The sequence below is a fragment of the Triticum aestivum genome, chromosome 5A (genome assembly GCF_018294505.1).
Source record: "Triticum aestivum cultivar Chinese Spring chromosome 5A, IWGSC CS RefSeq v2.1, whole genome shotgun sequence".
Classification (NCBI taxonomy): Eukaryota; Viridiplantae; Streptophyta; class Magnoliopsida; order Poales; family Poaceae; genus Triticum; species Triticum aestivum.
Window position 1 is genome coordinate 437,645,197 of NC_057806.1, and position 144,179 is coordinate 437,789,375.

Consider the following 144,179-nt stretch of genomic DNA (forward strand, 5'->3'; position numbering starts at 1 on the left):
AAGCCCTTTCACTGACTTGAACTTTGCATTGAAAGACTCAGCAAGGTTATTGGTCACATAGTCTACTTTACAGATTTCATTGAATTTGCTTCTTGACCACAACTTTCCATGATGTTCATCCATGTACTCCTTCACCAAAGGATTATGAGCATAGAACACTCTCAAATGGTGCTCATGCTTCCTCAAGCTACATGTGTATGATGCTAGCCATAGATTCTCATCATAAAATTTTCCTTTGAATTTCTTTTTAAAATTCTGCGCTAGGTGTCGCATACATTCCCTATGTTCCACTCCAGGGAATACAATTTCTACTGCAGTTTATAAACCCTTGAAAGCATCTGTGTATATAACAAAACCTGAGGGTGTACCTATAATGTTGCACAACCGTTGCAGAAACCAGACCCAACTCTCCTCACACTCTACCTCCAACACACCAAATGCAACTGGGAATTGCCAGTTGTGTCCATCAACTGCAGAAGCTGCTGCTAGCTGGCCTCTCCATCTTCCATTCAAAGCAGTTGCATCGACAGCCAAATAGGGCCTACAAACAAAATCCCTTCCAGCAAGCCTTGAAACAAACAAAATCCCTCCTGAAGCACTCCTTCTCCAGTGCCTCCCCTTTTAATTTGTACTTAACTGTATGTTTGTCAATCTCTACAACACTCCCTGGACTAGCCGTCTCCACTTCAGCTTTGAAGGTGTAAAGCAACTGAAAACTCTCATTCCATGGACCATTAATCCTATCAAGAGCCCTTTCCTTAGCATAGAAAATCCTCATGTACTGTATATTAATCTTGTACTTCTCAAATAGCTTCCCATGGAGTGTTGTTGGACCAATTGTTGGTGTTTCCCTCACCCAATCCAAGATTGCATCTGCCACCCACCTAGTCTTTGCAAGCTTAGATTTGTCCTTTCCCCTCCCCCTCCAGGTGGGCCAGTGTGCCCGTGTAGGTTGCTTTTTATCTGAAACAAAATGAAAAATGATGTCATATACAATTAAGAAACAGTACAAATGATCTGAATATAGAATGGATAAATAATCTGATAAAAAGATTCAGTTGTAATACCTGAATCAATTTGCTCTTTCGCATAGTGGATGCATGCAACCTCCACCTACACCTATCATAAGGGCAATGAACAGTGAATCTTCCTGGCTCACTCCTATCAACCTCATAAGAGTTTTCAGTGAGAATGCAATATGTAGTCACTGCATTACGATAGTCCACCATCGATTCGAATACGGTTCCTAGAGTAAGGTCAGGATTCTCCCTATTCCACTCAATTGTTGGCATGTCCTCACCATCATATTCTTGTAAAAATAAGGAGTCGATGTTCTCCTCCCTCTCTTCATCGTCAATGTCATCAAATCTAGCACGGCTGCTAGGCTCCTCTGGATATTCATCTTCCACTGCCTATTGACTGACTCTATCTACCAGTTCAGGGAATAGCATCTCCTCCTCATCATCATGTCGAGGCATTTCCTCGTCAGGCTCTGCATCTACTTCTACATCAGGTGTAGAAGGGAGAGGAGAAGTGCCAGAATTAGTGCCAGCCGACATGTTGTGGCTTTCAGAACCACTAGGTTTACTTGGTATCGACCTACAAGGAGTGCGAGGACGCTCGCTATTAGCAGAGACAAATGATGTCTGAACACCCTTCAGGATATGTTGTTTGCGTGCCTGAAGCACACCGATATGGATTTTACCGAAACGGCTGTCAGCATTCAAATTAAATAGTAATCCCAGATGCTCATTGAGGGAGTCCTGGATTAAGGGGTGTTCGGATAGCCGGACTATACCTTCAGCCGGACTCTTGGACTATGAAGATATGAGATTGAAGACTTCGTCCCGTGTCCGGATGGGACTTTCCTTGGCGTGGAAGTCAAGCTTGGCGATGCGATATTCAAGATCTCCTACCATTGTAACCGACTCTATGTAACCCTAACCCTATCCGGTGTCTATATAAATCGGAGGGTTGTAGTCCATAGAAGAATCAACTCCATACACAATCATACCATAGGCTAGCTTCTAGGGTTTAGCCTCCTTGATCTCGCGGTAGATCTACTCTTGTACTACCCATATCATCAATATTAATCAAGCAGGAGTAGGGTTTTACCTCATTCGAGAGGGCCCAAACCTGGGTAAAACAAAGTGTCCCCAGTCTCCTATTACCATCCGGCCTAGACGCACAGTTCGGGACCCCCTACCCAAGATCCGCTGGTTTTGACACCGACATTGGTGCTTTCATTGAGAGTTCCTCTGTGTCGTCGCCTTTAGGCCCGATGGATCCTTCGATCTTCAACAACAACGCGGTCCAGGGGGAGACTTTTCTCCCCAGACAGATCTTCATCTTCGGCGGCTTCGCACTACGGGCCAATTCGCTTGGCCTCCTTGAGCAGATTGAAAGCTACGCCCCTGGCCATCAGGTCAGGTTTGGAAGCCTAAACTACACGGCTAACATCCACAGAGACTTGATCTTCGACGGATTTGAGCCACAGCCAAGCATGCCGCACTGTCTCGAGGGGCATGATATAGCTCTGCCACCGAACAGCGCCTTGAAGGCCGCACACGCATCGGTCTCGACCATTGATTCGGAACCTACTGCGCCGATCGAGGATCAGCGATTGGACGCTACCTCAGGGGCTGCGATCTCAAAAGCAATCGAGCCAAACTCCAGCCCCGCACTCCGCATGGACCGTGACTCCGAGGAGCCGAATTCCTCTCTGAACTCCGAGTCCCCCCGCGCCCCTGCCAATCGAATCCGATTGGGCGCCGGTAATGGAGTTCACCGCAGCGAACATCTTTTAGCATTCGCCTCTTGGCAATATCCTGAATTCTCTTAAGTCTCTCTCTTTATCAAGAGAGCCCTGGCCGAATTATGGTCAGCAAGGGTGGGATACGGACGGTGAGGAAATTCAAAACCCACCCACCACCCACTTCGTAGCCACTGTCGACGATTTAACCGACATACTTGACTTCGGCTCCGAAGACATCGACGACATGGACGACAATATAGGAGACGAACAAGAACCAGCACCTGTAGGGCGCTGGAGTGCCACCTCGTCATATGACATATATATGGTAGATACTCCCAAAGATGGAGATGGCGATGGAACAATGGGGGACAACGCCCCCAAGAAACAGCCAAAGCGCCGGCGACAGCGGCGCCGCTCTAAATCCTGCCAAAGCAAAAATGGTGATTCCGGCACGGGAGATAACACTATCCCGGATAGCACCGAAGAACACCCACCCCAGCAAGATTCCGCACAGGAAGATGGAGAAGCCAGCCCTCATGAGAGAGTGGCAGACCAAGAGGTCAAGGACGACTATATGCCTCCCTCCGAAGACGAGGCAAGCCTCGATGACGACGAATTCGTCATACCATTAGACCCCGCCGAACAAGAGCATTTTAAACGCATGCTTTTAGCCACAGCAAGCAGCCTCAAGAAAAAGCAGCAACAGCTTAGAGCTGCCCAAGATTTGCTAGCTGACAGATGGACTGAGGTCCTTGCGGCCGAAGAGTATGAACTCGAATGCCCCTCCAAGAGTTACCCGAAGCGCAGGCCGCTACCCCGATCAGAGGAGGAAGCACCTACATCACCAGCCATGGCAGACCAGCCACCTCGTGGCTGTGACAGAGAGGCATCTCAGCCCTCCACCCAAGCCACACCCCGACGCCGCACAACTAAGGCACGGGAAAACGCGCCCGACCTGCGAAACATACTGGAGGATAAGGCAAAACAGACAAGATCGATCTACGGATCGCGCAGGCGCCCTGCAGTATGTGACAATGATCTTCACTCCGGATACCACAAATCCGGCCGGGCCGAACACCATAGACATAGCTCTTAAGAGATGTGTCGCGATATAGCCCATTACAGAGGCGCCGCACACCCGCTATGCTTCACGAACGAAGTAATGGGTCATAAAATCCCAGAGGGCTTCAAACCCATAAACATCGAATCATACGATGGCACCACAGACCCGGCAGTATGGATTGAGGACTATCTCCTTCACATCCACATGGCACGCGGCGACGATTTACACGCCATTAAGTACCTCCCGCTCAAACTTAAAGGACCAGCCCGACATTAGCTTAACGACTTGCCAGCAGAATCAATCGGTTCTTGGGAGGACCTGGAAGCCGCATTCCTCGATAACTTCCAGGGCACTTACGTGCGGCCGCCGGACGCCGACGACTTAAGCCACATAATTCAGCAGCCAGAAGAATCAGCCAGACAATTATGGACACGGTTGCTAACAAAGAAAAACCAGATAGTCGATTGTCCGGACGCAGAGGCCCTAGCAGCCTTTAGGCATAACATCCGCGACGAGTGGCTTGCCCGGCACCTAGGACAGGAAAAGCCGAAATCTATGGCAGCCCTCACGACACTCATGACCCGCTTTTGCATGGGAGAAGACAGCTGGCTAGCTCGCAGTAACAACTTATCAAAGAACCTTGGTAATTCGGATACCAAGGACAAAAGTGGCAGGACACGTCAGAACAAACAAAAACACCGCGATAACAGCGACAGTAATGACGATACGGCAGTTAATGCCGGATTCAGAGGCTATAAATCCAGGCAGCGGAAGAAGCCATTCAAAAATAATACTTAGGGCCCGTCCAGTTTGGACCGAATACACGATCGCTTGTGCCAGATACATGGCACCCTCGAAAAGCCAGCCAATCACACTAACAGGGATTGTTGGGTGTTCAAGCAGGCAGGCAAGTTAAGAGCCGAAAAAAGAGACAAGGGGCTGCACAGCGACGACGAGGAGCCCAAGCCGCCGAATATCAATGGACAGAAGGGCTTTCCCCCACAAGTGTGGACGGTGAACATGATATACGCAACCCACATCCCCAAGCGAGAGCGGAAGCGTGCGCTACGGGACGTATACGCGATGGAGCCAGTCGCCCCAAAGGTCAACCCATGGTCCTCCTGCCCGATCACTTTTGATCGAAGGGACCACCCCACCAGCATCCGTCATGGAGGCTTCGCCGCATTGGTTCTTGACCCAATCATCGACGGATTTCACCTCACAAGAGTCCTCATGGACGGCGGCAGTAGCCTGAACCTGCTTTATCAGGATACAGTGCGGAAAATGGGCATAGATCCCTCAAGGATCAAACCCACAAGAACGACCTTTAAAGGCGTTATACCAGGTGTAGATGCCAACTGTACAGGCTCAATAACACTTGACGTGGTGTTCGGATCCCCAGATAATTTCCGAAGCGAAGATTTAATCTTCGATATAGTCCCGTTTCGCAGTGGCTATCACGCCCTGCTCGGACGAACCGCATTCGCAAAATTCAATGCGGTGCCGCACTACGCATACCTCAAACTCAAGATGCCAGGCCCTCGAGGCGTAATCACGGTCAACGGAAAACACCGAACGCTCCCTCCGTACGGAGGAGCACATGGCGGCCCTCAAAGCGGAGGTACAAAGTAGCCTTCTTAGGCAATTCCCCAGTCTGGCCATTAAAAAGCCAGACACTGCGAAGCGCGCCCGGAGTAACCTAGCAAACTCTGAACAAGCGTAGCAATACGGCCCCAACCCCAGCGCTCGCGACATAGCGAAATCAGTACCTCGCGTACATAACTACGCCCTCGAAATACCATGGGCACAGGGGAAGGGGCACAATAAACGGCACGCCCACGGGACGGCTTAAAACGTACCAGGGGCTGCCGGATTCTTTTTCTTTTCTTACTTTCAGGACTCCATACTTCGGACGACCTGTTCGGCCATTCGACTGCCGCACAAGCGATGCAAGATCCAGGGAGGCAGACAAGCCATGCCGCATTATGGAACTCCCAGGTGGTCTCTGTTACGAGCGGTACACCTGTTTTAAATAAAATTCCGCGGCCTTTCCCTGGTCAAGACTTACTGAATAGTCCAATATCTTTTGCTTACCACACTATTTGTATCATTCGGCTTTGATAAACAGCCCCTCCATAAACAATGCTTAGCTTTTTGTCTATTTTTTTTGCATTACTCTTTTCATATATATGTTCATTAATGACATGTTGCACCCGTACACTATGGTACGGCAAGTACGCCAGGGGCTTCAGTACCCTTTAATATGGTGTGAGAAGTCCGAACACTTTCACAAGTGCGGCACCCTGAACTTATAGCACTATATGCATCGGCTCCGAATCATGATTTGGGTCCATAGTTGGGTTTGCCCGACTCCTATGTTTTGGTGCCTTACGTTCCGCTATATCGGCTAAGGTAGCACTAGGAGAACCACTACGATTGTGCCCCAGTTGAGCTGGGTTAAGCACCTTAGTGGAGAAAACTAAAACTGACTGTCATGATGAGGCGAGAGACCGGTCGCTGTTCGAGAGGTTTTTCAAGTCCCTAAAGGCTTATGCTGCTTAGAGCGAGGAGCTGGATGACCCCAGCCAAGGCGTGGATAGCGCCCCGAATTCGGCCTTCCGAACTAGGGGCTTCGCCGAAATTTAAAATTATAATGTTCTATGGCTAAGTGAGAGTGTTCAAGCATTATAGTCTGATTGCCTGGTTCGCTGTGCTGAGCGCCTCCCTCGAAGGACCCAGCTATGGGAAAAAGAGTGCTCAGGTTTATCCCCGAACACCCCAGCACTAGTGGCATGGGGCCAGAAGCCGACGACTGGCCATCTCTCAATTTTTTGATAAACGGCCGCACAGAAAATAATATTTTAAATTCAACAAGCATTGCTTAAAGTGCCTATGAACAAGTTTTCAGCGCACAGGATAAAAACGAGTGAGTTCATTCAAATATTACATCCTTGGTACACTCATCTGCCACAAGACAGGCACCCGCAAGAACATCCTTGTAGTTGTTCTTGGGCTTGCGATGCTCCTTCCCCGGCGGCGGCCCGTCCTTCACAAGTTTCTCCCCATCTAGCTTACCCCAGTGCACCTTCACACGGGCAAGGGCCCTACGGGCACCTTCGATGCAGACGGAGTGCTTGATCACCTCGAGCCTTGGACAGGCCTCCACCAGCCGCCGCACCAGCTCGAAGTAGCTCCCAGGCAGGGCCTCTCCGGGCCATAGCCAAACTATGAAGCCCTTCAGGGCCTATTCGGCCGCCTTGTGGAGTTCGACCAGCTATTTCAGCTGGTCGCTCAAGGGCACAGGGTGTCTGGCCTCAGCATACTGAGACCAGAACACCTTCTCCGTCGAGCTGCCCTCTTCAGCTCGGTAGAATGCGGCGACATCGGATACGCTGCGGGGAAGATCTGCGAATGCCCCCGGAGAACTCCGGATTCGGGTAAGTAACAAGTAGTTTACTTTTATATTTCTGCTTTGCATAAAGAATGCCTTACCCGCTGCTATCTTCTTTATATCCTCCAACTCCCGGAGGGCCTTTTGGGCTTCGGCCTTGGCGGACTTGTCAGCCTCAAGGGCCGTAGAGAGCTCGGACGCTTGGGTCTTTGACTCAAGCTCCAAACTCTCATGTTTTTTCATGAGGGCCTGAAGCTCTTCCTGCACCTTGCCGACCTAAGTCCCAAGTTTCTCTCGCTCGGTGCGCTCCGCGGCCGTTTTCTTTTCGGCCTCGGACAGCGCCTGCTTGAGGGTCGCCACCTTAGTCGTGGCCCCTACAATAAGCAGTACAATCCTGTTATTTTTTGCAATCAAGCCTCTGTATAGGCACTTTTTTATAAGGTATTCCTTAACTTCCTTCTCGTCGAGCTGCCGCTTGGCATGACCGAGCTCTTGCTCGGACCGCTCGAGCCCCTGCTTTAGGGTACCCACCTCCGCAGTCAGTGCGGCGGTGGCCAGCAGCGAAGCCTGCATGCGCATATTGACTCTTTATTGTTAGACTCTGGCGAAATTTATTAGATCCTCTATTCGGCTTTTCTTTCCGAATGCCAAACAGAGCATCAGGGGCTACTGTCTATGCGGTAATAGTTTTATATATATTTTTTACTTACCTCAAAACCTGTTAGGAGGCTAGCGCAAGCTTCATTCAGCCCGCTCTTGGCGGACTGAACCTTCTGGATCACCGTACTCATAACAGTACGGTGCTCCTCGTCGATGGAGGCGCCTTCAAGCACCTCCAGCAGATTGTCCGGCGCATCCGGTTGGACGGAGGCTGCCGGCTCAGAAGGCCTGCTCCTCTTCAAGGGAGTTCGCCTGTCGCAGTCCGGAATCGTTGAAGATTCCGGCACGGTGTCCGGCTCGAAGCCGGACTTGGGGCCCTGGGGGGTCTTGTCCCCTTCACTCCTGGGGTCCGGGAGGTTGCCTTGCGGCTCTTCCAGGACCACCTCCTCCTGCCCCGGAGCTCGTTGCGACGCCACTTCGGCGTCATCCGCAGTGCAGGGGGAGACATCGGGCAGAACAGAGTTCACATCCGATGAATCCAGGGAGCCGCTCGACGACTCGCCAAGTTCGGCCCGGGGCGGATTGGATGATTATATTCGACGTTAGGGAAAGCAGTGCAACAGGGGAAATATCATGAGTTACTCTGGTATCTGAACACTTACGATTTCGCCAGACGCCTGGCCCTGTCTAGCCATTCCTCTTCGTCCTCGTCGGCGTCGGGGGCGTAGTCAGGCGGAGGGGTCTTCTTCTTCTTGGACCCTTCGCCCCCCCCTCTGGGGCGGCCTTCCTTTTCTTTCCTTCCCCCGCTGGAGGGGGAGAGGTTTCTTCTTCCTCCTCCTCGTTTTCATGGGAGGAGGGCGTCTCAGACTCGTCGGATGACGAGCCCAACAGCACCACATTACGGGCACTCTTTCGAGTCCCTGTGGTTTTCTTCTTCTTGGCCTTCTTTTCTGGCACCACATAAGGTGCCGGAGCCAGCAGCTTCACTAGCAGAGCTGGGGTTGAGTCTTCGGGCAGCGGAGCCGGACAATTAATTAGTTCGGCTACCGTCAGCCAAGCCTGCCAAAGGTAAGGGAGTTTAGATCCCGCATAGAGTCAAACTAGTGAAATGCTTAAACATCCTGTAAAAGGTGTAAATGGCATACCTTGCTAGTGCGACGCTGCAAGCTGTATCCGTGGTCCTCGGAAGCGGATGCAGGAGCCTCGGCGCCCTTGAATAGCATCTTCCAGGCATCCGTGTACGTTGTGTCGAAGAGCCCGCTGAGAGTTTGATGCTGCGCCGAGTCGAACTCCCACAGATTGAAATCCCGTTGTTGGCACGGGAGGATCCGGCAGACGAGCATAACCTGGACTATATTAACTAGCCGGACTGGCTTGTTCACCAGGGACCGGGTGCATGTTTGAAATCTGGCTACCTCTTCCTCGTCGCCCCACGACAGGCCCGTCTCTTTCCAGGACACAAGCCGCGTGGGGGGTCCGGATCGGAACTCAGGGACCGCGGTCCATTCCGGATCGCGTGGCTCGGTGATATAAAACCACCCGGATTGCCATCCCTTTAGGGTCTCCACGAAGGAGCCCTCGAACCATGGGATGTTGGCCATCTTGCCCACCATGGCGCCTCCGCACTCCGCCTGGCTGCCGCTCACCACCTTGGGTTTGACATTGAAAGTCTTGAGCCAGAGGCCGAAATGGGGGCGGATGCGGAGAAAGGCCTCGCACACGACGATAAACACCGAGATGTTGAGGATGAAGTTCGGAGCCAGATCGTGGAAGTCCAGGCCGTAGTAGAACATGAGTCCCCGGACAAATGGGTGGAGTGGAAAACCCAGTCCGCGGAGGAAGTGGAGGAGAAATACCACCCTCTCATGGGGCCTTGGGGTGGGGATAAGCTGCCCCACCTCAGGAAGCCGGTGCGCGATGTCCTTGGACAGATACCCGGCCTTCCTTAGCTTTTTCATTTTGCTCTCCGTAACAGTGGAGACCATCCATTTGCCTCCCGCTCCTGACATTGCGGGAGAAGGTTGAGGTGGAAAGTGCGGACTTGGGCGCTGGAGCTTGGGTGCGCAAGAGATGGGTAGGCAAGGGAGGAAGAAGGCGTAGGTAAATAGGGTGGATCCTTATCCCCTTATATAGGTAGTTGCAGTTGTGCGTCCCCACTTGCCTAATAAAACTCACTTGCCTTCCGAACGTCGTAATAAATGGCGCGGTTTGGTTACCCACGCCCGTATTGATGAGAATACCGTAAAAAGGGTACACGATCTCTGCTTTGACAAGACGTGCCAAGGAAACCATCTCGCAAAACATGCTAAGGTGGAAAAGTAAAAATGATTCAACTAAAAGGGCTTGGCTGTAGTGTGATGGCGCACTACAAAGTACGTCAGCAGATTTGATTTGTGTTATTCTCTCTACGACAATATGTGGAAACTTATTTAACAGAGCCGAACACTATTCTTGGTGACTACAATCTTCTACGATGACTTGGAGGAGGAACCCTCCTTGCAATGCCGAAGACAATTTGCGCGCCGGACTCGTCGTGATTGAAGCCTGGTTCAGGGGCTACTGAGGGAGTCCTGGATTAGGGGGTGTTCGGATAGCCGGACTATACCTTCAGCCGGACTCTTGGACTACGAAGATACGAGATTGAAGACTTCGTCCTGTGTCCGGATGGGACTTTCCTTGGCGTGGAAGGCAAGCTTGGCGATGCGATATTCAAGATCTCCTACCATTGTAACCGACTCTATGTAACCCTAACCCTATCCGGTGTCTATATAAACCGTAGGGTTGTAGTCCGTAGAAGAATCAACTCCATACACAATCATACCATAGGCTAGCTTCTAGGGTTTAGCCTCCTTGATCTCGTGGTAGATCTACTCTTGTACTACCCATATCATCAATATTAATCAAGCAGGAGTAGGGTTTTACCTCCATCGAGAGGTCCCGAACCTGGGTTAAACAAAGTGTCCCCAGTCTCATGTTACCATCCGGCCTAGACGCACAGTTCGGGACCCCCTACCCGAGATCCGCCGGTTTTGACACCGACACTCATCACAAGTTAATGGGACAAATCTATGCTCGATACTGTCGAAATATCTCAGTTCAACAACATCGGCAGGGATCCACAGATACTCACAACAAAGTGCCTCGCGGAAATCTCTGAACGAAATGCTGGTTTCTACCACTTTAGGATAGAAAAATCCAGAAATCATACATGGTTTAGTTCCATGCAGCTCGCTAGTTTCCATTCTAACCGCCAGCCAAAAAGCAAGCGCAGGGTCAACCCTATTCGATTGAAATAAGATAAAGGGGGCAGTTTGGCCAATTTTTTAGATAAATTGCACTGATTCACGCCAACGGTGGTCAAATACAGCCTAATTTACGGATCTCCTAATCAATTTGAGAGGAAAATGATGCTTACCCAGGTGGAATCCATGAATTATCAGCCTCTGATTCGACCCAATCATCTGCACGATTGATGGGCCGGACAGGGTGCCCCCCGACATCGCTTCCTAATCCTAGATGGGGAGAGAGGGTGGATGTGGCGGAGGTGACACGACTGTGGCGGAGGCGACACGATGGTGGCGGAGGGGGCGGCGCGGGAGCGACTGGATTTGATTCAGGTTATAGTGAGTGTCAGTTTCGCGGCGCCACTGGTTACCACCTAACGGTCAAAATGTGCACTCCTCCCTACGCGGCCCCACTCGTCAGAGTTAACAGTCAAGCCATTGACCTGACGACAACATCTGTTGTGACCAGTCCTGAGGGTTTCGGGCAAGGGAGTGGGGAAAAGTGAGCAAAAGTTAAGGGCATGGGGATGAATGAGTAGAACTAAGGAACCAGGGGCATAGAAATAAAAATCCCTAAGTTGAAACCAAGGGATTTAACAAGCATCACTTTATCCATGTGCTGATCCATTGAGATTGTAACTCGACCTAGGCCAAATACCTTGCTTTTACCGGTGTCAGCAAATGTGATGTGACTTTTGTCAGCCGGACGTAGGGTTGAATCCATAAGAAGACTTCGGTCACCAGTCATGTGGTTAATGCATCCACTATCCATAATCCACTCAGTAGCCTTTGGAGCCATACCCTACAGTGCAGTCAGGGGGATATGCTTCACAAAGAGAAGTGTGAAGCATAAACATTTGACGAACAAGCATACTATCAAAGTACAGATCCTTGTTTGGGTACATAGGATGATTGTCAAGAAACACCGGGGCAAAATACATAGTAAGACGATTTTGGCATTTTATCTTGCGTCCCACAAGATGTTTTAGGTCCCCAGCATTAGCGTCAGAAGCCTTCGATTTCCCGTTGGAGACCTTTCCCTGCAAAAGAAAGTTAATTCTTCTTAACCAGCCACATCTTCAGGGATGGCTTAGAAGCAATGAGTCTAAGTGCAGCATCTGAGAACTTTGGCTTTGGAGGCCTAGCAAATAGCCTTGCAGGAGGTGAATGAAGGAAATATGCCCTAGAGGCAATAATAAAGTTGTTATTTATATTTCCTTATATCATGATAAATGTTTATTATTCATGCTAGAATTGTATTAACCGGAAACTTGGTACACGTGTGGATACATAGACAAAACACAGTGCCCCTAGTAATCCTCTACTAGACTAGCTCGTTGATCAAAGATGGTTAAGTTTCCTAACCATAGACATGAGTTGTCATTTGATGAACATGATCACATCATTAGAGAATGATGTGATGGACAAGACCCATCCGTTAGCTTAGCATAATGATCGTTAAGTTTTATTGCTATTGCTTTCTTCATGACTTATACATATTCCTTTGACTATGATATTATGCAACTCCCAAATACCGGAGGAATACCTTGGGTTCTATCAAACGTCACAACGTAACTGGGTGATTATAAAGATGCTCTACAGGTATCTCCGAAGATGTTTGTTGAGTTGGCATAGATCGAGGTATCTCTAGGCCCTCTCGGTAATGCACATCATGATAAGCCTTGCAAGCAATGTTACTAATGTGTTGGTTGCGGGGTGATGCATTACGGAATGAGTAAAGAGACTTGCCGTTAACAAGATTGAACTAGGTATGAAGATACTGACGATTGAATCTCGGGCAAGTAACATACTGATGACAAAGGGAATGACGTATGTTGTCATTACAGTTTGACCGATAAAGATCTTTGTAGAATATGTAGGAACCAATATGAGCATCCAGGTTCCGCTATTGGTTATTGACCAGAGAGATGTCTCGGTCATGTCTACATAGTTCTCGAACCCATACGGTCCGCACGCTTAACGTTCGATGAAAATTTGTGTTATATGAGTTATGTGATTTGGTGACCGAATGTTGTTCGGAGTCCCAGATGAGATCACGGACATGACGAGGAGTCTTAAAATGGTCGATAGGTAGAGATTGATATATTGGATGATAGTATTTGGACACCGAAAGTGTTTCAGATTGTATCGGGTACATATCGGAGTACCGAGGAGGGGGGGTTACCGGAACCCCCGGGGGAAGATATGGGCCATATGGGCCAAAGGAGGGAGGCAAGCCAGCCCACAAGGGGTGGCGCGCCCCACCGAAGGGAGGAGTCCGAATTGGACAAAGGGAGTGGGCGGCGCCCCCCCTTTCCTTCTCCTTCTCTCTCTCCTTCCCCCTTTCCCCCTTCGATAAAAGGAAGGGGGCGAATCCTACTAGGAGCCCAAGTGGGACTCCTCCCACTTGGGGCGCGGCTAGGGCCGGCCTCCTCCCCTCTCCATCCTTTATATACAGGGGTAGGGGCGCCTCTAAGACACACCAATTGTTCCAAGCCGTGTGCGGCGCCCCCCTCTATAGTTTACACCTTCGGTCATATTCACATAGTGCTTAGGCAAAGCCCTGAGCGGATCACTTCACCATCACCGTCACCATGCCGTCGTGCTGACGGAACTCTCCCCTGACACTTTGCTAGATCAAGAGTTCAAGGGACATCATCGAGCTGAACGTGTGCAGAACTCGAAGGTGTCGTACGTTTGGTGCTTGATCGGTTGAATCGAGAAGACGTTCGACTACATCAACCGCGTTAAACTAACGCTTCCTCTTTCGATCTACGAGGGTACATGGACGCACTCTTCCCCTGTGACATCCCTAGTTCTAGTATGACCAAGGCTAGCTTTCATGTGAGCATCTTGTTTAAATTTTTAAATAAATTTGAATTGGGGATATGTGAAAGCCTTAGAAATCATTCCAAAAATGATCAAGATAAAAATTGCTTCAAATAGATCCAAAAAAATGTTCCTGTTTTCCTATGAAAATATTAGACAGAGGTAAAATTCAAACCAATATTTTTAGGAGACAGAAATATTTATTTTGGCCATTTGAGTTAACCCAATAATTATTTGCATTGGATTTATATTTGCTATATATTTAATATGATCCAATAATTCTGGAAAATGGTGAGTGGCTCTGAATATATTGTATGTAGCCACATGATAATTTTCAGAATCTACAAAAATGATTTGGTTTATGAACTAAATCAAAACAGAAAGAAATAAATATAAAACAAAAACAGAAAGGGAAAAACAGAGAGAGAGAGAGTTTACGTGGCAGCCCACTTACCCGGCCAAACTCCTCCAGCCGGCCCAGCCTACCTGGCTCTGCCAGTCGTCCTCAACCTCGTGCCAGAGGGCAGGAGGGCGTGTGGCCACCGCCCGCGCGTACGCGTTGCGCCACCTCCTGGTTGCCTGCTTCCCCTGGCCTCCTGTAACGTCGCCACGCACACCCCTGCTGCACCTCTCCCCTCTCTCCCCTGGACCCTTCCCCTCCTCTGCTCTCCGTGCGGCACCACCGAACACACCCGCCGCCACCGACGAGCACCACCATGGTCGGCGGCCTCCACACGCCTCTCCGACGCGCCAAGAAGCTCCGCCGCCGACCTCTACACTGTCTCCGCCAAGCCACACGAGCGGATGCGCCCTACAGTGGCTTCCCCGACCTCTTCTTCGAGCTTCAGCCGCCTAGACCGCCACCGTTGTTTCGCCTGCTCCAGCTCTTCCCCGAGTTCGCCATCGACGCCATAGGATCCGCTGTGAGCTCCTATTCGTTTTCCCCTTTGCTCTAGCCATCTCCCGCGTACCCTAGCAGCATCCCCGAGAGCTCCGAGCTCCGGCCGCCACCATGGCCGGCGTTCATTGCACCGGAGTGCTCTTGGTGACCCCAGGAACACGTAGAGCCCCTCAGATGATCTCACCGTGCCGTGTAACGACGAACCTGACCCCATTTGAACTCCGGTCGCCGCTGTTTTGGTCGCCGCCGTCGATCCTAACCACCGCAGCTCCTGCCACCACCACCGGTCAACGTAGCTCGCTCCTAGGAGCATGTAGGACCAAACGCCGCCTCAAACGGTGCATCACAGGGGTTTTCCGAAGCACCCTGCTGCCGCAGCACCTCGTCGGCGGCTTAACTCCGGCCGTGCTGACATGGCACCATTAGGTTAGGTGCTAATCCTGTTTAGTTAGTGCCCTCTATTGATGACATGTGGGTCCCAGAACCTAATTAGGTTAGTCTAATTTTCCTGTTTAGATTAGTGCTAATCTATGTGGACCCCACATGTCAGCTTTGACTTTGGTCAAGTCAGCGTTGACCGGTTCCACCTGTCATCCACCCAACCAGCCCTAAGACACTGATGCATGGGTCCTAGCCGTCAGGTTTGACCTGGTCTGGCGTTGTTGACCTGCTGACGTCATGCTGACATCACGCTGACGCAATAAGTCATTTCTGGATTTAGTTTAAATTAGAATAACCAGGAAATTCTAGAAAATGATATAAACTTCCAAAATTCATAGAAAATAAACCGTAACTCCAAATGAAATAAATTATATATGAAAAATGATCAAAAAATCCAATCTATCCATTTATGCTATTTCCATGTATGTTGGAGCAACTTGTGCCTGCTGATCAGGTCAAATCAAATGTTGGCATTTAAATAATCACACATGGAGTTTGAATTTGAACCTTTGGCTCAAACCAACTTCATTTAAATCATTGCTAGTTGCATTAGCTCAAATCACAGCATATTGTCATGTCATTATCATGCATCATATTGTGCATTGCATTGATTGTGTTCCTTCTCTGTTGCCGGTGGTTGTCCCCTCTCGATAGACGTGTTTCGACAATGAGTTCGATGACACCGATGAAGAGCTATACTATCTTCAGAAGTGCCAGGCAAGCAAAACCCCCTTGTTCATTCCGATACAATCCCACCCTCTCGCTCCTGCTCTCTTTTTCTGCATTAGGACAACAACGTTTCAACTGTTACATGATGCGGTAGTTGAACCCCTTTCCTTTGCATGACCTATCATTGCCACAGTAAATAGATGAAACCCACTAGCATGAGTAGGAGTTGTTTGAGCCCTGATGTGCCTACTCATTCATGCTTGTTTGTCAGGCCTGCTACTGCTTAGAGTTGAGTCAGGTCTGATTCATCAGGGATGAATTGGAATGGTGATGAACATGTCCTACTGTGTGTGAGCTAAGTGTGTGAACACGATTTGGTAAAGGTAGCGGTGAGAGGCCATGTAGGAGTACATGGTGGGTTGTCTCATTGAAACCCTCCTCAGGAACTGAGTTCTGTGTTTGTGATCCATGAACAGCTACTACCACACGTTTGGCCTTGAAATATGACCCCGCTCAACTTATTAGCCGCCCCTGTCCTCTGTCTAGGAGTTGCAACTAGTTTATGTGTTTGTAAGATATGTGTTGGAGGCCGTGTGTAGGACTGACCCTAGGGGTGGGCTATGATGCGGTAGATACACCATGGCACGGTGTACCGGGCGCTCGTTTGGTGTCTCGGGAACCCTGCACACATCGTTTGTGGCTGTGAGTGAAACCCCGGCTGGATCTCCTCGCGGATGGAATAGGCGATAAACCTGGACTAGAGACTTGTGTGGTTAGTCAGATCATGGTCTACACCCACGTCGGCTTTCGCTTGAAGTCTGTCGAGCACATGTCATGTGCAGACGCTAAGTGGTGGAAACATGTGTGAAGAAGTACACCCCTACAGGGTTATAAATGATCTATTCGAATAGCCATGTCCGCGGTAAAGGACTTCTGGGTTGCCTGTACAGTTCATAGACAAGTGAAAGTGGATACTCTAAAACTCGCAAGATAAGCGTGAGTGCTATGGATGTCCTTCTCATAGGGAGACGGGAGCGGATCTATAGTGGTGTATTGGTATGGTGAATATGTGAACTCGTGTGCGCCACCTCAAAGAGTTACTTGCAGTCATAGTTTAGGATAGCCACTGAGTCAAAGCTGGCTTGCTGCAGTCAAACTCCACCACCCCCTTTGTTGATACTGATGCATATGTACCTAGTTCTGATGTAAGTCTTGCTGGGTACATTTGTACTCACGTTTGACTATTTTATGTTTTGCAGAGAGACGTCAGTCTCGCTAGTAGTTTCGTGTGGACTTCGACGTTTAGCTTATTACCTCAGGTACGATCTTGTACCCTCGGGAGGGTCTTGTAGATAGTCAGGCTTCTCAGCCTTTTTCATTTGTAGTTGTCTGTAACCAGACATGTTATGCTTCCGCTTGATGCTTGTATGCTCTGTATGTTGGGTCATGAGACCATGTTTGTAATACTTGGCTCCTCGGAGCCTAATGAATAAATACTTGAGTCGTAGAGTTATGTTGTGATGCCATGTTGTATTTACACATATCGAGCATATTGTGTGTATGATTGAAATGCTTGGTATGTGTGGGATTCGACAACCTAGTTGTTTATCCTTGGTAGCCTCTCTTATGGGGAAATGTAGTCTTGTGCTTCCATGAGGCATAGTAGTCCGCTACAGCCCGGTTCACCGGAGTCCTGCTAGCCCAGCACTACTGCTCCGGAACACTTGACTTCCGGCATGTGATTCACTTCGTTCCTGTGTCTGTCCCTTTGGGGAAATTTCACGCGGTGACATCTGGAGTCCTGCCTAGCCTGCTACAGCCCGGTTCACCGGAGTCCTGTTAGCCCAGTGAGGGAGTCCTGGATTAGGGGTTCTCGGATAGCCGGACTATATACTTTAGCCGGACTGTTGGACTATGAAGATACAAGATTGAAGACTTTGCTCCGTGTCCGGATGGGACTCTCCTTGCCGTGGAAGGCAAGCTTGGCAAATACGGATATGTAGATCTCCTCCCATGTAACCGACTCTATGTAACCCTAGCCCCCTCCAATGTCTATATAAACCGAAGGGCTTAGTCGTAGGACAACAACAATCATACCATAGGCTAGCTTCTAGGGTTTAGCCTCTACGATCTCGTGGTAGATCAACTCTTGTAATACTCATATCATCAAGATCAATCAAGCAGGAAGTAGGGTATTACCTCCATTGAGAGGGCCCGAACCTGGGTAAACATCGTGTCCCCCGCCTCCTGTTACCATCCGCCTTAGACGCACAGTTCGGGACCCCCTACCCGAGATCCGCCGGTTTTGACACCGACATTGGTGCTTTCATTGAGAGTTCCACTGTGTCGTCACCACATGGTTTTATGGCTCCTTCGGTCATCGGCAATGATGCGATCCAGGGTGAGGTTTTCCTCCCTGGACAGATCTTCGTATTTGGCGGATTCGCACTGCGGGCCAACTAGCTTGGCCATCTGGAGCAGATCGAGAGCTACGCCCCTGGCCATCAGGTCAGGTTTGGAAACTTCAACTATACTGCCGACATCCATGGAGACTTGATCTTTGACGGATTCGAGCCCATGTCAGGTGTGCCACACAGTCACGACGGGCATGACTTAACTCTGTCGTCGGACAGTGTCCGGGAGATCACATCTGCAACCACTCCGGCCCTTAATCCGGAACAAATTGCGCCATGTGAGGACGGGTGGATGGACCCCGCCACGGAGGCTACACACTCAGTGGCGATAGAGCCGAATACTGACTTCACCTCCTACAAGACCCGTGTTGTCGAACCGTTGGATTCGTCCCCGACCATGGGCTCCGAGCCGCCTGCGTCCGTGCCTATCGAATCCGATTGGGCACCGATCATGGAGTTCACCTCCGCGGATATCTTTCAGCACTCGCCCTTTGGCGACGTGCTAAACTCTTTGAGGTCTCTCTCCCTGTCTGGAGACCCTTGGCCGAACTATGTCGGGCTAGAATGGGATGCGGACGACGAAGAAATTCGCTGCCCACCCACCACCCACTTAGTATCCACTATCGACGATTTAATCGACATGCTCGACTTTGGCTCCGAAGACATTGACGGTATGGACGATGATGCAGGAGACGAACAAGAACCACCGCCCGCAGGGCGCTAGACTGCCACCTCATCATATGATATATACATGGTGGACACCCCCAAAGAAGGCGATGGCGATAAGACAGCGGAGGATAATCCCCCCAAGAAGCAATACAAGCACAGACGTCAGCGGACCCGCTCTAAGTCCCACCATAGCAAAAGCAGCGATACCGGCACAAGAGATAATAACGCTCCGGATAGTGCCGAAGATGACAATCCCCTCCAGCCAGACCTAGAGCGGGAGGATGCCAAGCTAGCCCTCCAGAACAGGCAGCAGACGGAGAATCAAAGGATGAAAATTACATGTCTCTCTCTGAAGACGAGGTGAGTCTCGACGACGAAGAATTTGTCGTGCCTGAGGATCCCGTCGAACAGGAGCGCTTCAAGCACCGGCTTATAGCCACAGCAAACAGCCTGAAGAAAAAGCAACAACAGCTTCGAGCTGATGAAGATCTGCTAGCGGACAGATGGACTGAAGTCCTTGCGGCCGAGGAATACGAACTCAAACGCCCAACCAAGAGTTACCCAAAGCGCAGGTTGCTACCCCAACTCGAGGAGGAAGCATTAAAACCTACATCACCAGCGTATGATGCAGTAGATCGGCCACCTCGTGTCCGAGATAGAGGGGCATATCAACCTGAAGTCCAGCCTGCACCCCGTTGCCAGACAACCAAAAACACCAAGGCCCGGGGCAACACGCGGGACCTGCGAGATGTATTGGAAAACAAAGCAGGGCATACAAGATCGATCTACAAATCACTGGGTCACACCCCAACGCGTGACGATGATCGTCACACCGGATACACTAAAAGCAAATCCGGCCGGGCCGAATACAGCAGACAAGAGTCATATGAACTGCGTCGTGACATAGCCTGACACAGAGGCGCCGCACACCCCCTATGCTTCACCGATGAAGTAATGGATCATGAATTCCCAGAAGGATTCAAACCCATGAACATTGAGTCATACGATGGCACAACAGACCTCGCAGTATGGATCGAGGATTTCCTCCTCCACATCCACATGGCACGCGGTGATGATCTACATGCCATCAAGTACCTCCCACTAAAACTCAAAGGACCAGCTCGACACTGGCTGAATAGCTTGCCAGCAAACTCCGTTGGCAGTTGGGAGAATTTAGAAGATGCATTCCTTGACAACTTCCAGGGCACTTATGTGCGACCACCAGATGCTGATGACTTGAGCCACATAACCCAACAGCCTGGGGAATCGGCCAGGAAAATCTGGACTCGGTTCTTAACTAAAAAGAACCAAATCGTCGACTGTTCGGATGCCGAGGCCTTATCGACATTTAAACATAACATCCGGGACAAGTGGCTCGCCCGACACCTCGGCCAAGAGAAGCCGAAGTCCGTGGCAGCCCTCACGACACTCATGACCCGCTATTGCGCGAGCAAGGACAGCTGGCTGGCTCGCAGCAACAACACGTCAAGGAATCCTGGCACTTCAGATGCCAAAGATACTAACAGCAGACCACGTGGCAATAGACACAAGCACCGCAACAACGGCGATAATGCCGAAGACACGGCAGTCAATGCAGGATTCAGTGGCTCTAAATCTGGTTAGCGAAAAAAGCCATTCAGAAGAAGCAATCCGGGCCCATCCAGTTTGGACCACATACTCGATCGCTCGTGTCAAATTCACGGCACCCCCGATAAGCCAGCCAATCACACCAACAGAGAGTGATGGGTGTTCAAGCAGGCTGGCAAGTTGAATGCCGAAAACAAGGACAAGGGGCTGTGTAGCAACGACGAGGAGGAGCCTCGGCCGCCGAACACAGTAAGACAGAAGAGGTTCCCTCCACAAGTCAAAACGATGAACATGATATACGCAACCCACATTCCCAAGAGGGAACGGAAGCGTGCACTAAGGGATGTCTACGTGATGGAGCCAGTCGCCCCAAAGTTCAACCCATGGTCCTCTTGTCCGATCACCTTCGATCGCAGGGACCACCCCACTAGTATCTATCACGGGGGATCTGCCACATTGGTCCTTGACCCCATCATTGACGGATTTCACCTCACTCGAGTCCTCATGGACGGTGGCAGCAGCCTGAACCTGCTCTATCAGGATACAATGCGCAAAATGGGCATAGACCCCTCGAGGATCAAACCCACCAAGACCACCTTTAAAGGTGTAATCCCAGGTGTAGAGGCCTGTTGCACGGGCTCAATCACACTGGAAGTGGTTTTCGGGTCTCCGGACAACTTTCGAAGCGAGGAGTTAATCTTCGATATCGTCCCCTTTCGCAGCGGCTATCACACACTGCTCAGATGAACCGCATTTGCCAGATTCAATGCGGTACCACATTATGCATACCTCAAACTCAAAATGCCAGGACCACGCGGGGTTATAACAGTTAATGGAAACACATAGCGCTCGCTCCACATTGAGGAGCACACTACGGCCCTCGCAGCAGAAGCGCAAAGCAGCCTTATTAGGCAAACCGCCAATTCGGCGAAAAAGTCCCCGGATACCTTCAAGCGAGTCCGGAGCACCCCGCAAGCGGATCAGCAGGCACGCTTCGAGCTCGACTAGCAATTCACCCTTTGTCCTAGTCCCAGTCAAGCGGCAAAATCCGTGCCACGCATACATAACTACGCACTCAAGATACCATGCGCATAGGCGGAGGCACAACTACAGCACGTCCCACAATGCGGCTCAACCGCCCCAGGGGCTGTATACCTTTCTCATTTTTTCTCTTTCAGGAATTTACTCTCTGGAAACCCTTACCGGCAGTCTAATTGTTGGACTCATCGCAGTAAGGAAATACCAAGGAAGCAAGACAGTCTGACGTACAAAGGAATCCCCATGTGGTCTCTGATAATGATCAAAATACCTGTTTTACATACCCGTACGCAGCTTGCCCTTGGATAGGACATGTCAAATGGTCCTATTTTTTGCTTATTGCACTACTTGTATCTATACGCTTTGGCGTATTATTTAATAACAATGCATAGCGTTAGCCTATTATTGCATTCCCCTCTCTTTTTCTTTCTTTTCCTTGTTTCCTTATTTACGACAAATTGCACCCGTACATTCTGGTACGACCAATGCGCCAGGGGCTTCAGTATACCCCATAACATGGCGTGATAAGTCCGAACACTTTCGACAATGCGGCACCCCGAACTTATAGCATTATATGCATCAGCTCCGAATCATGTCTTGGGTCAATAGTTGGGCTTGCCCGGCTCCCATGTTTTGGTACCTTACGTTCCGCATTATCGGCTAAGGTAGCACTGGGAGAACTACTGCGATTGTGTCTCGGTTCTTCCGGACAAGCACCTTAGTAGAGAAAGCCGAAAATTGACTGTCATGATGAGGCGAGAGTTGGTCATTGTTCGAGAGGTCTCAAGTCCTTAAAGACTTTTTCCACTTCGGGCGAGGAGTCGGCCTTGCCCGACTTAGGCGTATATAGCGCCCCAAATTCGGCCTTCCGAATACTAGGGGCTTCGCCAAAATTTAAAATTGTAGACTTCTATGGCTAAGTGAGAGTGATAAAGCTTTATAGTCCGATTGCCTGGTTCGTTGTGCTGAACACCTCCTTCGAAGGACCCAAAATTGGGATAAAGAGTGCTCAGGTTTATCCCGAACACCTCGGTACTTGTTACATGGGGGCAGAAGCCGACGACTGGCCAACTCTCAGATTTTATAAACAGCCGCACAGAAGGTAATATTTTAAATTAACAAGCGTTGCATAGCGCAAATGAACTCGTTTCATATTATAGGAACACATGAGTACATTCATTCAAATATCACATCCTTAGCACATTCCTCTGCCACAAGGCGAGCACCCTTCAGGACATTGTAATAATACTTTTCGGGGTGGCGATGCTCCTTGCCCTCCGGCGTCCATCTTCGCCCAGTGCACCTTCGCCCGGGCAAAAGCCCTGTGCGCCCCCTCGATGCAGACGGACCACTTTATGACTTCAAGCCGTGGGCAGGCACTCACAAGCCACCTCACCAGACCGAAGTAGCTATCAGGCAGGGGCTCGCCGGGCCATATCCGGACTATAAGACCCTTCATGGCCTGTTCGGCTGCCTTGTGAAGCTTAACCAGTTGCTTCAGCTGGTCGCTCAAGGGCATTGGGTGTTTGGTCCCAGTATACTAAGACCAGAACAACTTCTCCGTCGAGCTCCCCTCCTCAGCCCGGTAGAACTCCGCGGCATCCGACCCACTGCGGGGTAAATCTGCGAACGCTCCTGGAGAGCTCCGAACTCGGGTAAGTAAAAAGAAAGTTTCCTTCACATGCTTGCTTTGCGTAATGAATGCCTTACCCGCCGCTATCTTCTTAACCGCCTCAATTTCCCGGAGGGCCTTTTGGACTTCGGCCTTGGCATGTTGTGCGCTTTCGAGGGCCTTCGCAAGCTCGGACCCTTGTGTCTTAGAGTCAAGCTCCAAGGACTCATGTTTCTTGGTGAGAGCCTAGAGCTCTTGCTGCACCTCGCCTACTCGGGCCTCTTGCTTCTATCGCTCGATGCGCTCCTTGGCTGCTTTGCTTCGGCCTCGGATAGTGCCTTCTGCAGGGCCGCCACTTCTGTCGTGGCCCCTAGCAAAATTCATGGCAATCATATTATTCTAAAACCAAATTTTTCCTTATAATATACAGACGGGGTATCCCTTACCTTTGTTCTCTTCGAGCTGCCTCTTGGTAAGGCCGAGCCCTTCCTTGGACCGCTCAAGGTCCTGCTTCAGTGTGGTGACCTCCGCAGTACGTGCGGCAGTGGCCAGCAGTGAAGCCTGCATATGCACATAGACATATTCCGATTAGACTCCTGCTGAAAGGATCGAGAAGAGGTGTCTAGAGGGGGGTGATTAGACACTAAGTATCAAAACTTGCAGTTTTTAAATTCTTTGTGTTAAAGTGGAGTTTTGGCACAAGTTTAACAAACACAATACATATCAAGCAAGCATGCAAAGAGTATATGAGCAGCGGAAAGTAAAGCATGCAACTTGCAAGAATGTAAATGCGAAGGTTTGGAGTGTGCAAAGGAAATTTGGAGACACGGAGATTTTTGAGACGTGGTTCCGATAGGTGGCGCTATCGTACATCCATGTTGATGGAGACTTCAACCCACGAACGATAACGGTTGCGCGAATCCATAGAGGGTTCCACCCACAAAGGGTCCACAAAGAAGCAACCTTGTCTATCCCACCATGGCCGTCGCCCACGAAGGACTTGCCTCACTAGCGGTAGATCTTCACGAAGTAGGCGATCTCCTTGCCCTTACAAACTCCTTGGTTCAACTCCACAATCTTGTCGGAGGCTCCCAAGTGACACCTAGCCAATCTAGGAGACACCACTCTCCAAGAAGTAACAAATGGTGTGTTGATGATGAACTCCTTGCTCTTGTGCTTCAAATGATAGTCTCCCCAACACTCAACTCTCTCTCACAGGATATGGATTTGGTGGAAAGAAGATTTGAGTGGAAAGCAACTTGGGGAAGGCTAGAGATCAAGATTCATATGGTAGGAATGGAATATCTTGGACTCAACACAAGTGTAGGTGGTTCTCTCTCAGAAAATGTAGGTTGGAAGTGTAGGTTCATTCTGATGGCTCTCTCCACGAATGAAGAGGAGGTGGAGGGGTATTTATAGCCTCCACACAAAATCTAACCGTTACACACAACTTGCCAAACTCGGTGGGACCGAATTGATAAACTCGGTTGGACCGATTCAGCAAATGTAGTGACCGTTAGGATTTTTGGTGGGACCGATATGCAACTCAGTAGGACCGATATGGTTAGGGTTAGGGCATAACGTAATCTCGGTGAGACCGATTACACAAACTCGGTGAGATCGATTTTCGTAATAAGCTTACCAGAGAGTTGGTCAGGTAAACTCGGTGGGACCGATTCGCTCGTTTCGGTGAGACCGAAATGTTATGAAAAGGAAACAGAGAGTTTACATTGCAATCTCGGTAGGACCGATTAAGCAAATTCGGTGATACTGATTTTGGTAATAAATCCATACAGGGAGATTGCAACCCCATCTCGGTGAGACCGAGATCCCTATCGGTGAGACCGATTTTCCTAGGGTTTGTGGCAGTGGCTATGACATCTGAACTCGGTGGCGCCGGATAGAAAGAATCGGTGGGGCCGACGTTGACTTTTGGTTTAGGTCATATGTGGATGTGAGAAAGTAGTTGAGGGATTTGGAGCATATCACTAAGCATTTTGAGCAAGAGCCTCATCAAGCAACACCTCATCCCTCCTTGATAGTATTGGCTTTTCCTATAGACTCAATGTGATCTTGGATCACTAAAATAGAAAATGTAGTGTCTTGAGCTTGAAGCTTGAGCCAATCCTTTTGTCCTTAGCATCTAGAAGGGGTTCCACATCCTCTAGTCCATGCCACTTTATTGTTGAACTCATATGAAACATACTAGGTAAAAGTGTTAGTCCAACAAGAGATATGTTGACATTAATTACCAAAACCACCTAGGGAGCACTTGTGCTTTCACCTGCGATTATTATTTGATCCTCTATTCGGCCTTTCTTCGCGAACGCCAAATAGAGCATCAGGGGCTACTGTCTATACTGTAACATCTTCTCATAATCTGGTTACTTACCTCAAAGCCTATTAGGAGGCTGGCACAAGCTTCAATCAGTCCGCTCTTGGCGGACTGAACCTTCTTGACTGCCGCACTCATAATAGTGCGGTGCTCTTCGTCAATGGAAGCGCCGCGAAACACTTCCAGCAAGTTGTCCGGTGCCTCTGGATGAACAGAGGCCATCGGCATAGATGGCTTGCCCCCTTAGCGAGGGGTTGCCTGACAGAATCCGGAACCACTGGAGGTTCCGGCGCTGTATTCAGCTTCGGGCAAGACTTGCTACCCCCGGCGTTAGGGCCCAGGGAAGTCTTGCCCCTCGTGCGCCCAGCGCCTGGAATGTCGCCTTGGGGTGCCTCCGGAACTATCTCCCCCTGATTCAGTTCCATTTGAGACAACACCTCGGCTTCGTCCGTGGGGCGGGGGAGAAGGCGGTCGGGAGAGAATCGCTATTCATATCCGACAAGCCCAAAGAATCATCCGACGATGATACGTCGATGTGGGCTCGGGATGGGCTGCATAATCATGCATGGCGTGATAAGAAACAATACTATAAGACATATCGACAATTATTATGGTATCCGGATACTCACGACTTCGCCAGGGGCTTGTCCCTGGGTAACCACTCCTCGTCGCTGAAAGCGGCCGTTGTGGAGCAGTCCGGGAGGAGGGTCCTTCCCTTCTTGGACCCTCCGGCCTCCCCTGATGGGGCGGCCTTCCTTTTCTTGTCCCCCCCCCCCCCGGCTGGGGGGGGGGAACTTTCCTCTTCCTCCTCCTCGTTTTTGTGGGAGGAGTGCACCTCGGTGTTTTCGGACGATGAGTCCGATATAACCTTGCGCCGGAGACCCTTCCTGGTCCCCGTGGCCTTCTTCTTGGCCTTCTTCACCGGCACCTCATAAGGCGCCGGAACAAGCATCTCTGTTAGGAGAGCATCCGCTGGATCTTCGGGCAGGGGGGCTGGACAATCGATCTGCTCCGCTATCGCTACCCAGTCCTGTTAAATGGCGTTGTGGCTTAGATCCCGCGCGTGGTTAAATTGGGAAAAATGAACATCTTATGAGATATAGAAGACTTACCGGATTGGCAAGGCGCTTTGCGCTGAGTCCGCAGTCCTCAATAAGGGGAGGAGGCACCTTGGCACCCTTGAACAACACCTTCCAGACGTCCTTGTGCGTCGTGTCGAAAAGCCTTCGCAGCTTCTGGTTCTCGGCCGGGTCGAACTCCCACAAATTGAATGCCCGTCTTTGACACGGGAGGATCCGGCGGAAGAGCATGACTTGGACCACATTGACGAGCTTCATTTTCTTGCTCATCATGTTCTTTCCGCAGGTCTAGAGTCCGGTCAGCTCTACCGAGGAACCCCAGGATAGGCCCTTCTCTTTTCAGGAGGTGAGCCGCGTGGGGATTCCGAATCGAAATTCGGGGGCCGCCACCCAGTTGGTGTCGCGTGGCTCGGTGATGTAGAACCACCCTGATTGCCACCCCTTTATGGTCTCCACATAGGAGCCTTCGAGCCAGGTGACGTTGGGCATTTCGCCCACCATGGTGCCTCCGCACTCCGCTTGCTCGCTGACCACCACCTTCGGTTTAACATTGGAGGTCTTTAGCCACAGGCCGAAGTGGGGCTTGATGCGGAGGAAGGCCTCACACACGACAATAAACACTGAGATGTTGAGGATGAAATTGGGGGCCAGATCGTGAAAGTCCAGCCCGTAGTAGAACATGAGCTCGCAGACAAATGGGTGGAGGGGAAATCCCAGTCCACGGATGAAGTGGGTAAGAAAAACCACCCTCTCATGGGGTTCTAGAGTAGGGACGATCTTCCCCTCATCTGGCAGCCGGTGTGCGATATCCGCAGCCTGATATCCGGCTCCCCATAGCTTTTTGATGTCCTCCTCCGTAATAGAGGAGACCAACCACTTGCCTCCCGCTCCGGACATGCTTGGAGTGGATTGAGAAGAAAATGCGAACTTGGGTGCTGGAGCTTGAGTGCGCAAGAATGGATGAGCAAGGGGGAAGAGGGCGTGGGTGAAAAAGGTGAATCCTTGTCCCTTTATAAGGGCGGAAGAAACTATGCGCCTCCCCACCTGCCTGGTAAACTCGCTTATTCCCCAAACGTCGTAATTGATGGCGCGGTTGGGTTACCCACACCCATATTGATGAGAATCCCGTGATAAGGGGACACGATCTCTGCTTCGACAAGACATGCCAAGAAAACCGCCTCACAATATGTGTAGTGACTGGTTGAGAAAAATGGTTTGAATAATGACCGGGGCGTGGTATGATGTCATGCTACAGAATGTGTCAGCAGATTAGATTTCTGGAAATATTATTCTCTCTACGGGGGTATGTGGAATTTGTTTTGCAGAGCCGGACACTATCCTTGTGTTCAAAATCTTCTATGGAGTATTCGGAGGAAGAACCCGCCTTGCAATGCCGAAGACAATCTGCATGCCGGACTCATCGTCATTGAAGCTTGGTTCAGGGGCTACTGAGGGAGTCCTGGATTAGGGGGTCCTCGGATAGCCGGACTATATACTTTAGCCGGACTGTTGGACTATGAAGATACAAGATTGAAGATTTCGTTCCGTGTCCGGATGGGACTCTCCTTGGCGTGGAAGGCATGCCTGGCAAATACGGATATGTAGATCTCCTCCCATGTAACTGACTCTGTGTAACCCTAGCCCCCTCCGGTGTCTATACAAACTGAAGGGCTTAGTCCGTAGGACAACAACAATCATACCATAGGCTAGCTTCTAGAGTTTAGCCTCTATGATATCGTGGTAGATAAACTCTTGTAATACTCATATCATCAAGGTCAATCAAGCAGGAAGTAGGGTATTACCTCCATCCAGATGGCCCGAACCTGGGTAAACATCGTGTCCCCCGCCTCCTGTTACCATCTGCCTTAGACGCACACTTCGGGACCCCCTACCCGAGATCCGCCGGTTTTAGCACCGACACCCAGTGCTACAACCCGGATTCGCACACTGCTGACTGACATGCTCAATGTTGATTCATGTATGCCTATCCCCATAAGTTAGTGCCACTTTGGGTTCACGACTAGTCATGTCGGCCCGGGTTCTCTGTCATATGGATGCTAGCAACACTATCATATAAGTGAGCCAAAAGGCGCAAACGGTCTCGGGCCATGGTAAGGCGACACCCATGGGAATACCATGCGTGAGGCTGCAAAGTGATATCAGGTGTTACCGGCTAGATCGATGTGACTTGGAATCAGGGTCCTGACATCCCCTCTCGTTGCTATGCATCTCCTAGATAGATCTTGTGTGAGCATAGGAATTTTTTGAAATTGCATGCTACATTCCCAACAGTGGCATCAGAGCCAGGTCTATGCGTAGATGATATGCACGAGTAGAACACAAAGAGTTATGGGCGATGATAGTCATACTGCTTACCACCAACGTCTTATTTTGATTCAGCGGTATTGTTGGATGAAGTGGCCCGGACCAACCTTACATGACCATGTTCATGAGACCGGTTCCACCGACAGACATGCAACTTGTTTTGCATAAAGGTGGCTGGCGGGTGTCTGTTTCTCCAACTTTAGTTGAATCAAATTTGACTGCGGCCGGTCCTTGTTGAAGGTTAAAACAGCAAACTTGATGAAACATCATTGTGGTTTTGATGTGTAGGTAAGAACGGTTCTTACTATAAGCCCGTAGCAGCCACATAAAACTTATAACAACAAAATAGAGGACGTCCAACTTGTTTTTGCAGGGCATGTTGTGATGTGATATGGTTAAGACATGATGTGATATACATTGTTGTATGAGATTATCATGTTTTGTAAAAGTTATCAGCAACTGGCAGGAGCCTTATGGTTGTCACTTTATTGTATGAAATGCAATCGCCATGTAATTGCTTTACTTTATCACTATGCGTTAGCGATTGTTGTAGAAGCAATAGTTGGCGAGACGACAACGACGCTATGATGGAGATCAAGGTGTCAAGCCGGTGATGATGAAAATCATGACGGTGCTTTGGAGATGGAGATCAAAGGCACAAGATGATGATGGCCATATCATGTCACATATTATGATTGCATATGATGTTTATCTTTTATGCATCTTATTTTGCTTAGTATGATGGTAGCATTATAAGATGACCCTCACTAAAATTCCAAGGTATAAGTGTTCTCCCTGAGTATGCACCGTTGCGACAGTTCGTCATACCGAGACACCACGTGATGATCGGGTGTGATAAGCTCTACGTTCACATACAAGGGGTGAAAGACAGTTTTGCACGTGCGGAATACTCGGGTTAAACTTGATGAGCCTAAAATGTACAGACATGGCCTCAGAACACTAGAGACCGAAAGGTCAAACATGAATCATATAGTAGATATGATCAACATAGAGATGTTCACCATTGCAAACTACTCCATCTCACGTGATGATCGGACATGGTTTAGTTAATATGGATCACGTGATCATTTAGATGACTTGAGGGATGTCTATCTAAGTGGGAGTTCTTCAGTAATATGATTAATTGAACTTAATTTATCATGAACTTAGTCTTGATAGTTTTTGCATATCTATGTTGTAGATCAATGGCATGTGCTACCGTTCCCTTGAATTTTAATGCATTCCTAGAGAAAGCTAAGTTGAAAGATGATGGTAGCAACTACACGGACTAGGTCCGTAACTTGAGGATTATCCTCATTGTTGCACAGAAGAATTATGTCCTTGATGCACCACTAGGTGACAAGCCCCCTCCGGCTAATGTAGACGCTTTGAATGTCAGGCAGACACGGTCTGATGACTACTCTATAGTTCAGTGTGCCATGCTTTACGGCTTAGTATCGGGACTTCAAAGACATTTTGAATGTCATGGACCATATGAGATGTTCCAGGAGTTGAAGTTAATATTTCAAGCAAATGCCCGAGTTGAGAGATATGAAGTCTCCAACAAGTTCTATAGCTGCAAGATGGAGGAGAACAGTTCTGTCAATGAACACATACTCAGAATGTCTAGGTACCATAACCACTTGACTCAGCTAGGAGTTAATCTTCCAGATGATAGTGTTATTGACAGGGTTCTTCAATCACTGCCACCAAGCTACAAAGGCTTCGTGATGAACTATAATATGCAAGGGATGGATAAGATAATTCCCGAGCTCTTCGCTTATGCTCAAAGTTGCGAACGTAGAAATCAAGAAAGAGCATCAAGTGTTGATGGTTAACAAGACCACTAGTTTCAAGAAAAAGGGCAAGGGATAGAAGGGGAACTTCAAGAAGAATGGCAAGCAAGTTCTCACTCCCGGGAAGGAGCCCAAGTCTGGACCCAAGCCTGAAACTGAGTGCTTCTACTGCAAAGGGACTGGTCACTGGAAGCGGAACTGCCCCAAGTATTTCGCGGATAAGAAGGATGGCAAAGTGAGCAAAGGTATATTTGATATACATGTTATGGATGTGTACCTTAATAATGCTTGTAGTAGCGCCTGGGTATTTGATACTGGTTATGTTGCTCATATTTGCAACTCGAAATAGGGGCTATGGATTAAACAAAGATTGGCTAAGGATGAGGTGAAGATGCGCGTCGGGAATGGTTCCAAGGTCGATGTGATCGCCGTCGTCACGCTGCCTCTACATCTACCTTCGGGATTAGTTTTAGACCTGAATAATTGTTATCTGGTGCCAGCATTAAGCATGAACATTATATCTGGATCTTGTTTGATGCAAGACGGCTATTCATTTAAATCAGACAATAATGGTTGTTCTATTTATAAGAGTAATATCTTCTATGGTCATGCACCCTTGAAGAGTGGTCTATTTTTGTTAAATCTCGATCGTGGTGATACACATATTCATAATATTGATGCCAAAAGATGCAAAGTTGATAATGATAGTGCAACATATTTGTGGCACTGCCGTTTAGGTCATATTGGTGTAAAGCACATGAAGAAACTCCATGCAGATGGACTTTTGGAATCACTTGATTATGAATCATTTGATGCTTGCGAACCATGCCTCATGGGCAAGATGACTAAGACTCCGTTCTCCGGAACAATGTAGCGTACCACTGACTTATTGGAAATAATACATACCGATGTATGCGGTCCAATGAGTGTTGAGGCTCGTGGCGGGTATCATTATTTTCTAACATTCATAGATTATTTGAGCATATATGGGTATATCTACTTAATGAAACACAAGTCTGAAACATTTGAAAAGTTCAAAGAATTTCAGAATGAAGTGGAGAATCATCATAACAAGAAAATAAAGTTTCTATGATCTAATCGCGGAGGCGAATATTTGAGTTACGAGTTTGGCCTTCATTTAAAACAATGTGGAATAGTTTCACAACTCACGCCACCTGGAACACCTCAGCATAATGGTGTGTCCGAACGTCGTAACCATACTTTATTGGATATGGTGCGATCTATGATGTCTCTTACCGATTTACCACTATCGTTTTGGGGTTATGCATTAGAGACAGCTGCATTCACGTTAAATAGGGCACCATCTAAATCTGTTGAGACGACACCGTATGAACTATAGTTTGGTAAGAAACCTAAGCTATTGTTTCTTAAAGTTTGGGGTTGCGATGCTTATGTGAAAAAACTTCACCCTGATAAGCTCGAACTCAAATCGGAGAAGTGCGTCTTCATAGGATACCCAAAAGAAACGGTTGTGTACACCTTCTATCACAGATTCGAAGGCAAGGTCTTTGTTGCTAAGAATGGATCCTTTCTAGAGAAGGAGTTTCTCTCGAAAGAAGTGAGTGGGAAGAAAGTAGAACTTGATGAGTGGGAAGAAGTGATCTACTTTTTTCACTCTTTTCCTCTTATTTTGGACTATAATTCGCATGATTTCACTGAAACTAGCCCCGGACTGACGCTGTCTTCAGCAGAACAACCATGGTGTTGTTTTTGTGCAGAAATAAAAGTTCTCGAAATGAAACGAAACTTTGCGAGGATTTTTTATGGAAAAAAAGAAGATTTTTGGAGCCAACAACCATCGGAGAGGGGGCCCTGGGTGGGCACAACCCACCAGGGCGTGCCCCCCTCTCCTGGCATGCCCAGGTAGGTTGTACCCACCTGGTGGCCCCGCTGACGACCCCCCTGATACTATAAATTCACATTATTCCAGAAAAAAATAGGGAGAAAGAATTATCGCGTTTCACGAGACGGAGCCGCCGTCAAGCCCTGTTCTTCCTCGGGAGGGCAGATCTGGAGTCCTTTTGGTGCTCCGGAGAGGGGGATCTTCATTCTTCGTCATCACCAACCAATCTCCATCGCCAATTCCATGATGCTCCCCACCGGGAGTGAGTAATTCCTTCGTAGGATCGCTGGTCGGTTAGGAGTTGGATGAGATTCATCATGTAATCAAGTTAGTTTTGTTAGGGCCTGATCCCTAGTATCCACTATGTTCCTAGATTGATGTTGCTATGACTTTGCCATGCTTAATTCTTGTCACTTTGGGCCCAGGTGCCATGATTTCAGATCTGAAGCGTTTATGAATTTATCATTATATCCACGTGTTAGATCCGATCTTGCAAGTTATAGTCACCTACTACGTGTTATGATCCAAAAACCCTGGAGTGACAACAACCGGGCCCACTCTCGGTGATGATCGTAGTTTGAGGAGTTCATGTATTCACTATGTGTTAATGCTTTGTTCCAGTTCTCTATTAAAAGGAGGCCTTAATATCCCTTAGTTTCCAATATGGACCCCACTGCCACGGGAGGGTAGGACAAAAGATGTCATGCAAGTTCTTTTAATAAACCACGTATGACTATTTATGGAATACATGCCTACATTACATCGATGAACTGGAGCTAGTGCCGTATCGCCCTAGGTTATAAATGTCACATGATGAATATCATCCAACAAGTCACCGTCCAATGCCTAGGAATTTGTCCTATATTGATCTTGATAAGTTACTATTGCTATCATCACTGTTACACTTTCTACAAAATACTGCTACCGTTACCATTGCTGCTTCTACTACTATCAAAACTATCAAACTACTTTGCTACTGGTCACTTTGCTGCAGATAATTAATCTCCAGGTGTGGTTGAATTGACAACTCAGCTACTAATACCTTCAAATATTCTTTGGCTCCCCTTGTGTCGAATCTATAAATTTGGGTTGAATACTCTACCCTCAAAAACTGTTGCAATCCCCTATACTTGTGGGTTATCAAGACCTTTTTCTGGCGCCATTGCCGGGGAGCGTAGCAATATTTGTTGAGTCACTTGGGATTATTATCATATTATCACTATGAAGAATGTGAAGGATCCGAAGACTAAGATATTTCCCTCAAAGACGAGGGGAGGTAAGGAACTGCCATCCAGTTCTGCTTTAGATTCACCTTTTGTTATGAGTAAACTTGCAACACCACCACATGCTATCAATTCTAATATGTCGCAAGTTATTGATGATGCTACTTCTGCTATGGATAATTCTTATGATGATGCTAGTACCATGCTTGATAATGATGATGTGCCACTTGGTGAATTTCTTGATGAACAAATTGCTAGAGTAATACAACATGATATTGTTGAATCTGATGATGAGCTTGAAACTGAAACTCCTGAAACACCTGCTAGAACTAGCCTTCCTAGATATGAATTGCCTAAGGTACCATAAGGTTATGTTATGAATGAAGAGACATGTAGAGATATTCTTGCTTGTAAGGATAGAGATGATCTAGAGAAATTGCTATGCAAGTACAAAGAAAAATCTTTGAATGCTAGAATGAAGTATGATTCTAAGTTTGTTACTTCACCTATCTGTATTGTTGATAAGGATTATGAATTCTCTGTCGACCCAGAGTTAATTACTTTGGTTGAATCTGATCCTTTCCATGGTTATGAAACTGAAACTATTGTGGCACATCTTACTAAGTTGAATGATATAGCCACCCTTTTTACTCATGATGAGAAAACTCACTATTACTTTATTCTCAAATTATTTCCTTTCTCATTAAAGGGTGATGCTAAAGCTTGGTACAATACTCTTACTCCTGGTTGTGTGCGTAGTCCCCAGGATATGATTTATTACTTCTCTGAAAAATATTTTCCTGCTCATAAGAAACAAGCTGCCTTACAGGAAATATTTAACTTTGTTCAAACTAAAGAAGAGAGTCTCCCACATGCTTGGGGGAGGCTTTGCCAGTTAATTAATGCTTTGCCTGATCATCCTCTTAAGAAAAATGAAATATTTGATATCTTCTATAATGGACTAACCAATGCTTCTAGGGACTTCCTAGATAGTTGTGTTGGTTGTGTTTTCAAGGAACGAACTATTGCTCAAGCTGAAGAATTATTGAATAACATATTGAAAAATTATGATGATTGGACTATTCCTGACCACCGGCTAAACCCACTCCGAAAAAGAGGGGTATATTATATCTCAGTCCCGAGGATATGCAAGAGGCAAAGAAATCTATGAAAGAAAAAGGTATTAAAGCTGGGGATGTTAAAAATTTACCTCCTATTGAAGAAATACATGGGCTTGAAACACCACCACTGCCTAAGGTGGTAGAGATAAATTCTCTTATGAAGTTCAATGAAAATGATAACCCTCACAATATGCATCCTAGCCAATGCCTTTATGAGTTTGAAAATTACACTAGAAAACTAGATCACTTCAATGCAAATGTTATGAAACAATTGAAATATAATTCTGATATGATTGCTCGCTTGAGTGACTTGTTATTTAGAATCTCAAATGATGTTAGAGGTGTGGGAAAACATGCTTCTATGGTTTAGAATAAGTTGCTAAATCTCAAAGAGAATTACTTGATGAAATGAATCATAATATAAATGACTTTGCTGTTAGAGTTGCAACTAGAGGAGGTAAAATGACTCAGGAACCACTTTATCCTGAGAGACACCCGAAAAGAACTAAACAAGATTCACAAAGAGCTAACACTAGTGCACCTAGTCCTACTAAAAAGAAAAAGAAAAAGAAAAATGATAGGGCTTTGCATGCTTCTAGTGAACCTGAAATAGAGAAACCTCCTGATAATGAAAATGAAATTTCTATCTCTGATGCTGAACTCAATTTGGTAATGAACATACACCTAGTGATAATGAAAAAGATAAAGATGATGTTCATGAAGATGCTCAACCAGATAATGAAAAAGAACCAAATAATGATGTTGAGATAGAACCACCTGTTGATCTTGATAACCCACAACCTAAGAATAAAAGGTATGATAAAAGTGACTTCATTGCAAGAAAACACGGTAAAGAAAGAGAACTGTGGATTTAAAAACCTATGTATTTTCCACCCAAGTCAACTAAAAAGGAAGATGATGAAGAATTTCAACGCTTTGCTGAAATGCTGAGGCTAGTCTTTTTGCGTACTCGCTTGACTGATATTCTGAAAAATGCCTCCTTATGCAAAGTATATGAAAGACATCATCACAAATAAGAGAAAAACACCAGAAGCTGAAATCTCCACTATGCTTGCTAATTATACTTTCAAAGATGGAGTACCTAAAAATCTTGGAGATCCGGAAATACCAACTATACCTTGCTCTATCAAAAAGAATTATGTGAAAACTGCTTTTTGTGATTCAGGAGATGGTGTTAGTGTTATGCCTTTCTCCTCATATAAAAGACTTGATTTGAATAAACTCACACCTACTGAAATATCCTTGCAAATGGCTGCAAATCAACTACCATACCTATTGGTATCTGTGAGGATGTTCCCGTTGTTGTTGCTAATGTTACTATTTTGACTAACTTTGTTATACTTGAGATGCCCGAGGACGACAACATGTCGATTATACTTGGTAGACCCTTCTTGAATACTGCAAGGGATGTTATTGATTGCAATAAAAGCAAGGTCACTTTTCATATTAATGGTAATGAGCACACAGTGCACTTTCCGAAGAAATAATTCCAAGTGAATGGTATTGATGTTATTGAAAAATTTCCGACAATCACTATTGGAAGTTTTCAAATACCTCTACCTACTGTCAAAAAGAAATATGAAATGCTTATTGTTGGGGACATGCATATCCCCATTGAGGTAACTTAGTGATTTACGTAAGTTCTTCGGTTTCATGCTAATCGAAACTGCTTGTTAATAAGACTTGATCAACCTTATTGATGAATCATTTTTGAGCGGTATGAAGTTGATGAATTTAGTAAGCACTACCTTTTGTCTCTACTTTTTGCTTTATGTTTTTGTAGTTAAATAACATAAAATGCCTTGTCTTGCTCGTTTTCTGAATTTCCTCTGCAATGAAAAATGAGCCAAAAATAAAAGTTCTCAGAATGCCCTGAAAATTTTATATGATTTTTTCCTGAATATTTAAGAATTTTTGGTGCAAATAATACCAGAGGGAGGTGCACCAGGTGGGCACAACCCACCTGGGCGCGCCAGGACCCCCAGGCGCGCCCTGGTGGGTTGTGGTCCACATGTGGGCCCCCTCACTTATCTCTTTAACCCACATCATCAATTACCTCCAGAAAAAATCCCCATTGCTTTCTCTCCCGTGTTCTTGAGCTCAAACCCGCGGATTTTGATCTCTTTGCTCGAAGCTCCATTTCTAAAACTATTTCGGGGGATTGTTGCTTGGTAGTGACTCCACCATTTGTCCAATTAGTTTTTGTTTTTGTGGTTTATACTTTGAATAATTAGCCACTCTTGGTGCTGCTGTAGATGAGCTTGCATGTTGAATTCTTAGTGTTCTAAGTAGTTTGAATGCTTGCTATGACCTCTATGTACCCCTATGAGTAGTTGCTATTAGTTTTGTGAAGTCTTGTTGAGAAAATTTTGTGAACTAAAAATTCAGATTTTTGTTCATAGGAATAATTGTACGCGGACATGAATATCTTCAGGAAATTTGGCTCTAAGAAGAACTCCAAGGGTGTTATTGGGGAGTCTTCTGACAGTGATCTCCACCCTTGGAGGTTGGCGGAGGTACGACAGTGCGAATGGCGCACACCCCGTTCCTGCAAGAGGCTGGAATTCATGAAGAGTTCATGCAATATATTGCTAATGTCGGCCTCACCAACTTCATCGCAGATGAGTGTGACCAACACCAAATCCTCACAAACATGTTTGCTCAAAGTTTTACTTTCCTGCCTAGAAATAATCCTCCTGAAGTGAGCTTTGATTTATATGCCGAAAACCATCAGATACCACTTACTAAATTTTGTAACATATGCATGATCCCTTCTGATGGGAACTTGGTTGAGCATAGGTCGGCTGGGTTTGAGGACTTTTATCGCACTTTGACTGTGGGGGATGAGACAGGGGTGTCAGCTACCACTTCCGCTAGCATACACTTTCCTGCTGTACACTATTTTGCTTTATTTGTTGCTAAGTGCTTGCTTGCTAGGGAGAAGGTGGGTGCACTTAGTTCACCAGACCTTGCTGTTTTGCGTCGTGCATTAGAGGGCGACAACACTTATAGCTTCGGAGCTATTGTGGCTCGTCGCCTCCATTTTAATAAATCCCAGGGTAAAATACATGGTGGGATTTTTGCTACTCACTTGGCGGCTCACTTTGAGGTAATACGCCCTCATGATTACCCTTTGACTAAGGTTTACCTGGACCGTGCAGCCATGGAACCATCATTTTCTTGCACGAGATTGTCCTAACATTGCCATCCCGTATAACCTGGTCTATAGCATTGATACTCTTGATGTTATCCCCTTGCCTGCACCTGCTTCATTTGATTCTGTTGCTAGGGGCGGATACTGGATTATGCCAGCAGACATCCTCGCTTACTGGAACGCTCACACTGCTGCAGAGGCTGCACAGGCACCTCAGCAGTGGGATGAGTGGATGCCTGCTCCTCGGGATCCCTACTATCCTCCAGGCTACTCATTGATTACCAAGCTAAGCCAAAATCCTAAGCTTGGGGGAGTATGTGTTTCTCACCGGCATTATATTCATGTTCACTCATACCATTCTATTTTGTCGGTGTTCACACTTTTTCATTGTATCATCCATGCTTAGATTTATTTTCTTGCTTTCTTTTTGTGTGTTTGGAAAACTTTAGAAAAACCAAACAAATTAGTTGTAGTAATTTACTTTCCTTGCATGCTTAGTAGTAGCACTAAAAAGAAAATCCAAAAAGATTGCCTTGTTCTTCTTTTGCTTGTTGGGAGCCTTCCCGTGTAAATAGTTTTTCTCATTTTTGCTTTCCCCTTTTTTTTGCTTGATCAAGAAAACCAAAAAATCCAAAAATATTTCAGTGTGTTTCTCTGAACGTCTCTTCTTTTTATTCGAGTCTTACCGAGGAGAAGACCACGATGAAAATGTTGAGTGGCTCTCATATGAATAAATGTTGAACTAATAAAGAGCACATTTTACCTTGTCTTCTCTTGTTGAATAAAATGTTTTGCAGATTCCAGCTTAGTCCATGGCACTCTTGCACTATTATTATTTTCATAACATTCGGTCGTGCAAGTGAAAGGCAATAATGACGATATTCGATGAACTGGCCGTGGCAAAGAGAAACTGGTATGAACTCGACTTGTTCTGTTTGTGTAAATATGTTTAACCTAGTATCCATGATTCAGCCCATTATGATTAAACATGTTTGCAATGAAAATTAGATATTATAGTTTCTCATGCCATGCATAAGTAGCTGGGAGTTGATAATGATTTATCTTGGATATCAACATAGCGTTAAAACGATTGTGATGTAGTATGATGATATGGTACCCTCCTCCGAATGTTCGAGTGGCTTGACTTGGCACAAGTTCATGCATGTAGTTGAATCAAAACCAACATAGCCTCTATGATATTTATGTTCATGGTGTTCATATCCTACTCATGCTAGTGTCGAATGTTACTTATGCATAATGTCTGGTTATGATCGTTGTTGCTCTCTAGCTGGCCGCTTCTCAATCTAATTGCTAGCCTTCGCCTGTCCTAAGTGGGAACTCTGCTTGTACATCAAAAACCTTGAACCCAAAGTTATTCCAGATGAGTCCACCATACCTACCTGCGGTAATACCCTGCCGTCCTAAGTAAATTTGCATGTGCCACCTCTAAAAACTTCTAAAAAATTATCCTTTTTGTGTGCCTGGATCGTTCGTGGAACGATAGGAGGTGGTTGATATCTTCTGTGCTAAGCAAGTTATTCTCAGGTTAAGTGTTTATTCACACGCCATCGCATGAGAAAATGGGCGGTATTAGGGATGCCCAGTCCCAAACTGCAAAAAAATGAAAAAGAGTTCATCTCTGAAATAATCAAACAGTAACTCCCAATGGAGTCAAAACCTTTACTTTTATCGCTTGGGAACCGCCACTAGCGTGCTTAGCATGGAAGATGTTGATAACTGATGGTCGTAAAGTGAATAAGAAGGGTGCATGCCTCAAAATATCATTTATCTCTGTTTTAAAAATTGAGCTTTGGCACCTCTGCAAATCAGTGCTTCCCTCTGTGAAGGGACTTTCTATTTACTTTTATGTTGTGTCATCACCTTCCGAAACAAGCACAAGAAACTGAGAGAGCACAGTTGTCATGATTTGTGCATTATGTGTAGCTAATGTTGGGTGCATCATGACAGGATCTTTTCTACCATGAATTACAATGTTTAGTTGCTGCTTGAACTTTGGAGGTGCTCTGCATTTATGTTTTACAGTCTCGAAAAGGGCTAGTGAGATACCACTATTGTCATATTATATCATGGTTGTTTTGAAAACATGTTGCTGTTTGAGATCTCTTATTATCGCTCGCTAGCTGATTATTTCATTGATATGAGTTAATATAATCTTTAAATGTTATTGTTGACATGGTTAGTTATAATGTTGGCTGAAAACCTGGGTGTTGTTTAAGCTTATTTATGCAAACAAGAGCAAAAGAGTTCGTAAAAGTTTTTCTTTCTCACTTTCAGTTTATCAACTGAATTGCTTGAGGACAAGCAAAGGTTTAAGCTTGGGGGAGTTGATACGTCTCCAACGTATCTACTTTTTCTCACACTTTTCCTCTTGTTTTGGACTCTAACTTGCATGATTAGAATGAAACTAACCCTGGACTGGCACTATTTTCAGTAGGACAACCATGGTGTTTTTTTTGCCGAAATAAAAGTTCTCGGAATGAAACGAAACTTTGCGAGGATTTTTATGGAATAAAAGAAGATTTTTGGAGCCAACAACCACCGGAGAGGGGCCCCTGGGTGGGCACAACCCACCAGGGCACGCCCCCTCTCCTGGCGCGCCCAGGTGGGTTGTACCCACCTGGTGGCCCCGCTGACGACCCCCCTCATACTATAAATTCACATTATTCAAGAAAAAAATCAGGGACAAAGAATTATCGCATTTCACGAGACGAAGTTGCTGCCAAGCCTTGTTCTTCGTCGAGAGGGCAGATCTGGAGTCCGTTTAGGGCTCCGGAGAGGGGGATCTTCGTTCTTCGTCATCACCAACCAAACTCCATCGCCAATTCCATGATGCTCCCCACCGGGAGTGAGTAATTCCATCGTAGGCTCACTGGTCAGTGAGGAGTTGGATGAGATTCATCATGTACTCGAGTTAGTTTTGTTAGGGCTTGGTCCCTAGTATCCACTATGTTCCTAGATTGATGTTGCTATGACTTTGCCATGCTTAATTCTTGTCACTTTGGGCCCAGGTGCCATGATTTCAGATCTGAACCGTTTATGAATTTATCATTATATCCACGTGTTAGATCTGACCTTGCAAGTTATAGTCACCTACTACGTGTTATGATCCGACAACCCTGGAGTGACAACAACCGGGCCCACTCTCGGTGATGACCGTAGTTTGAGGAGTTCATGTATTCACTATGTGTTAATGCTGTGTTCTAGTTCTCTATTAAAAGGAGGCCTTAATATCCCTTTGTTTCCAATATGGACCCCACTGCCACGGGAGGGTAGGACAAAAGATGTCATGCAAGTTCTTTTAATAAAGCACGTATGACTATTTACGGAATACATGCCTACATTATATCGATGAACTGGAGCTAGTGCCGTATCGCCCTAGGTTATAACTGTCACATGATGAATATCATCCAACAAGTCACCGTCCAATGCCTAGGAATTTGTCCTATATTGATCTTGATAAGTTACTATTGCTATCATCACTGTTACACTTTCTACAAAATACTGCTACCGTTACCGTTGCTGCTTCTACTACTATCAAAACTATCAAACTACTTCGCTACTGATCACTTTGCTGCAGATAATTAATCTCCAAGTGTGGTTGAATTGACAACTCGGCTACTAATACCTTTAAATATTCTTTGGCTCCCCTTGTGTCGAATCTATAAATTTGGGTTGAATACTCTACCCTCAAAAACTGTTGCGATCCCCTATACTTGTGGGTTATCAGCTCATCACAGAAATCAGTTCCAGTGATGCCTACACCAATTAGTGAGGAAGCTAATGATAATGATCATGAAACTTCAGATCAAGTTACTACCGAACCTCGTAGGTCAACCAGAGCACATTCCACACCTGAGTGGTACGATAATCCTGTTCTAGAAGTCATGTTACTCATGATGAACCTACGAACTATGAGGAAGCGATGATGTGCCCAAATTCCGCAAAATGGCTTGAGGCCATGAAATATGAGATGGGATCCATGTATGAGAACAAAGTATGGACTTTGGTTGACTTGCCCGATGATCGGCAAGCCATAGAGAATAAATGGATCTTCAAGAAGAAGACTAGCGATGATGGTAATGTTACCGTCTACAAAGCTCGACTTGTTGCAAAAGGTTTTTGACAAGTTCAAGGAGTTGACTATGATGAGACTTTCTCACCTGTAGCGATGCTTAAGTCTGTCCGAATCATGTTAGCAATTGTCGCATTTTATGATTATGAAATCTGGCAAATGGACGTCAAAATTGCATTCCTTAATGGATTTCTTAAAGAAGAGTTGTATATGATGCAACCAGAAGGTTTTGTCGATCCTAAAGGTGCTAACAAGGTGTGCAAGCTCCAGCGATCCATTTATGGACTGGTGCAAGCATCTCGGAGTTGGAATATACGCTTTGATGAGGTGATCAAAGCGTATGGTTTTATACAGACTTTTGGAGAAGCCTATATTTACAAGAAAGTGAGTGGGAGCTCTGTAGCATTTCTAATATTATATGTGGATGACATATTGTTGATTGGAAATGATATAGAATTTCTGGATAGCATAAAAGGATACTTGAATAAGAGTTTTTTCAATGAAAGACCTCGGTGAAGCTGCTTATATATTGGGCATCAAGATCTATAGAGATAGATCAAGACGCTTAATTGTACTTTCACAAAGCACATACCTTGATAAAGTTTTGAAGAAGTTCAAAATGGATCAGTCAAAGAAAGGGTTCTTGCCTGTGTTGCAAGGTGTGAAGTTGAGTCAGACTCAATGCCCGACGACTACAGAAGATAAAGAGAAAATGAAAGTCATTCCCTATGCCTCAGCCATAGGTTTTATCATTTATGCAATGTTGTGTACCAGACCTGATGTGTGCCTTGCTATAAGTCTAGCAGGGAGGTACCAAAGTAATCCAGGAATGGATCCCTGGTCAGCGGTCAAGAACATCCTGAAGTACCTAAAAAGGACTAATGATATGTTTCTCATTTATGGAGGTGGCAAAGAGCTTGTCGTTAATGGTTACGTCGATGCTAGCTTTGACACTGATCCGGATGACTCTATAGTCACAAACCGGATACGTATTTATAGTGAACGGTGGAGCTGTCAGTTGGTGCAGTTCCAAGCAAAGCATCATGGCGGGATCTACGTGTATAGCGGAGTACATAGCTGCTTCAGAAGCTGCGAATGAAGGAGTCTGGATGAAGGAGTTCATATCCGATCTAGATGTAATACCTAGTGCATCGATCTAATGAAAATCTTTTTGTGACGATACTAGAGCAATTGCCTTTGCGAAGGAATCCAAATTTCACAAGAGACCAAACACATCAAGAGATGCTTCAACTCCATCTATCATCAAGTCAAGGAGGGAGACAAAGAGATTTGCAAAATACATACAGATCTGAATGTGGCAGACCCGTTGACTAAGCCTCATCCACGAGCAAAACATGATCAGCACCAAGACTCCATAGGTGTTAGAATCATTACAATAAAATCTAGATTATTGACTCTAGTGCAAGTGGGAGACTGAAGGAAATATGCCCTAGAGGCAATAATAAAGTTATTATTTATTTCCTCATATCATGATAAATGTTTATTATTCATGCTAGAATTGTATTAACCGGAAACATAATACATGTGTGAATACATAGACAAACATAGTGTCACTAGTATGCCTCTACTTGACTAGCTCGTTAATCGAAGATGGTTGAGTTTCCTAGCCATGGACATCAGTTGTCATTTGATTAACGGGATCACATCATTAGGAGAATGATCTGATTGACTTGACCCATTCCGTTAGCTTAGCACTTGATCGTTGTTGCTATTACTTTTGTTATGACTTATACATGTTCCTATGACTATGAGATTATGCAACTCCCGTTTACCGGAGGAACACTTTGTGTGCTACCAAACGTCACAACGTAACCGCGGGATTATAAAGGTGCTCTATAGGTGTCTCCGAAGGTACTTGTTGAGTTGGCGTATTTCAAGGCAATAATAAAGTTGTTATTTATATTTCCTTATATCATGATAAATGTTTACTATTCATGCTAGAATTGTATTAACCGGAAACTTGATACATGTGTGGATACATAGACAAAACACAATGCCCCTAGTAAGCCTCTACTAGACTAGCTCTGTCGGTGTTCTGGGAACGGGGGTCCCCAGACTTGCCTGCCTGCGGCCTGCGGCGTGGCTCAAGTGGGGGCCTAGCGCGGCCCATCTTCATCAGCACAAGCTCAAGACCCTCGCGAGGGGCCAAGCCTCGCGGGGCGGACGACAGGAAGCTTCCTCAGGAGCGGCCTCATCAGGCAGGCTCATGAGGAGGCAGAGAGATCAATGCAAGGGTACCTCGCGAGGATCCAGTGATGCAAGCCATGACGATCAAGACCAGGCGGGCGCCAGGCGGGCGCTGTCCTGTGCAGAGTCCTTGTTTCCCCTTTGGTGCAAAGGAGGCAAGCACAGGCCAAGGCATCAGGAAAAGGTTACCATTCCAGTGCAACGAGACCAAGACCAGCCGGACGGCCGGACGGAGGTCACCGTGGAGCCCAAGACGGCGTCACCACCAGAGCTTTTGGCAGCCGAAGACCACCTTTGGTCAAGATAACTTGTACTAGATGTTCCCCTTCAAAATGGCCAACTGTTGGCGCCCTTCCCGCTCAATTATTTTGAGGAGAGGCCCAGGGCCTCTATAAATAGAGCTAGCCACCACAGAGTAGAGGCATCTGGAGACCAAGTAGAACTCACTGCACCAGCTCAAGAACACCTCTCACGAGGCTGTTCTTCCTCTGTATTGTTCATCATCAGCCCTGAGGCAATCCACCACACCACACACTTGAGTAGGGTATTACACCACAACGGTGGCCCGAACCAGTATAAATCTCGTGTCCCTTGTGTTGTTCATCGTTTTCATCTTAGTTCGCATGAGGGGATCAGACGTAGAACGGTAGGGGAGAGATCTCCGCGCGCACCCCAGTGTTCGAACCTCTAGGGTCTGCCGGAACCCAAAATCCGACATTTGGCGCGCCAGGTAGGGGTGCGCCGGAATCCTACCTTCCTTCCGACAACCCTCTCTCCGTCAACATCGCGCTCTGCACCCATGGCGGACGACGCGCTGCAGGCCCCGGCAGCGGACGCCAGCGCAGGGGCCAAGGGGCTCCCGGCCTTGGCCCCCCCTGCGGCAGGTGCAATGGCCGCACAAGTTCAAGCCCGAGATGCCGCTGCGCTACGACGGCGCGGCAGACCCGCTGGTCTTCCTGCTGGCGTACGAGGAGGCCGTCCTCAGAGCCGGGGGCGACGACCAGGTAATGGCCAACTGGCTACCCATGGCCCTCACCGGTGTCCCGCGCATGTGGCTCTTCCACCTACCGACGGCTTCCGTGACCTCTTGGGAAGAGCTACGCGACCTATTCCTCGCCTGTTTCACCGCGCCAGCGCCACCAGTTGTCGCTGCCCTCCTGGGAGGCTCCCAAGCGCCGCCCTCGAGCCACCACGTCAAGCCATTCACCCGCCAGATCAGCGTGGCCTCCAAGCATCAAGAAGCTCCCCCGGGCTGGGCGGCGCCCGAGGCCGATCTGATTTTCGACTCGGGTGACCTCCCCTTCAACCCTTCCAGCTCGGGCGCGCTCCAAATGCTGTGCACCCCCACCATCTGCCAAGTGGCCGTCACCAGAACCCTCATCGACGGTGGCGCCGGCCTCAACGTGCTCTCGGTGGAGGCCTTCAGTCTCCTGCAAGTATCACCAGAGCGGTTCCAACCCAACAGGCCCTTCATAGGCGTCGGAGCCGGCTCCACCGCGTCCTTGGGGCAGATCCGCCTCCTGGTGACCTTCGGCACCTACGACAACTTCCGCACGGAGATGATCGACTTCGACATCGCCCCCATCGGCCTCCCGTACAACGCCATCCTCGGCTACCCGGCCTTGGCCCGGTTCATGGCAGCGACTCACCCAGCGTACAACCTCATGAAGATGCCCGGGAGCAGCGGCGTCCTCACCGTGCCGGGGGATACAAAGGACGCGCTGCAGGTGCTCCGACTTGCCTTCAGGGCTACCGCGGCAGCACGACCCGCCGGCACCGACACCCCCGAGCCCAAGGGGGTTGCGCCAGCTAAAAAGAAGCAGCTATTCACCCAGGACAAGGCGGAAACCAAGCAAGTACCGGTCGACGAGGACGGGTCCACCGGCGCCACCTTCACCATAGGGGCCAATCTCGAGCCCGAGCAAGAGAAGGCCCTGAACGGATTCCTGCGCGCGAACAAGAATGTGTTCGCATGGGAACCTGATCAGTTAGCAGGAGTTCCGAGAGATGTGATCGAGCACCACCTCAACGTGTGTCCCAACGTACGCCCCGTGAAGCAGAAGGCAAGGAGGCAGTCCGCCGAGAAACAGGCTTTCATCGTTCAAGAGACCCGGAAACTAGAAGCGGCAGGGGTTATCCGCGAGGTCCGCTACCCCGATTGGCTGGCTAATCCTGTTGTCGTGCCAAAGAAGGGGGGGAAAGGAGCGCATGTGTGTCGACTTCACCAACCTCAACAAAGCTTGCCCGTAGGACCCATTCCCGCTCCCCCACATTGACCAAACCATCGACTCCACCGCAGAATGTGACCTGTTGTGCTTCCTGGATGCCTTCTCAGGCTATCATCAGATCAAGATGGCGGTGGAAGACATAGAGAAGAAGGCCTTCCTAACCCCGTGCGGGGTATACTGCTATACATGCATGTCATTTGGGTTGCGCAACGTGGGCACAACCTTTCAGCGACTGATGCACATCGCCTTAGGCCGGCAGCTCGGGAGGAACGCCGAGGCTTACATCGATGACATCGTGGTGAAATCTCGGGAAGCAAAAACCCTGATTCAGGACCTAGAGGAAACCTTTGCGAGCCTCAAAGAAGTGGACCTATGACTCAACCTGGAGAAGTGCGTGTTCGGAGTCCCCTCCGGCAAGCTCCTGGGTTTCCTCGTGTCCCACAGGGGCATCGAGGCCAACCCAGAGAAGATCAAGGCGGTCGAGGACATGAGCCCGCCGACGACCCACAGGGAAATGCAGAAGCTCACTGGGCACGTGACTGCGTTGGGGCGCTTCATCTCCAAGCTAGGGGAACGAGCGCTGCCCTTCTTCAAGCTGATGAAGAAAAAGGGCCCCTTCGAATGGACTGAGGAGGCCGACAGGGCATTCCAGGATCTCAAGAGGTACCTCACCAGCCCACCAGTGATGGTGGCACCACGCCCTCAGGAGCCCCTGGTGCTCTACCTTGCGGCCACCCCTTACTCCGCTAGCGCAGCCTTGGTGGCGGTCAGGGAAGAGCGCCGAGCAGGAGCCACATCAAACGCCCAGACTGAGGCAGAGCAAGGCTAGGAGGGCCTCACGAGAACCACAACCGCAGCCGGAGAGGAACGGCCGCGCCAGGAGGACGCACCTGGGGGGGAGAGGCCTCTGCAGACGACCAAGCGCTGGGGGCTCCATCGCCTCAGGAGGCGCCCCGACCACTGGAGAACGCACGCTGCACAGACACCCTCAATCTCATCGAGCATCCCATGTACTTCGTCAGCACGGTGCTGCGGGACGCAAGGGTGTGGTACCCCATGCCTCAAAAGCTCCTCCTTGCGCTATTGGTGGCCTTGCGCAAATTGCAGCACTACTTCCAGGGCCACCCCATCAAGGTCGTCTCCACCTACCCCTTGGAAAGGGTACTCAGGAGCCCCAACTCAGCTAGAAGGGTCATAGAGTGGAATATCGAACTACAAGCATTTCAGCTGGAGTTCGGTACGACCAGAGTCATCAAGGGAGCCGCGCTGGCAGATTTTGCGGCAGAATGGACAGAAGCACCGGGTCTCGAGGCAGGTGAAGACCGATTACTCTCCCCAGGAAGCGAAGCGCCAGACGGCTGGGTCATGTACTTCGATGGGGCATTCTCCCGGCACGGCGCGGGGGCTGGCACAGTGCTCGTATCCCCCACCCAGGACAAACTCTACTATGCCGTGCAACTCTGTTTCCAGCACAGAGAGAAGGTCTCCAACAACATAGCAGAGTATGAAGGCCTGATAGCGGGCTTGAAAGCTACGATCGCCCTAGGGGTAAAGCGCCTCACCATCAAGGGATATTCACAGCTCCTCGTCAACTTCCCCAACAAGGTATACGAGCTGAAGGACGAGCACATGGAGGCTTACCTTGCTGAAGTCTGCAGGATGGAGAAACAGTTTTGGGGACTGGAATTGCAGCATGTGCCTCGCGGCACCAATCAGGAGGCTGACGACATTGCCAAAAGGGCGTCTAGGCGGCTGCCGCAGGAGCCTGGCGTCTTCGAGGAGCGGCTCTTCAAGCCCTTAGCGGTGCCGTTGCTGGCAAGAACGGCGCAACCAAGAGGGGAGCCTCCTCAGTCGCCTGCCTCGGGAGCTCCGGTCTGCGGCCCGGCCTCGGGAGCGCGTCTGCTCCTGGCGTTGGAGCCTCAGGAGGGATGTTGGATCCCGGAGCTCAAGGACTACCTGATGCAAGGGATTCTGCCGGAGAAAGAGGAGGAGGCGGAGCGTGTAGCTTTACAGGCCACGGCTTATTGCATTCAGGATGGCGAGCTCTACAGGAAGCTGCCAAACAACGTGTCCCTGTGTTGCATCTCCACGGAGCAAGGAAAGGAACTGCTGGCGGACATACACGGCGGAGACTGTGGGCACCACTCGTCATCACGAACCCTTGTCGGCAAGGCGTTTCGCAGCGGGTTCTACTGGCCCACAACACTCAATAACGCCGTTGAGCTGGTAAAAGCTTGCAAGGCCTGCCAGTTTCATGCTAAACAGATCCATCAGCCTGCGGGAGGTCTGCAGACCATACCCCTCTCTTGGCCGTTCGCAGTTTGGGGGTTGGACATTCTGGGCCCGTTCCCTCGGGCGCCAGGGGGCTATCGCTACCTCTACATCACTGTGGACAAGTTCACCAAGTGGGCCGAAGTGGAAGCTATACGCACAATCCTGGCAGGCTCGGCAGTCAAGTTCATCAAGGGCCTAGTGAGTCGGTTTGGGGTGCCGAACCGCATCATCACGGACAACGGTTCGCAATTCACCAGTAATCTCTTCAAAACGTACTGTGCTAACCTTGGAACGCAGATATGCTACGCTTCGGTAGCACACCCCCGGAGCAATGGTCAGGCTGAACGAGCCAACGCGGAGGTCCTGAGGGGCCTCAAGCCAGGACCTTCAAGAAGAAGCTGGAGGCCTGTGGCAGGGGCTGGTACGACGAACTGCAGTCCGTGCTGTGGTCCATCCGCACGACAGCAACCAAGCCGACTGGCGAGATCCCGTTCTTCCTCGTCTACGGAGCAGAGGCAGTTCTCCCTCACGAGGTCAGGTGTCCCTCAGCACGGGTGTCAGGACCCCGACTCGATGTCACATCGATCTAGCCGGTAACACTTCATATCACTTTGCGGCCTCACGCACGGTGTTCCCACGGGTGTCGCCTTACCTTTGCCCGGGACCGTTTGCGCCTTTTGGCTCACGTATATGATAGTGTTGCTAGCATCCATATGATAAAGAGCCCGGGCTGACATGACTAGTTGTAAACCCAAAGCGGCACAGACTTACAGGGACAGGCATCCATGACCCAGCATCGAACGTGTCGGTCATCAGCGAGTGAATCCAGGCTGTAGCACTGGGCTAGCAGGACTCCGGTGAACCGGGCTGTAGCGGGCTAACAGGACTCTGGTACTCATCGCGTGACATTTCCCCGAAGGGACAAACACAGGAACGAAGAAGGACACATGCCGGCCAGCCTAAATGTTCCGGAGCAGTAGCAAGCTACCATGGCCCAGTGGAAACACTAGGAGACATTTCCCGGTAAGAGAGGCTACTAAAGATAAACAACTAGAAGGTCAGATCCCACACATACCAAGCATTTCAATAACATACACACAATATGCTCGATATGTGCAATACAACATGGCATCACAACATGACTCTACGACTCAAGTAATTTATTCAATAGGCTCCGAGGAGCGAGATATTACAAACATGGGTCTCATGACCCAACATTCAGAGCATACAAACAAAGCACAAGCGGAAGCTATCATGTCTGAGTACAGACATCTATAAATGAAAAGGCTGAGAAGCCTGACTATCTACCAAATCCTGCCGAGGCACAAGATCGTAGCTGAGGTAACAAGCTAAACGTCGAAGACCACGTGGAACTACTAGCGAGACCGAAGTCTCTCTGCAAAACATAAAATAGGCAAACGTGAGTACAAATGTACCCAGCAAGACTTACATCAGACCTATCTACATATGCATCATTATCAACAAAGGGATGGTGGGGTTTAACTGCAGCAAGCCAGCTTTGACTCGGTGGCTATCCTAAACTACGACTGCAAGCGACTCTTTTGAGGTGGCGCACACGAGTCCACATATTCACCATATCAATACACCACTATGGATCCGCTCCCGTCTCCCTACGAAAACGCCATCCATAGCACTCACGCTTATCTTGCGTATTTTAAAGTATCCACTTTCACTTGTCTATGAACTGATATAAGCAACCCAGAAGTCCTTTTCCGCGGACACGGCTATTCGAATAGATCATATTAACCCTGCAGGGGTGTACTTCTTCACACACGCTCTCACCACTTACCGCCGTTTACACGACATGTACTCGGCAACCTTCAAGCGGAAGCCCAACGTGGGTGTCGGCCACGGCCTACCTAAACACTCAAGTCTCTAGTCCAGGTTTATCGCCTATTCGGGTTCCATCCATGAGGAGATCCGGCCGGAGTTTCGCTCACAGCCCCAAACGATGTGTACAGGGTTCCGTGACACCAAACGGGCGCCCGGTTTACCCGGCCACGTGCCTACCGCATCACAGCCCACCCCTACGGTCAGCGCTGCGCACGGCCTCCAGCATACTACAAACACCAGAAACTACTTGCAACTCCTGGACAGAGGACAAGGGTGATTAAGAAGCCGAGAGGGTCCATTGGTTTCGGGCCCAATGCGTGGTAGTAGCTGAATCATGGATCACAAACACAGAACTCAGTTCCTGAGGACGGCTGCAATGAGACAACCCACCATGTACTCCTACATGGCCTCTCACCGCTACCTTTACCAAATCGTGTTCACACACTTAGCTTACACATAGTAGGACAAGTTCACACGCCTCTGATTCATCCCTGATGAATCAGACCTGACTCAACTCTAAGCAGTAGCAGGCATGACAAACAAGCATGAATGAGTAGGCACAACAGGGCTCAAACAACTCCTACTCATGCTAGTGGGTTTCATCTATTTACTGTGGCAATGACAGGTCATGCAAAGGATAAAGGGGTTCAGCTACCGCAGCAAGTAACAGATGAATCGGTGTTGTCCTAATGCAGTAAAAGAGAGCAGGAGCGAGAGAGTAGGATTGTATCAGAATGAACAAGGGGGTTTTGCTTGCCTGGCACTTCTGAAGATAACATTGAGTCTTCATCAGTGTCAACGATCACATCATCGGTATCACGTCTATCGAGAGGGGACAAATACCGGCAACACAGAAAAACACAATCAATGCAATGCACAATATGATGCATGATCATGACATGGCAAAATGAATGTGTTTTGAGCTAATGCAACTAGCAACAGATTAAATGAAGTTGGTTTGAATACAAGATTCAAATTCAAACTCCATATGTGATTATTTAAATGCCCTTTATATGATTTGTGCTAAACAACACCTATAAGTTGTTCTAACATGCATGAAAATGGTACAGATGGATTCCTTGAATTTTTCTGATAATTTTTCATATATAATTTATTAAATTTGGAGTTACGGTTAATTTTCTATGATTTATTGAAGTTTTAGCTATTTTCTGAAATTATTAAATCATTTAAGATTATTTAAATTCCAGAAAATACTTATTGCGTCAGCCTGACATCATCATGACGTCAGCAGGTCAACAGGGCGCCTCCAGGTCAAACCTGACGTGTGGGGGCCACACGTCAGTGACACAGGAGCTAATCCCGGTCAAACCCAGCGCTGACTGGGGTTTGACCAAGGGTGGGGCCCCCTGTCAGTGGCCTAGTGGGTGATTAGCGGGGTAGTTAGTCCCTAATGACCGGCCACATCAGCTCCTGCCGGAGTTTCGCCGGCGGCGACCATTCCGCACGGCGGGGAACGCCGGACTTGCGCTAGGGGCATCGGATCGACGCGCCAAGGGCACCAGGGGGTAGCCCGCGCCCGTGCGCATCTAGGGGAACCAACGGGAGGTGCGGGGGTGGCCGGGGTTCGCCGGAGGCGAGCTCGCGGCGGCGGCCGGAGTTCGGGAAAGACGCGAGCGAGAGCTAGGGGGCACAGGAAGGCGAGCTGGGGCGTGCTACGGCTTGTGGAGACGGTCTGAGCACGATGGTGCACTCAGGTGGGGGCTCCAGTGGCTCTGGCCACGACGGCGACGAGGCACGGCGGCGGCGAGCTTCGGCCGCGGCGGAGTTATGGCCTAGAGCTCGCAAACGCGAGGGGAGAGAGAGGGGTTCTGCACGGAGGCTCACCGCGGAGCTGTAGGGAGGGTTAGTGGGCTCAGGGGCGGCCGGAGTGCAGCGAATCGACGGCGACGACCTCCGGTGGCCAAGGAGGGGAACGGCAACGTGGGCGGCGATGCAGGGCGTCCGGGGCCTCGTGGCTTGGTGGAGAGGAAGAGGGGGTCGAGGCGGAGCCTCTAGGTACTTCGGGTGGCAGCGAGGAGCACGGTGGCTACGGCGAACGGCGTCGGCGACGACGAGCTCCGCTCGGGCGCGTGCAGGGAGAGAGCAGAGGAGGGAACGGGGTCCAGGGGAAGAGAGGGGAGGTGCAGGGGGCGAGGGGGAGTGCGTGGCGCCCTCGGGTGCCTCCAGCGGCGAGCGGGTAAGCAGGAGGTGGCCGGAGCGTGCGCGCGCGCGTCGGGCACACGCCCTCCTGCCTACTGGCAGGAGGTTGAAGACGGTGGCGACCGGGGTGGGCTGGGCCGCACAGTGCTGGACCAGCACAGGAGCTGGGCCGGCTCTGGTGGGCTGCACGGGTGAGGCCAGGTAAGTACTGTCCCTTTTAATTTTTCTGTTCTGTTTTCTATTTTGTTCTGTTTTGTTTTAGTTTAGTAAAATACTAAACCATTTTAATAAATTCTGTAGTTTATTATGTGGCTTACTAAAATATATACAAAGCCACTCACAAACTTCCAGAATTATTTGGAGTCATATTTAATATATATTAAATATAAATCCAAAGCAAACAGTTATTGGATTAATTCAAATGGCCAAAATAAATATCTCTGTGACTCCAAAAATATTGGTTTAAATTTTACCTCTCACCAATATTTCCATGGAATAACAGGAACATTTTCTTGGACTCATTTGATGAAATTTAAATGTTGGTTATTTTTAGAGGTCTTCTGAGGCTTTGAAAATTCCTCAATTCAATTTCATTGAATTAACATGATGCTCACATGAAGCTAGGCTAGAGCAGTGCCTGAAGCTAGGGATGTGACAACTCACCCCCACTAAACAAGAATCTCGTCTCGAGATTCAAGCGTAGGGTAAGGTGAAAGGGGAGCGCAAACTAGTATAATCTTCACGATCCCGGTTGCACTTCAAATGAACGTTGATTTGAACACCATCTTCGTCTTGTCGTCTTGCTCTGAGAAATCCTGTCAACATGACAGGGGGGGGGGGGGAGGGAGACTCTAGAAGGGTCGATCTTCTTGAAGATCGAACAACTCACGGAATGAGGCATAGAACCACCTCTCGGGCTGAGACACGAGATACACATCAAGAGGGGTGGAAAGAAACGGATGACGAAAGTTCACTAGGTAGACAACAATTTCACGCTTAAGAAGGTGGTAATCGATTGTCAACGTAGCGAGGAGTTGAGTTGCCATGATACCACGACGAAACATCCTGAAGGAGGGTGATTCGTAGATTATCCCCTTAAGTGGCAAAAAGAATTACTTTTGATTCAGAGATCACTGAAATTCTTTAAACCAGCCTAAGGCAATCACAAGCGATCATTTGGAGGGGGTCGGTAGAATGGCATACTCGGACTTGGATGATGTGGATTACCTTGTTGAAGACAACGCAATGGATGAATTTGCTTATCACTGGAAATGGAAGAGACCCATGGTAGAATGGCACATGGCGGTGCAAGCTGGGAACAAAATGCAAATGCTGGGAATGATTCTGGTAACTGGGGAAGAACCCAACAATAGGGAGTGAATTCACTGTTTGAGAAGGTCACAGCATTGCCAAGGAAACTGAGAGCAAACCCAGTTAATGCCGATGATAACACGTAGCGCTTGTGCGTGCTCTCAAGAACTTGAGCAATTCCATAATCATCAAGGTTTTACCAACATCCGTGTCAAGGGTCCGGTAACACAACTTACTACCATGATGAATGGTGATGGAGGATGCAGATGCAAAGGAAGATAACACCTTCTCAGATTTCACCCTAGCGAGGCCAAGGAAACAAAATCTAGATGATCGACCGAGAGACATTTAGCACTCCGCTTCTAATGTTCTCCTTGATGTGCTAGTGTAACCCATTCATAGATATGGTTTGATATCTAGAACATCAAGTAAAAGGTCGGACTTCGGGAATACAAAAATCCATAAGGAACAACTAGGGAGGTAAATCCTACGAAATCCTTATGGGGAGGTGGCCAACTTCCTCAATCAAGATACTACAATAATAGGTCTTCCGGCTGGGTGTGTTGGCCACGACATCCACTTTACCGGTTATCGAGGGACCAATATTATAGTTCTTGGGAAATGTTCCAAACCATCATATCTGCCTGAGATTCAGATCTGGTTGGTGTCAGGATATTCCAGACTCATCGAGTCTAGGAAGAAAAATGAAAGTTTGCAACACAAATCGACGAGATGACGTTGCGGGATTCTCGGGAGATGAACTACGATAGCAAGCTCCAAAACACGAGCTGGTTCTGCTACAAACATGTGAACATGTTGTCCAAGACAAGCATGACCACAAAGTAGTCTTATAATAAAACACTACCGAGTTCAGGAGGGGGAACCATCATTAATGACATCAAAGTCTCCACGCGTGGAAGTCCAAAGAGTTCACCTTGGACAGACTCCTTTATCTTTGAACAACTCAATCAGTGGCTTGGTGTGCTAGGATAAACATATAGCATGGAGGTTGCAAATCTCCAGACCACAGAATACTTCGCACGTATGCATGACTGACTTGGGATGATTCCAGAGGAAGCAAAACTAACTTTCTCAAATTCACGGCGGCATCTTTCACCAAATGCACGTGTATAAAAGGAAGTCACTCCTTTCATCAACAAATACTTCATGAGCTAGCATGAAGAAAATGCTCTCAAAAGTTTCCAACACTAGCTTAATGTCCAACAAAATCATGGAGGAGGTAAGGATGTTGTCAATGGGCTCAACAACAATTCATCTAGGTTTCCTTTTAAAAGGAATTCCATAGTTAAGTGAACAAGTGATAGCATTGGTCAGGCCAAAAATGTAATGGTGTATGCTCGAGGGATCAACCACGAATAAGACAACATTACGAGCATCGTTGATACTGATTTGATTTGACGATAGCCCACACTCAAATCAAAGGATTGATAAGACAATAGATCCAGCAACTGATCACAAGGACCAATCGATGAAGATATCATCTTTCTTCAACACACACTACACAAGAATATCCCTTTGGAACGATCTAAGTCAGACAAGCTTTTATCTTCCAACTCTCCAAGTTGTTGTCTAGCTTAACCAACTAGCTCCGGGACATCCATCACAGATTCTTGGAGAAAGGGTAGTTCACAAGAAACCAACTTGATCACGAGCTCAACATAACAGTCAGGTGACAACCTGGTAATACTTCCGAGAAGACATCCAGAAAATCACGAACCACCGGTATGTTACTAAGCTCGAGAACAATCTTGCTTTTCAGGGCAAGACGATATGATCAATAGAGCAAGAATTTGAAATAATCCTAACCCATCGATCGAGGAGGGCACTGAGAACAAGGACTAGGTAGCATGATCAGTATTAGAATGATGATTCAATAACCAACACACTAAGAATGAAATTATTGTCCTTTAACTACCAAACAACGAGGTTGCTGGGAGTATGGATTTCACACATCACAATTCATTTGTCGGTATTCCGGTTGCATCAACACGAGGGCCGAGGAATGACTAATGATGGTGAGAAGTATCACTACGGCAAAATTCATGAGAGTTGGTGCAGTTCTCATGACAATTCTGACATAAAGGGGGTAATACTCCAAGGTAGAACAGAACCAAAAGCTGGATTGGCATTTGATCTGCGGAATACAACTACTTTGACCCAATCCTGGATATGGAAGAGGTACTGGAGTTTGTTTCTCCTAGTCATTCTGCGATAGAATGGCTTGACGGACCACAAGAGTGATAGGCATCGATAGATGAACGCACGCATACTCTTGACTATCAATTGATAGACGAGGGTCAGAATGCAACTAAAAGAGACAACTCAAGGAACATATGATTTTCTGAGTTGTGGATGCATGGTTTAGCATGTCGAACGAATTCCACATGTTTCTTCCAGATAACCCATGCAGAAAAGTAGAACTGGCAGAGTCACGATTTATGAATGGAGAACTCCTCAAGAGTACTCTAATTGTGATCTTTCGATCAGCGAGGAACATCTGCCATAAGCGGTTCATAGTATTTGGAAGAAAAGAATACCACGAACATCGAGGACTAATGCAAAGTTACTAATATCCTGAAGGAACTAGCAAACACTATCAACATGAAGTAAGTAGAGCGAATCTCGGGTTCAAAGCCCAAGGAGTAGAATACCTACTACTAAATGGCATCATGGGATGCTTTCGAGAATGATGGCCAGAATCATCACACTGGGAACACAAATCATGGCTAAATTACTAGATGATCCCCTAAGACACCTAGGGTCATAGTAATAACTCTAACATAAAGGTTGAGGCAGTAGAGTACCTCAACTCAACAATTTGTGTGATTAATCTGACCAAAGGCACATCGGAAACAGGAGGAAGGGATTTGCAAATGCATCAGACTGTTTGGAAACCTGGGATGACTCGGACAGCATAACGGCTGTAAATGCTCAGAAAAGATTTGAGACATTCACAAAAATGGTGGCATAACCACTCAAAGGCACAATATCAAGGTTTCGAGATCAACAATTTAACATACGGAAGTAATAGGAACTGAAACGAGGCTTAAGTCCAACAATTCTATAGGTCTACGGATTAGTATCACGTGATCCTAATAGAAAGAAGAGATAGCCTAGTTCTTAATCCCCGTAGAAGATAAGATGATGACTCAGATCAGAAGGGCATAAGGTATAAGGAGTAAAAAGAGCCTTACGTTCCATCCCACAATCAATTCCCTTACATAACTAAAGAATTTCTAGACTCAACTTCGACCAGTTTGGCTTGGTAATCCTACAGGCAGTCAAGCTCTGATACCAACGCTGTCAGGACCCCGACTCGATGTCACATCGATCTAGCCGGTAACACTTCATATCACTTTGCGGCCTCACGCACGGTGTTCCCACGGGTGTCGCCTTACCTTTGCCCGGGACCGTTTGCGCCTTTTGGCTCACGTATATGATAGTGTCGCTAGCATCCATATGATAAAGAGCCCGGGCTGACATGACTAGTTGTAAACCCAAAGCGGCACAGACTTACAGGGACAGGCATCCATGACCCAGCATCGAACGTGTCGGTCATCAGCGAGTGAATCCAGGCTGTAGCACTGGGCTAGCAGGACTCCGGTGAACCGGGCTGTAGCGGGCTAACAGGACTCTGGTACTCATCGCGTGACATTTCCCCGAAGGGACAGACACAGGAACGAAGAAGGACACATGCCGGCCAGCCTAAATGTTTCGGAGCAGTAGCAAGCTACCATGGCCCAGTGGAAACACTAGGAGACATTTCCCGGTAAGAGAGGCTACTAAAGATAAACAACTAGAAGGTCAGATCCCACACATACCAAGCATTTCAATAACATACACACAATATGCTCGATATGTGCAATACAACATGGCATCACAACATGACTCTACGACTCAAGTAATTTATTCAATAGGCTCCGAGGAGCGAGATATTACAAACATGGGTCTCATGACCCAACATTCAGAGCATACAAAACAAGCACAAGCGGAAGCTATCATGTCTGAGTACAGACATCTATAAATGAAAAGGCTGAGAAGCCTGACTATCTACCAAATCCTGCCGAGGCACAAGATCGTAGCTGAGGTAACAAGCTAAACGTCGAAGACCACGTGGAACTACTAGCGAGACCGAAGTCTCTCTGCAAAACATAAAATAGGCAAACGTGAGTACAAATGTACCCAGCAAGACTTACATCAGACCTATCTACATATGCATCATTATCAACAAAGGGATGGTGGGGTTTAACTGCAGCAAGCCAGCTTTGACTCGGTGGCTATCCTAAACTACGACTGCAAGCGACTCTTTTGAGGTGGCGCACACGAGTCCACATATTCACCATATCAATACACCACTATGGATCCGCTCCCGTCTCCCTACGAAAACGCCATCCATAGCACTCACGCTTATCTTGCGTATTTTAAAGTATCCACTTTCACTTGTCTATGAACTGATATAAGCAACCCAGAAGTCCTTTTCTGCGGACACGGCTATTCGAATAGATCATATTAACCCTGCAGGGGTGTACTTCTTCACACACGCTCTCACCACTTACCGCCGTTTACACGACATGTACTCGGCAACCTTCAAGCGGAAGCCCAACATGGGTGTCGGCCACGGCCTACCTAAACACTCAAGTCTCTAGTCCAGGTTTATCGCCTATTCGGGTTCCATCCATGAGGAGATCCGGCCGGAGTTTCGCTCACAGCCCCAAACGATGTGTACAGGGTTCCGTGACACCAAACGGGCGCCCGGTTTACCCAGCCACGTGCCTACCGCATCACAGCCCACCCCTACGGTCAGCGCTGCGCACGGCCTCCAGCATACTACAAACACCAGAAACTACTTGCAACTCCTGGACAGAGGACAAGGGTGATTAAGAAGCCGAGAGGGTCCATTGGTTTCGGGCCCAATGCGTGGTAGTAGCTGAATCATGGATCACAAACACAGAACTCAGTTCCTGAGGACGGCTGCAATGAGACAACCCACCATGTACTCCTACATGGCCTCTCACCGCTACCTTTACCAAATCGTGTTCACACACTTAGCTTACACATAGTAGGACAAGTTCACACGCCTCTGATTCATCCCCGATGAATCAGACCTGACTCAACTCTAAGCAGTAGCAGGCATGACAAACAAGCATGAATGAGTAGGCACAACAGGGCTCAAACAACTCCTACTCATGCTAGTGGGTTTCATCTATTTACTGTGGCAATGACAGGTCATGCAAAGGATAAAGGGGTTCAGCTACCGCAGCAAGTAACAGATGAATCGGTGTTGTCCTAATGCAGTAAAAGAGAGCAGGAGCGAGAGAGTAGGATTGTATCGGAATGAACAAGGGGGTTTTGCTTGCCTGGCACTTCTGAAGATAACATTGAGTCTTCATCAGTGTCAACGATCACATCATCGGTATCACGTCTATCGAGAGGGGACAAATACCGGCAACACAGAAAAACACAATCAATGCAATGCACAATATGATGCATGATCATGACATGGCAAAATGAATGTGTTTTGAGCTAATGCAACTAGCAACAGATTAAATGAAGTTGGTTTGAATACAAGATTCAAATTCAAACTCCATATGTGATTATTTAAATGCCCTTTATATGGTTTGTGCTAAACAGCACCTATAAGTTGTTCTAACATGCATGAAAATTGTACAGATGGATTCCTTGAATTTTTCTGATAATTTTTCATATATAATTTATTAAATTTGGAGTTACGGTTAATTTTCTATGATTTATTGAAGTTTTAGCTATTTTCTGAAATTATTAAATCATTTAAGATTATTTAAATTCCAGAAAATACTTATTGCGTCAGCCTGACATCATCATGACGTCAGCAGGTCAACAGGGCGCCTCCTGGTCAAACCTGACGTGTGGGGGCCACACGTCAGTGACACAGGAGCTAATCCCGGTCAAACCCAGCGCTGACTGGGGTTTGACCAAGGGTGGGGCCCGCTGTCAGTGGCCTAGTGGGTGATTAGCGGGGTAGTTAGTCCCTAATGACTGGCCACATCAGCTCCTGCCGGAGTTTCGCCGGCGGCGACCATTCCGCACGGCGGGGAACGCCGGACTTGCGCTAGGGGCATCGGATCGACGCGCCAAGGGCACCAGGGGGTAGCCCGCGCCCGTGCGCATCTAGGGGAACCAACGGCAGGTGCGAGGGTGGCCGGGGTTCGCCGGAGGCGAGCTCGCGGCGGCGGCCGGAGTTCGGGCAAGACGCGAGCGAGAGCTAGGGGGCACAGGAAGGCGAGCTGGGGCGTGCTACGGCTTGTGGAGACGGTCTGAGCACGATGGTGCACTCAGGTGGGGGCTCCAGTGGCTCTGGCCACGACGGCGACGAGGCACGGCGGCGGCGAGCTTCGGCCGCGGCGGAGTTATGGCCTAGAGCTCGCAAACGCGAGGGGAGAGAGAGGGGTTCTGCACGGAGGCTCACCGCGGAGCTGTAGGGAGGGTTAGTGGGCTCGGGGGCGGCCGGAGTGCAGCGAATCGACGGCGACGACCTCCGGTGGCCGAGGAGGGGAACGGCGACGTGGGCGGCGATGCAGGGCGTCCGGGGCCTCGTGGCTTGGTGGAGAGGAAGAGGGGGTCGAGGCGGAGCCTCTGGGTACTTCGGGTGGCAGCGAGGAGCACGGTGGCTACGGCGAACGGCGTCGGCGACGACGAGCTCCGCTCGGGCGCGTGCAGGGAGAGAGCAGAGGAGGGAACGGGGTCCAGGGGAAGAGAGGGGAGGTGCAGGGGGCGAGGGGGAGTGCGTGGCGCCCTCGGGTGCCTCCAGCGGCGAGCGGGTAAGCAGGAGGTGGCCGGAGCGTGCGCGCGCGCGTCGGGCACACGCCCTCCTGCCTACTGGCAGGAGGTTGAAGACGGTGGCGACCGGGGTGGGCTGGGCCGCACAGTGCTGGACCAGCACAGGAGCTGGGCCGGCTCTGGTGGGCTGCACGGGTGAGGCCAGGTAAGTACTGTCCCTTTTAATTTTTCTGTTCTGTTTTCTATTTTGTTCTGTTTTGTTTTAGTTTAGTAAAATACTAAACCATTTTAATAAATTCGGTAGTTTATTATGTGGCTTACTAAAATATATACAAAGCCACTCACAAACTTCCAGAATTATTTGGAGTCATATTTAATATATATTAAATATAAATCCAAAGCAAACAGTTATTGGATTAATTCAAATGGCCAAAATAAATATCTCTGTGACTCCAAAAATATTGGTTTAAATTTTACCTCTCACCAATATTTCCATGGAATAACAGGAACATTTTCTTGGACTCATTTGATGAAATTTAAATGTTGGTTATTTTTAGAGGTCTTCTGAGGCTTTGAAAATTCCTCAATTCAATTTCATTTGAATTTAAACATGATGCTCACATGAAGCTAGGCTAGAGCAGTGCCTGAAGCTAGGGATGTGACAACGGGTCCTGGCGTTCGACGAGGCTCAGCAGGACGCCATGCGGGGGACGGATCTCGTGCTGGGGGAGGAACGACGTCGAGAAGCTGCACTGCGAGCGGCAAGGTATCAACAGGCGCTACGACGATACCACTGCCGCAACATCCGCCCCAGGACCCTCGAGGTAGGGGATCTCGTGCTCAGGCGGGTTCTCTCCAGGGAGGGCCTGCACAAGCTCTCTCCCTTGTGGGAGGGCCCGTTCAAGGTTGTTCATGTTTCGAGGCCTGGCTCCGCGCGCTTGGATACTCCGGAGGGAGCACCCATCCAGAACGTGTGGAACATTCAACATCTCCGGAAGTTCTACCCCTGAGCGAGGCCTAGCGCCTAGGAAAGGCTCGGTGCCTGTGAAGAAGGCCAATGCGTGTGAAGATATCGCGTTTTGGGAAAGGCCCGATGCCTGTGAAGAAGGCCAATGCCTGTGAAGATATCGTGTTTTGGGAAAGGCCCGGTGCCTGTGAAGAAGGCCAATGCCTGTGAAGGTATCGTGTTTTGGGAAAGGCCCGGTGCCTGTGAAGAAGGCCAATGCCTGTGAAGATATCGTGTTTTGGGAAAGGCCCGGTGCCTGTGAAGAAGGCCAATGCCTTTGAAGCTATCGCGTTTTGGAAAAGGCACGGTGCCTGTGAAGAAGGCGAACGCCTATGAAGCTCACCGCCCGTGACACTCTCACGTAATAATGAGTGGGGCTGTACATGCCCCGGAGTCTCCGGAGTGCCGCCCTTGGGCCTCGGGGGCTCCCGCCCACGCCCAGTGGCAGCACTTAGCTCCGCGCTGGTGAGAAGACGTCGAAGACTAGAATAGGTGCTTATTGGAGTTGTTGGCGTTCCTGGCTTGTGGCTCTCTGTCCTTTTCATCTACTCGCCTCGTTTTCTCTCGCACAAGTATCGCGAGGGATATTCGCGGGCGCCCTCGCAAGCGTCTTCCGCCCCAATCGTCTGGAGCTTTCCTGTCTGAGTCCTCTACGGGAGTACCCCTCCCAGTCCATGCCTCACGGGCATCGCGACACGAACGCAGGACCTAGGCTGATCACCCTCTGCTGCCGGGGTCAAGGGTTGCCCCTCTAACTAATCCTTGCAGGGCATGAAGCTGATGGCGAGGCCTCAGCCTCGGGAGGCAAGGGCCGCGTCAAGATCCACCAAGCTTAAATAACTCCCACTCGTGGGCACGCATTACGGAAATATAGCACAAAAATAGCAAAAGCAACACTACGGTTGACAGCAACAGTTCTAACACGCCCTCATGGGGCCCTGTACAACCTTCTTCTTACGCAGGAAAGGAAGGAAACGAAATAGGACACGACCTGCCCTACACCAACCTACAGCAAAAGCTCGAGCTGCTCCTGGGGCTCAGGCGGACGCCTCCTCTTGCTTCACCGGGGCGCGGCGGCGGGTGGACCCGCTGCCTTCACCCAAGCGGGCGCGACGGCGCGGGGGCTGGTCGCAGCCACCGCTGGAGGAGCTGCTGCCTAAGAGAGAATCGCCGAGACTTGGCGAGCCCCGAGCACCGCCACCGGCACGCCTGGCGCCGTCTTCATCCTGGTCGGTACCGGGGCTGGGCAGGCGGCCGCGGTCACCATCTTTGGGGCAGCACCCAGCGCGGCGACCATCTTCCCCAAACACCCTCACGTAGAGGGTGGCGTCGCCATCAAACTTGAAGTGCAGGGTGCACCGCTGACTCAGGCCGCGCGCGCGGGCAAACGTTTGCCAGCCGCAAGTTAGGGCCCCATTTCCAAAAGGGGAGACCTCCAGCGAAGCCCAGGAGGCCCTGCTGCAACAACCATCCGCCTGGAGCCAGAAGCCACACCGGGCGCTGGCCGGCAGATCACCAACGAAGAAGCGGGGGAGCTGGAGCCAGGTGTTGGCCGGGTCCGTCGACCACACTACGAACTCCGGCAGCACCTCCACCAAGCGGAAGCACGGCCTGGGGGCCGCGCGGTCACAGCATGCCTCCCCTCAGCAGCCGGGCGCCCACCACCGCGCAGGGAACCGCCTCCATGGCCGCGGGAAGCCGCTGCGGGGACTGCAGGATGCTTGCGAGGACGACCCCGGCCGCACTTGGCCAGGGAAAAGTCGGGCCCTGCCTGGCAAGCCTTTCCCTTCTCTGCGGCTGAGAACCTCTTCGGGGCCATGAGGACGGCGAGTGGCCAGGGAGGAGAAGAGGAGAAGCAGAAAGGGGCAAACTGGTGGAGCTCACGCAGGTCCATACTTATAGCCGGAGAAGACCAATCGCCGAGCACCACGATCACAGGTAATCATGACCCATATCTCTGCATGCAGGGACTTGTCAAGTTGCACGGTTGCCGAGGCGTCATGGGGAAGCGCAGATGCCCACGTCCAATCAACCACCACGCGGCGCCCAAGGTCGTAGGCTGTTAGGGCCCGCAGCGCTTCGCGCTTGCCCCTTCGCTTCTTCGCTAAGCCAAGCCCGCGCGCGCCTTGGGCTCGGGGGCTACTGTCGGCATTCTGGGAACGGGGGTCCCCAGACTTGCCTGCCTGCAACCTGCGGCATGGCTCAAGTGGGGGCCCAGCGCGGCCCATCTTCATCAACACAAGCTCAAGACCCTCGTGAGGGGCCAAGCCTTGTGGGGAGGACGACAGGAAGCTTCCTTAGGAGCGACCTCATCAGGCACGCTCACGAGGAGGCAGAGAGATCAATGCAAGGGTACCTCGCGAGGATCCAATGACGCAAGCCATGAAGATCAAGACCAAGCGGGCGCCAGGCGAGCGCCGGCCTGTGCAGAGTCCTTGTTTCCCCTTTGGTGCAAAGGAGGCAAGCATAGGCCAAGGCATCAGGCAAAGGTTACCATTCCAGTGCAACGAGACCAAGACCAGCCGGACGGCCGAACGGAAGTCACCGTGGAGCCCAAGACGGCGTCACCACTAGAGCTTTTGGCAGCCAAAGACCACCTTTGGTCAGGATAACTTGTACTAGATGTTCCCCTTCAAAATGGCCAATTGTTGGCGCCCTTCCCGCTCAATTAATTCAGGGAGAGGCCCAGGGCCTCTATAAATAGAGCTAGCCACCACAGAGTAGAGGCATCTGGAGACCAAGTAGAACTCACTGCACCAGCTCAAGAACAAATCTCGCGAGGCTGTTCTTCCTCTGTATTATTCATCATCAGCCCCGAGGCAATCCACCACACCACACACTAGAGTAGGGTATTACACCACAACAGTGGCCCGAACCAGTATAAATCTCGTGTCCCTTGTGTTGTTCATCGTTTTCATCTTAGTTCGCACGAGGGGATTGGCTGTATAATGGTAGGGGAGAGATCTCCGCGCGCACCCAAGTGTTCGAACCTCAAGGGTCTGCCGGAACCCGAAATCCGACAAGCTCGTTGATCAAAGATGGTTAAGTTTCCTAACCATAGACATGAGTTGTCATTTGATGAATGGGATCACATCATTAGAGAATGATGTGATGGACAAGACCCATCCATTAGCTTAGCATAATGATCGTTAAGTTTTATTGCTATTACTTTCTTCATGACTTATACATATTCCTTTGACTATGAGATTATGCAACTCCCAAATACCGGAGGAGTAACTTGTGTGCTATGAAACATCACAACATAACTAGGTGATTATAAAGATGCTCTACAGGTATCTCCGAAGATGTTTGTTGGGTTGGCATAGATCGAGATTAGGATTTGTCACTCTGAGTATCGGAGAGGTATCTCTGGGCCCTCTCGGTAATGCACATCATGATAAGCCTTGCAAGCAATGTGACTAATGAGTTAGTTGCGGGATGATACATTATGAAACGAGTAAAGAGACTTGCTGATAATGAGATTGAACTAGGTATGAAGATACCGACGATCGAATCTCGGGCAAGTAACACACCGATGACAAAGGGAATGACGTATGTTGTCATTACGATTGACCGATAAAGATCTTTGTAGGATATGTAGGAACCTATATGAGCATCCAGGTTCCATTATTGGTTATTAACCAGAGAGATGTCTCGGTCATGTCTACATAGTTCTCGAACCCGTAGGGCCCGCACGCTTAACGTTCGATGACGATTTGTGTTATATGAGTTATGTGATTTGGTGACCGAATGTTGTTCGGAGTCTCGGATGAGATCACGGAAATGACGAGGAGTCTCGAAATGGTCAAGAGGTAAAGATTGATATATTGGATGATAGTATTCGGACACCGGAAGTGTTTCGGATTGTATCGGGTACATATCGGAGTACCGGGGGGTTACCGAACCCCCCGGGGGAAGATATGGGCCATATGGGCCATAGGAGGGAGGCAAGCCAGCCCACAAAGGGTGGCGCGCCCCCCAAGGGAGGAGTCCGAATTGGACAAGGGGAGGGAGCGGCGCCCCCCTTTCCTTCTCCTCCTCTCTCTCCTTCCCCCTTTCCCCCTCCGATAAAAGGAAGGGGGGCGAATCCTACTAGGAGCCCAAGTGGGACTCCTCCCACTTGTGGCGCGCCTAGGGCTGGCCTCCTCCCCTCTCCCTCCTTTATATACGGGGGTAGGGGGCACCTCTAAGATACACCAATTGTTCCAAGCCATGTGCGGCGCCCCCCTCCACAGTTTGCGCCTCGGGTCATATTCGTGTAGTGCTTAGGCGAAGCCCTGCGCGGATCACTTCACCATCACCTCACCACGCCGTCGTGCTGACGAAACTCTCCCTTGACACTTTGTTGGATCAAGAGTTCGAGGGACATCATCGAGATGAACGTGTGTAGAACTCGGAGGTGCCGTACATTCGGTGCTTGATCGATTGAATCGAGAAGACGTTCGACTACATGAACCACATTAAACTAACACTTCCGCTTTCGGTCTATGAGGGTACTTGGACACACTCTTCCCCTCTCGTTGCTATGCATCTCCTAGATAGATCTTGCACGAGCGTAGGAATTTTTTTAATTTGCATGTTACGTTCCCAACAGTGAATAATACTCATAAGAATAGGCAGACAAGTTCTTGGTTTTATGAACATAGCGGTTTGAAGAAACACGCTCATATTCATAAGTCTGAGCATGGTTTCCCTGCAAAACATTGGCGTTCGGGTAACCATGTGGGGTCCTTTGTCTGTATAAATCCTTTGGACCATATGAAGCCTTTGGTCTTGGGTTTGTCTTCTTCCCAGGTGGTGTCATGATGACATTCACGGGAAGCTTCTCCAGACAAATTTTGGGCACCCAGATCTTCTTCAAAGGTGTGCAATTCCTGCAGTTAGTACCAATAAACCTGGCAAACACTTCACCATTCTGATTCTTCAACGGCTTATAATTTGCGTCAAAGGATTCATCAATGATAACGGGGTTAGCAAAAGTGAAGCCAGATAAGGTAGATGGATCCACTGAAGGGCCCTTAGCAGCAACCCATGTGGTTTGGGGTACTGCTTAGGCTTCCAGTAAGAACCATCAACATTCATTTTCCTCTCGAACCCAACACCCTCTTTCCTCGGGTTTCGGTTCAGAATCTGTTTCTTCAGGACATCACATAGTGTCTGATGCCCTTTGAGGCTTTTTGTACATGCCTATTTTAAGCAATTTCTTCAACCTAGCATTCTCATCAGCAATAGTGGTGGTATCCTCAGAAGAGGGGCTAGAAACCACATCAGCAGTTGAAGGTATTGCAACATTAGCAGCAGTAGAACATTCAGCAACACAGACATCATTATCAGGCTCAAGACATTTTAAACATGGTGGCACAAAATCTCCCTGAGAGGAACTGAGGTGTTGAGTGTGAAGTGGATCGTTCTCCTTTTGAAGATCTTCATGAGATGCTCTCAGATTCTCTAGATCTTGCTTCCTTTGAAGGTAATCATAGGAAAGCTTCTCATGAGTAGCTGAGAGGGTTTCATGACGACTTTCAAGTTCCTCATACTTAACGTGAATATTTTTTATGTCTTCAATTAAGGACTGAGTTAGATTCATTTTTGCGTCCAACAGGTCATCGCTTTTATCTAGAAACTTTTGAATATGTTCCATAGCAGTTTGTTGTTCAGTTGCGATTATAGCCAGAGTCTTGTAGCTAGGTTTAGATTCACATTCAGAGTTTCTTCATTGGATGTTTGAAAGTAAGCATCAGGTGAGTTTACCTTGGCACCTCGTGCCATGAAGCAGTAGGTTGGAGCGGAGTCGTCCTCATCATCGGCTTCAGTGTCGGCGACATGACCATTGTCTTCACTATTGAAGATGGACTTGGTGACAAATGTCGAAGCTAGAGCCAGGCTTGCCATGCCTGAGTCAGACTCCTCCTCGGACTCCACCTCCGCCTCCTCAGAAGCATACTCCTCCTCTGAATCCATTTCCTTGCCAACGAATGCACGAGCCTTGCTGGATGAGCTCTTCTTGTGAGATGAGGACTTTGATGAAGACATTGAAGAAGACTTTGAGGATTTCTTCTTCTTCTTATTGTTATAATCATATTCCTTGCTCTTCTTCTTCTTCTTCTTCTTCTTCTTATTATTATTATTAGATTCCTTGTCCCATTAAGGACACTCGGAGATGTAGTGGCCTGGCTTCTTGCATTTGTGGCATGTTCTCTTCTTGTGGTCACGAGTGGAAGCCTCATCATTTCTTGAGCTGGATCTTGAGGACTTTCTGAAGCGATTCTTTTTGGAGAACTTCTTCACGAGCATAGCTAGCTCCTTTCCAATGTCTTCAGGATCCTCAGAACTGCAGTCAGATTCTTCTTCAGATGAGGAAACAACTTTTGCCTTCAAAGCACGGGTTCGGCCATAGTTGGGGCCATAGATGTCTCTCTTCTCAGATAGCTGGAACTCGTGTGTGTTGAGTCTCTCAAGTATGTTAGACGGATCAAGATTTTTGCACAACTAGGAAAAGGGCTGTAGCTGATATGGACATTAATGGCGCACCATGTATGTGGTGCGCCACTGCTATATAGCAGTGGCGCACCAGATACAGGTGCACCATTGTTGACATATTACTAATGGCGCACCTGTTGTGTGGTGCGCCATTAGTAGTTTTGAAAAAAATATAAAAAAAAATTGTTTGCAGTGGCGCACCAAGGGATAGTGTGCCATTACTAGTTGACATAGTAATGGCGCACCACACCCACCGTGCGCCATTAGTAGCTTTGAAAAAAATAAAAAAAATTGTTAGTAGTGGCGCACCAGTGGACAGTGCGCCATTACTAGTTTTAACTAGTAATGGCGCACTATCCCATGGTGCGCCACTACTAACATTTTTTTTATTTTTTTTCAAAACTACTAAATGCACCCCCCCGGTGGACCGCCTTTTCAGTTTTTAAAAAAATAAAAGAAAATGATGGAAATGTCAACAAAATAAAAGAAAATAAGTTTCCCATGTGATATGTGGTCTAGTTGTTGGGAAAATTTACAAATATGAATTTTGACTTTATTTGCAAAATCTCTGTGGAATTTAGTAAAATGGGAATAACTTTTGCATACGAACTCGAATTAAAAAGTTTTTTATATGAAAAATCATCTACTCGAAAAGTTACATACGAATTGAACTGGGGAACCCCGTTCAACATCTTCAATATCCCCAAAAACCTAACAAAACGAAAGATACGGGGCTTTCAAGATCTAGAGGGGGAAAAATGAAAAAAAATTCAAACTTACTAGTGGCGCACCATTTGCTGGGTGCACCACTAGTAACAGAAAAAAAATTGGTTTAAAAAAATTGGCATTTTTTTCAAAATATGATACGTAATATGACCGGGAAGTTTGAAATATTTTTTCAAAATTTCATCACACTCATGAACATGAACAAAGTCCTAGACATCAACAAGGTTTAATAGGATTGATATGATAGATATATCAACAAGTGCCTGTGAAGTGAGCTGGTGCTGGGGTTGGATAGAACTGCGAAGTTAGTGTGAGGATGGGCGACCTTCCGGGAAGTTTGACCACAGAGTGCGATTTGACTTGAGATTAAGCATATTGACCTGAAATTAAGAAAAAAACGAAAAAAAAATGGAAATTTTTTTGAAAAAAAATTGTTAGTAATGGTGCACTTCTATGTGGTGCGCCATTACTAAGTCAGATAGTAATGGCGCACCAGATAGGCATAGTAATGGCGCATTATAGGTGCGCCATTACTATCTGGGATACTAATGGCACACCAGAGGTGCACCATTACTATTTTGTTACTAATGGCGTGATAATAGTGGCGCACCTGTAGTGCGCCATTAAAGGCAAAAACAGGTGCGCCACTAATTAGCCTTTTCCTAGCAGTGTTGAAGTTAGGACGCTCTTGTATCATTAGGGCTAGGGTGTCAAATGAGCTATCAAGTGATCTCAGAAGCTTCTTCACAATTCCGTGCTTGGTGAGCTGATACGTCTCTAATGTATCTATAATTTTTTATTGTTCCATGCTATTATATTATCCATTTTGGATGTTTATGGGCTTTATTAAACACTTTTATATTACTTTTGGGACTAACCTATTGACCCAGAGCCCAGTGCGAGTTCCTGTTTTTCCCTTGTTTCAGTGTTTCGAAGAAAAGGAATATCAAACGGAGTCGAAACGGAATGAAACCTTCTGGAGAAGTTATTTTTGGAAAGAAAGCAACCCGAGAGACTTGGAGTCCACGTCAAGGAAGCAACAAGGAAGGCACGAGGCAGGGGGGGTGCCCACCCCCCTGGGCGCGCCCTCCACCCTCGTGGGCCCCTCGTGGCTCCCCTGAAGTATTTCTTCCGCCTATATATATCCATATACCCTAAAACGATCGGGGAACAGAATAGATCGGGAGTCCGCCGCTGCAAGCCTCTGTAGCCACCAAAAACCAATTGGGACCCTGTTTCGGCACCCTGCCGGAGGGGGAACCCTCACCGGTGGCCATCTTCATCATCCCGGCACTCTCCATGATGAGGAGGGAGTAGTTCACCCTCGGGGCTGAGGGTATGTACCAGTAGCTATGTGTTTGATCTCTCTCTCTCGTGTTCTTGAGGTGATACGATCTTGATGTATCGCGAGCTTTGCTATTTTAGTTGGATCTTATGATGCTCCTCCCCCTCTACTCTCTTGAAATGGATTGAGTTTCCCCTTTGAAGTTATCTTATCGGATTGAGTCTTTTAATCACTACAAGAAATATGTCAACTTGTGACCCTCACTATTGGTCCCTGAAAGGTCATAGTTTTTCACTTGTGACCTTTTTGTGACCAAAAACAGAAGGTCAAAAGCTGGCGGTCGTAAGCTGAAATTAGTGACCTTCTTTGTGATATGTAAAAGGTTGTTGGTTCTTTGACCAAATTTTTGGTCACTAGCAACCTCCCCAAGCCATGTAGGCATCCAGCATGGCAAGATGATGTGGCACAAGATTCAGCCCGATCCAATTCGGGTTTCTACATGGGCCTAGCCCAACAATTCGGCCTTTTCAATATATATTTTTCTGTTAATTTTCGCTAGCTACATGGGCCTGGCCCATTTTATTTTCTAGGACGTGGCCTTCTATAATTCATTTCTTTTTTGGGCCTCAGCCCTTTTACAGTCCAATTTATTTGGGCCTCCACAACATACATTTAGAAGCTTGACATCACAAGGGCAGCTATTCCAGCTTAACATATCAGCATGTATGCATGTATCCAAACCATTTTATTTCTTTCAAAAGCCACAACCACAAAGTAGATAGTAGATACATTCAACAGACTAAATTAACATAGAAATGAAGCAACAATGGGCAGCTCGAGTAGAGGAACTACATGGTACTACAACTACATGGGACTACAGCTACCATTTCTATTTCTACAAGCAGCAGTAGGGACTACCAAGCAGCTAAACGAACAACGACCGAGCTAAACTAACAGCGATCATCCATCATCAATCAGTGAAAGTAGCAATGAGTGGCAGCGGCGACGTTCGAGAGAGCCCCTCCCCCTGCTGCTGCTTGGTTGCCTACTACTGCTTGGTGTGCTGCATCACTAGTCACCCTGCACAGCAAATTTTTTAGCTTTACATAAGGTTTACAAGAACAGGACCCTGATACATGAGATTGACATTCACAAGCTATTTGCATTTATATTTAGAACTGGGTCACACCAATTACATTACTAGTTATGTATTGACATAATAATCTAAAAGAACATATATAGAAACATATGAATTTTATTTCTGAATATCATTACAGAAGTACTAAAAAAACAAGAGCTCATTACACAAGAATCCAGGAAGATCCATCAATTATGCACCAGACCGGGAGATGTGTAGGCAGATCAAATAGTAGATTCGAGCAAGAAGGATGTACTACCTGAAATGGGAAACTAGGAGGCCAATCCGACGAGTCCCACCCAAGCTGTGGAAGGAGCAGCGGCAGCAGCTGCAGAAGGACTCAACGGCCCAGACACCATCGTGGACCTGGTAGGTGACGACGACATGGTAGTGGTGGAAGCCGCCGCCGAGGCCGACCGCGCCTATGGCGTCCTCGTCGTCCTGCAAGGCGATGAGGACGGTCGGGTCGGCGTTGAGCCGGTGGTCGTGGTTCCTGTAAAAACTACAGGAAACTTAATTACTTCTCAATACTGTGGGGTCATACTTTCAGAAAACCTGTCTATCTATATACAAACTTGAAAGATAAGCCGTGCAAAGGTTCAGTGGATCCAAATAAACATGCACATCAGAAAACTAGAGGAACAGACAGTCAACACGTATATATCTAGTCAATAAAATATGCATGCAAAGATGTACTTATGTAGACATGCTTTCACATCAAAATTCAGAAACATCAGAGTCTCGCTGCATCTCAAAATCAAGCCGATCTAACATGTAGGCACTGATTAACAGATCCCATAATACTAATGCAATTGTAATCATACGACAGAACAGAGTACAGGAGGCTCGACCGTTCAACATTTTCAGTGGAAGCATTGTACAAAGCAAAACAAATTAAAACCCAATAAGACACTATTACAGTACAGTACGATGGCGTCTATTGCCTCGATTGTTCAACATTTCCAGTGCAAGCATTGTACAAAGCAAAACACCCAATAAGACACTATTACAGTACAATACGACGGCGTCTATTGCCCATCTAGAAAACAAGGTGACATACTGCAGGTTCAAAAATTTCCTACCAATAATGATATGTTTGTACAATGGTTGGTGTATGCGGAGATCGTCACTGTATGATGTATAACAGATGTTGTATAACAGAGAAGAATGGCAAAAAAACATTTGGTGGCATAGAGTTGTTGACAGAAGTATGCAAAAAAGCTACTCCGTTGCTAGCAAGATGAATCAACGAGAACTGTGAAGGTTGGAGTCTAGAAAGGTATTCTCTATTGGAAATCGACTACGACAGCAGTTAAGCTATGCATCATTCTTAGCGGTGGATCTCATCCCTGTCATTTTTAGCAATCACTACACGTAAAAGAAGTAAAGCATGTCAGCTGTATTGATTTTCAAACACACAAAAATGAAGGAGCAAAAGGAAGCCAAAATATAACTGCAGGGCCCTCTTAACAAATAGTAGTGGAAAGAGATGAGTCTGGAATAGTAGTGGAAACGAAATGCTTGCTGCATGCCGCACGCTGTCTAGAACAGTAGTGGAAAGAGATAAGTTTGTAGGCTGCCCGCCTGCCTGCTTGATATGATGGTGAGAGAGATGGGCGGTAGCAGCGAAAGATAAGCCATATATCTTTGTTTAATATTACTAAGATATATAGCCATTAGTTCGTTTTAACATGGAACCCAAGAGTATGTGACTCTAGCACCCTGAGAAAGATGTTAATATGCCATCATACTAGCTGATAGACAAACATTCCAGGAAGAATAGATGCTTGTTTAACGGGTACAATCGGTACTGCTATCTCTAACAGACAAATTTAAAGATATTAAAAGAAGCACCTGACAGAGAATTTTGCCAACAATTGCAGTGCTTCAGTTATGTTTAAGGAAATAACAAACTATGACTTAGAGTAACAGTTTGAATAACAGTGGGTTCTGACATCAAATTGGAATTTTTGATGAGCCTCACGAACTCGAATTACATTCCATATATACTAACATGGTTCACTTTTATCACGAGAGCCCCTCAATCATGCATCAATCTTAATATCATCATCAGCATAGCACTTGGAAATAAGACAAAGAATAGAGGAATTACCGAAATCGGTGAATCTCTTCCTGGGGACATGCATGAACTCTGCATACTCCCTGTCTCCATCAATCCTATGGAGTTGCAGAACCAGCGGGCGACGGGTGACAATGCCTGCAGAATCAAACCAAACAAAACAAATCAATGTGTCAGAAAAAGAAAACAGGACGCCAAAATGGACAAGCTCTTGCTGCTTGAATAACCATACCTGAACCCTGGGCAGGAAATCCTTTCCAACAACGCTCTCCAGCACTGAAGATTTGCCCGAACTCTACAGCGTGACAAAGGAGTTCGAATGTCAAAACACAGAACCGCATCTGGTAGTTGTATACCCACTTGTACTGAGATGCACTTGAACCACTCTTAACAGCATGAGTTCATGCAGAACTGCTTGCTTGAAACTAGGAGGATTCTCATTACGCGAAACAACATGCCCCCTAGTTGATCCCAAGTGGTAGTAGTACCTAGTAGTACCTAGCTAGCTTCCTAGCACTACACAATTACTGGTCATGTAGGAAACTACGTGCAACCAAACTATATAGCAGAAGATTCAAACAAGCAACAGCGGCCCAAATCTAGCTGCCAACCCCAACAACAACCACAGATCCAAGCATAGCTAGACCGCATCCCCGCGGCCAAACCGTGGCCAAACCGCGCATCCAAGCTGGGCAGCAAGGTTGCGAGATCCAGCAGACATAGCTGGGGCGCCAGATCCGGCGGAGGGGGGAGAAAATGGACGGGGTGCGCACCTGGCCTCCGATGAAGGCGATGGACGGCAGCGAGTCCCAGAGGGTGGGGAGGGCGCTCTCCTCGCTGTGGTCTCCGAGCACCGTGTAGGCGCGCTGCAGCTTATTGACGAGCGAGATCAAGTTCTCCATGGCCGCCGGTCTTTAGATGCATCAGAAGGTGGTGAAGTTAGTTTGCCAAAAGCAGAAACTTGTTAGTGCAAGTTTTGTAAAACTACAATTCTGGACAGAAAGGAGAGGGCATGTTTGCAAGCATTTAGAATCATCCAATGGATTCACTCTCCTGGACTTAGGAGTTTAGCAGGGAGGACTACAAGTAGAAGAAAGCACAAGGTCATTGGAGCAAAAATAAATAGGGTTGCAGTAGAAATCACAAGGCTGGGCTAGAATGGAAAAGAGGTTGATTCACTCAAAATTTTCAAAGAACATCACTAGGTTTTTTGCAGGAAGCTGAATCATATGCTACTACCAACATCCCATAATTTTGGTGGAGGGTAGAAAGAAATATATAAATGAGTTGTAGTGCAAAATTGCACTCTGGACCAGAGAAGAAAATTTGGTGTAGAGTTCAAAATATTATAAGAATAAAAGATATTTTTGCATAAAAGTGATTTAAAATCATCACATGACATCTCCAAATTTTGGTTGGAATTTTAAGTGATTTTATCAAATGGTTGTAGTGCAAATATGGCCATATAACCTTGGAAAAACCATTTTTTTCTAGAAAATAAAGATCAAGCAAATCAATTATTAATTGGTTCTATTAATAAAATAAGAGTTTTTCTTGAGAGGTAAAACAAGTCCAATAACATGTTTGAAAAGTTTTCACTTTGGGAAAAGCTCCATTATAACAAGGAAGAAAATGGTTCAAAAAAATCAAAAGGGAGCCCAGAAAATCAAAGTTCTAAATTCTTGGCAAAATTTTAATTCATTAAAACAAGGACAAAATTCTAGGGTGTCACAACACTACCCCCCTAAAAGGAAATCCGGAAGGGGAAGGGGAAGGCGGCGGTGCAGGGGAAGGGGAAGAAGTCCGCTTGGGGCGGATCTTCCTCGAGGACTGCGCTGCCCAAGGATTGGATCCAGGGCGACTGGATGCTGTCGGCGATTCGGCAGGATGATCTTGATGATCTGGTCGAGGGGGGATTCATTCCCCACGAATCTGCGCGTCTCCTGGGGAAAGAAGTTGAACCCCAGCCTCTTGATGGTGATTGCATCCTCCTCACCACCCATATCGATCACGGATTTTCTCTGCCTCCTCATCCTTTTTTCCGGAGCTTCTTGAACTTCTTCGGAGCACAGCTCCATCACTTTACTCCCAATTCTATTGTGTATCTAGCTGCTTTCGTTTCCTTGTGTGAAAACTTCTTGGGTTGCCGCCCCCATTGGGGACTCCTCAAGCACATCTTCACTTGTCGCTCTCAGTCGGTCAAGAAGACCAAGTTGAGTGACGAATGGACGCAGGTGATCCAGTTGTGTGGGGTCCTGGCGATCCAGATGAGGGGAAAAAGTTCTTTTCCGTCTATCACTTTTCCCGAGTCAGTCCGTGGTTGGCAGTCAACCTGGTTTTACTATGAAGACCAGGTGACCCCAGGACAGTCGACTGGGCTTCCCCCTTTCTCTCTGAACCGAGCACAAAAACATGCCTCTCTGAAAGTGACGCCGGAGGAAAAGGCGCAAGTTAAGGTGCTGGTCGGTCGAGTGGTTCAGCTTGTCCGCGAGGGTGTGACTGGCTTGGACTTGTTGGAAGTCTTTCTTCAGAGGCGCATCCAACCGCTTCAGGCTCGTGACCACCCGATGTGGCTGTACTCGGGTCTCGAAGACACCACTCGGATTCACCCAGAGGAGGTCACTGACGAGATGCTGGAAGGGTGGCTGTCAAGCATCACAGAGAACAAGGACAACCCCCGAGGAGCCAGGAGGATTCCTCCACTCGACAACACATACAACGTGGACAAGGTCTGACCTTGCGTTTCTGACTGAGATCTTGCTTTCTTTATTTGTTCTCTTTGAATCGGTCGATAGACTTTTGTCTTGTTTGCTGTCCTCCAGGCCATTACTGAGATGTAGTCGATGCCCAATGGAGCACAGGAGCAGGCCGAGGAAGGAGAGGCGAGCGGAGGCGAAAGTGGAGACGAGAGAGAAGAGTGGGAATCTGATGGCGAAGGAGAGGGGGATGATGACGATGACTCCATGAAGAGGAGGAGGAAGTAGTCGAACCTCCCTGCTTGGAAAGGCGATCCAAGCTTACACACGACCCTGTGCGGGAACGTGGTAAGGCGACTGTCCCTGTTGGGCAGTCGTCGAAGCGCCCTCGGACCTCTTCTCTAGCGCGGACAGAAAAAGCTCCCAAGCATCCACGAGCGACACCGTCCAAGCTGCCCAAGGCCCTGCCCAAAATGAAGATGAAAGTCCCCTACATTTCTAGGTAATAGTAGGCCTTGGTTTCCTTTGTTGAACGTGACGGACTTTGGGTCGACTCATTGAATAGGCTGACTGACTTTCGAAATTTGCAGCGCTGCTACCTCTGAGGTCTCCACCAAGGACGATGACCAAGAGATGGAAGATGTTGTTACCTCCAACCCTAGTATGATTACTGATGCTCTGTCTTTAGTCTACTGACGATTTCTTATAGCTCCGGTCAATTGGATTTTTCTTGTAGCTCCTCCTCATGTCATTGACCTCCCTGATGATGACGACGAAGTGCCGCTGAGGGCGAGAAGGAACAGGAGAGCGTCGGCTGGCAAGACCCCACAAACTACTCCGGCGCCTGAGGCCGTAGTTCGTGAGGGTGGTGATACCACTCGGGCTTCTGTGACCTTCGCTGTGCCCCTGACGAGTGTCCGGCCTTTGACGTTGACTGCAGATCCTCCTTCGCTTTTCGCCACACACCACGTCCCTGAGGACCAAGTGGGTTCCGCTAAAGAGGCTATACGCCAGGCGGGGATCATGATGGAGCAAGTGAAGGTGGTTCGGGAAGCCAGCCAAGCAGCTTATGATGCAAGTTCAGCTCTTCAGAGCAACGTCCAGGTCAGTCGATCACCGCTTGTTCTATTGGGATATGCTACCTGAAGAATCTCTTTTCCGAAGATCTTTATACCTGTACACCCACTGGGTGTGTCAATTAATCTTTTTGGACGAGTGGGGGCACGTTAAGTGCACCCACTGGGTGTAGTCCCCGAGACTACGGTGGACTGCCGGCAGTCGACTGTAGTCTTTATATTGTGTTGCTTTAGTTGAACTTATTCACTCGGTCTGGTCAGGCCATGTCGAATGGAACCGTACACGGTCGACTGCGGGTAGTCGATTTTTTTTTGGTCGAACCAGTGGGGGCACGCTGAGTGCACCCACTGGGTGTAGTCCCCGAGACTACCGTCGAATGTTTTTGATTCGGCTGTAGTCTTAGAAACTCCACCATTGTCTCTTGGTTACTCGGAAGCAACTTATCTTGGACGTCTGTCGACTGATTTTTTGCAGAAATCCTGCGAACTTGTGGCTCGCTATACTGATCTAGAGAACAAACAGATCCAACTCAACCTTGACTTGAAGCTTGCTCAAGAGAACTTGCAGAAGGCGCGAGAAGAAGCAAAAGGTTTGGCTGGTGAGGTTTTCCATTCTTGACGAGTGACTTTTCTTTCTTGTCCATTCTTGATGTTGATCTCACTCGACGTTCCGTAGATAAACTGGAGGAAGCTCTAAAGAAGAAGGACCAAGATCTTGCCGAAGCATAGAAGGAGGCCTTGAACAAAACGAAGCTTGCTGAAGAAAAACTGGCTTCAGTCGGTACTCTTGAAAAGGAGAACTCCAAACTGAAAACCGCTCTCGACGCGGCTAATCAAGAGGTCAGCCATCTGAAGAATGACAAGATAGCTCTGAATGACAAGGCAAGTGAACTGGCAGGGAAGAGGAACGATCTGGAGGCTTATCTCGATGGACTCGCCAAGAAGTTCTTCGTCATGCTCGAGGGTAATTACTCCGGTCCGACTAGACACCAAACTCGTGTAGAGCCACTGACTTATCCTTGAATTGTGTTTACAAAATTCTGCCAGAACTTCGAAGAGGAGACCAGTTGAGTGGAGACGGGCTTGGATCCCATCAATTCTCCAGTGAAGGACGAGGCTGCTATGAACATGCTCCGATTGGAATCTCGTGTTGCCGGCGTTGTCGACTATCTTGCTCGGCTGAAGGTTGCGGTGTCGCGGATCGACACATTGCTCTGGCCTAGGATGACACTTCAAAATGACCTCGAGTCCCTGATGACTGGACTGAATGAAGTCCCAGGTCGAGTGACAGAATGGAAGAAATCTTCTGCTAGATGTGGTGATGACGTCGCTCTGTCCCTAGTCCGCGTTCACTGCAAGGAGGCGCGAGAGGAAAAGTTGGCCGCTATCCAAGTTGCCAATACCAGGAAGCACAACTTTCAAGACTTCATGGAGACTTTCATCGCTGTTGCCACCCGTATTGCAGAAGGGATTGACTTGGACGAGTTCGTCGCCCCTTCCAGTCCTTCGCCTGAGGAATAAAAACTTTTATGCTTCACTTTAAATTTGCCTCGGAATGCCGAGTGGATTTTGTAACCGTTAAACTCTGTTGAGCCGGAGGCTCGAGTACTTTGATTTGCAGTCTAGGACCTTTGGATCTTATCTGAACTTGATTTATCGTTGAATATCTTCATGAATTATCTATCGAGTGGATCTTGTTCTTTACTCGAAATAACTTTGTATTTGTGGTGCAACTCCGAAGGAGAAGGTAGCATTCCGTACTTAGGCGAGCATTGGGCTGCAGGTAAGCCCCCGAGTGGGAGGTTTGCTCTCCACTCGGTCGGATTTTAAACACTTAAGCGAGCACTGGGCTGTAGCTAAGCCCCCGAGTGGGAGGTTTGCTCTCCACTCGGTAGGATTTTAAACACTTAGGCGAGCATTGGGTTGCAGCTAAGCCCCCGAGTGGGAGGTTTGCTCTCCACTCGGTAGGATTTTAAACACTTAGGCGAGCATTGGGTTGCAGCTAAGCCCCCGAGTGGGAGGTTTGCTCTCCACTCGGTAGGATTTTTTCAAACTTAAGCGAGTACTGGACTGCAGCTAAGCCCCCGAGTGGGAGGTTTGCTCTCAACTCGGTAGGATTTTAAACACTTAGGCGAGCATTGGGCTGTAGCTAAGCCCCCGAGTGGGAGGTTTGCTCTCCACTCGGTAGGATTTTTAGACACTTAGGCGAGCACTGGGTTGCAGCTAAGCCCCCGAGTGGGAGGCTGGCTCACCACTCAGTAAGATTTTTCAAACTTAGGCGAGTACTGGACTGCAGCTAAGCCCTTGAGTGGGAGTCTGGCTCACCACTCGGTAGGATTTTTAGACACTTAGGCGAGCACTGGGCTTCAGCTAAGCCCCCGAGTGGGAGTCTGGCTCACCACTCGGTAGGATTTTTAAACACTTAGGTGAGCACTGGGTTGCAGCTAAGCCTCCGAGTGGGAGTCTGGCTCACCACTCGGTAGGATTTTTAAACACTTAGGCGAGCACTTGGCTGTAGCTAAGCCCCCGAGTGGGAGTCTGGCTCACCACTCGGTAGGATTTTTAAACACTTAGGCGAGCACTGGGCTGCAGCTAAGCCTCCGAGTGGGAGTCTGGCTCACCACTCAGTAGGATTTTTTTACAAACTTAGGCGAAACGGATTCGTAGCTAAGCCACCCACTGGGGGATTTCACATGCAAACAAAAGCGACAACAATTATAGGAAAAATTGTAACACTCTTGTCTTTGATAAATAGACTACAGAAGTTTTTCTTATTACATCTCATCCGAATGAGAATTCAAGTATAAAAGGGGCGGAGCAGTTCCGCATTCCAAGCTCGTGGCTCATCGATCTGGCGATCGACATTGTAAAGGTGATACGCTCCATTGTGGAGGACTCTGGTGATGATGAAGGGGCCTTCCCAAGTAGGAGCGAGCTTGTGTGGTTTTTGTTGATCCACTCGGAGGACCAAATCTCCTTCTTGGAAGGCTCGACTCTTCACATTTCTGGCATGGAATTGACGCAAGTCTTGCTGATAAATGGTCGATCGGATCATAGCCATTTCTCTTTTTTCTTCCAGGAGGACGACTGCGTCTTGCCGGGCTTGTTCTGCTTCATCTTCGGTGTCAAGCTCGACTCGGGGTGCATTGTGCAGTAGATCACTCGGCAGGACTGCTTCCGCTCCGTAAACCAGAAAGAACGGGGTTCTCCCAGTCGACCGATTCGGGGTGGTCCTCAATCCCAGAGAACTGAAGGAAGCTCGTCGACCCATGCGCCTGCTGCGTGCTTGAGATCACGCATCAGCCGAGGTTTTAGTCCTTTGAGAATCAGACCGTTTGCCCTTTCTGCTTGTCCATTCGACTGGGGATGGGCGACCGATGCATAGTCGACCCGTGTGCCTTGAGAGGCGCAAAAAGCTCTGAACTTGTCTGAATCAAAGTTTGACCCATTGTCAGTGATGATGCTATGCGAGACTCCATATCTGAATGTTAACTCCTTGACGAAACTGATAGCAGTGCAAGCATCAAGATTCTTGATAGGCTTAGCTTCAATCCATTTGGTAAACTTGTTGACTGCTCCAAGCACATGTATGAAACCGCTCCTGCCTGTTCTCAATGGACCAACCATGTCCAGTCCCCAAATAGCGAAGGGCCAGACGAGTGGAATGGTCTTCAGGGATGATGCAGGTTTGCGCCACATGTTGGAGTAGAACTGGCACCCTTCACACTTGTCAACTATCTCTTTTGCCATCTCATTTGCTCTTGGCCAGTAAAATCCCGCTCGGTATGCTTTAGCTACAATGGTCCGAGAGGACGCATGGTGACCACAGGTCCCCGAGTGGATATCATCAAGGATTATCTGACCTTCTTCTGGTGTTATGCACTTCTGACCGACTCCAGTCGCGCTTTCCCTATACAACTGTCCCTTTATGACTGTAAAGGCTTTGTATCGACGGACGATCTGTCGGGCCTCTTCCTCGTCCTCCGGGAGTTCCTTTCTCAGGATAAATGTGATGTACGGTATCGTCCAGTCGGGGGTGATTGCCAAAACTTCCATGATTAGGTCGACCACTGCTGGAATTTCGACTTCAGTCGGATCTGTGGCACTCTTTGGCTGCGGGGCTTCTTCTGTAAAAGGATCTTCTTGGACTGATGGCGAGTGGATGTGTTCCAAAAACACATCGCTAGGGATGGCTTCTCTCTTGGAGCCTATCTTTGCCAAATCATCAGCTACTTGATTTTTCAGTCGAGGGAAGTGATGAAGCTCTAACCCCTCGAACTTCTTCTCTAACTTTCTCACTGCATTGCAATAACCAGTCATAGCTGGACTTCTGATGTCCCACTCCTTCATCACCTGATTAACCACCAAATCTGAGTCGCCATAGACCATGAGGCGACGGACGCCGAGTGAAATGGCCATGCGCAACCCATACAAAAGTGCTTCATATTCTGCTTCATTATTGGAGGAATCGAAGTGAATCTAGAGAACATATCTGAGCTTATCTCCTCGGGGGGAAACCAATACTACCCCAGCACCGGAACCATTCAGCATCTTAGATCCATCGAAGAACATGGTCCAGTGCTCCGAGTGAACTTGAGTCGGAAGTTGCTGTTCGATCCACTCGGCGACGAAATCTGCAATTGCTTGGGACTTGATAGCTTTCTTTGCCTCAAACTTGATATCTAGGGGAAGAAGTTCAATCGCCCATTTGACCACTCGACCAGTTGCATCTCTGTTGTGCAAAATCTCTGACAGTGGAGCGTCACTGACGACTATAATGGAATGATCAGAGAAATAATGTGCAACCTTCTTTGTGGTCATATAAATCCCATACACAAGCTTCTGGTAATGAGGATATCTTTGCTTTGAAGGAGTCAAAACTTCAGAAATATAATATACTGGGCGCTGAACTTTGAAGGCCTTTCCTTCTTCTTCCCGCTCGACCGTAAGTATTGTACTGACAACTTGTCCTGTGTCTGCAATGTAAAGCAGCAAAGGCTCCTTGCTGATTGGGGCAGCAAGCACCGGCTAGGTGGAGAGCAGAGCTTTGAGCTCTGCAAGCGCTGCATCAGCTTCCAGAGTCCACTCGAACTTGTCGGACTTATTCATCAGTCGGTAAAGAGGCAATGCCTTTTCACCGAGACGAGAGATGAATCGACTTAAAGCGGCCAAGCAACCTGTAAGCTTCTGGACGTCATGCATGCGCACATGATGCTTCATCCGGAGTATAGTACCAATTTTTTCAGGATTGGCATCGATTCCCCGTTCGGAAACGAGAAAACCGAGTAACTTTCCACCTGGAACTCTGAATGTGCACTTTGATGGATTGAGCTTGATATCATACCTCCTGAGGTTGGCAAAGGTTTCAGCAAGGTCAGTCAGCAGGTCGGAACCCTTCCGTGACTTAACCACAATATCATCCATGTATGCCTCCACATTCTGACTGATTTGAGTGAGCAAACACTTCTGAATCATCCTCATGAACATGGCTCCGGCGTTCTTGAGGCCGAATGGCATGGTGACATAACAAAAGCATCCGAATGGAGTGATGAAAGCTGTTTTGATCTCGTCGGGTCCATACAGACGGATCTGATGATACCCGGAGGAGGCGTCTAGAAAAGACAATTGCTCACACCCCGCGGTCGAGTCGACTATTTGGTCGATGCGAGGGAGAGGAAAATGATCTTTCGGGCAGGCTCGATTGATATGCTTAAAGTCAATGCACATGCGAAGTGACTTGTCCTTCTTGGGGACCATGACAACATTGGCGAGCCACTCGGAGTGGTAAATCTCTCTGATGAACTCCGCTGCTAAGAGCCGAGCCACCTCCTCGCCAATAGCTTTCCTCTTTTGGACGGCGGACCGTCGAAGGTGTTCTTTCACATGTTTAACTTTTGGGTTGACTCATAGACGGTGCTCAGCCAGCCCCCTGGGAACTCCAGGCATGTCAGAAGGCTTCCATGCGAAGATGTCCCAGTTCTCACGGAGGAACTGGATGAGCGCTTCTTCCTATTTGGAGTCGAGCGTCGTTGAGATGTGAGTCGGAGCAGCATTTGGATCGGTCGGGTGAATGTGAACTGCCTTCGTTTCACCGGACGACTGAAAAGCTGATTCTGAAGCAGGCTTCTTAGCTCGTAGCAACTCACTCGGATCTGCAGTCTTCTGATACTCTTGTAACTCGACCACTGCCATCTGAGCGTCAGCAATCTTTGAGCCTTTCTAGAAACACTCTTCTGCTTTCTTCCGATTGCCTGTAACAGTGATCACCCCTCTCGGACCAGGCATCTTCAATTTGAGATACACATAACATGGTCGAGCCATGAAGCGTGCATAAGCTGGCCTGCCCAAAATAGCGTGATACGCGCTTTGGAAATCCACAACTTCGAATGTCAACTTTTCCTTTCGGTAATTCTTGGAATCACCGAAAACCACATCAAGAGCAATTTGGCCGAGTGACTCAGCTTTCTTCCCAGGAATGAATCCATGGAAGCTCATGTTACTGGTACTGAGCCTGGACATCGGAATGCCCATCCCTTTTAACGTCTCTGCATATAGTATGTTCAAACCACTACCATCATCCATCAGGACTTTGGTCAGTCGAGTGCCTTCGACAATGGGTCGACCACCAAAGCTTGCCTCCCAGGGGTGGCAATTTGCGTAGGGTGATCAGACTGGTCGAATGTGATGGCAGTCTGAGACCACTTCAGATAACTAGGTGTTGCCGGAGCAACCATATTCACCTCACGGTTAATGACCTTCAGTCGACTTTTGCTCTCAACATCAGCAAAAATCATCAGGGTGGAATTGACCTGGGGGTACCCATCATCACTATCTTCTTTGTCCTCAACTTTGTCCGACTCCTTTTCCTTATCTTTGGACTGCTTGCCCTGAAACTGCTAGATCAGGAGCCGACACTGTCGAGTGGTATGCTTTGGGTAAATGAGTTTACCCTCTTCATCTTTCTTGGTGTGGATGTGACACGGCAGATCCAAAACATCATTTCCATCTTGGTCATTAACTTTCTTGGGGTTCCAAGGCCCCTTGGGTTTTCCCTTAAATTTTCCCTGGGTTACGGCCAGGGCCTCCCCAGGAGTGGCTGGCTCGGCCTTCCGCTTCTGTTTCCGACTGGAATTTCCTCCGGTTTCCTGGGCGGCTGCCTCATGCTTGCCACTCCGGAGTCGATCCTCATCTTCACCATTAGCATATTTGGTGGCGATCTCCATCATCCGATTCAGAGACATCTCTCCGGTTCGACCGAACTTCAGATTCAATTCTCTGTACTTAACGCCTTCTTTAAAGACACAAACTGCTTGATGATCTGGCACATTTTCAACTGTATGATGCAAAGTGATCCATCTCTAGATGTAATCCCTCAGAGTTTCATTCGGCTTCTGCACGCAAGACCGCAATTCCGTAAGGCCTGCAGGTCGTTTGCATGTTCCTTCGAATGTTGTGACAAACACTCGGGAGAGATCTTCCCAAGTGTAAATGCTGCTGGGTGCTAACTGATTTAGCCACGCTCTGGCTGAGCCTTCTAACATGAGAGACAAGTGCTTCATGGCTACCTCATCATTCCCACCGCCAATCTGGACAGCCACTCAGTAGTCTTCGATCCAAGTATTGGGCTTGGACTCACCAGTGAACTTACTAACTCTAGTCGCCAACCTGAAGTTGGGAGGAATCACAGCGGCTCTGATGGCTCGACTGAAACACTCTGGCCCTGAAACATGTACTCTGCTACTGGTAGGCGCATCTCTGTTGTGGCCTTCTCAGTGAGCTCTGTTCCTGTCGACCAAACCCTGAACGAGAATGGACCTCGCGTTGAAGCCTGGTTCCCTGGGGTCGACCGGAACTCTCCGCCCAACACTATGAGGGCGTCTGTCATCCTGTTGTCGAGGCACATATGACCCACTCCTCGGGGGAGGGGTTGGCACTCAACGTCGATCATCACGGCTGAATCGGTGATCGTATTGCTCATTTCTTCTGTGCTGATCACGCCGGTCTCCACATCCCTCACGCCTCGGGGGCGATCTTGGGGTGTGAGCCGACTGGACTGCATCCGCTGCCACGGATCGGCTATGGATCATGTTCTGCGACTGAGAAATAGCGGAATTCTGGTCTCCTGCTGCTCGGAGCAACGCTCTGATTTGCAACAAGCCTCTGCCAGCCTCTGACTGGGAGGGCTGAATTGACTCTGCTATACGGGCCGCAGCTGCTAAATTCTGAATCAGAGTTCGATATACCTGCGGGGGCGGAAAGAGCTGGCGTCGACTAGATTCGGGAGCTCGTACTCGCTGGAGATTCTCCAGTCGAGTGCGCTCAGCCAAGTTAGCAAAGCGTGCGTCCTCCAAGGCCCGGGCCTCGGGGGTTTCTCCAACGATAGGAGTGTGAAGTGCATCCATGTTCCGGCGGCGAAGCTCCTCTCGCTGCAATGACGTGAGAGGCTCGGGGAGATACTCTTCGTGAGACGCGACGGTCGTCTCCATTTGCGCCTCCGTCAGTGCGAGGGAAACCGGGAGGACTGCATGGTCCATCGATCACCAGAACCTCTGCCAATGGGTCACTGCTGTCGCATTCGGATACGGTCTCTACGGAGCCAGTCGAACAGGCCGTAGAGGGATTCGTCGGGCTCGATCGCCGCGACTTGTGGAGCGGCCGACAGGCGGGCCACCGCATGCCTCACCCACCTTTGACGCCTCGATCGACCGGAGCGCTTGCGCCGGTGAGAGACAGGGCGGGAGGACGTCACTGGAGCCGATCGATACTGGGTCGACGTCTGCCGCAGGAGGACACCACGGACGCAGGCGCGAAAGTGCGTTGCCCCACGGACGGGGAGTGCATCAACGTCGAGTGGAGCCTCCTGAAGCCAAGTGGAGTCATCGGCGATGAACGTGAGCGCGCCGAGAAGGATCTCGCGGCCCTCCACCAAAGCTCCGCCCGAAACCATGATCAAAGAGATCGGAAAAATCGCAACTTCTTCAACTAGGCCCTAAGACTCCTAGCCCAATGGTGGGCGCCAATTGTCGTGGTTCTAACTCTGACAGTGATGTAGGGGGGTAAGTATGAAGAGGCTAGATCTTAGCTATGGAGGAGCAGTAAGCACACGAGGATTACGAGTTCAAGCCCTTCTCGGAGGAAGTAACAGCCCTACGTCTCGGTGCCCGGAGGCGGTCGATTGGATTATGTGTGTATGAATAACAGGGGTGCGAACCCTTGATACTGAGGAGGGGGGTGGCTTATATAGAGTTCGCCAGGCCCCTCCAGCCCTCAGTAATGCAGGGTTTAAAGTACATTAAGACTGGGCGTTACTCGTAACGCCCCTAATAAAGTGTTATGATGACCATAAAAGCTACTTAATGACCGACCGTTTGCTATGCGAAGTGACTTTAGATCTCCTGGCGGTCGAGTGGTTAGGCCTTGGTCGAGTGATAGCTTCGTGGTCGAGTGTCTTGAATCCGTCGAGTGGGATACCTCCAAGTCGATTGAAAGGTGACTTCTTCTAGGGATGTCCTTGGGTAGGGTACTTAGGACAGGTCCATGCCCCTACCCTAGGTACATAGCTTCATCACTCGTTTCATGGCCCGACCATGCTATGTGTATCTTAAGTTGAAGATGCATGGGCCCAAAGGTGTGATCACAGTCACGGGAAATAGGAAGAGAGTAGAGGACTGCCTTCAGAAAGGCTCTAAAATTGCTGATGAGCAAATGGCGGTGGTAGAGCTGGAGGAATACAAGAAAAATGTCGATCCGAGTGATTTGTTATGAGACAAGAAGCCTGCTTCAGAGTCAGCATTTCAGTCAGCCGGTGAGATGAAGCCATACCACATTCACCCAAAAGACCCCTCTCCTGCTCTGACCCACATTTCAACAACACTCGACACTGAATAGGAAGAAGCGCTCATCCAGTTCCTCCGTGAGAACTGGGACATCTTTGCATGGAAACCATCAGACATGCCAGGTGTACCTAGGGGCTGGCTGAGCACCATTTGCGTGTCGACCCAAAAGCAAAACATGTCAAAGAGCACCTCCGTCGGTCCGCCGTAGAGAAGAGGAAGGTGATTGGCGAGGAAGTGGCTCGGCTCCTGTCAGCTGAGTTCATCCGCGAGATATACCACTCCGAGTGGCTCGCCAACGTTGTCATGGTCCCCAATAAAGATGATTCACTTTGTATGTGTATCGATTTTAAGCATATCAATCGTGCCTGCCGAAAGACCATTTCCCTCTCCCCCGCATTGATCAGATCGTCGACTCAACTACGGGGTGTGAGTGTTTGTCCTTTTTGGATGCATATTTTGGGTACCATCAGATCCGACTGTATGGACCCGATGAAATAAAAACGGCCTTCATCACCCCATTCAGGTGTTTTTGCTATGTCATCATGCCTTTTGGTCTCAAGAATGCTAGCACCATGTTCATGCGCATGATCCAGATGTGCCTGCTCACTCAAATCAGTCGGAACGTGGAAGCATACATGGATGATATCGTGGTCAAGTCACGCAAGAGTTCCGACCTGCTGACTGACCTTGCTGAAACCTTTGCCAATCTAACAAGATATGACATCAAGTTTAATCCGTCCAAGTGCACATTCGGAGTCCCAGGAGGAAAGTTACTCAGTTTTCTCGTTTCCGAACGAGGGATTGATGCAAAGCCAGAAAAGATTGGGGCAATTCTATGAATGAATGCCCTGTACGTGTGCATGACGTTCAGAAGCTCACAGGTTGTCTGGCTGCATTAAGTCGGTTCATTTCTTGTCTCGATGAAAAAGCATTACCTCTTTATTGACTGATGAAAAAGTCTGATACATTCGAGTGGACTCCTAAAGCTGAAGTAGCGTTTGTAGAGCTCAAAGCCCTGCTTTCCACCCAGCCAGTGCTTGCTGCTTTATTCAGCAAAGAGCCTCTATTGTTATACATTGCAGCCACTGGACAGATTGTCAGCACAGTACTCACGGTCGAGCGAGAAGAAGGAGGCAAAGCCTATAAAGTTCAACGCCCAATATATTACATTTCTGAAGTCTTGACTCCGTCCAAGCAAAGGTATCCGCATTACCATAAGCTTATCTATGGAATTTACTTGACTGCGAAGAAAGTTGCACATTACTTCGGAGATCACTCAATTTCAGTCGTCGGCGATGCTCCATTATCTGAAATTTTGAACAATCGAGATGCAATCAGTCGAGTGGCGAAGTGGGCAATTGAACTTCTTCCTCTAGATATCAAGTTTGAAGCAAAGAAGGCAATCAAATCTCAAGCAATCACAGATTTCTTGGTCGAGTGGATCGAGAAGCAGCAGCCGACTCAAGTTCACTCGGAGCACAGGACCATGTTCTTTGATGGATCCAAGATGTTAAACGGTTCTGGTGCTGGAGTGGTCATGGTGTCCTCAAGAGGTGACAAACTCAGTTATGTTCTCCAGATTCACTTTGACTCCTCCAACAACGAAGCTGAGTACAAAGCACTTCTCTACGGGTTGCGTATGGCCATTTTACTCGGTGTCCGGCGCCTGATGGTATACGACGACTCAGATGTGGTGGTTAATCAAGTGATGAAGGAATGGGATGTCCAGTGCCCTGCCATGACCAGATACTGCAATGCAGTAAGGAAGTTGGAAAAGAAGTTTGAAGGGTTGGAGCTCCATCATGTTCCCCGACTCAAGAATCAGGCAGCTGATGATCTGGCGAAGATAGGTTCCACTCGGAAACCTATTCCCAGCAATGTGTTCTTGGAGCATCTCCATACCTCATCAGTGCAAGAAGATCCCTTTACACAGCAGCGCCCGCAACCAATAAGTTCTACCAATCTGACCGAGGTCGAGGTGCCAGTAGTTGTCGACCTTATAATGGAAGTTGTGGTAATCACCCCGACTGGACAGTGCCATATATTGCATATCTGCTTAGGCAGGAACTCCCTAAAGATGAAGTTGAAGCACGTCAGATTGTCCGTAGATCGAAAGCCTTCACAGTTATAGGTGGACAGCTTTTCAAAGAAAGTGTTACTGGCGTGGCTTAATGATGCATCTCTCTAGAAGAGTGTCGACTGATCTTGAACGAGATTCACTCGGGGACCTGTGGTCACCATGCGTCCTCCCAGACCATCGTGTCCAAAGCATAACAAGAAGGATTCTACTGGCCACGAGCCAACGAAATGGCCAAGGAAATAGTTGAGAAGTGTGAGGGTTGTCAGTTTTACTCGAACATGTCCCACAAACCTGTGTTGGCCTTGAAGACTGTTCCACTCATCTGGCCATTCGCCGTGTGGGGGTTGGACATGGTTGGGCCATTAAGGACCGGCAAAAGTGGTTTCACTCATTTGCTCGTGGCAGTAGGCAAGTTCACTAAGTGGATTGAAGCAAAACTTATCAAGAACTTAGACTCAAGCACAGGCATCAGTTTCATCAAAGAGTTGGTGTTCCGATATGGAGTTCCACACAGCATCATCACAGACAATGGCTCGAACTTTGATTCTGATGAGTTCAAGGTATTATGCGCTTCCCAAGGCACTCAGGTTGACTACACATCCGCTGCGCACCCGCAGTCGAATGGGCAAGCTGAAAGAGCAAATGGTTTGATCCTCCAAGGGCTGAAACCCCGATTTATGCGCGACCTTAAACATGTAGCTGGAGCTTGGGTGACTGAATTGCCATCTTTTTTATGGGTATTGAGGACAACTCCCAGCCGATCGACTGATCAAAACCCTTTCTTGATGGTATACGAGGCTGAAGCCGTACTTCCGAGTGCCTTGCTGCACAATGCACACCGAGTGGAACTTTTCTTAGAAGCTGAGGCAGAGCAAGTGCGTTAGGACGCCGTAGATCTTCTGGAGGAAGAGAGGGAGATGGCCTTGATCTGGTCGACCATTTACCTGATGGGGAACGTAGCAGAAATTCAAAATTTTCCTACGTGTCACCAAGATCTATCTATGGAGAGACCAGTAATGAGGGGAAGGAGAATGCATCTACATACCCTTGTAGATCGCTAAGCGAAAGCGTTCAAGTGAACGGGGTTGATGGAGTCGTACTCGTCGTGATCAAAATCACCGATGACCAAGTGCCGAACGGACGGCACCTCCGCGTTCAACACACGTACAGCCCGGTGACGTCTCCCACGCCTTGATCCAGCAAGGAGAGAGGGAGAGGTTGAGGAAGACTCCATCTAGCAGCAGCACAACGGCGTGGTGGTGGTGGAGGAGCGTGGCAATCCTGCAGGGCTTCACCAAGCACCACGGGAGAGGAGAAGGACTTGGGAGAAGGGGAGGCCTGCACCAGAACATTGGTATGGCTGCTCTCCCACCCCCACATATATATAGGGGCAAGGAAGAGGGGGGAGGCGCAGCCTTGGCCCTTCCTCCAAGGAAGGGTGCGGCTAGGAGGAGTCCCTCCTCCCCAAGGCACCTCGGAGGTGCCTTCCCCCTTTAGGACTCTTCCTTTCCTTATCCTTTGGCGCATGGGCCTCTTGGGGCTGGTGCCCTTGGCCCATATAGGCCAAGGTGCACACCCCTACAGCCCATGTGGCCCCCCGGGGCAGGTGGCCCCACCCGGTGGACCCCCGGGACCCTTCTGGTGGTCCCGGTACAATACCGGTGACCCCGAAACTTGTCCGGTGATCAAAACAGGACTTCCCATATATAAATCTTTACCTCCGGACCATTTTGGAACTCCTCGTGACGTCCGGGATCTCATCCGGGACTCCGAACAACATTCGGTAACCACATACAAACTTCCTTTATAACCCTAGCGTCATCGAACCTTAAGTGTGTAGACCCTACGGGTTCGGGAGACATGCAGACATGACCGAGACGTTCTCCGGTCAATAACCAACAGCGGGATCTGGATACCCATGTTGGCTCCCACATGTTCCACGATGATCTCATCGGATGAACCACGATGTCAAGGACTTGATCAATCCCGTATACAATTCCCTTTGTCTATCGGTACGATACTTGCCCGAGATTCGATCGTCGGTATCCCGATACCTTGTTCAATCTCGTTACCGGCAAGTCTCTTTACTCGTTCCGTAACACATCATCCCGTGATCAACTCCTTGATCACATTGTGCACATTATGATGATGTCCTACCGAGTGGGCCCAGAGATACCTCTCCATTTACACGGAGTGACAAATCCCAGTCTCGATTCATGCCAACCCAACAGACACTTTTGGAGATACCTGTAGTGTACCCTTATAGCCACCCAGTTACGTTGTGACGTTTGGCACACCCAAAGCACTCCTACGGTATCCGGGAGTTGCACAATCTCCTGGTCTAAGGAAATGATACTTGACATTAGAAAAGCTTTAGCATACGAACTACATGATCTTTGTGCTAGGCTTAGGATTGGGTCTTTGTCCATCACATCATTCTCCTAATGATGTGATCCCGTTAGCAATGACATCCAATGTCCATGGTCAGGAATCCGTAACCATCTATTGATCAACGAGCTAGTCAACTAGAGGCTTACTAGGGACATGTTGTTGTCTTTGTATCCACACATGTATCTGAGTTTCCTATCAATACAATTCTAGCATGGATAATAAATGATTATCATGAACAAGGAAATATAATAATAACTAATTTATTATTGCCTCTAGGGCATATTTCCAATAGTCTCCCACTTGCACTAGAGTCAATAATCTAGTTCACATTGATATGTGATTAACACTCAAGGTCAGATCCCCATGTGACTAACACCCAAGAGTTTACTAGAGTCAATAATCTAGTTCACATTTACCATGTGATTAACACTCGATGAGTTCTGGGTTTGATCATGTTATGCTTGTGAGAGAGGTTATAGTCAACGGGTCTGAACCTTTCAGATCCGTGTGTGCTTTACAAATCTCTATGTCATCTCCTAGATGCAGCTACCACGTTCTATTTGGAGCTATTCCAGATAACTGTTCTACTATACGAATCCAGTTTACTACTCAGAATAATCTGGATTAGTGTCAAAGCTTGCATCGGCGTAACCCTTTACGACGAACTCTTTTACCACCTCCATAATCGAGAAAATTCCTTACTAAGGATAACTTTGACCGCTGTCTTGTGATCCATTCTTGGATCACTCTTGTACCCCTTGACTGACTCATGGCAAGGCACATTTCAGGTGCGGTACACAGCATAGCATACTTAGGGCCTATGTCTTAAGCATAGGGGACGACCTTTGTCCTTTCTCTCTATTCTACCGTGGTCGAGCTTTAAGTCTTAACTTCATACCTTACAACTCAGGCAAGAACTCCTTCTTTGACTGATCCATCTTGAACACCTTCAAGATCATGTCAAGGAATGTGCTCATTTGAAAGTACCATTAAGCGCTTTGATCTATCCTCATAGATCTTGATGCTCAATGTTCAAGTAGCTTAATTCAGGCCTTCCATTGAAAAACACTTTCCAAATAATCCTATATGCTTTCCAGAAATTCTACGTCATTTCTGATCCATAATATGTCAACAACATATACTCATCAGAAATTCTATAGTGCTCCCACTCACTTCTTTGGAAATACAAGTTTCTCATAAACTTTGTATAAACCCAAAATCTTTGATCATCTCATCAAAGCGTACATTCCAACTCCGAGATGCTTACTCCAGTCCTTAGAAGGATTACTGGAGCTTTGCATACTTATTAGCATCTTTCAGGATTGACAAAACCTTCCATTTGTATCACATACAACCTTTCCTCAAAAACGTCGAGGAAACAATGTTTTGACATCCTATCTGCAAGATTTCATAAATAATGCAGTAATCGCTAATATAATTCCAACAGACTCTTAGCATCGCTACGAGTGAGAAAGTCTCATCGCAGTCAACTCCTTGAACTTGTCGGGAAACATCTTAACGACAAGTCGAGCTTTCTTAATGGTGACATTTACCATCATTGTCCGTCTTCCTTTTAAAATCCATCTGTACTCAACAGCCTTACGACCATCAAGTAGTTCTTCCAAAGTCTACACTTTGTTTTCATACATGGATCCTCTCTCGGATTTTATGGTCTTGAGCCATTTATCGGAATCCGGGCCCACCATCGCTTCTCCATAGCTCGTAGGTTCATTGTTGTCTAGCAACATGACTTCCAAGACAGGATTACGTACCACTCTGAAGTAGTACGCATCCTTGTCATCCTACGAGGTTTGGGAGTGACTTGATCCGAAGTCTCATGATCAATATCATAAGCTTCCACTTCAATTGGTGTAGGTGCCACAGGAACAACTCTTTGTGCCCTGCTATACACTAGTTGAAGTGACGGTTCAATAACCTCATCAAGTCTCCACCATCCTCCCACTCAATTCCTTCGAGAGAAACTTTTTCTCGAGAAAGGACCCGATTCTAGAAACAATCCCTTATTGCTTTCGGATCTGAGACAGGAGGTATACCCAACTGTTTTGGGTGTCCTATGAAGATGCATTTATCCACTTTGGGTTCGAGCTTATCAGCCTGAAACTTTTTCACATAAGCGTCGCAGCCCCACACTTTTAAGAAATGACAGCTTAGGTTTCTCTAAACCATAGTTCATACGGTGTCATCTCATCGGAATTACGTGGTGCCCTATTTAAAGTGAATGTGGTTGTCTCTAATGCCTAACCCATGAACTATCATGGTAATTCGATAAGAGACATCATGGTATGCATCATATCCAATAGGGTGCAGTTATGATGTTCAGACACACCATCACACCATGGTGTTCCTGGCTGTATTGGTTGTGAAACAATTTCCACAATGTCTTAATTCTGTGCCAAACTCGTAATTCAGATATTCATCTCTATGATCATATCATAGATCTTTTATCCTCTTGTCACGACGATCTTTCAACTTCACCCTGAAATTACTTGAACCTTTCAATAATTCAGACTCATGATTCATCAAGTAAATATACTCAACATCTACTCAAATCATCTGTGAAGTAAGAACATAACGATATCCACTACACGCCTCAACACTCATTGGACTGCATACATCAAAATGTATTACTTCCAGCAAGTTGCTTTCTGGTTCCATTTTACTGAAACCGAGGCTTTCAGTCATCTTTCCCATGTGGTATGATTTGCATGTCTCAAGTGATTCAAAATCAAGTGAGTCCAAACGGTCCATTTGCATGGAGTTTCTTCATGCATATATACCAATAGGCATGGTTCGCATGTCTCAAGTGATTCAAAATCAAGTGAGTCCAAAGATCCATCAACATGGAGCTTCTTCATGCGTTTTATACCGATATGACTTATGTGGCAGTGCCACAAGTAGGTGGTACTATCATTACTATCCTATATCTTTGGCATGAACATGTGTATCACTACGATCGAGATTCAATAAACCATTCATTTTAGGCGTAAGACCATTGAAGGTATTATTCAAATAAACAGAGTAACAATTATTCTCCTTAAATGAATAACTGTATTGCTATAGACATAATCCAATCATGTTTGTGCTCAACGCAAACACCAAATAACAATTATTTAGGTTTAACACCAATCTCGATGGTAGAGGGAGCGTGCGATGCTTGATCATATCAACATTGGAAACACTTCCAACACATATCGTCAGCTCACCTTTAGCTAGTCTCCGTTTATTCCGTAGCTTTTATTTCGAGTTACTAACACTTAGTAACCGAACCGGTATCTAATACCCTTGTGCTACTAGGAGTGCTAGTAAAGTACACATTAACATAATGTATATCCAATATACTTCTATCGACAGCCTTCTCATCTACCAAGTATCGAGGGTAATTCTGCTCCAGTAGCTGTTCCCCTTATTACAGAAGCACTTAGTCTCAGGTTTGGGTTCAACCTTGGGTTTCTTCACTAGAGCAGCAACTGATTTGCCGTTTCATGAAGCATCCCCTTTTTCCCTTGCCCTTCTTGAAACTAGTGGCTTCACTAACCATCAACAATTGATGCTCCTTCTTGATTTCTACTTTGGTGTCAAACATCGCGAATATCTCAAGGATCATCATATATGTCCTCGATATGTTATAGTTCATCACGAAGCTCTAGCAGCTTGGTGGTAATGACTTCAGAGAACCATCACTATTTCATCTGGAAGATCAACTCCCACTCGATTCAAGCGATTGTTGTACTCAGACAATCTGAGCACAATCTCAACAATTGAGCTTTTCTCCCTTAGTTTGCAGGCTAAGAAAATCGTCGGAGGTCTTATACCTCTTGACGTGGGCACGAGCCTGAAATCCCAATTTCAGCCCTCGAAACATCTCATATGTTCCGCGACATTTCAAAAAACATCTTCGGTGCCTCAACTCTAAGCCGTTTAACTGAACTATCATGTAGTTATCAAAATGTGTATGTCAGATGTTCGCAACATCCACAGACAATGTTCGAGGTTCAGCACACTGAGCGGTGCATTAAGGACATAAGCCTTCTATGAAGCAATGAGGACAATCCTTAGTTTACGGACCTAGTCCGCATAATTGCTACTATCAACTTTCAACTAAATTTTCTCTAGGAACATATCTAAATAGTAGAACTGAAGCGCGAGCTACGACATAATTTGCAAAGATCTTTTGACTACGTTCAGGATAATTAAGTTCATCTTATGAACTCCCACTCAGATAGACATCCCTCTAGTCATCTAAGTGATTACATGATCCGAGTCAACTAGGCCGTGTCCGATCATCACGTGAGACGGACTAGTCATCATCGGTGAACATCTTCATGTTGATCGTATCTACCATACGACTCATGCTCGACCTTTCGGTCTTCTATGTTCCGAGGCCATGTCTGTACACATGCTAGGCTTGTCAAGTCAACCTAAGTGTTTTCATGTGTAAATCTGTCTTACACCCGTTGTATGTGAATGTTGGAATCAAACACCCGATCATCACATGGTGCTTTGAAACAACAAACTGTCGCAACGGTGCACAGTTAGGGGGAACACCTTCTTGAAATTTTAATGAGGGATCATCTTATTTACTACCGTTGTTCTAAGCAAACAAGATGCATAAACATGATAAACATCACATGCAATCAAATAGTGACATGATATGGCCAATATCATATTGCTCCTTTTGATCTCCATCTTCGGGGCTCCATGATCATCATCGTCACCGGCATGACACCATGATCTCCATCATCATGATCTCCATCATCGTGTCTTCTTGAAGTTGTCTCGTCAACTATTACTTCTACTACTACAGCTAACGGTTAGCAATAAAGTAAAGTAATTACATGACGTTTAAGTTGACACGCAGGTCATAAATAAATAAAGACAACTCCTATGGCTCCTGCCGGTTGTCATACTCATCGACATGCAAGTCGTGATTCCTATTACAAGAACATGATCATCTCATACATCACATATATCATTCATCACATCCTTTGGCCATATCACATCACATAGCATACCTTGCAAAAACAAGTTAGACGTCCTCTAATTGTTGTTTGCATGTTTTACGTGGCTGCTATGGGTTTCTATCAAGAACGTTTCTTACCTACGCAAAACCACAATGTGATATTCCAATTGCTATTCACCCTTCATAAGGACCCTTTTCATCGAATCCGATCCGACTAAAGTGGGAGAGACAGACACCCGCTAGCCACCTTATGCAACTAGTGCATGTCAGTCGGTGGAACCAGTCTCACGTAAGAGTACGTGTAAGGTCGGTCCGGGCCGCTTCATCCCACGATGCCGCTGAATCAAGATTGGACTAGTAACGGCAAGCATATTGAACAAAATCAACGCCCACAACTACTTTGTGTTCTACTCGTGCATAGAAACTACGCATAGACCTAGCTCATGATGCCACTGATGGGGAACGTAGCAGAAATTCAAAATTTTCCTACGTGTCACCAAGATCTATCTATGGAGAGACCAGCAACGAGGGGAAGGAGAGTGCATCTACATACCCTTGTAGATCGCTAAGCGGAAGCGTTCAAGTGAACGGGGTTGATGGAGTCGTACTCGTCGTGATCGAAATCACCGATGACCAAGTGCCGAACGGACGGCACCTCCGCGTTCAACACACGTACAGCCCGGTGACGTCTCCCACGCCTTGATCCAGCAAGGAGAGAGGGAGAGGTTGAGGAAGACTCCATCCAGCAGCAGCACAATGGCGTGGTGGTGGTGGAGGAGCGTGGCAATCCTGCAGGGCTTCGCCAAGCACCACGGGAGAGGAGAATGACTTGGGAGAAGGGGAGGGCTGCACCAGAACATTGGTATGGCTGCCCTCCCACCCCCACATATATATATAGGGGCAAGGGAGAGGGGGTAGGCGCAGCCTTGGCCCTTCCTCCAAGGAAGGGTGCGGCTAGGAGGAGTCCCTCCTCCCCAAGGCACCTCGGAGGTGCCTTCCCCCTTTAGGACTCTTCCTTTCCTTATCCTTTGGCACATGGGCCTCTTGGGGCTGGTGCCCTTGGCCCATATAGGCCAAGGTGCACACCCCTACAGACCATGTGGCCCCCCGGGGCAGGTGGCCCCACCCGGTGGACCCCCGGGACCCTTCCGGTGGTCCCGGTACAATACCGGTGACCCCAAAACTTGTCCGGTGACCAAAATAGGACTTCCCATATATAAATCTTTACCTCCGGACCATTCCGGAACTCTTCGTGACGTCTGGGATCTCATCCGGGACTCCGAACAACATTCGGTAACCACATACAAACTTCCTTTATAACCCTAGCGTCATCGAACCTTAAGTGTGTAGACCCTACGGTTTTGGGAGACATGCAGACATGACCGAGACGTTCTCCGGTCAATAACCAACAGCGGGATCTGGATACCCATGTTGGCTCCCACATGTTCCACGATGATCTCATCGGATGAACCACGATGTCAAGGACTTAATCAATCCTTTATACAATTCCCTTTGTCTATCGGTACGATACTTGCCCGAGATTCGATCGTCGGTATCCCGATACCTTGTTCAATCTCGTTACCGGCAAGTCTCTTTACTCGTTCCATAACACATCATCCCGTGATCAACTCCTTGATCACATTGTGCACATTATGATGATGTCCTACCGAGTGGGCCCAGAGATACCTCTCCGTTTACACGGAGTGACAAATCCCAGTCTCGATTCATGCCAACCCAACAGACACTTTCGGAGATACCTGTAGTGTACCCTTATAGCCACCCAGTTACATTGTGATGTTTGGCACACCCAAAGCACTCCTACGGTATCCGGGAGTTGCACAATCTCCTGGTCTAAGGAAATGATACTTGACATTAGAAAAGCTTTAGCATACGAACTACATGATCTTTGTGCTAGGCTTAGGATTGGGTCTTTGTCCATCACATCATTCTCCTAATGATGTGATCCCGTTATCAATGACATCCAATGTCCATGGTCAGGAAACCGTAACCATCTATTGATCAACGAGCTAGTCAACTAGAGGCTTACTAGGGACATGGTGTTGTCTTTGTATCCACACATGTATCTGAGTTTCCTATCAATACAATTCTAGCATGGATAATAAATGATTATCATGAACAAGGAAATATAATAATAACTAATTTATTATTGCCTCTAGGGCATATTTCCAACATTACCTGCAAGACCTTTGTCGATTCCACGCCAAAAATGTCAGAGGTCGAGCATTTTAGGAAGGAGACCTTGTGCTCTGAGTGGATCAGCAACGGCCTCACAAGCTCACTCCTACCTGGGAAGGTCCCTTCATCATCACCAAGGTGCTCCACAACAGGGCATATCACCTTTACAATGTAGCCAAGAAGATGAGTCACGCTAGGGAACGTGGATCTGCTCCGCCGCTTTTATACTTAGAGACTCGGATAGTCGAGATGTAATAAGAGTGCTTTCAGATTGTTTATCAAAGACATTATTCCTGCAGTCTCATAATGATTGTTCTTGCATAAACATATGTTCAAATACTCCAGTGGGTGGCTTAGCGGCGAACCTGTTTCGCCTAAGTTTCTAAGTTTCAAAAATACTCCGAGTGAAGTGCAACCCTCTCACTCGGGGGCTTAGCTGCAAATCAAGTTCTCCTAAGTTACAAAACATATTTCGAGTGGAGAGCAATCCTCTCACTCGGGGGCTTAGCTGCGAACCAGATTCGCCTAAGTTTCAAACATACTACGAGTGAAGAGCAACTCTCTCACTCGGGGGCTTAGCTGCGATCCCGTACTCGCCTAAGTTACAAAACATACTCCAAGTGAAGAGCAACCCTCTCACTCGGGGGCTTAGCTGCGAACCAGATTCGCCTAAGTTTCAAAAATACTCCGAGTGGAGATTAATCCTCTCAGCGGGGGCTTAGCTACGAACCAGATTCGCCTAAGTTTCAAACATACTCCAAGTGATAACCCACATGTATAGGGGATCGCAACAGTTTTCGAGGGTACTTTGTTGATTCGACACAAGGGGAGCCAAAGAATATTCTCAAGTATTAGCAGTTGAGTTGTTAATTTAACCACACCTGGATAACTTAGTATCTGCAGCAAAGTGTTTAATAGCAAAGTAATATGATAGTGGTGGTAACGGTAACAAAAGAGTAAAGAAAGCAAAAGTAATATTTTTGGTATTTTGTAGTGATTTTAACAATAGCAGCGGGAAAGTAAAATAAGCAAAGACCAGTATATGGAAAGCTCGTAGGCATCGGATCGGTGATGGATAATTATGCCGGATGCGGTTCATCATGAACAGTCATAACATAGGGTGACACAGAACTAGCTCCAATTCATCAATGTAATGTAGGCATGTATTTTGAATATAGTCATACGTGCTTATGGAAAAGAACTTGCATGACATCTTTTGTCCTACCCTTCCGTGGCAGCGGGGTCCTAATGGAAACTAAGGGATATTAAGGCCTCCTTTTAATAGAGAACCAAAACAAAGCATTAGCACATAGTGAATACATGAACTCCTCAAACTATGGTCATCACCGGGAGTGGTCCCGATTATTGTCACTTCGGGGTTGCCGAATCATAACACATAGTAGGTGACTATAGACTTGCAAGATAGGATCAAGATGTCGGGACCCCGATCCTAAGTCACACCGATCTAGCATGTAACACATCATAGCACTTTGCGGCCTCACGCACGGTATTCCCACGGGTGCCACCTTACCTGGCCCGGGACCGTTTGCGCCTTTTGGCTCACGTATATGATAGTGTCGCTAGCATCCATATGACAAAGAACCCGGGCCGACATGGCTAGTCGTGAATCCAAAGCGGCACTAACCCATGAGGACATGCATACATGAATCACATCGAGCATGTCGGTCATCAACGTGTGAATCCGGGCTGTAGCACTGGGCTAACAGGACTCCGGTAACCCGGGCTATAGCAGGCTAGGCAGGACTCCGGATGTCACCGCGTGAAATTTCCCCGAAGGGACAGGCACAAGAACGAAGTGAAACACATGCCGGCCAGTCAAGTGTTCCGAGCAGTAGTGCTGGGCTAGCAAGACTCCGGTGAACTGGGCTGTAGCGGACTACTATCGCTCAGAAAGCACTAGACTACATTTCCCCATATGATAGGCTGCCAAGGATAAACAACTAGATTGTCGGATCCCACACATAGCAATACATGTTACATGTACGCATAACATGCAAGTATGTGTTGTACAACATGGCATCACAACATAACACAAACTGATATAGGTAAAGGCCCAGAAGAGCCACATAGCATTAAATACCAACAGGGGTCACATGACCCATCATTCAGAGCATACAAGCAACAAGCGGAAGCATTACATGTCTGAGTACAGACAACTACAAAAGAAAAAGGCCGAGAAGCCTGACTATCTGCAAGACCCTCCCAAGGGTACAAGATCGTAGCTGAGGTAACAAGCTACTCGTCGAAGTCCAAGCGGAACTACTAGTAAGACCAAAGTCTCCGCTGCAAAAACATAAATAAAGCAACATGAGTACAAAGGTACTCAGCAAGACTTACATCAGATCCTATCATACATGCATTGTATCAAGAAGGTAATGTGGGGTTTAGTTGCAGCAAGCCAGCTTTGACTCAGTGGCTATTCTGTTCTACGACTACAAGAACTTCTTTGAGGTGAGGCAGCGCACACGAGTCCACTAATCACCACCTCAGTACACTACTATGGATTCATCCCCGTCTCACTACGAGAAGGCCATCCATAGCACTCACACTTATCTTGAGCATTTTAGTGTATCCACTTTAAGTTGTCTATGTACCACGTAAGCATCCAAGAAGTCCATAACCGAGGACACGGCTATTCGAATAGATCATGATAACCCTGCAAGGGTGTACTTCTTAACACACGCTCTCACCACTTATCACCATGTACACGTCATGTATCTCGGCAACCTTCAAGTGGAAGCCTGGTGAGGGTGTCGGCCACGACCTGACTAACCACACAAGACTCTAGTCCAGGTTTATCGCCTATTCGGGTTACATCCACAAGGAGATCCGGCCGGGGTGTCGCTCACGGCCCCAAATGATGTGAGCAGGGTTCCCAAGCCCACCATCCGGGTGCCACTTGGTACACCGTGCCACCTGTGCCTAGTCTGTCCCGAGCCCACCCTGTCGGGTGCCACTCGGTAGAAAAATAGCACTACCTACAAACACCAGAAACTAGTAGCAACTCCTGGACGGAGATCAAGTTGGTTAATAAGTCGAGAGGGGCACTTAAGCATTCCAATGCGTGCTAGTAGCTAGTCATTGGACAACATACACAGAACTTAGTGCTTAAGGACGGTTCCAGTGAGACAACCCAGCATGTACTCCTACATGGCCTCTCACCGCTACCTTTACCAAATCGTGTTCACACACTTAACTCGTAGCATTAGAACATATCATATCACTCCAATCCATTCCCAATGAATCAGACCTGACACAACTCTAAGCAATAGCAGGCATGGCATGGTAGGAACACAACATGGCTCATTCAACTCCTACACATGCTAGTGGGTTTCAACTATTTACTGTGGCAATGACAGGTCATGCAGAGGAATGGGTTCAACTACCGCAGCATAAAGTAGCAGTTGAATCGTTGTTGTCCTAATGCAATAAAAGAGAGCAGGAGAGAGAGAGTGGGATTGTATCGTAATGAACAAGGGGGGTTTGCTTGCCTGGTAAACCAACAGGAGGGCACTGCTCCTCTGACAGGTACTCTGGATCGGTCTCTGGAGCAAAGACCTATCGAGAAGGAACGGTGTCGACAATCAAACACAAGCATATGCAACAATATGATGCATGAATATGGCATGAATATGTGATGTGGTTTGTGCTAATGCATCTAGCATTCTGTTTGGAAGAGGTCCATTTGAACCAAGGGTTCAAATGCAACTCTAAATTAAGCCTTTATAAATGACATTCATATGTTTTCATATATACAGCGGGTATAACTTGATTTTTCATGCATGAAACTGGTACAGATGGATAGATTGCATTTTTTTGATAATTTTTCATATATAAATTATTTCAATCTGAGCTACGGTTGAATTGATATGAATTTTTGAAGTTTTGAATATTTTCTGGAATTTCCTGTTTTAAAATAATTCCTGAAAAAAGAATAACTGCGTCAGCATGACGTCATCACTACGTCAGCAAGTCAACGGCACTGACTAGGTCAAACCTGACGTGTGGGGTCCACACGTCAGTGACTTAGTTAGTTAACATGGGGGGTTTATTTGGTCTAATTAGGATTAGAGGGCGCCGGGCCCACTATCAGTGTCAGGGGTGGTTAGCAAAATGGTGATTAGCCTTAAGCTAATCACCTGGCTGGTCGGGCCCGCATGTCAGGCCGACTAGGGTCATCGGCGGCGACCTCTGGACGCGGCGGCGTCCGCGTTTCAGGCCACGGGGGCGTCGGCTAAGGGCATTGGCGCGTAGCCCGGGCTCTCGCGCATCCAGGGGAGGCAACGGGAGGACGCGGGGTGGCCGGAGCTCGCCGGAGCGAGGCTCGCGGCGGCGGCCGGGGCACGGCTTCGAGCGGCAGAGGGCTAGAGGGCGCCGGAAAAGCAGGGAAGAGGGGGGTTCGACGGCGGGGCTCACAGCGAATCCAACGGCGGGGTCGGCGAGCTCGGGGAAGACTTGGTGCAGCCGGAGCAACAACGGTGATCTCGTCGGCCGAAGCTTGAAGACGACGGCGATGGCGACTCCACAGGGCTTCCCACGCCGCGTGGCTCGACGAAGAGGTGGACGGAGACGTGGCGGAGCTTGCAGACACGGAGAGAGGGCGAGGGGGAGGCGGTGGCTGCGGTAATTGCGAACGGCGGCGACGACAACGCTCGGGATTCGCGGGAGAGAGCGAGGGAGAGGAGAGGAATGGGCACGGGAGAGAGAGGGGAACGGGGCGGCGCGTGGCGTCGCGCGCGGCATCCAGAGTGACGAGGGGGAGGACAGGCAAGCAGGAGGTGGCCGGACGCATGCGTGCACACGTCCCTGTCCTCCTGGTGCGGTCGAGACGATGACTGGCGTCGGCCAGTCAGCTGGGCCGAGCTACTGGGCCGATCTGGTAAGTGGCCCAGGTAAGTCTCTCTCCCTTTTCTGTTTTCTTTTCTATTTCTGACATTTGTTTCTGATTTAGTAAAAAAATTTACTAAATCAATTTATTTTCTTATGCCAATTTTTGTAGGGTCTAGGTATTATTCCAGAGCTCCTCAACTACTGGCATAATTTTTGGACAATATTTTATATATATATATAACAATATATATCCAAAGCAAATAATTATTGTGTTAATTCCAAATGCCCAAAATAAATACTTATGAGCTCCTAAAAATATTGGTTTGATTTTTATCTCTGTCCAATATTTTCAGAGAGCAACATGAACATTTTCTTGGACCTTTTTGCAGCAATTTTTATCTGGGTCATTTCCAGAAATGATTCTGAGGGTTTCACAAATCCCCATTTCAAAATTAAATGAAATTTTAAACATGATGCACACATGACTAGCTAGCCTTGAGCATACCAGAACTAGGGATGTGACACAAGAACACACATATATTCATGAAAACATAATAGGTTCAGATCTGAAATCATGGCACTCGGGCCCTAGTGACAAGCATTAAGCATAGCAAAGTCATAGCAACATCAATCTCAGAACATAGTGGATACTAAGGATCAAACCCTAACAAAACTAACTCGATTACATGATAAATCTCATCCAACCCATCACCGTCCAGCAAGCCTACGATGGAATTACTCACGCACGGTGGTGAGCATCATGAAATTGGTGATGGAGGATGGTTGATGATGACGACGGCGACGAATCCCCCTCTCCGGAGCCCCGAACAGACTCCAGATCAGCCCTCCCGAGAGGTTTTAGGGCTTGGCGACGGCTCCGTATCATAAAACGCGATGATTTCTGCTCCTCTATTTTTTTCTCCCCGAAAGCAAATATATAGAGTTGGAGTTGGCGTCGGAAGGTCTCCAGGGGGCCCATGAGGTAGGGGCCGCGCCCTAGGGGGGCGCCCCCCACCCTCGTGGATAGGGTTTAGGCCCCTGGTCTTCATCTTTGGCGAGGATTTTTTTATTATGTTTTATAAGATGTTCCATGGAGTTTCAGGTCATTCCGAGAACTTTTGTTTTCTGCACATAAAACAACATCATGGCAATTCTGCTGAAAATAGCGTCAGTCCGGGTTAGTTCCATTCAAATCATGCAAGTTAGAGTCCAAAACAAGGGCAAAAGTGTTTGTAGAAGTAGATACGACGGAGACGTATCAACTCCCCCAAGCTTAAAACCTTGCTTTTGCTCAAGCAATTCAGTTGATAAACTGAAAGAGAAAAAGAAAAACTTTTACAAACTCTGTTTGCTCTTGTTGTTGTAAATATGTCAAGCCAGCATTCAAGTTTTCAGCAAAGATCATAACTAACCACATTTGCAATAATTCTCAGGTCTCATGATTACTCATATCAATGGCATAATCAACTAGCAAGCCATAATAATAAATCTCGGATGACAACTGTCGGTGTCAAAACCGGCGGATCTCGGGTAGGGGGTCCCGAACTGTGCGTCTAGGCGGATGGTAACAGGAGACAAGGGACACGATATTTTTACCCAGGTTCGGGCCCTCTCAATGGAGGTAAAACCCTACTCCTACTTGATTAATATTGATGATATGGGTAGCACAAGAGTAGATCTACCACGAGATCAAGGAGGCTAAGCCCTAGAAGCTAGCCTATGGTATGATTGTTGGATGTCCTACGGACTAAAAACCTCCGGTTTATATAGACATCGGAGAGGGTTAGGGTTACACAGAGTCGGTTACAATGGTAGGAGATCTACATATCCGCATCGCCAAGCTTGCCTTCCACGCCAAGGAAAGTCCCTTCCGGACACGGGACGAAGTCTTCAATCTTGTATCTTTATAGTCCAGGAGTCCGGTCGAAGGTATAGTCCGGCTATCCGGACACCCCCTAATCCAGGACTTCCTTAGTAGCCCCTGAACCAGGCTTCAATGACGATGAGTCCGGCGCGCAGATTGTCTTCGGCATTGCAAGGCGGGTTCCTCCTCCAAGTACTTCATAAAATATTTTGAACACAAAGGATAGTGTCCGGCTCTGCAAAATATGTTTCCACATATTGCCATAGAGAGAATAATATTCACACAAATCTAATCTGCTGACGTATTCCGTAGCGTGACATCACGCCACGGCCAAGCCTTTATTCGAATTGTTTTTACTGTCCCACCTCAGCGCGTTTGGCGAGGTGGTTTCCTTGGCACGTCCCGTCGAAGCAGAGATCGTATCCCATTTATTTATGGGATTCTCATCAATACGGACATGGGTAACCCAATCGTGCCCGTTGGCATGTTTTCTTGATTAAAGGCGAGTCCCAAACGGTTACGGGGAGGGCCCTTGGTATTCAACCTCTTATAAAGAGACCAAAGCCTTACTCCTTTCAATCTCAAACGAGTTCGCCCTTCGCCTCGAGTTCCGAAACCCAAGGCTCCAGATTTCAGGCGCTTCGGATCTTCGACAATGTCCGATTCTGACCTTCGAGGCCGGTGGATGCCCTCCTCCGTTACGGAGGAGGATGTGCTAAAGCTGAGGGAGGCCATGTTCTTGACCAGCGAAATCTCGCATTGGTTGCCTGCTCAAGGGCAGGCCATTCCCACTCCCAAGCCTGGTGAGAGCATGGTGTTTATGTCTCACTTCCATTGGGGGCTAGGCTTCCAGACGGACCCCTTCGTGAGGGGGCTCATGTTTTATTATGGGTTGGAATTTCACGACTTAGCTCCGGAGTCCATCCTCCACATTTCCTCATTCATCATCGTGTGTGAAGCCTTCCTCCGTGTTACCCCTCACTTCAGACTATGGCTCAAGACCTTCAAAGTAGAGCCGAAGATGATCGAGGGACGGCACGCAGAGTGCGGAGGCGCTGTTATAAGCAAGAATGCTGATGCTCCATGGCCCGAGGGCTCTTTTCAAGAGGAGCTCAGCTTATGGCAACGAGAGTGGTTCTATATCACCGCTCCCAGGGGCACCAAGTGGGTGACGCCACCTGCCTTTTGCTCGGGTCCCCCACCACAGCTAGCGTCATGGGTCAACAAAGGACTAGACTGGGGGCCATCCAAGGATGTGCCCTTGTTGCAGGGCCGCATCAGGGATCTCTTAGAAAGAGACCTCAGTCTGGTCAAAGTGACGCAGGTCATGTTGATCCGGCGAACCCTGCTCGGCAAACGTCGCCCCCTTCGTCTGTGGGAGTTTAATCCGGAGGGACCGCGAGCTCTCCAACATTTCATGGGTGCTACGCCCGCGGAGATGTATAAATTGTTCTTCGGATCACAAACAATGTGTCCGGACTTGACCAAGGACGTAGGTCTGAGCTGCAATCGCCCGGATACTCAAGTAAGTAGCCTTGTACCCGGACTCATAGTCCGTATATTTGTCATAAACTTTCCCCTAAAAGAGCTTGTCCTTTAAACAAGAGTGGATAGCGAATGCAAAGCTTATCAGGTGTCCGGCTCCCCTTCCCGAGACCGCGCCGGATCCCGTGCTAGCCAGGATGTTGAAGATTGTGCCTTCGGAGGAAAGCAAGGGAGGGGACAAGGAAACTATGGCCTCCTCGAAGGAGGTTGCTCGGAAGGGAGGAATTGAAAATTCCTCTCCTCAGGGGAAGAAGAGGACCGCCTCTGAAGACCCGGAGACCATGGCCTCAAAGCGGGGGAAGAAATCCTCGTTCGAGGGTCCTGCGCCGGGGGATGCCTCGGCCGAATTATACCCTCAAGGGGATCAGCCCTTCACCGAGCCGTAAGTAGAGAGAGGTTTTCTTTTTAAGAGAAGAGAGAAATCCTTGCTTTATATCTGAGAAAAGTAACCGAAATTTTACCCTGTAGCTCGGACCTCAGCCCTTCTCAGCAGAGCTCGTCTTCGGGGGACCTTCTTTCGGAGATGATGGAGAGCAGAATGCCTCCCCCTGCCGTACCACCTAGCGAGGCGGGCGACCCTGAGGTATTGTCGCGGAGGGTTTCTCCGAATCCGGCAGGGCCGGAAGGTAGTAATCTGGGCCCCTAGAGCCCTTCGCGTCCGGCCTTCGAAAAGGGCCATCGGACGAGTCCGGCACCGTCCGGTGCGCGGTCGGAGGAGCTGAAGGATCTGCTAGGGAGAGCGTCTATCTTAGAGGAGCACCGTGCCTTAATGAGTACGGTGATTGAGAGGATTTTGTCCACGGAGAGCGGATTGCACAAGGCCGTCAGGAGTTTACTGACAGGTTTTGAGGTATGTGAAATATTGTACGCTTTTTGCGACAGTTGCGCATAAACAAGATGCGCCCTGTGTAGATAGTAGCCCCTGAGACTCTGTGCATAGTCAAAAGTGACGGCGCATAGAGGATCATAACCTCAGGTCTAAAATGCCGCCTTCATATGTAGGTGGCGAAGTGTCCGGCGGCCAGCCGGACTGATGAATTTGCCGAGCTAAAGTGGCAACTTGGCATGACAGATGCCGACATCGCACTTGTTAACAGGCGGCTTGACGAGGCACAAGGTATGTAATTCCTCCGGTGGCACCTGGTAAGAGGAGCTTTATGCCAGTATCTTACAATGTGTGTTTGATGCAGATGGTGCTGTTGCCATGGAGAATCTTCGGGCAGAACTTGCCCGAGCCAAGGAGCAAGCCAGAAAAAGTGATGCGGCTGCCGAAAAGGCGATTGAAGAGCTGAAAGCCGAACAAGCTGCTCACTGCCGAAGAAAGAAGGAAATGGCCGAGATGGCCGTGAAGCTAAAGAGCGTTGCTGACCATTGCAAGCTTCTTGAAAAATAAGACCGGGCGGAATAGACGGACCTGGAGAAGGCCATTGCCGACGCCAAGGATGTTCGCTCTACGATGAGAGTTGTGAAGGAGGAGCTGCGTCAGGCCGGAGAGATCGCGGCTGGAAAGCCCTTTATGCTGCGGAGGAAGTTCTGTGCTCCTAAACATGCTCCGCTAGACCGAATGTGGAGTACGGCGGACACCTATCTGGATTTGGCAGCGAGTGCTGCAGATGCGACCGAACACTTTCGAGATCAAGAAGATCGCGAAGTGGAAAAGCTCTTCTGGTCGCAATTCCATAATCCAGAGCATCCGCTGTCAGTAGCCGATGGTCTGGCCGAATGGGCTGAGCTGAATAGGTTGTCCGGACTCGCCATGAAGTGTGTAATGAGCCATCTGTGGCCGGAGAGGCCAGAGCCGAAAAGTTATTTCAACTTGGTGCAGCAGTTCCATGGTGCAGTGCCGGGTATTAATGCGATGAAGAGGTCAGCATGCATAGAGGGTGCACGGATGGCTCTTGCCCGTGTCAAGACATACTGGGCGGAGATGGAGACCACCGTTGTTGCATCCCGAGATTCGGACGAAAGCCGAGTACCTGCCGAGCACTATTTTCAGGAAGTTCTTCAAGCCGTTCGTGTGATAGAGACGCAGTGCTCGAAGGATGTTATGTTCAAATAGCATATGTTGTTGTAAAACAATGTTTTGATAAATTGTAGAAGCTTTTTATACTTGTGCCTTCAAGTATTGTAACACCTCCTGTGCGGTCGTTTAAGATATATGTATATATAATCTGAAAGATTGCAGTCATCGGCTTCAGCCCCCACGCAAATATTGCGGGGGTGTTCGCAGAAGGCGCGTTTTCACACTTGATCCAACGTCTTGGTCCTACAAAGGAGGTGATAGCGCAGCGAACTAGGAAATCAGACTATAATGCTTTAACACTTTCACTTAGCCATAGGAGTTTGACAGTGAGGCTACTTATATAGCCCCTGGTGGCGCCTGCGCTCGCCCGAACTCGGGGTGCGTATGTGCCTGGCCGGGAAACGGCCCTTCGTTAATGCGGAGGAATCCTAAAGATTCCGGTGAGTCATCGAGTGGTTGACCTGTCTCACGCTATAACATGACGGTCAGTTTTTGGCTTTCTCTACTGAGGTGCTCGCCTGGCCGAACCATGGCACAATCGCAATAGTTCTCCTGGTGCCGCCTTAGCCGATAGAGCGGAACGTAAGGCAGCAAAACACAGGAGCCGGGCAACCCAACATTTGACCAAAGACATGATTCGGAGCTGATGCATATAAGGCCAAACTCGCGATGCCGAACACTCCCTAAGGTATTAGGTCTTTATGAGGACAGGCGGAACAACGCCCTTAGTTATAAGCCCCTAGTGTCCAGGTACGCGCAAAATTCTGACGTGGCCACATGCCAAGACGCTAGCCTCCTCCTTGGTTATACCAAAAAAAAGGAACCAGGGGATGTATATCAACAAGAGACAGTAAAAAAGGTTTACACATGGTCTTAATCTGAAAAGAATCCTTGGAACGGGTCCCTGCTGCATGTCTGCGCCTGTGTCTCCGTTGTGCCATATCCTAGACGGGCGCAGCACGGTGTTCGTCTGTAAAAGAGAGGAACTTAGTTGAAGAAAGGTCGTGCCGAACAGAAGTTATGCTAAATAAACAAATTATAAATTGAAATGGGTAAGATTGAGCTTGATTGTCTCTTGTTTTACATGCACGGAACCCCTAGTACAGGGGTATATGGCTATTAAGCCTTTATCAATTATATGTTTATGCCGGACTCGTCTAGCAGTGTCTGTAGCCTTAACGACTTGTTTGGATGTTTTGGCTGGTAAAGCCTTTTTATTGTGGGGCTGTCAAAGTAGCCACACAGTACTCCGCGCGGGAGGCGCACTCAATTTTTTCCCTTTAATGAGATGATGCCTCGTGGACTGGGCATCTTGAGCGTCAGAGATGCATAATGCGGTATTGGGTTAAAGCGGGTGAAAGCCTCGCGTCCCAGTGGTGCTTGATAGCTGCTTGAGAATGGGGCGATATGGAAGGTTAGCCTTTCGCGACGGAAGTTGTTGGGGGAGCCGAACGTAACTTCTAGCCGGAGAGAGCCCGTGCACCGGGCAACTGGGCCTGGCGTTACTCCTTGAAAGGAAGTGTTGCCATGGCGAATTTTTGTTGGGTCTATCCCCATGTGGCGGATTGTGTCTAGATATATCAGGTTTAGACCGCTGCCGCCGTCCATCAGGACATTTGTAAGGTGGAGTCTGCCGATTATTGGATCCAATACCATGTGACACTCCAAAAAAAATTCATCTGGTTTTCAGCAGAAACTTTGTTGGTTTTGAAGAAGGTCATTTAAATCCATTCAAAAACCTCTGTCTCAAAACTTTTTCCCTGGCAAGGATTTTATTTTATCTTTTTGCATCTTCTTCAACTCTGGTGTTTGGTTATTAAAAACCTTTTCTCTGATGGTTCCCTTCTCAAATATATTTTTGGAAATTATTTGTTTTCTTTTAAAGGAAACCCTAGGAGTTTTGGGACTTCTCTCATTTTAAAACCACCCATGGTTTTACCATGCCTCATGTGGTAAAACCTCTAAAAAACCCTCCTTCCTCCTTGGAGCAATCTAAATTCTCTGTTCCAACAAGTCCAACCCATTTCTGGATTCTATTTCAATTATTTTATCTCACAAACCATTTCTGTCATTTATTTTGAGCCTAAGTGATTTTCAAAGCAAGTACCTTATTGCTTTTGAGTTTTGATCTCAAACCAACTCCTCTGGATAGTCCTTAGCACCCACAACTTAGAACCATCAACATCCACTCTTCCTCTTTTCAAAATTTTCAAATTTCATCCTCTGCAAGTTTGGACCAGATTTGCCAAATTTGGTGAAATTCATATCTCCTCTTCTCCAAAAATTCTACCAAAATTCAGGCAGCCCTCAGATTAAATGAGAGGCCACCCCACCAAAAATTAGCTCAAGGAGAACCTCCCACATAACGAAATCATTCTGTCGAACACCTGGCCAGCACTGTTACTATGCACTTTCAAAAAAATTCAGAGATTCAGAAAGTTCAGTGTTGTTTCTTCGTCAGTGTTCAGTCACTTGTCCATAGTGCGCCCTGGCGCGTTGCGCACGGCCTCTCCTCCCTGGCCAGAGCACCGCACGCCTCCTTGGACGGACGTAGGCGTCGGTGGCGGCGAGCATCGCCGGAGTTGGCAGCTTCTGTAGTGGCTACGCCACCCGTGGCGGCCAACAGAAGTCAGCGCCAGCTCGCAACGTCGTTCGGCGCCTGTCAGATTTCGGGTTCCGGCAGACCCTTGAGGTTCGAAGTCTGGGGTGCATGCGGAGACAACGCCCTCTACCTCTCCGTCTCGCAAAGATCTAAACTACTGAAAGAACAGCACAAGAGACACAAGGTTTATACTAGTTCGGGCCACCATTGTGGTGTAATACCCTACTCTAGTTTGTGGAGGGTGGATTGCCTCTTGGGCTGATGATGATGAACAATACAAAGGAGAATAGCCTCGCGAGGGTCTGCTCTTGGCTGGGGGGATGAACTGCTAGGAGTAGTTCAGCCGCCCTTCTCTCTGGTTTGCGTCTATGTCTTTCTACTGATTCCTCGATCGATGCCTCTACCCTGGGGGTGGCTAGTCCTATTTATAGGCAAAGGCCCTGGGCCTCTTCCCAAATATTGAGCGGGAAGGGCGCCAACAATTGGCCATTTTGAAGGGGAACATCTGGTACACTTATCCTGACTAAAGTTGGTCCTCGCCTGCCAAAGGCTCTGTGGTGATGCCGTCCTGGGCTTCATGATGACCTTCTTCCCGCCATTGGACTGGTCTTGGTCTCGTTGCACCGAAATGGGTGCCTTTGCTTGATCCTCCCGCCTGCGCTTGCCCCCTTTGCACCAAAGAGGAAAGGAGGACGCTGCGCGGGCTGGCGCCCGCCTGGCACCCTTGGTCGTCATGGCTTGCGTCATGGGCACCTCGTGAGGTACCCCGCCTTGATCTCTCCGCGTCCTCGTGAGCCAGCCTGATGAGGCTGTGCCTGAGGAAGTTCCACGTTGTCCACCCCGCGAGGCTTGGCCCCTCGCGAGGGTCTTAGGTCTTCTGTTGATGAAGATGGGCCATGTCGGGCCCCCTTTAAGCCACGCCGCAGGTCGCAGGCAAGCAAGTCTGGGGACCCCCGTTCCCAGAACGCCGACAGTAGCCCCCGGGCCCAAGGCGTGCCCAGACTTGGCCGTGCCGAGAGGCGAAAGGGCAAGGGCGAAGCGCCGCGGGCCCTAACAGCCTGCGGCCTTGGGCACCGCGTGGCGGTTGATGGGACGTGCGCGTCTCCGCTTCCCCATGACGCCTCAGTGATCGCGCGGATTGGACAAGTCCCTGCATGCAAATCACGTCACGATTACCTGCGATCGTGGAGGCCGTCGGTTTGCCTTCGCCGGCTATAAGTACGGAACTACGCGTGCCCTTCTAGTCCATCTCTCCTTGCTTCTCATTCTTCCCGATTCTTGCTCCGTCTTCCCGCGATGGCTCCGATCCGCCGGTTCTCTGCAGCGGAGAAGGGAAAGGCTCCTCGAGAGGAACCAGACCCGCTCCCGCCAAAGAAACGGCTCGCCCTTCGCGACCGGGACGAGGTGGACCGTCAGGTGGTGTCGAGGCCTTGGTACGAGCGGCCTCCGCCGGGGTTCCCGCTTCGCTTGTACGCCCACGCCGAGGGCCTTGATGGAGTTGATGTCGATCGCCATGGCCAGCGCCGTCGTCGGTGCCGACGGGTCACGAAGGTGTGGGTTGTCCCTCCTGGGGTCCACGCCAAGGGCTCCTCCCATGAGCTTGTGCTCCACGCCTCCATGCCTCCTCGATCTTGGATTCGCTTTCCTCCCTTCTTCGCCTCCGTCTTCCCGCAGGGGAGGCTCCTAGAGCTGTGGCTGCAGCACACTGGCTGCAGCACCCCCGCGACTGAGGCAGAGGTCGCGGTCATTGCCTCGGGCGAGGTCTTCATGACTCGAGGCTGGGGCGAGATCGCCCGATGTTGCAGAGCAACGGACGCCCTCACGATCCACCTAGATTATGATGGTGCTTCTGTGATGTTCTTCAAGGTCTTCGACGCGAACGGGCGCCGACTGGAGTGCTGCCCTGGGAGAGGTGGTCAGGACCTTGCCATGGTGAGGGCCAGGCCCGTCGACCGCCCCCTTGGCGGCTCCACAGGCGACGGAGGTGCTGGAGGATCCAGCGACTCCAGCGAGATCTTCGCGACTCCTGAGACGAGCGATGACAGCTATGAGCCCACGAGCAGGCACCGCTCCTGGAGCAGGGCAGGCTCGTCCGGCCGTCGCCGACTCTGATCTGGATGGGGTTGGCGCCGGCGCTTGACGGCCCACTGTTGATGATGGCGCCTTTTGTAGGGGCACGTGTAGTTAGCATCCCTTAGGAATTGTTCCCTGCGAGGAATCAAAATGCGCCCCGTGGGGGCTTATAAGGTGCCCGTGACCCTGTTCGTTAATATATGACCCTTGTTATAAAACTGCGCGAGTTGCTGATTCCGCCTTAGCTCAGTTCTCCCTTTTGAACCTCGCGAGGGCTTGGTGCTCTGCGTCGACAGGTCCCAGTCCCAAGGTGGCGTCAGCCATCGCTGGTATGCCAGGTCGAGATGCCGTGGTCAAGGCCAGGAGGTGAGCGACCCGGGGTCCGGTGAGAGCCCCTGAGTCGCGATGCTCAGGAGGTCCCCTTTGGCGCCCAAGCAGCCGTCGTTCGGCAAGAAAGGAGAGCGGCGTCGCTAACACGGAATTGCATTTAGTGCGGGGGTGGTGCCACGGTAGTCGGTGCTTTCAGGCGGTGACTTATCTCGAAAATCGGGGATTACTCCTGGTGTGTTGTCGGGTCCGCGTGTCGGCAAGAGAGGAATCACTTGGCGAGGTCCTTGCGTGCCCCCCTTTCTCTCGCCTTCGCTCCCCTTTCTGCTCTACGTCCTCGGGTCCCGGCCCTCGAGCGAGTCTCAGCCGTCGCTGGTATGCCAGGTCGCGATGTCGTGGTCAAGGTCAGAGGGTGAGGGCTGGAGAGCCAGTAGGAGCTCTGAGTCGTGATGCTCAGGCACCCCCCCTTTAACGTGCAAGTGGTTCGCGCGGACGAGAGTGAAGGAGACGCCGCAGGGGCCTCGCCCGGCGCAGCTCTCTTGGAAGATCCTGTAAACTCATCGCAGAAGGAACAAAGGGTTGCCATGAAAGTTATCAGCCAGCAGTTAGTCGCTTCCGAGGGGAGGAGAGGCACTGAAGGCTTGACGAGGTGGCGCCATGCAGGGATGCCGTGGCCAGAGCTCAACCATTCAGGTTTGTCGGCGTTGCAGGGACAGACCCGTGCGCAAGCATCATGCCGTTGTGGGAGCAATTCCGTTGGTCGGCGTCAGCTGAACAGGCAAGTAGATCAAACACATTAGCCGAGAGGAGGGGATTCATTCAAATAGATGCTGGGAAGGTAGACATCGCTTGGTCAGGCCCGAGCGACTTGGGGATGATGGAGCCCGAGGGGCACCCCCAACAGAGCAAGCTAATAACTGAAATAAAAAGGGATACATGCCGCAGGGACGGACCCACGCGGCCTGGGAATGATGCAGCCCTGGGAGGGCGCTCCCAGCTGGAAATGAAACTTGAACAATGTCACCTGAAGATGTTGAGGATGAAAGGGGTGTTGGTGCAGCAGACTCGATGGGCCTGGAAGCCGATCCTCACGAGCCCCCAGGCCCAGGGGCCTCGGGAGGCTCCGGAGGCACTGGCGGCTCCGCTCGGATCATCTCCATCTCTGCCAAGGCTGCGGAACGCCTGTCTTCTTGAGCTCCCATGATGCCCCTCATGAGGCGCTGGTACACAACAGCCACGCTCGGCAAGCCGTAAGGCATGCGAACGTAACTGTGGGGCGGACCTCCGCAGCACCCCACTCGTGAGGGCTAGAGGCGCTCCATCGAGGCGACTCAGTTGAGCCCTGGTATGTCGATGCGGATGCGCAGCCCACCATCCTCGCCTGGATGGGGAGCCATAGCCAATAGACGGCGGCAGCCTCTCATGACTCTTGATTCCTGTAGTTCTTGAGCGGCCTTGTTGACGAACTCCTGCTGGTCTGACCTTCCTTGCCTTGCTCCTTCTTGAGGGAAACGTGCTTCGAAACATGCCTCCATGTGGTGCCCTAGCGCCTCCCTCGTGACCCTGGCTAGGTCGGTGGCCCTCCAAGGGGGAGCCCCCGAGCCCTGCCTGAGGAGGGCGCCGGGCGCGCTTTCCTATGCGATGGAAGGAGGTTCCCCTTGGGCAGGCGCGGGCCCTGAGGGGCCCGCCTCCTGAGGGGCCGGTCCAGACGATGTCTTCTTCTTCTTGAGGGTTGTCTCGGGAGGCCTCCTGCTTCCGCGGTCTAGGTCTTCGAGCGATGCGGCCTGAAAGGCTCGCTCCAGGGAACACACTTCATCCTTCTCTTCACAGGGCACCGTGATGACTCCGCCACTTCCTGGAATCTTGAGGACGTTGTAGCCATGGTGCGTTACGGCCATGAACTTGGCCAGCGCTGGGTACCCGAGGATGGCATTGTACGGCAGGCGGATGTGGGTGACGTCGAAGTCGATGAGCTCGGTGCGGTAGTTGTTGCGTGCCCCGAAGGTGACTGGGAGGCGGACCTGCCCAATCGGGACCGTGGAACCGTCGGTGACTCCGGAGAAAGGCTTGGTTGGCTGAAGCTGGTCATAGGGCACTTGGAGATTGTTGAATGTTTCCACGGACAGGACGTTGAGCCCAGCCCCACCGTCGATGAGGGTCCTGGTGACCAGTACATTGCTGATGACTGGGGAGCAAAGCATCGGGAGGACTCCGGCCGTGGCTGCACAGTTGAGCTGATCCGCTGAGCTGGACGTGATGGTGCACGCTGACCACCTGAGAGAGCACGTTGCTTCGAGCTTGGGGAGGACGGCATTCACTTCATGGGCAAATTGCTTGAAGATGCGTTGGGAGGCTGGGGCTTGAGCTCCGCCCAGGATGCAGGCAATCGCACGTGGCTCCTGGAAGACCCCAGCCCCCTCGTCTTGATGGAGGTCCTCGTTCCTCGTTGGCTGAGGCGGCAGTGGAGGGAGGCCTGCGTTGCCTTGTGGGCGATCTTCACGAGGCTGATCCCTCCAGTCCCCCTCGCGAGGCAGGTCTCGCCAGCGATCCTCGCGAGGTTGATCACGCCACCCTTGGCGCGGGCCGCGGTCTTCCCAGCGTCTGGCGTTTCTTCCTCCTCCTCGGCTGTAGCCCCTGTCAGAACGGTCGGGACGACGGCCGATCCTTCCTTCCCGCGCGGCGCGGAGTTCTTGGCATTCGTTGGTGTTGTGGGTGTGGAGGTCATGGTACACACAGTACCGGTTGCCTCTGGAGGATTCGGGCAGATCTTTTCCCTGCTTGGTGTCTGGTTCCGCTGCGAGCACGGCAGCCCCCTTGCGCTTCATGTCCTTGGCCTTGGGCTTCTTCTCTTCTGGTTCCGTGGCAGGCAGCTCAAGGAGGGAGAGACGCCCTTCCCGTGCCCTGGCGCACTTGGTCGCCAAGTTGAACAGCTCCAGGGAGGTGCACAGGTCTTCATGCATCGCCAGCTCTTCCTTCATCTTGACGTCGCGCACACCGTCAGAGAAGGCTGAGATGATGGCCTCTTTGGACATCTTGGGGATCTTGAGGCGCGCGCTCTTGAAGCGCTGGATGTACTTTTGCAGGGTCTCTCCGGGCTGTTGCTTGATGCGGCGCATGTCGCTCACGACGGGCGGCCGGTCGCGAGTACCTTGGAAGTTGGCGATGAAGCGGGTGCGCATCTGGTCCCAGGAAGAGATCGTGCCTGGGGCCAGATTCAAGAGCCAGGTGCGAGCTCGTTCCTTCAGCGCCATGGGGAACCAGTTCACCATGACCTTCTCGTCCCCGCTGGCAGCTTCGATGCCCAGCTCGTAGAGCTGGAGGAACTCTGCAGGGTCGGTCGTGCCGTCATAGCGAGGAGGTAGGTCTGGCTTGAACTTGCCGGGCCACACGACGTGGCGCAGCTCGGTGGTGTAGGCGCGGCAGCCTGCGGTGGCCACGGGGGGCCTCAACTGGTGGAGAGCCTGGTCTTGCGGGTCCCCATGCGCTGCAGCTGGGAGCAGCGCAGGGTCTTGGCGTGCCGGAGCTGGAGCAGGGTCGCGACGTGCCGGAGCGGGGAGCGCCCGGGTAGCTTCTTGAGGGGAGGGACCTCTTGGCAGCTCCGCTCCTATCGCGCCGGCGCCTGATGGAGCGGGTTCCGGCCAGGGGCCGCGCGCCTTGGAGCCATGGCGTCTTCTTGAAGAGGAGGCGGCTGGTACGCCCCCGGAGCTTCATTGCCCGCGCGAGGCGGGGTGCGGCACAGCGGAACGGACGGCGCGGGGGAGCCCCCTGCGGTGCGGACGAGCTCGACAATGCGGTCGAGCCACTCTTCGTAGACGTCGTTGACGGGACGGTAGTGCAGGAGCTTGTTTGCCGCGATGAGTGCAGCTCGAGCCTCCAAGGGTGCGCGGAGCGCGCGGGAGGAAGAACCAGCTGGCGTGAGTGATGGAGTAGCGGTGCGGCCGTCTTGCCGCACGGACGGGTGCTGAGACGATGCTTGCTGCTTGTTCCCCGCCGGGCCGGTGGCGGCGTTGATGGCGGGCGACGGGGAACGACAGGGACGCCCGCCGACGGGAGCCGTCTAGGCGACGCGGGAAGCGATGGCAGCCCGGCGCTCGGCGCGGGCCTGACGAGCGTCGGACATGGATGAGATGGTCGGAGGAGAGCGGAACGGCGGAAGACGAGTTTCGGCGCACCCCTACCTGGCGCGCCAAATGTCGGATTTCGGGTTCCGGTAGACCCTTGAGGTTCGAACTCTGGGGTGCGCACAGAGACAACGCCCTCTACCTCTCCGTCTCGCAAAGATCTAAACTACTGAAAGAACAACACAAGGGACACAAGGTTTATACTGGTTCGGACCACCATTGTGGTGTAATAGCCTACTCTAGTTTGTGGAGGGTGGATTGCCTCCTGGGCTGATGATGATGAACAATACAAAGTAGAACAGCCTCGCGAGGGTCTGCTCTTGGCTGGGGGGATGAACTGCTAGGAGGAGTTCAGCCGCCCTTTTCTCTGGTTTGCGTCTATGTCTTTCTACTGATTCCTCGACCGATGCCTCTACCCTGGGGGTGGCTAGTCCTATTTATAGGCAAAGGCCCTGGGCCTCTTCCCAAATATTGAGTGGGAAGGGCACCAACAATTGGCCATTTTGAAGGGGAACATCTGGTACACTTATCCTGACTAAAGTTGGTCCTCGCCTGCCAAAGGCTCTGTGGTGACGCCGTCCTGGGCTCCACGATGACCTTCTTCCCACCGTTGGACTGGTCTTGGTCTCGTTGCACCGAAATGGGTGCCTTTGCTTGATCCTCCCGCCTGCGCTTGCCCCCTTTGCACCAAAGAGGAAAGGAGGATGCTGCGCGGGCTGGCGCCCGCCTGGCACCCTTGGTCGTCATGGCTTGCGTCATGGGCACCTCATGAGGTACCCCACCTTGATCTCTCCGCCTCCTTGTGAGCCAGCCTGATGAGGCTGTACCTGAGGAAGTTCCACGTCATCCGCCCCGCGAGGCTTGGCCCCTCGCGAGGGTCTTGGGTCTTGTGTTGATGAAGATGGGCCATGCCACGCCCCCTTTAAGCCACGAAGCAGGTCGCAGGCAGGCAAGTCTGGGGACCCCCGTTCCCAGAACACCGACAGCGCCGCCCAATGCTCCCCTGCCCTCCGCGTGGCCTCATGCATGCCAGCGCACCCCGCAGCACCGTCGCCGTGGCCCGGCAAGCACAGGGCACGCCCTCTGCCGCTGACGGGCCTGCGTCGCCCCGTTCCGTCGAAACCCACTCTAAGCTCCTAATCCAAGTTCGTTTAGCATCTGAATGGGACCAGTAGACCTCCACGATGACGCCCAACTCCCTAATCTTCCCCGACCAAGCTCTGCGCCACCGTAACCTTCGCCGGACTTATCCAGTTCACGGCAACCGCCTCGGGCCGGCTATAAATAGCGCCTCTGAGCTCGCTCTCGACCCTGCACATCTCCACCACCTCACCAGACCCCGCCCAGCCACTGGAAGAGCCTCGAGGGGCCCTTCTTCCTCAACTCCGGCCACCTCTGTCTGCTTCGGGCTCCGGCAGCGTTCTCTGTGGTGAGAGCTCCTCCACCGCCCTAGACTTGCCCGTAGCCTCATGACACCTCTAGGAGACTAACCCCCACTTCAATTTGACCTCCGCAGCACTCCCCGGCGAGATCCAACACTACCCGAACCACCGTCTGCCGGAGCAAGGGCGGCCGTCGACATGGTGCTCGCCGCGACCACCACCACCACCCACCGACGCGGAAGGACGCACTGAACACGGAGGTACCACCCGATCCCCCTGCCTCGCCGTGGATCGCCGCCGGCGACCACCGCAACTCTCGGGCGCCGACGAGCTCTGCTCTCCCCGTTTGAAATTTCAAACCTGACGGGTGGGACCCGCCTGTCAACCTCTCTGTTCTTTTAAACGAACTGTTTTCTGAAAACGCCTTCAGGCAGAATACGTCTCCCTTTGCAGTTGACGGGTTTTTAGCCGAAGTGTTTTCTGTTTTTATAAGTTGGCCCCTGGAAACTTTTTGTTTCATTACAGATGAGTCCCTGGATTAAAACACTTATAACTTTTAAACAGAAAAGTATTTTTGATTGATTCTTTTTCTGTCCTCTTTAGAATTTTGTCTAGTTTTTTATCAGATATATTTGAAAAATATTTGGAATATTATTTTTGTGCACCTCACGGTATTTACGTTAGCACGTATGTTTCTTTATACCGTAGATACCGAAGGAGGTGACGGAACCGCGAACTTCACCGAGCTAGGCTCCGACTACTCTGAACCAGGCAAGCATGTTTGAACTTTTGATATGATGAGTGTCTTGGCATTGGTTGCATTGAGTAGTTTCATGGCATGTTTATGAGCATACCGATGAATGTCTTATTACATGCAAAGTAGGGGCAAGTGAGTTTCGAAAATCCATAAGTTGTTGGACGTGAGTTTGCATGGCCACGTGTTGGCATGAGAATGGGTAAGATGGCAGTGTTGTAGCATGCCAGTCTTATGCCAGACTATTTGACTCTAGTGTCAACATGAACCAGCCCCGTTCCCATCTATTTCCCTTCCCGTACTACCACATGTTTTCCGCAAGGGATATGGCTTAGTAAGTTGCAAACCGCTTTCCTGGTACACACCAAATCGAGAGGCCGTGATGATGGTTCCATGGCCCTAGATTAAAGCCAGTCATCCAGTCAGGGGGCATGGGTGTTTCTAGTTGGGACTGAGAGGGGGGCACCCCTTAGAGCGCGTGTATAAAAATTTGATCCCATGCTATTCGAGATTGTGATCTCTCTGTCTCAAAGTTTTTCTTGGACGATGTCTAGGGTGATTCCTGGCATCGTAAGGTGGGATGGGTGTGTACTGGTTAGCCGTGTTTCTTCCGAAATACTGTAAACGGAACTAATCCTTTGTGACTACGGAAATCCGTTGGCTATGGGCATTTTAGTACAACTCTGCAGATTTAAAAATTCCTTTGAATCATCTTATCCATGTCCAAGTTCTGTATTATCTTATCCTGACAAGTGTCAGTTTTGGTGACAAAAACTCCGGTGAGCCACATGAGTGTTAAGTCTAGTAAATGATTAATTCTGTGGATGGACTAACCCGTTTATTATCATGAGTTGAATATTTTCCGGTGAGCATTTTTCTTGAAAGATAACAGATATGAATGATGAATTTAAGCCCTTTCTGCGATGTCGCCCAGACGTCCGATTGCGGCATACTTGTTATTTATTTTCAGTATAAGCCCTTTCTGCGACGTCGCTCAAACGTCCGACTGTGGCATTGTTATTAATTACTTTCAATATAAGCCCTTTCTGCGATGTCGCTCAGACGTCCGACTGTGGCATTGTTATTAATTACTTTCAATATAAGCCCTTTCTGCGATGTCGCTCAGACGTCCGACTGTGGCATTGTTATTAATTACTTTCAATATAAGCCCTTTCTGCGATGTCGCTCAGACGTCCGACTGTGGCAGTACTGTTATTTACTTTCAATATAAGCCCTTTCTGCGATGTCGCCCCGACGTCCGGCTGTGGCACGCATGTCTTTTATTTTCAGTTTAAGCCCTTTTACGTGGTGTCGCTCAGACGCCCGACTGCGACATGATTTTATTTATTTGTTCACCCTTCGAGGTGTCGCTTCAGACACCCGATCGGTTTTCAGTTATTTTGTTGGGTTTTCAGGCGGACTACCGCCGACTCCCTTTTTATTTACCTTGTTTACTAAATTGAATGTGCATTGATAAATTACTCATGTCGCATTCATGCATGCATTTGTTATATCTTATGTCAAAACTGTCTTGCGAGTACTTTCAAAGTACTCACCTGGCTTGTTGATTTGGCTAGATGCTGACAAAGGCGATCTCATGGATGAAGAGTTCGATAGCGAGTCCAATGCCTAGAGGAGTCCCAGTCAGTCTTGTGCGACCCTGGATTTGGTCACTGTATTATATCCGCTTCCGCTATCCGAATAAAATTCATCGAGCCTCACCTCGACGCTCGATGAGATGCCAGTTTAGGAGTCATGATATCCACTCTCCACTGTGATAGTCCACCACCACTTTTATCTCGAGTCAGTAGTATGCCACCACACCATTGAGACATATCCGCCATTATGTATAATTATTGGTGTGCTTGTAATAATTTGTTGAGCAGCCTTAGCTCGACCTTGTAATATATTTTATGCTACTGGCTTATTGTATCAAGAATTTGGTCTACCAGTAAGGAGGATTTTCCTCATACTGGACTCAAAAGATCGGTTTCTCAATAAACATTTTTATTGGAAAACCGGTCGTGACATACCAAGGCAGTCCAGCCTGCATTCCGGATACTTCTAGAGTAATCCTGATGGTTGAAGGTGATTGGTTTTAACAACCATTGGCGAGACTCCTTTGGGATAGGCCGTATGGCGCGTATCTCTGTTGGCGCCATTCTGTTCGTTACGTGAAGTAAGTTTACTGTTTTGACTTCTTGTGGGAAATCCTTTTGTCTCCTGGTGCTCTGCTTGTGGGGTTTGTCATCGTCCTCACTTGGTGTGTCGAGCCCCTTGTGTTCGGCGTTGAGTTTGCCGGATTGCTTGAAAACCCAACAATCTCTGTGGGTATGGTTCGCAGGCTTCCCGGGAGTACTGTGTATTTGACATATCTTGTCCAAGATTTTGTTTAAGTTGGATAGCTTGTCCCTGTTATCCTTGAGGGGCGGCTTTTTCTAATTCTGCCAAGAGCTTTTGAATCTAGCATTGACTGTCGTGCTCTTCGGGCTGCTTTCCTTAGTCCGGCGCTGGTCCTTGTTGCGTCGCGGTTTTCCGTTTCCATCCCTAATTTCGGATGTACTTGGGTCGCTGGTGCTACATCTTGCCAACCAGCTGTCCTCTCCTGCGCAAAAGCGGGTCATGAGGCTTGTTAATGCGGCCATTGTTCTTGGCTTTTCTTGGCCGAGGTGCCTGGCGAGCCAGTCGTCTCGAACGTTATGCTTAAAAGCTACTAAGGCTTCGGCGTCCGGACAGTCGACTATCTGATTCTTTTTAGTAAGGAATCTGTTCCAGAATTTCCGGGCTGACTCTCCAGGCTGTTGAGTTATGTGACTTAGATCATCTGCATCCGGAGGGCGGACATAAGTCCCTTGAAAATTTTCCCGGAAAGCATCCTCGAGCTCCTCCCAACTTCCAATGGTGTTTTCAGGAAGGCTTTTGAGCCAATGCTGAGCTGGCCCTTTAAGCTTGAGGGGTAAGTATTTTATGGCGTGGTGGTCGTCTCCTCTTGCCATGTGTATGTGGAGAATATAATCCTCAATCCAGACTCCAGGGTCTGTTGTTCCGTCATACGCCTCTATGTTTACGGGCTTGAATCCTTCTGGAAATTCATGGTCCAGGACCTCATCGGTGAAACATAGGGGGTGTGCGGCACCCCTGTATCTGGGTGTGCCGTGATGTTCGGATACTGGTTGTGTTGCATTGCTTACGAGAGCTTGCTTTCTTGGCCCATAGATAGATCTGGCTGGGCCATCTTTTTGATGCGAATCCTTGAGTGGATCGCGTGCCGGCTTGTGTGCGGCGCCGCTTGCCGCTCTATGATGGCCATGGGGTCGTCTATCTGACCTGGTGGTGTTCTTATTTTTTTATTGCGGGGGCTCTACGGCCTCCTCGTCAAATTCAGGCAGTAGCTTTCGCTTCGGATAGCTTTTGGTGTGGCGACTGCCGCCGTATTTGTCTGTGGTGTTGAGTACTTTGCTCCATCTGATTCTGAGTGCATCTTCCGCAGTTTTGAGCTTCCGCTTCTGCTTTTTCAGGCTACATGCAGTGGCAACGAGCCTTCGGTGGAGGTTCTTCTGCTCCATGAGCTTGTCCAGCGTAAGGTCGTCCGGAATGCTGTTCTCGTCGGGGACGGGCTGTTCAGTTTGTTTATCCAAGTTGCCCTATTCGTCGTCCGCCGGCTCGTCCTGCTCTATGGCTGGGTTTGTATGGCTGTTGTCTTTGTCGAGGCGGGGCTTGGAGCGGCTTTTACGTCCCTGCTTTGATTGCTTTTCGAGAGAACAATCCCTCGTTGCATCCCTGTGTTCCTCTTCATCGCTTCCTTTAGGTGTGTCCACCATGTACACATCATGAGATGAGGTGGCTGTCTAGTTCCCTATAGGCGTTGGTTCATGTTCGTCCCCTACATCGTCGTCCATACCGTCGACGTCTTTGGAGTCGAAGTTGAGCACGTCATTTAAGTTATCGACAGTGGCTACGAAGTGGGTGGTGGGTGGGCTTTGAATTTCTTCATCGTCCGTTTCCCAACCTTGTTGACCGTAATCCAGCCAGGGCTCTCCTGATAAAGAGAGAGACTTTAGTGATTTCAGGATATCGCCAAAGGGCAAGTGCTGAAAGATGTCCGTGGCGGTGAACTCCATGATCGGCGCCCAATCGGATTCGATTGGCAGGGGCGCGGAGGGCTCGGAGTCTGGAGAGGAGTCCGGCTCCTTGGAGTCACGAGCCTCGCGGGGGGCAGGGCTGGTGTTCGGCTTGATCGCAGTAGAGATTGCAGCCCCCGAGGCGGTGTCTAACCACTTATCCTCGATTGGTGTGGTCAGCTCTGAGTTAAGGGTCGGAGCGGACATAGGTGCAGCCTCCAGGGCACTGTTCGGCGGCAGAGCTAGATCATGCCCATCGTGACAGTGCGGCGCGCTCAGTTGTGGCTCGAATCCGTCGAAGATCAAGTCCTCGCGGATGCCAGCCGTGTAGTTTAAACTTCCAAATTTGACCTGATGGCCAGGAGCGTAGCTTTCGATCTGCTCCAGATGGCCAAACGAATTGGCCCGCAGTGCGAAGCCGCCGGAGACGAAGATCTGTCTGGGGAGAAGAGTCTCACCCTGGACTGCATCACTATTGATAATCGGAGGAGCCATCGGGCCTAAAAGTAACGACACAGAGGAACTCTCTATGAAAGCACCAATGTCGGTGTCAAAACCGGCGGATCTCGGGTAGGGGGTCCCGAACTGTGCGTCTAGGCGGATGGTAACAGGAGACAAGGGACACGATGTTTTTACCCAGGTTTGGGCCCTCTCAATGGAGGTAAAACCCTACTCCTGCTTGATTAATATTGATGATATGGGTAGCACAAGAGTAGATCTACCACGAGATCAAGGAGGCTAAACCCTAGAAGCTAGCCTATGGTATGATTGTTGGATGTCCTACGGACTAAAACCCTTCGGTTTATATAGACATCGGAGATGGTTAGGGTTACACAGAGTCGGTTACAATGGTAGGAGATCTACTTATCCGCATCGCCAAGCTTGCCTTCCACTCCAAGGAAAGTCCCTTCCGGACACGGGACGAAGTCTTCAATCTTGTATCTTCATAGTCCAGGAGTCTGGTCGAAGGTATAGTCCGGCTATCCGGACACCCCCTAATCCAGGACTCCCTCAACAACACTTTCTCAAAACAATCATAATATGATATAACAGGATGGTATCTCGCTAGCCCTTTCTGAGACCGCAAAACATAAATGGAGAGCACCTTTAAAGATCAAGGACTGACTAGACATTGTAATTCATGGTAAAAGAGATCCAATCATAGTCATACCCAATATAGATTAACAGTAATGAATGCAAATGATAGTTGTGCTCTCCAGCTAGTGCTTTTAATAAGAGGGTGATGACTCAACATAAAAGTAACACTATGAGAAACAGGAGAGTTGCCGTCAGTATTTTCTTTGCCGTCAGCATTTTATCGGGAAAGACGGCAAAGAAAGGGTTTGCCGTCATCAGCAGACGGCGGAGAAAAACTAACAGCAAAATATACTTTGCCGTCAGAGAAAAAAAAACACAGACTACGGCAAAGCCCTCACTTTGCCGTCTACAAAAAAAACATACGGCAAAGATCTTTGCCATCTGGGGTTTTTATTAGAGACGGCAAATAGCTCACTTTGACGCCTGCAAAAAGAAATACAGCTGGCAAATATCTTTGCCGTCTGTGTTTTTAATTACAGACGGCAAAGTATGCACTTTGCCGTCTGTAATTAAAAACGCAGACGGCAAAGAAGAAGCACACCACGCGGATCGATCCCACACGGATTGATGAGGTGGCGTGATCTGGTCCACCCAACATGCACCCATTGATCTTTCTCTCTCCCTTATCCCACGTTGCTCTCCCACGTGATTTGTCTGTCTCCCACGTACCCCTCTTTCTCTCTCTCTCTCTCTCTCACGGGGCAAAGTGCAGCGGCGAGAAGGAGCGGCGCGGGCGAGGAGAGAAAGTGGCACGGCGGCACGGCGCGGGCCAGTGAGCAGCGCGGCCCCCTCCCTCCAGCGCCTCCACACTCCAGGTAGCACGGCCTCCTCCCTCTGGCGCCTCCTCCTTCCAGCGCCTCCTCACTCCGACGAGCAGCACAACACGGGCGGCGAGCAGCGCGGCTTCCTCACTCCGGCGAGCAGCGTGGCGGCGCGGCCTCCTTCCTCTGGCACCTCGTCACACCAGCGAGGAGCGCGGGCGGCACGGCGCATGCCGGTGCGCAGCGCGGCCTCCTTACTCCGGCGAACAGTGCGAGCGGCGCGACGCGGCCTTCTCCCTCCGGCGCCTCCTCCTTCCGGCGCCTCCTCGCTCCAACGAGCAGCGCAACACGGGTGGCGAGCAGCATGGCTTCCTCACTCCGGCGAGTAGCATGGGCGGCGCGGCCTCCTCCCTCTGACGCCTCCTCACACCAACGAGCAGCGTGGGCGGCACGGCATGTCCCGGTGCGCAGCGCTGCCTCCTCACTCCGGCGAGCAGCGCGGGCGGCGCGGCGCGGCCTTCTCCCTCCGGCGCCTCCTCACTCCAGCAAGAAACGTGGCCTCCTTCTTCCTGAGCCTCCTCACTCCGGCGTGGCCTCTATCTAGTGCGGCCTCCTCCTCTCCCTCCATCGCGGGGCCTCCCTCCGGCAGTGTCGCTTTTCTCCGGTGAGGTCGGCCGCAGCCAACAGCTCTACTCCGGCGAGTTCGGCGTGGTGAGCAGCTTGGCTGTTGGGCGCGTGCGGCCTCTGCTCTATGTGTGCGAGCGGCAAGCATCTCTGCCCCGGCGAGCTCTGCAGAAGATGCTCTAGACGTGCAGTGGACAAGATTGTTGGTCTAGTTTTTTTAATAAAAAAATGCTTTGCCGCCTGTGTTGTTTCTGCCTGATGGCAAAGAAGTAGTTTGCCTGACGGCAAAACACTGACGCCGTCCGTCTGGGCTGCGGGTCTGTTAGGTCGCATTTTTTGCCATCTGGCTGGCCTCGCTGACGGCAAATACAATTGGCTGACGACAAAGTCTTTGCCATCATACATAAAAAATAGCAGACGGCAAAGTATTCTTTGCCGATTAATCTTTGCCGTCTGACTTTGCCGTCTACTTCCTGACGGCAAATTCTTTGCCGTCTGGATTTATGTCTTTGCCGTCTGTGATCCACAGACAGCAAATTACCTATTTCCTGTAGTGTAAATAGATAGGCCCTTCGCAGAGGGAAGCAGGGATTTGTAGAGGTGCCAGTGCTCGGTTTTGAAATAGAGATAAATAATATTTTGAGCGGCATACTTTCATTGTCAACATAACAACTAAGAGATGGCGATATCTTCCATGCCACACACATTATAGGCGGTTCCCAAACAGAATGGTAAAGTTTATACTCCCCCTCCACCAACAAGCATCAATCCATGGTTTGCTCGAAACAACGAGTGCCTCCAACAAACATAAGGTCCCATGGGGAGTTTTGTTCGCAATTATTTTGATTTAGTTTGCATAAAGCATGGGATTGGGCATCCCAGTGACCAACCATTTTCTCATGAGTGAGGAGCGGAGTCCACTCCTCTTGAGAATAACCCGCCTAACATGGAAGATAAGGACAGCCATAGTTGATACATGAGCTATTCGAGCATACAAAACAGAATGTTTATTTGAAGGTTTAGAGTTTGGCACATACAAATTTACTTGGAACGGCAGGTAGATACCGCATATAGGAAGGTATGGTGGACTCATCTGGAATAACTTTGGGGTTTAAGGGATTGGATGCACAAGCAGTATTCCCACTTAGTACAAGTGAAGGCTAGCAAAAGACTGGGAAGCGACCAACTAGAGAGCGACAACAGCCATGAACATGCATTAAAATTAATAAACATTAGATGCAAGCATGAGTAGGATATAATCCACCATGAACATAAATATCGTGAAGGCTATGTTGATTTGTTTCAACTACATGCGTGAACATGTGCAAGTCAAGTCACTTAAATCATTCAAAGGAGGATACCACCCCATCATACCACATCATAACCATTTCGATAACATGTTCGCACGCAAGGTAAACCATTATAACTCATAGCTAATCAAGCATGGCACAAGAAACTATGATCTCTAATTGTCATTGCAAACATGTTTATTCATAATAAGCTGAATCAAGAACGATGAACTCATCATATTTACAAAAACAAAAGAGGTGGAGTTCATACCAGCTTTTCTCATCTTAGTCAGTCCATCATATATCATCATAATTGCCTTTCACTTGCACGTCCGAACGATGTGAATAATAATAAGAGTGCACATGCATTGGACTAAGCTGGAATCTACGAGCATTCAATAAACAGGAGAAGACAAGGTAATATGGGCTCTTGGTTAAATCAACAATAATGCATATAAGAGCCACTTCAACAATTTAATTATGGTCTTCTCCTATCGACCCCCAAAGGAAAGAAAAGAAATAAAAACTATTTACACGGGAAAGCTCCCAACAAGCAAAAGAAGAACGGGAAATATTTTTGGGTTTTCTTTTTAATTATTACTACTACAGCAAGAAAGGTAAACTACTACTAATTTTTTTGTTTTTCTTAAGGTTTAACAAACACACAAGAAGAAAGCAGGAAAAAGAAAATAAACTAGCATGGATATTATAGTGAAAGAGTATGAGCACCGACATCTAGCAATGAGTGTGTGTAAACATAAATGTAATGTCGGTGAGACATACGTACTCCCCCAAGCTTAGGCTTTTGGCCTAAGTTGGTTCATTGCCAGGGATAGCCTGGCGGATACCCATAGGTGTAGCTGGGGTCGTACTGAGATGCAGCGACTATCGCTGCCTGAGCTGTAGCGTGGCGTCGGGCTGCCTCTGCTCCCCTCTCGTACTCATCTGCCTCCTCTCTAGTAATAGTATATCTTCCTTTTGTCTGAGCATCAAAGAAGGTAGGAGCAGGAAGAGTAATGTGGACAACATGCAGTTTGTTAAAGATTAGTCGATACTGGAGAGGTGATTCAGTCCTCTCGACAAACTAGTGGGAAACCATAGAATTAAAATCTAAATAAGCAGGGGGCAACTCCATGTCACCCTCACGAACGTCTATCTCAAGAAAATTAGCTAAGCGGGTTGCATAAATTCCTCCAAAGAAATCTCCATTATATCTGTTATGATGCAACCTACGAGCTACAATGGCTCCCATATGATAAGATTGGTCTCCTAACACCGCACTCCTGAGAATGCTAAGGTCAGGGACACACATGTGACATGCTTCATCCTTAGCATTTATACACCTACCTATGAAGAGAGCAAAATAATGTATAGCACGAAAGTGAATGCTCCATATGGTAGCTTGCGTTATATCTCTAGATTCTCCCACAGTTATACTAGCAAGAAAGTTTCTAAATTCATATTTGCGGGGATCAATAGTACTACCCCATTGTGGGAGTTTGCAGGCAAAAGTAAAATCCTCTAAGTCCATGGTATAAAATTTGTCATAAAGATCAAACATGACTGAAGGAGAATTACGCGAAGATGAAAACTCAAACCTCCTCACAAATGAGCTTGTGAGATCATGGTACTGTGGGCATTTGTCTGCCTCAAAGTCCTCAAGATCGGCGTTACGCAAATATGCGTTAAATTCTTCTTTGATTCCCGCTCGATCCATAAAATTTTCCGAAGGCCATTCACCGGGCCTCACGGGAGCATCCCTTGGGGGCTCCTCATCAGCATCACGTATTGCAAGCCTGGGGCCTTGCTTCCTTGAAGAGCCACCTTGGAACATCTTCCTAAGCATATTGTTTTCTTTGAAAATTTTCTGAAATTTTTAGTAACTTCAAACAAAAGTGGACCAAGCTCAACAAAATTGATAGCAACTACTCCTACAAGTACCTAGAGCCTATATCAAGCATTAGAACTACTTGGAACCATATAAATTTGACATGCAAGCTCAAGAACATGGTCACCTATGCAGCACAAATTTGCAATGAATAAAGCACTAGAACAAAAACTAATTGGACCAATGGAGGATTCACAAACCAAGGAACGATCTCCCCAAGCAATTTTGCGAGAGGTGCTTTGAGCAAGGAGATCGAAAATCGCAGCAAAGTGAGCTAGAACTGATGCTTGAGCTGGTTATTCGTGTTTGTGGGAGGAAGAAGAAGAGGATGGGTGCAGGAATAAGTGGAGGAGGGCCACCGTGGGCCCACAAGGCAGGGGGGCGCGCCCTAGGGGGTAGGGCGCGCCCTCCACCCTCGTGGCCAGGTGGCAGCTCCCCCCGCGGTGATTTTTGCACCATAAATCCTCAAATATTCCCGAAAAAATCATATTAAATTGTCATGACATTTGGAGGACTTTTATTTTCGGGATATTTTTATATTGCACGGATAAATTAGGAAACAGACAGAAAAATACTATTTTTACTTTATTTCAACTAAATAACAGAAAGTATAAAGAGGGTACAAAAGGTTGTGCTTCTAGTTTCATCCATCTCATGCTCATCAAAAGGAATCCACTAACAAGGTTGATCAGGTCTTGTTAACAAACTCATTCCGATTAACATGGAACCGGAGAAATTTCGAATAACACTATGTTACCTCAATGGGGATATGCACGTCCCCAATAATAAGAATATCATATTTCTTCTTGACAGTAGGAAGAGAAATTCAAAACCTCCAAATATAATCGATGGAATTTTTGAAATAGAGTTGATACTATGAACTTGAGGTTGTTTCCTTGGAAAGTGTACCGTATGCTCATTACTATTAACATGAATAGTGACATTGCCTTTGTTGCAATCAATAACAGCCCCTGCAGTATTCAAAAAAGGTCTTCCAAGAATAATGGACATACTATCGTCCTCAGGAATATCAAGAATAACAAAGTGCGTTAAAATAGTAACGTTTGAAACCACAACAGGCACATCCTCACGAATACCGGCAGGTATAGCAGTTGATTTATCAGCCATTTGCAAAGATATTTTAGTAGGTGTCAACTTATTCAAATCAAGTCTTCAGTATAAAGAGAGAGGCATAACACTAACACCGGCTCCAAGATCACATAAAGCAGTTTTAACATAGTTTCTTTCAATGGATCATGGTATAGTGGGTACTCCTGGATCTCCAAGTTTCTTTGGTATTCCACCCTTAAAAGTGTAATTAGCAAGCATGGTGGAAATTTCAGCTTCCGGTATCTTTCTTTTATTAGTAAAAATACCTTTCATATATTTAGCATAAATATTCATTTTGAGCATATCTGTCAATCGCATACGCAAAAAGATAGGTCTAATCATTTCAGCAAAGCGCTCAAAATCCTCATCATCCTTTTTCTTGGATGGTTTGGGAGGAAAAGGCATGGGTTTCTGAACCCAAGGTTCTCTTTCTTTACCATGTTTCCTAGCAACAAAGTCTCTTATCATAACGTTGATTCTTTGATTGTGGGTTAGCAAGATCAACAGCAGGTTCAACTTCTACATCATTATCATTACTAGGTTGCGTATCATCATGAACATCATCATTAACATTTTCACTAGGTTCATGTTCATTACCAGATTGTGTTTCAGCATCACACATAGATATATCATTTGGATTCTCAGGTGGTTCAATAATAGGTTCACTAGAAGTTTGCACAGTCCTATCATTTTTCTTTTTCTTCCTTTTAGAAGAACTAGGTGTATCAATATTATTTCTCTGAGAATCTTGCTCAATTCTCTTAGGGTGGCCTTCAGGATACAAGGGTTCCTGAGTCATTCTACCAGTTCTAGTAGCCACTCTAACAACATAATCATTTTTCTTACTATTCATTTCATTGAGCAAATCATTTTGAGCCTTAAGTACTTGTTCTACTTGAGTGGCAACCATAGAAGCATGTTCGCTAACAAGTTTAAGTTCACCTCTAATATTAGCCATATAGTCACCCAAGTGTTTAATCATATAAGCATTCTATTTTAATTGTCTACCAAAATAAGCATTGAAATTTTCTTGTTTGACAATAAAATTATCAAACTCATCAAAGCATTGCCTAGCAGACTTATAGTGAGGAATATCACCTTCATCAAATCTATAGAGAGAATTTACCTTTACTACCTGTGTCGGGTTATCAAGACCTGGAGGTTCTTCAATAGGTAATGGATCAATATCATATGTTCCTTCAATAGGCAGTATATTAAGACCATGTATTTCTTCAATAGGAGGTAAATTCTTAACATCTTCAGCTTTAATACCTTTTTCTTTCATAGATTTCTTTGCCTCTTGCATATCTTCAGGACTGAAAAATAGAACACCTCTCTTCTTCGGAGTTGGTTTAGGAATGGGCTCAGTAATTGGAGCAGGAGCTGGCTCAGGAGCTGGCTCAGGAGGTGCCCAATTATTTTCATTTGTCAACATATTATTCAATAAAATTTCAGCTTCATCCGGTGTTCTTTCCCTGAAAAGAGAACCAGGACAACTATCCAGGTAATATTTGGAAGCATCGGTTAGTCCATTATAAAAGATATCAAGTATTTCATTTTCTTAAGAGGATGATCAGGCAAAGCATTAAGTAACTTGAGAAGCCTCCCCCAAGCTTGTGGGAGAGACTCTTCTTTAATTTGCACAAAGTTGTATATTTCCTTTAAAGCAACTTGTTTCTTATGAGCAGGGAAATATTTAGCAGAGAAGTAATAAATCATATCCTGGGGACTACGCACACAACCAGGATCAAGAGAATTAAACCATATCTTAGCATCACCTTTTAATGAGAACGGAAATATTTTAAGAATATAAAAGTAGCGAGATCTCTCATCATTAGTGAACAGGGTGGCTATATCATTTAATTTAGTAAGATGTGCCACAACAGTTTCAGATTCATAACCATGGAGAGGATCAGATTCAACCAAAGTAATTATATCAGGATCAATAGAGAATTCATAATCCTTATCAGGAACACAAATAGGTGAAGTAGCAAAAGCAGGGTCAGGCCTCATTTTGTCTCTAAGAGATTCTTTGTTCCATTTAGCTATTAACCTTCTAAGCTCATCGTTATCGTTGCAAGCCAAAATAGCAGCAGAAGCCTCTCTATCAAAAATATAACCTTCAGGAATAACAAGCCTATCCTCATCATCACTTTCATCAATATTATCAGATTCAATAATTTCTTTCTCTCTAGCCCTAGCAATTTTTTCATCAAGAAATTCACTAAGGGACACAGTAGTATCAAGCATAGAAGTAGTTTCATCATAAGTATCATGCATAGTAGAAGTGGCATCATCAATAACATGCGACATATCGGAACGAATAGCAGAAGCAGGTTTAGGTGTCGCAAGCTTACTCATAACAGAAGGTGAATCAAGTGTAGAGCTAGATGGCAGTTCCTTACCTCCCCTTGTAGTTGAGGGATAAAATTTTGTTTTCTCGTCTTTCAAGTTCTTCATAGTGTCCAGCAAATATAAATCCTAAGTGACTCAAAGAATAGAGCTATGCTCCCCGGCAACGGCGCCAGAAAAAGGTCTTGATAACCCACAAGTATAGGGGATCGCAACAGTTTTTGAGGGTAGAGTATTCAACCCAAATTATTGATTTGACACAAGGGGAGCCAAAGAATATTCTCAAGTATTAGCAGCTGAGTTGTCAATTCAACCACACCTAGATAACTTAGTATCTGCAGCAAAGTGTTTAGTAGCAAAGTTATATGATAGTGGTGGTAATGGTAACAAAAGAGTAAAGAAAGCAAAAGTAATATTTTTGGTATTTTGTAGTGATTGTAACAATAGCAGCGGGAAAGTAAAATAAGCGAAGACCAGTATATGGAAAGCTCGTAGGCATCGGATCGGTGATGGATAATTATGTCGGATGGGGTTCATCATGTAACAGTCATAACATAGGGTGACACAGAACTAGCTCCAATTCATCAATGTAATGTAGGCATGTATTCTGAATATAGTCATACATGCTTATGGAAAAGAACTTGCATGACATCTTTTGTCCTACCCTCCCGTGGCAGCGGGGTCCTAATGGAAACTAAGGGATATTAAGGCCTCCTTTTAATAGAGAACCGAAACAAAGCATTAGCACATAGTGAATACATGAACTCCTCAAACTATGGTCATCACTGGGAGTGGTCCTGATTGTTGTCACTTCGGGGTTGCCGGATCATAACACATAGTAGGTGACTATAGACTTGCAAGATAGGATCAAGAACACACACATATTCATGAAAACATAATAGGTTCAGATCTCAAATCATGGCACTCGGGCCCTAGTGACAAGCATTAAGCATAGCAAAGTCATAGCAACATCAATCTCAGAACATAGTGGATACTAGGGATCAAACCCTAACAAAACTAACTCGATTACATGATAAATCTCATCCAACCCATCACCGTCCAGCAAGCCTACGATGGAATTACTCACGCACGGCGGTGAGCATCATGAAATTGGTGATGGAAGATGGTTGATGATGACGACGGCGACGAATCCCCCTCTCCGGAGCCCCGAACGGAGTCCAGATCAGCCCTCCCGAGAGGTTTTAGGGCTGGGCGGAGACTCTGTATCGTAAAACGCGATGATTTCTTCTCTTCCATTTTTTTCTCCCCGAAAGTAAATATATAGAGTTGGAGTTGGCGTCGGAAGGTCTCCAGGGGGCCACGAGGTAGGGGGCGCGCCCTAGGGGGGGCGTGCCCCCACCCTCATGGATAGGGTGTGGGCCCCCTGGTCTTCATCTTTGGCGAGGATTTTTTATTATTTTTTATAAGATGTTTCGTGGAGTTTCAGGTCATTCCGAGAACTATTTTTTTCTGCACATAAAACAACATCATGGCAATTCTACTGAAAACAGCGTTAGTCCGGGTTAGTTCCATTCAAACCATGCAAGTTAGAGTCCAAAATAAGGGCAAAAGTGTTTGGAAAAGTAGATACGACGGAGATGTATCACCCTCTCACTCGGGGGCTTAGCTGCAATCCCGTACTTGCGTAAGTTACAAAACATACTCCGAGTGAAGAGCAACCCTCTCACTGGGGGGCTTAGCTGCGAACCAGATTCGCCTAAGTTTCAAACATACTCCGAGTGAAGAGCAACCCTCTCACTCAGGGGCTTAGCTGTGATCCCGTACTCGCCTAAGTTACAAAACATATTCTGAGTGGAGAGCAATCCTCCCACTAAGGGGGATTAGCTGCGAACCAGATTCGCCTAAGTTTAAAACATACTGTCGGATCACGGGTTCCGACAAAACCCTCAAGGTTCGAACACTGGGGTGCACACGAAGATCTCTCCTCTCCCAAGCTCACGCGCTCCACGATCTCACGGTCTAGCTCGACATACCCAAAGAACACAGGGACACAAGATTTATACTGGTTCGGGCCACCGTTGTGGTGTAATACCCTACTCCAGTGTGGTGTGGTGGATTGCCTCTTGGGTTGGGGATGGACAGTTACAAGGGAAGAACAACCTCCCGAGGAGAGGTGTTCTTGTGCTTGGTGAGCTGGGGAGTGTGAGGGTGGAATGGATCCAATCCAGTATCAGATGCCTCCTACGGTGGTGGCTAGTTCTATTTATAGAGGCCTTGGTCCTCTTACCAAATATTGAGTGGGAAGGGATCCCACAACGTCCAAGTTTGAAGGGAGACAACTAGTAAAGCTTATCCTGACAAAAGTGGTCTTTGCCTGCCAAAGGCTCTGGTGGTGACGCCGCCTTGGGCTCCACGGTGACCTTCGTCCTGCCGTCCTGCTGGTCTTGGTCTCGTTGCACCGATATGGAAACCTTTGCCTGATGCCTTGGTACTCCTCGCCTGCGCTTGCCTCTTTAGCACCAAAGAGGAAACGAGGACACCGCGCGCGTGGGTGCCCGCCTGGGGCCCGCTTGGTTGTGGTCGTCATGGCTTGCGTCATAGGACCGCGCGAGGTACCCCTTGCCTTGATCTCTCCGCTCCTCGCGAGCCAGCCTGGTGAGGCCGCCCCTGAGTAGGTGTCGTCCACCCCGCGAGGCTTGGCCCCTCGCGAGGGTCTTGAGTGTTTGTTGGTGAAGATGGGTCATACGGGCCCGCGGGTGGAGCCATGCCGTGGGCCGCAGGCAGGCAAGTCTGGGGACCCCCGTTCCCAGAACACCGATAGTAGCCCCCGGGCCCAAGGCGTGCTCGGGTTTGGTTTCGAGGCAAAGCCAAGGGGCAAGTGCGAAGCGCCACGGGCCCCAACAGACTGCGGCCTGCTTGACGCGTGGTGATTGACAGGACGTGGGCGTCTCCACTCCCCCACACCGCCTCGGCAACTGCCCTCCTGACAAAAGACTGGCGCGGGCAACGCTTGCCTTCATTGTTTTCCTTCGTCTTGCTCCAGTTCCCCTTTCTTGCTCCTTGCTTCTGCAACTGATTCTTGACGCTTCATTGTTGCGCCATTAGGTTGGCGCCTGCGGCGAAGAAGAGGAAAGAGGGAGCGGTGGCACCGCCCGGGACCAATCGCCTGCCGCGGCTGCGCCTCCTTCTGCGGGGAAGGGCAGTGACGGTGCTTGCGCTTCTCCTAGTCAATCACCTTCGTGAGGCTTGGAGGGACGCCCTCTGGAGGAGAGCGCCCCTGTTGCTCCGCTGGCTCCGGAGGTGCCAATGCCTAGCTCGGTTGCTGAGGTCCCCAAAGCTCAGGAGCCCCCGGCCTCCCAAGCCATGGTGACGACGTCGCCTCTCCCTTCCTCTGCAGCACTGCCGGCCCAGGATCCTTCCGCTTCTCCCGACATCCCGAAGCGTGCCCTTTCTGCGCTGACCTTGCTGCAGGAGGATCTTCAAGGCACCGATCGTCGCCTAGTGGCCTGGCGCCTGGAGCTGATCTCTGGCTAGCTTCACTCTGACGCGGCCGTCCATGCGGTGCTAAGCCAGGCTTTGATGGACTCCGAGCAGGCCATTGCCCAAGCCGCGGTAGCCCGCGAGGCGGCACTGAAGGATGCCAGAGCCGCCCGGGACCACTGCTACTCACTGGAGGCTGAGCTGGAGATCATGCGGAAGGAGCGTGCGGATGAAGCCCGAGGCCGCGAGGTGAGGGAGGAGAAGATGAAGGCCCGCGAGGACACCGTCAGGGATCGCGATGCTGAACTGGAGCAGCTGGCAAAGGCGTAGGATACGGAGCATAGCCAGCTGAACGAGTTGAAGCAGACGGAGAAGACCGAGCTTGAAGCCAAGGCGAAGGTCCTGGCTGAGGACCGCGTGGCCTTCACGCTCCTTGAGAAGAGGGCTCGCGTGGAGATACGGTCACTCTATGAGAAGGGCTTGGAGGAGCTACTAGCCGCAGGCGACGAGGCCCCCGCCCAGCTGCTTCCTTATCTGGTCGACGCGCTTGAGGAAGTCGTGAGCGGCATTGGCCCCATGGTAGACGAAGAAGCTCGCGTCCTTTCCTCAGCCACCCTGACGCGCGTCTTTAGCCATCTCCATCTTCGCGATCCTGCCACCGATCTTGACGAGCTGCTGGAGCCTGTGGTTGAAAAGCGTTGCACAACTACTGCCGAAGCTGTGAAGGGCCAAGTGGAAGCCCTTCTGAAGAAGTTCCGCGCCTTCGGTCCCGCACCTTTGACTGGTGGTGCCGCTGAACATGCAACTTCGGCGGGCGGTGCAGGTGAGGGCAACGCCGCTGTGGAAAAAGCATCCCTTGCCGGTGAAGGTGGCGTCCAGGAATGACGAGGTGACTTGCTAGCGGCTTGTCGGTGTCAAAACCGGCGGATCTGGGGTAGGGGGTCCCGAACTGTGCGTCTAAGGTCGATGGTTGCAGGATACGGGCGACACGATGTTTACCCAGGTTCGGGCCTTCTTTATGGAGGTAATAGCCTACTTCCTTCTTGATTGATCTTGATGAATATGAGTGTTACAAGAGTTGATCTACCACGAGATCGTAGTGGCTAAACCCTAGAATTCTAGCCTGTATGACTATGGTAATGAATGTATGTATCCTATACAGACTACGCCCTCTGGTTTATATAGACACCGGAGGGATCTAGGGTTACATAGAGTCGGTTACATAGTTAGGAATCTTCATAGTTGATCACCAAGCTTGCCTTCCACGCCAAGAAGAGTCCTATCCGGACACGGGTACAGTCTTCGGCCTTCATGTCTTCACGGCCCATCAGTCCGGCCCATGGATAACGGGTCGGATGCCCGAGGACCCCTTAGTCCAGGACTCCCTCAGTAGCCCCTGAACCTGGCTTCAATGACGAGGAGTTCGGCACGCAGATTGTCTTCGGCATTGCAAGGCGGGTTCCCCTTTTTCCAAACTCCAAGATAGTCTTCAGATGTAATGATTGTATCTGAACCTGTATACACAGCTGCAGAGGATATATAATATTTCACGAGTCCAATCCGCTTGACAACTTTTTGGCAACATGACATCACGCCTGCTCGGCCATTATTTTCGAACCGTTAGCTTGCACACCATCCCATGTATCGAGATGTTGTTTTATTGGCATGTCTTATCCCAGCGGAGATCGTATCTCTCCCTCTTTTAACGAATTCTTATCAACCCGGACGTGGGTAATCCAACCGTCACTTTTGTACAACTAACAGGGAACAGGCAAGTTTTGAGGCCTAAGAGGAGACATTCGATATTCGCGGCCTTTATATAGGGGTACAGACCCGTCTTTTTCTTTCACACTAGCTTCTTCCTCAATCCCCAACTACCCCGAGTTCTAACACCCGGGCTCCAGTCGTCAGAAGCTCCAATCATGTCCGGATCCAGCCGTCAAGGCCGATGGGTGGCTTCTCTGTCATGGAGGGGGATATTGCAAAGCTTTGGGCGGCGAGGTATCTGACCATGGAAATTCTTCATCGGCTTCCTACCGAGGGGCAGGTTATTCCCACCCCCAGATTTGGCGAGAGGGTTGTGTTTGTGTCCCACTTCCTCCGCGGGTTAGGGTTTGCGCTTAACACCTTCGTCCGAGGGCTTGATACGTCTCCAACGTATCTATAATTTTTGATTGCTCCATGCTATATTATCTACTATTTTCGACATTATTGGGCTTTATTATTCACTTTTATATTTTTTTTGGGACTAACCTATTAACCGGAGGCCCAGCCCAGAATTGCTGTTTTTTGCCTATTTCAGAGTTTCGCAGAAAAAGAATATCAAACGGAGTCCAAACGGAATGAAACCTGTGTGAGCGTGATTTTTGGAACGAACATGATCTAGGAAACTTGGACCCTACGTAAGAGAAGCTTCGAGGAAGCCACGAGGTAGGGGGGCGTGCCTACCCCATAGGGCACGCCCTCCACCCTCATGGGCCCCCTGTTGCTCCACCGACGTACTTCTTCCTCCTATATATACCTACGTACCCCCAAACAATCAGAATAGGAGCCAAAAACCTAATTCCACCACCGCAACCTTCTGTACCCACGAGATTCCATCTTGGGGCCTGTTCTGGAGCTCCGCCAGAGGGGGCATCCATCACGAAGGGCTTCTACATCAGCACCATAGCCCCTCCGATGAAGTGTGAGTAGTTTACCACAGACCTTCGGGTCCATAGTTATTAGCTAGATGGCTTCTTCTCTCTTTTTGGATGTCAATACAATGTTCTCCCCCTCTCTCGTGGAGATCTATTCGATGTAATCTTATTTTGCTGTGTGTTTGTTGAGACCGATGAATTGTGGGTTTATGATCAAGTTTATCTATGAACAATATTTGAATCTTCTCTGAATTCTTTTATGTATAATTGGTTATCTTTGCAAGTCTCTTCGAATTATCAGTTTGGTTTGGCCTACTAGATTGGTTTTTCTTGCAATGGGAGAAGTGCTTAGCTTTGGATTCAATCTTGCGGTTTCCTTTCCCAAAGACAGCAGGGGCAGCAAGGCATGTATTGTATTGTTGCCATCGAGGATAACAAGATGGGGTTTTTATCATATTTCATGAATTTATCCCTCTACATCATGTCATATTGCTTAAGGCGTTACTATGTTCTTATGAACTTAATACTCTAGATGCATGATGGATAGCGGTCGATGTGTGGAGTAATAGTAGTAGATGCAGGCAGGAGTCGGTCTACTTGTCTTGGACGTGATGCCTATATACATGATCATACCTAGATATTCTCATAACTATGCTCAATTCTGTCAATTGCTCAACAGTAATTTGTTCACCTACCGTAAAATACTTATGCTCTTGAGAGAAGCCACTAGTGAAACCTATGGCCCCCGGGTCTATCTTCATCATATTAATCTTCCAACACTTAGTTATTTCCTTTGCTTTTTACTTTGATTTTATTTTACTTTGCATCTTTATCATAAAAATACCAAAAATATTATCTTATCATATCTATCAGATCTCACTCTCGTAAGTGACCGTGAAGGGATTGACAACCCATTATCGCGTTGGTTGTGAGGATTTATTTGTTTTGTGTAGGTACGAGGGACTAGCGCATAGCCTCCTACTGGATTGATACCTTGGTTCTCAAAAACTGAGGGAAATACTTACGCTACTTTGCTGCATCACTCTTTCCTCTTTAAGGGAAAACCAACGCAGTGCTCAAGAGGTAGCAAGAAGGATTTCTGGCGCCGTTGCCAGGGAGGTCTACGCAAAAGTCAACATACCAAGTACCCATCACAAACCCTTATCTCCCGCATTACATCATTTGCCTTTTGCCTCTCGTTTTCCTCTCCCCACTTCACCCTTGCCGTTTTATTCTCCCTCTCTTTTCCGTTCACCTCTTTTTTCACTTGCTTCTCGTTTGCTCGTGTGTTGGATTGCTTGTTTGTCACGATGGCTCAAGATAATACCAAATTATGTGACCTTACCAATACCAACAATAATTATTTCCTTAGCACTCCAATTTCTCCTCTTACCAATACTAAATCTTGTGAAATCAATGCTGCTTTGTTGAATATTGTCATGAAAGATCAATTCGTCGGCTTTCCTAGTGAAGATGCCGCTACTCATCTAAATAGCTTCATTGATTTGTGTGATATGCAAAAGAAGAAAGATGTTGATAATTATATTGTTAAATTGAAGCTATTTCCTTTTTCGCTTAGAGATCGTGCTTCGTCTTTCCCTAAAAATAGTATTGATTCTTGGAATAAGTGCAAAGATGCTTTTATCTCTAAGTATTTTCCTCCCGCTAAGATCATCTCTCTTAGAAACGATATTATGAATTTTGAGCAACTTGATCATGAACATGTTGCACAAGCTTGGGAGAGGACGAAATTAATGATATGTAATTGCCCTACTCATGGTGGTTGAATTTGTCGATGATTTTACAAAATTTCTATGCCGGATTGAATTTTTCTTCTAGAAATCTTTTAGATTCGGCCGCGGGAGGCACTTTTATGGAAATCACTTTAGGAGAAGCTACTAAACTCCTAGATAATATTATGGTTAATTATTCTCAATGGCACACTGAAAGATCTACTAATAAAAAAGTGCATGCAATAGAAGAAATTAATGTTTTGAGTGGAAAGATGGATGAACTTATGAAATTATTTGCTAGTAAGAGTGTTTCTTCTGATCCTAATGAGATGCCTTTCTCTACTTTGATTGAGAATAATAATGAATCTATGGATGTGAATTTTGTTGGTAGGAATAATTTTGGTAACAACACGTATAGAGGAAACTTTAATCCTAGGCCTTACCCTAGCAATTCCTCTAATAATTATGGTAATTCCTACAACAACTCGTATGGAAATTATAATAAGATGCCCTCTGAATTTGAGACTAGTGTTAAAGAGTTTATGAATTCGCAAAAGAATTTCAATGCTTTGCTTGAAGAGAAATTACTTAAAGTAGATGAATTGGCTAGGAACGTTGATAGAATTTCTCTTGATGTTGATTCTTTAAAACTTAGATCTATTTCCTCCCAAGCATGATATCAATGAGTTTCTCAAAGCCATGAGAATTTCCATTGATGAGTGCAAAGAAAGAACCGCTAGGATGCGTGCTAAGAAAGATTGCTTTATTAAAGCGTGTTCTTCAAATTTCTATGAAAATAAAGATGAAGATCTAAAAGTCATTGATGTGTCCCATATTAAATCTTTATTTTGCAATATGAATCTTGATAATGATGGGACTGAATATGATCCACCTTTACCTTGAAGGCGTTCCAAAAATTCTGAGTTTTTAGATCTTGATGCTAAAATTGATAAAAGTGGGATTGAAGAAATCAAAACCATAGATATTAATAAACCCACTATTTTGGATTTCAAGGAATTTAATTGTGAAAATTGCTCTTTGATAGATTGTATTTCCTTGTTGCAATCCGTGCTAAATTCTCCTCATGCTTATAGCCAAAATAAATCTTTTACCAAACATATCGTTGACGCTTTGATGCAATCTTATGAAGAAAAACTTGAGTTGGAGGTTTCTATCCCTAGGAAACTTTATGATGAGTGGGAACCTACTATCAAAATTAAGATTAAAGATCATGAGTTCTATTTTTATGTGATTTGGGTGCTAGTGTTCCCACTATTCCAAAACTTTGTGCGATTTGCTAGATTTCCGTGATTTTGATGATTGCTCTCTAAACTTGCATCTTGAGGATTCCACTATTAAGAAACCTATGGGAACAATTAATGATGTTCTTATTGTTGCAAATAGGAACTATGTGCCCGTAGATTTTATTGTTCTTGACATAGATTGCAATCCTTCATGTCCTATTATTCTTGGTAGACCTTTCCCTTAGAACGATTGGTGCAATTATTGATATGAAGGAAGGGAATATTAGACTCCAATTCCATTGAAGAAAGGCATGGAACAATTCCCTAGGAAGAAAATAAAATTACCATATGAATCTATCATGAGAGCTACTTATGGATTGCCTACCGAAGATGGCAATACCTAGATCTATCCTTGCTTTTATGCCTAAGCTAGGGGCGTTAAACGATAGCGCTTGTTGGGAGGCAACCCAATTTTATTTTTAGTTTTTTGCTTTTTGCTTCGGTTTAGGAATAAATATTTGTTCTAGCCTCTGGTTAGATGTGTTTTTATGTTTTAATTAGTGTTTGTGCCAAGTTAAACCTATAGGATCTTCTTGGATGATAGTTATTTGATCTTGCTGTAATTTCCAGAAACTTTCTGTTCACGAAAATAATTGTTAAAAATCACCAGAACGTGATAAAATACTGATACCAGTTGATGCTGATCAATAAACAAATTGTCTAGGTCGTGCTATTTTGTCTGATTTTTTGGAGTTCCAGAAGTTTGCGTTAGTTACATATTACTACAGACTGTTCTGTTTTTGACAGATTCTGTTTTTCGTGTGTTGTTTGCTTATTTTGATGAATCTATGGCTAGTAAAATAGTTTATAAACCATAGATAAGTTGTAATACAGCAGGTTTAACACCAATATAAATAAAGAATGAGTTAATTACAGTACCTAGAAGTGGTTTTTTGTTTTCTTTCGCTAACGGAGCTCACGAGATTTTCTGTTGAGTTTTGTGTTGTGAAGTTTTCAAGTTTTGGGTGAATTTTTTTGATGGATTATGGAACAAGGAGTGGCAAGAGCCTAAGCTTGGGGATGACCATGGCACCCCCAAGATAATCTAAGGACACCTAAAAGCCAAAGCTTGGGGATGCCCCAGAAGGCATCCCCTCTTTCGTCTACTTCCATCGGTAACTTTAGTTGGAGCTATATTTTTATTCACCACATGATATGTGTTTTGCTTGGAGCGTCTTGTATGATTTGAGTCTTTGATTTTTAGTTTGCCACAATAATCCTTGCTGTACA